Source organism: Saccopteryx bilineata, chromosome 2 (assembly GCF_036850765.1).
Source record: "Saccopteryx bilineata isolate mSacBil1 chromosome 2, mSacBil1_pri_phased_curated, whole genome shotgun sequence".
In the NCBI taxonomy this organism is placed as follows: Eukaryota; Metazoa; Chordata; class Mammalia; order Chiroptera; family Emballonuridae; genus Saccopteryx; species Saccopteryx bilineata.
The window spans coordinates 169,501,967-169,604,042 of NC_089491.1; the positions used below are offsets into that span (position 1 = coordinate 169,501,967).

A 102,076-nucleotide genomic window follows, 5' to 3' on the forward strand; every position below is an offset into this window, starting at 1 on the left:
TGAAGAGAAGAACAGAGTAAGGGAAAGGTGCAAACCAGGTGCATATGTCCTGTTTCTCCTAAGAAAGTGAAAACTGACTACCGTATTTCCCCATGTATAAGACGCACCCCCCATCCCACCTCCGAAAATATTTGGGCTCTAAAAACTGGGTGCATTTTATACAGTGGTTGTAGTTTTGTGGGGTTTTTTTTTTTTAAGTTTTTTTTTTTTAATTTTATTTTATTTATTCATTTTTAGAGAGGACAGAGAGAGAGAGAGGAGAGAGAGACAGAGAGAGAGAGAGAGAAGGGAGGAGGAGCTGGAAGCATCAACTCCCATATGTGCCTTGACCAGGCAAGCCCAGGGTTTCGAACCGGCGACCTCAGCATTTCCAGGTCGACGCTTTATCCACTGCGCCACCACAGGTCAGGCTTGTATGAATTTTATGATGAATAAAATTTGAGTTCCATAACTATGTAATACTTTTTTTTCCCCCAAATTTCGGGCCCCAAAATTAAGGTGCATCTTATACATGGGAGGGCTCTATTAACGTTTGGAAGGACCTGAAGTGCAGGCAAGCACAGAAATGGAGTAGTTGGCTTAAGAGGTAATTGGGAAGAATCATTATGATAAGGCACGAGATTTAAGATCTAACCCTCCAGATTGGCTTTCATAACACTCACCCTTTGTTCTGAAGCTCATCTATCAGTTCAGGGACAAATTTATATCTGATTAACCATCCCAGTTTATTGCCCTTTTTTTTTTTTTTTTTGTATTTTTCTGAAGCTGGAAATGGGGAGAGACAGACTCCCGCATGCGCCCGACCGGGATCCACCCGGCACGCCCACCAGGGGCGACGCTCTGCCCCTCCGGGGGGTCGTTCTGCGGCAACCAGAGCCACTCTAGCGCCTGGGGCAGAGGCCAAGGAGCCATCCCCAGCGCCCGGGCCATCTTTGCTCCAATGGAGCCTTGGCTGCGGGAGGGGAAGAGAGAGACAGAGAGGAAGGGGGGGTGGGGTGGGGGTGGAGAAGCAAATGGGCGCCTCTCCTGTGTGTCCTGGCCGGGAATCAAACCCGGGTCCCCCGCACACCAGGCCGATGCTCTACCGCTGAGCCAACCAGCCGGGCCTTTTTTTTATTTTTTATTTTTATTCATTTTTAGAGAGGAGAGAGAGGGGGAGAGAGGGAGAGAGGAGAGAAGAGGAGCTGGAAGCATCAACTCCCATGTGTGCCTTGACCAGGCAAGCCCAGGGTTTCGAACCGGCGACCTCAGCATTTCCAGGTCGACGCTTTATCCACTGTATTGCCCTTATAAGAAAGTCCTAGTGGCCTCTCATGGATGCAATGCTGCTGCTCTCCCAGAAGGTGGAGCACATCTGTGAGAGCAGCAATGATTTTTCCCCCTAGAAAACTAGACCTCTGCCCAGGATGCCTGCAACATTCCATTCCAGCAAGGCCTCACCTTTGTGCTGCCAAGTACCAACCCACAATGCTCCAAAGCATTGACACTGAAGCACTGACCCATAAATTAGAAAAGGAATAGAAGTGAAATAGCTGAACTGGTCCAACCTAGGGACGGTCTATAGCACAGCAAGGTCTAGTTCTCACCATCAGTGCAAGTTAATGTCTTCCTACCACCCCTATCTATTACTGACAGGGGTTTTACTGCTTAGAGCCACCAGCTTCCAGGTCTGGGCAGTTCTTCAAATACTTTGATTAAAAAATAGTATTTCTCCCTACTATCATTCCCACATCTTCCCTAACCTCTATCCACACTCCAAAAAGTATAATCAACCTAGGGTCTGTGTATCATCTCAGAACGTGAGATGGGACAGGCAGGTTCTGAGCCTAGTAAAGGGCTATATGGTCCTATTTGAAGATGAAAACACAAAGTACTAAAATATTTTTAGAAGGTATGAGCATCTGTAATGAACGCAGATGAGATGGGATCAGCAGAGACAGCATTATCTGGGCTCCTTGAAGACAATTCAGAAAACACGAGGCAGTGGTGTTTAAAAAGCCCAGCCCTGGTCTGACCTGTGGTGGCGCAGTGGATAAAGCATCAACCTGAAACACAGGTCGCCGATTCAAAGCCCTGGGCTTGCCTGGTCAAGGCACATTATGGGAGTTGATGCTTCCTGCTCCCCCTTTTCTTTCTCTCTCTCTCTCTCTCTCTCCCCTCTTTAAAATGAATAAAGTCTTAAAAAAAAAAAAAAGCCCAGCCCTATGTTGTGTGCTTGAAGACACCCCTTCAATTCCCCAGCCACCACTAGACTGTTGAAGAAGAGAGAATGTATCCCTCATTCCTGCCCTCTCCTTGATGCAATCACTCATCCGTATTTGAAGTTAGAAATGAACCAACAACGCCCTGGCCGGTTGGCTCAGCGGTAGAGCGTCAGCCTGGCGTGCGGGGGACCCGGGTTCGATTCCTGGCCAGGGCACATAGGAGAGGCGCCCATTTGCTTCTCCACCCCCTCCCCCTCCTTCCTCTCTGTCTCTCTCTTCCTCTACCGCAGCCAAGGCTCCATTGGAGCAAAGATGGCCCGGGCGCTGGGGATGGCTCCTTGGCCTCTGCCCCAGGCGCTGGAGTGGCTCTGGTCTCGGCAGAGCGACCCCCGGAGGGGCAGAGCATCGCCCCCTGGTGGGCAGAGCATCACCCCTGGTGGGTGTGCCGGGTGGATCCCGGTCGGGCACATGCGGGAGTCTGTCTGACTGTCTCTCCCTGTTTCCAGCTTAAAAAAAAGAAAAAAGAAAAAAAAAGAAATGAACCAACAACGGGCGGGGGGGGGGACCATGAGGGTAGCCCCAGAACACCAAAAAGTAATCACTACAAAAATAACTGGGCTCCTCATCATTTCCTGTGCCCAACCGAACCTGCCCAGCCCAGAAACACTCAATGGAATTCATTAAGTAGATTCACATGAGGAGAACACACAAAAGGTCATTTTAGAATGTAAAACAAAGCAGAGTCATGGACATTTAAACATGTTTTAAGATACAGAGAAAAACAATCAGTTTGGGAGGCAGAGGAAGGTCAGCGGTGACATCAAGTCTCCATGTGTGAAAGGTCCCCACGGCACTAAACCTCACATAGTAAGGGTCCCCAAGCTACTATCAAATGAACAGGATTCTAGATTTGTTTCTCTTTTTCTTCAAGGCCACTGACAAGAAATTTACCATGTACTTTCCTTAAGTAGGAAATGAGCTACCTGCCCAGCTAAACCCTTCTAGAAGGTAATGGAGCTTGGGGCTCTTTTATATTGGGTGAATCCTTCCCGAGGCTAGAAGCATCCATGAGAAAATAGTGGCAATTTTGTCCTTTATACTTTATATCTTACCCATTGCCCCCTACTCACTCACCCGCAGGATGTACAAAAGGACAATCTAAGGGTAAGGAACATTTGGACTCATTCTGGTGGGAACAGGGCAAAGCTGGTCCCAAGTCCTGGGAGTACAACGAGACAGCTTCTGTCCTCCCTGCCATCATATCCTTCCTCGCTTGACAGCTAGCCTACTGAACACCTGCTTCTCCATTCTCCATCATCTGGCCTTCGGTCTGATGGGTGGAAAGGCACCTGACCTTGACGTGAAGGGGACCAGAACTCTCCATGTATAGAAGGGTCTGTGGCCATACCATCCTGAACATATCTGATCTTGTCAGTGTGCAGGGAGGGACTGGTAGAAGACAGGTACAGGAGCTTATCTCCTAGGGCAGTGGTCCCCAACCTTTTTTGGGCCACGGACCGGTTTAATGTCAGAAAATATTTTCACGGACCGGCCTTTAGGGTGGGACGGCTAAATGTATCATGTGACCGAGACAAGCGTCAAGAGTGAGTCTTAGACGGATGTAACAGAGGGAATCTCGTCATTTTAAAAAAATAAAACATCGTTCAGACTTAAATATAAATAAAATGGAAATAATGTAAGTTATTTATTCTTTCTTTCTCTGTGGACCGGTACCAAATGGCCCACGGACTGGTACCGGTCCGCGGCCTGGGGGTTGGGGACCACTGTCCTAGAAAATGGGCAACAGCCCTGGCCGGTTGGCTCAGCGGTAGAGTGTCAGCCTGGCGTGCGGGGGACTCGGGTTTGATTCCCAGCCAGGGCACATAGGAGAAGCGCCCATTTGCTTCTCCACCCCCCACCCCCTCCTTCCTCTCTGTCTCTCTCTTCCCCTCCCGCAGCCAAGGCTCCATTGGAGCAAAGATGGCCCGGGCGCTGGGGATGGCTCCTTGGCCTCTGCCCCAGGCGCTAGAGTGGCTCTGGTCGCGGCAAAGCGATGCCCCGGAGGGGCAGAGCATCGCCCCCTGGTGGGCAGAGCGTAGCCCCTGGTGGGCGTGCCGGGTGGATCCCGGTCCGGGCGCATGCGGGAGTCTGTCTGACTGTCTCTCCCCGTTTCCAGCTTCAGGAAAAAAAAAAAAAGAAAAAAGAAAATGGGCAACAGTTTTGTCCCTCTGTCTCCATGTACACAGAGTGAGGACTCGCGGGAGATGGAGTTTAAGAGAAAATACAGGCTTTTTAAAAGGACTCATGATACTGTAAATAATGAGATGGGATTTATCGACCTTTTCTATCCCAGCTCCCTCTTGTCTTTCCATAAGATGAAAAATGACTGATTCCCTGGCAAAGGGGCCCAAACACACCGGGCCTGGACAGGTTGCTCTGGACAATTACAGAGAGCTTTGTCCTTTCCTACTCCTGCACAGCACATATAATAAACAGTCTCCAGCTAGATCCCTCTGAATGTATGTGCATAACAGCACAAGCTTTTCAGGGGGTATGCAGAGGAGTCAAAGGTCAAAGCTTGAGGAAACTTCAAGGACTATTTTACCGAGAGAAAGACAGACAGGAAAGGAGAGAGATGAGAAACATCAGCTTATACTTGTGGCACCTTAGTTGTTCACTGATTACTTTCTCATATGTGCCTTGACCAGGGGGCTCCAGCCAAACCAGTGACTCCTTGCTCAAGCCAGTGACCTTGGGCTCAAGCTGGCGACCTCAGGGTTTCAAACCAGGGTCCCAGGTACACTCTACTGTGCCACCACTGGTCAGGTCATTTCCATCACTTTCAACTAGTTGCAAGAGTGTCCAAAGGCACTGTGTGTCCAGGGTTGGAATAGGAATTTACCACATCCTCTGATCAAGAGACAGGGACAACAGTCATCATCAAGGTTTCTTGGCATTACTGGCATCTGGAGCCAGATAATTCTGTGTCAGGGGGATTGTGCTGTATTGTGACTGTAGGATGTTTAGCAGCCTCCCTGGTCTCTAGCCACTAGATGCCAGTAGCACACAGGCCCACCCTCAGGCATGATAATCAAAAATATCTCTAGAGATTGCCAGATTGCCTCCAGGGGACAAAACCATCTGCTGGAGAACCACCATCCTAGAGGTGAAGCAACTGATATTCTGGAGTGAGAAAGGAGCTTAAGTGGATTCAGCAAGGTCACAACTGCCAAAGTTACCAGAACAACTATGTGCAACGGGAAAGAGAGGAGCCCCTGAGACCCAGAGCAGAGAAGATCCTCTAGGAAGCAGAAAAGCAGGGATCTTTGGGAAAGTTGTAGCTAGAGAAGACACTTCCTTAGAGGGTGTTGGCCTTGGCAGTGAGAAGAATTAGTCAGAGTCAGTTAAGTCCACCCTTCTAAAACTTGTAAGGGAAGACCTAGTCTTCATCCATACTTGGGCTCAAGCATGACTTCCAAGGGCTGTGGGATTGTCTCTTTAACCCTTTGAGTAGTACAACCATTCATGTATATCCTCACTCAAAGAGTTAAAAATAACTCACTACTCAAAGGGTTAATGAGCAGAGGTCACATCCCTGCTTCCTGAAGGCAGAGCCTAGTCTTTTCTCACCTGATGTGGCAGGACAGAGTGAATAAAAACATCTTTCATTGCATGCTTAGTGTCCTATCTTGTTCCTTGCCCAACACCCCACAAATTCCATATGAAAATTTCATTCAAAAGAGAAATTCACAAAATTATAAACTAAAAAGGTGAAATAGGCATGCTCTGCTGTAGGAAAAGAGAAGAAGAAAAATATGCATGAGAGAAAGAAGGTATAAAAATGTGTGAAAAGATAGGATGCATAAGTTAAGAGCTTTATAAAACAAAAAAGTTTAAACTCTGTATATATTCTTACACACACCAAAAAAAGTCCATAACTAAACTCAGTAACAAGGGCTCACAGTAGGTTCCTTCAATGTTCTAGCACCACACCTTTCTTTTTCTTATTTTTAAAAGAAGAAATTTTAAGCCTTTCCAAATAAGTTCAACATGTCAAAAAGTGTTTTTCATAAAGATGAAAAGAAGCTCCAGGCACCATGTCTCTTTGGGGCAGGGGAAAAATATACTGCAGGTAAAAACAAAAGAAACGACTTTCTTTGCAAAAGAAAGAAAGAAAAAGGCTTTTTTTGATGTCTTTGAAGGTAGAACACACAAAACGTGAAGGTTCCTTGGGCTCCGTCAGGAATGGAAGAACAGCAGTGAGTTCTTAGGCCCAGGCCTGTGAAAATCCATGGCCAGGTGCTAGGTCTGGATTCCTGGTTAGCCTTCTGGATATCGGGGAGTATCAGCATCTCCAAAAAGTCCTTTGTATTCAACAAAGAAGGGGAGGGGAATCCTAAGGAAGAATAAGCCGGAGAGGGTAGGGAGAAGAAATGATAAACATGAGATCTGGTCTGTCTTCAGGCTGCTCAGCACACCCTGCCCCTCTCAGCATGTGATTCTTACCACTGCTACTTGCTGAACTGGGAAGAATATACTCCAGGGTCTGAGGGAGCATCCACAGTCACTTGACTTCGCTGGCTGCTGTTCTCCTGTAACCACAACCATAGCAGGTGAGTCACCTTTGTGTCCTTACCGCCCCTCCCTCTGAAGCAGCCTAGCTAACACCCGCCCAGAGCTGAGTACCTTCCCCAGCCCGCCTGCTCCCACACCAGCGTTAGTGCACACATACATGGCGCACATGCACTCACACACACAGCGTTGCTTCCCCAACATCTAGAGCAGCCTATTCTCTTCCGAAGAAACACTAGTAAATACGAGCCAGTATCCTGGTGTTTACTATCTGGCCAAGTGTCAGGAACAGCCTCATTCAAGGACCAAGCTAACCAAGTCTTTCCTTCCTGCATTCTACCTGCGGACTCGCTATTTGTGAGCACAGAATCAGCCTCATCGGGACAGGAAGATCTTGAACAGGGGAAAATATGCCTCTGTTCATTTTTACCCTCAATCCAAAGAGATTATAAAGCTCTCACCTCAACTGAAACATTGGAAGAAGGCAGAGGGGTGTACTGGGAGATGTAAGCTCCTTGCACAGCCGCAGCTGTTGGCACATACTAGAATGAAAAACATCAATCGACTTAGAACACCAATTCTTGGCTACATGTATAGCATCTGGCAAGCTTTAGAAAGTACTGATGTCTTGTTCCTTCCCTGGAGATTCTAATTTAATTGTGCTTTTTAAAAACATTTCAGGTGGTTCTAAAATACACCAGCTTAGAGAGACTTCTGCATACATGACTTCCTTTCCTTCTCTTTCCTGTCTTCCTTTCCTCAGTGCACTGCCTTCTTCGCCTTTAAGCCCTCCCATGCAAAGCAGAATGCAACAGACCCACAAAACAACCTAATGAGCTCCATCCATTCTTCTTGTACCTTTTTCATAAGGATCTCTAGGAAATGTGAATGGACTCCTCCTAGATAAGCTAGTTTGTAGATAGAAACTCCACTTGTTTAGTTTCATGAGCAGAAATCAGTTAAAAGGAGTGGGCTAGGAAGCAGAATGGCTGTCTTCCTGGTTCATGGATTATTGTCTTTTTAGTTTCTCTGCTATTCTGCGTGTGCCCTCAGTGACACTGAAGTGGCTCTCATCATCATTCATAACTATGCTCAAGAGTATTACCCAGGTGTTCCTTCCTCAGGAGGAGTTTATAACCAGAAATCCCTACCGTGCCCATGGTGCTGAGCGAGAGGTGGCCCAGTTGCTGGGTAAGAGACTGGAGAGAAATGGGGTGATCCATCCCTGGGGTCAGAACTGAACCCTACAGGCAGCAACAAAGGACAGGGTTAGTTGGCAGCATCCGGTGATGCTGCCTGAAGCAGTGATTCATGGCTACCAGAACTATTTAACCCTTTGAGTAGTGAGTTTTTTTCATGCTTGCCGACCCCTGGGAGTAAGTTTCTTTTATCAAAAAATAAAATTAGTTCCAGTTCCAGTTTTATTAACTTAAAATCATGTTTGTTTGCTAACCAATTTATGGAAACGAAGAACATATATGTATATTTGCCATTTTTAATGTTGCCTTACACATTTGTTTTTTAGTTTGCCAACTTTTTTTTTTTTTAATTTTATTTATTCATTTTAGGGAGGAGAGGGAGAGAAAGGGAGAGAGAGAGAGAGAGAGAGAGAGAGAGAGAAGGGGGAGGAGCTGGAAGCATCAACTCCCATATGTGCCTCCCATATGTGCCTCCCATATGTGCCTTGACCAGGCAAGCCCAGGGTTTCGAACCGGCGACCTCAGCATTTCCAAGTCGATGCTCTATCCACTGCGCCACCACAGGTCAGGCAACTTCTTTTTTTTTAAAATTAATTTATGGTGTTTACATAGATTCTAATGTCCCCCCGAATACATCCTCTCCTCCCCCTACACATTTTTTTTTTTTGCATTTTTCTGAAGCTGGAAACAGGGAGAGACAGTCAGACAGACTCCCGCATGCGCCTGACCCTGACCGGGATCCACTCAGCATGCCCACCATGGGGCGACGCTCTGCCCACCAGGGGGCGATGCTCTGCCCATCCTGGGCGTCGCCATGTTGCGACCAGAGCCACTCTAGCGCCTGAGGCAGAGGCCACAGAGCCATCCCCAGTGCCCAGGCAATCTTTGCTCCAATGGAGCCTTGGCTGCAGGAGGGGAAGAGAGAGACAGAGAGGAAGGTGCGGCGGAGGGGTGGAGAAGCAAATGGGTGCTTCTCCTGTGTGCCCTGGCCGGGAATCGAACCCGAGTCCTCCGCATGCTAGGCCGACGCTCTACTGCTGAGCCAACCGGCCAGGGCCCCCTACACATTTTTAAAATAAAAATTTTGTACAATCATACTTTGGATGGTCAAAAATCATGAGGATGTACATGAACGTTTGTACTACTCAAAGGGTAAAAAAAATCCTGGAAAATAAACCCAGTTATGCAACAGGAATATGCAGACACACTGCCAATCAGTCTAGACTCTAGACCAGTGTTTCCCAACCTTTTTTGTGCCATGCCCCACCTTAACCTTTCTAAAATTTTTATGTCCCCCCCTATGTAACATACATAATTTTTAACATTAAAAAATTGATTTGTTCACTTAATAAACACAAATGATAGGTTCTAGGAAGAAATCACTATGAAATTGTTAACAAAACACAGTAAGTAAAATTTCAAAACATATAATGAAAAACAGAAATTTAAATTCCAAATAATTTTAATACAGATTTTTCTATATTAATTTATTATTTTAATTTAGTGTGATCCTTGCGCTTGATGCTTGCTGCACAGAGATTTTATATTAGGTTCCAATTGGGTTAGCTTTAGTCTCAAGTTTCCACGTTGTGTTATATCCAGCCGATTTCTTTTTTTTTTACCAGTAAATCATTTACAGCACTAAATCCACATTCAGCTAAAAATGAAGATGGAAACAGTAGCAATAGTTTTCTTGCACATTTGGTTGAATTTGGGTATTTGATTTCTGTTTCCTCACAAAGCCATGCCATCGCTCCTTTGATATTAAATAAAGCTTTAACTGACTCATCATTTTGCAATTCTGCGAGTTCTTCTTGATACTGCATATTTGATATATCAGACAAATCCACTAACATTGGCTGCATCATCCATGTTGGGAAATCAATTTGTTTTAAATAAGAAAATCTTTCTTTTAAATCAGCCAATAGAATATTCAAATGATTGACAATAACAAGTAAAGCAGTATCAGTTACTTCACATTTTTGGAGCCAATGAAACTGTTTAAAGTTTTTGTTGTTAATATGTTTCTGACAGAACTCAATATTGGTAATGAAACCGAATATCTTTGCTTTTGCATCGACAAGAGTTTTATTTGTTCCTTGAAGTTGCTTATTTAATATATTTAGTTTTTCAAAGATATCGGCTAAATAACTCACAAATGCTTTACCATCTATTGTTAACAGATACTTCATTTCAGGATCGTCGCTTAAAAAATCACTAAGAGTATCAAACAGTTCCATAAATCTTTTCAAACGGTTTCCTTTAGATAGCCATCTTACTTCAGTATGAAGTAAAAGTCTCACATGGTCTTCATTTTGTTCTTCACAAAATAGCTTGAAAAGACGCTCACATTTGGCACTAGCTTTAATAGCATTAACACACTTTATTACTGTATGTAATACTTCATTCAGAACAGGCGAGATGTTTTTAGCTACCAAGTTTTCCCTATGAATAACACAATGCAAAGAATCATTTCTGGATTCGCATCTTTCATCAATTTTAAGCAGCCATTTTTCTTGCCCATCATATTGGGAGCACCATCTGCAGCACAAGATGTTATATTTTTCATTGGTATATCATTGACATCTAAGTAGTTTTTTAGCTTATTATATATATCTTTGGAGGTAGCGGTGCTTTCTAATCTTTTACAGAACAACATTTCTTCAGCAAAATGTCCTTTATCAATATATCTTACGTAAGTTATCAATACTACCTCACTGTCTCTCAAAGTTGATTCATCCATTTGCAAGGAGAATTTTCTTGTTTTCAGCTTTTCAATAAAGTTGTTTTTCAATATCCTCACTCATTTTGTCTATTCTTCTGCTAACAGAATTGTCACTGAGTGGCATAGCTTTTACATCTTTGTCATCTTTTTCAAGAACCGTTTTAAGAAATGCTGATATTGACGGTTTTATTAAATTCTCTCCTATAGTGTGATTTTCTCCAGTTTTAGCGATGAATAAAGAAATTTGATAACTAGCCTCAAGAACACGATTATTAGTTGAAGTATGAACAGTAAATAGAGACTTTAATGTTCTTTTTTCAAAATTTTTCTTTAAAGTTTTAAAGTAACTCAAATCTGAATTAATATGAGCACTATGTTTTGCCTTCAAATGCGCCTCAAGACGACCTCGTTTCATTGATTCGTTGGTCAAGCATTGCTGGCATAAAAGACAAAAAGGAATCCGCTCATCGTGAACAGCGGATATGAACCCAAATTTTAAATATTCCTCCGAATATTGACGAGTTTTTTTCTTGCTTGCACCACTCATTTTACTATAGGCTATAATAAAAATAAGATCAATTAAAAACTAATATTAAAATATGTGTTAAAATATATTCAATGTGACATAGAGTAAACATATACTAAAAATTCATATTTATTTAAATGTATATAACACATTTACTACACTACCACTGCAAATCAAAAGGTATCTATATTTTTTCCACTTGACAAAATTTTCTGGAAAGTTATGCTTCTAAAATTAAAATTGTCGTGCATGCACTATTATAGCCCCAATAATATTTATAAAATATTATTGCTTTCTAGCCCCGATGCAAGAAGTACTTAATAAAGAGTTTAATATTGATAAAAATAAAATCAAATACTTACCAATTATATCTATGCAATATATATATGTATATTTATTAAATCAACGAGCTTTTACAACAGTTTTGACTGACACTTATTTCAAATTAACACCAACTGAATGATGTGAAACACTACAGAAGTTGCGATGGGCCAATTAGGTGAGAATAACTGTGTTGTTTAGTGAGTTTTTAAAACGTCCGGGGTTCCCCGCGGCAGATGAACCCAGGACGAAGTTTACTTGACGACGCCAATCACCCAGTTGATAAACGAAATTATACTTAATAATTATTTACCGCAATTATTTAAGAATTGCATTTTTTGTTAAATTTGGCACCGATATCTAGCATTGCATTTAAATGGCCCAGGGCGAAAGAGTTAAAGTGTGGAGTCCATTTTCAAATTGTCCCCCTTAACTATCGAATTGCCCCCCTGTGGGGCGTGGGCCCCAGATTGGGAAACACTGCTCTAGACTCTAGGGATCCCTGCCTAAGAATATTAAACTCACAAAGTTGGAGGTCATAATACCTGGGTTGCATAAAGGTCTAAGACAAAACTCACACCAACATCCACTGTCATTACATCCTAGTATTTTTCTTTACATCAAAATGCCTCTTGGGCCCTGGCCGGTTGGCTCAGCGGTAGAGCGTCGGCCTAGCGTGCGGAGGACCCGGGTTCGATTCCCGGCCAGGGCACACAGGAGAAGCGCCCATTTGCTTCTCCACCCCTCCGCCGCGCTTTCCCTCTCTGTCTCTCTCTTCCCCTCCCGCAGCCAAGGCTCCATCGGAGCAAAGATGGCCCGGGCGCTGGGGATGGCTCTGTGGCCTCTGCCCCAGGCGCTAGAGTGGCTCTGGTTGCAACATGGCGACGCCCAGGATGGGCAGAGCATCGCCCCCTGGTGGGCGGAGCACCGCCCCATGGTGGGCGTGCCGGGTGGATCCCAGTCGGGCGCGCCGGGTGGATCCCAGTCGGGCGCATGCGGGAGTCTATCTGACTGTCTTTCCCTGTTTCCAGCTTCAGAAAAATGAGAAAAAAAAAAAAATGCCTCTTTGGCATTTACCCACTTCTGAACACTCACTGAAGGCTGCAGGAAGTACGACTGGTGGGGCATCCAAGACGGGTGAGGTATTTGTAGAGGAGATGTCTGAGTTACTCTCTAATGCAAGCAAAAATAAACAAACAAAAATGTTATGAACATAATAAACTGAGGAACACAATAGAAACAGAGGCAGGATCACAAGGAGCAGAGGGACAGCTGTCAGAGGGCAGGGGAAGAGGAGACGGGACCAAAGAGGGAGAAAGGATAAGCCAAATTATATACATAACACACAGACACAGACAACAGGGCAGCAAGTCCCAAAGGGAATGGGGGGCTGGGGGGTAAAGGAGGTGAAAAGGGAAGGGAAAGAGACTGTTTGGTTATGCAAATGAGATGCAAAATCAACTTTTATTTCATTGTGAAAATGCACTATACAAAAGGCTGAAAGTACTGGAGTATCTGCACGTTCCCTGATCCCCTAATTTCTGTGAGCAGTATATAAAGCAATTATTATTATTTTTCTTCTTTTCCAAAGGAAAACAGGGGAGATAGACAGATTCTCGCATGTGCTTGACTGGGGTCCACCCAGCAACTGCTGTCTAGTGCCAATGCTCTGCCTATCTGGTGCCATGTACACAACTGAGCTATTTTTAGCACCTGAGGCAGAGGCTCCACAAGCCATTCTCAGTGTTCAGGGCCAATGTACTTGAACCAATTGAGCCATGGCTGCAAGAGGGGAAGAGAGAGAGAGAAGGGGGAGAGGGGTGATAGGAGAAGCAGATGGTCACTTCTCCTGTGTGCCCTCACTGGGAATCAAACCTGGGACATCCATATGCCCAGCCAAAACTCTACCACAAGCAAACCAGCCAGGGCCTAATGCAATTATTAAAAAATGAAAATATTAGAACAGAGATCTAAACATTAGCTGCATCACCCAGAGGGCTTTTGAGAACCACTCAGATTGCTGGGATTTACCACCAGATTTGTTGCTCCATCCTTCCAGGCATTCACTGGTTGACTCTTGTATGTGCCCTGATCGAGGATTGAACCTGCAACCTTGGTATATGGGGACAAAGCTACCCAGCCAAGACCCAGGGACTAAACTTTGAGAATCACTGGTTTAAGATACTGTTAAGTGAGAAAAGTAAAGTATGAAAATATATTTAATATGGTCAATTTTCTTGTAAAATAAGCATTGACTTCCAAAAACGGTATGTATATGTATATATGCACATGAAGAAAATATGGGAAATGTAGAAAATTAACATGAATTTACTTGTGGGGTAGTGGACAGAGAGTAAGAGGATGCTCCTACTACAATCTATATATATATATGTAATTTAATCATGTGTTCTGCTTTCACATAAAGTTATTTTTGTGCAATTTGTATAAAAGAAAGAAAAGTAGAAAAAAGAAAACCCAAGTAGTTTCCAGGTTTATATTCCTTTATCTAAAACCCAATGATAGGGAAAACCACCACTCCCTTTTTGGGCATGAATTACCTGAAACGAAGACACGGGAGAGGGAAGATATGGGGAGAGCACAGACTGAGCAAGCATCCTGTTGGCGGTGATGTTATAAGGAGCTGGATAAAACCTATAATAGGAAGGAACCTCATTGGTAAGGGGTCACAGGAAATCAGAAAGTAAGAGCCCCCACTGATAGACACAGCCACCTTCCACTAAGTGCTATTTAAAAATCAAGATGAAACATCTAAGTGCCTGGAAACAGGCTGTTGTAAATTTTCAGTTGGCCTAATTATATAAAACACTCTTACCCATTCTGAAGAGCTGCAGTGGGGTCATAGGTCAAGGCCATACCACCCTATAAAGAGAACACAGCATTCATATTGTAAGGCCTTGGACAAGACAGGAGCAAGCTCAGAATGTCAGGGGTGGGGATATAGTTGGTTCAACTGATGAAGTGAAGTCTGGACAAGCTGTTCTACAGTTTTTCTGGGTGTGCAGGCTGCAAAATCCCACTCAGACCCTCTCTGAAGAGCACGTTAAGTAGCCAGCTTCTCCAAGTTACAAGCTGTAGCTCTCAAGCTTGCCACCTAAGCTGACAGAAATCAGGCTGTGGTAATTTCCATTCTGTTTTAATAGGCATAGTATTCCTGTCTTCTCAGAGGTCCTCTTACCATATCTCCATTCCTGGGCCAGGCCCGTCCATTTTGCACAAATTTTCCTTGGTTCTGTCGTTTCTTTGGACCACCATCAGCAAATTTGCAAAGCAATGGATCAGATGGGGCTACCAAGAGAGAAAGCAGACAGGTAGCTGAGTCCCACTTCACTTAGCCCACGCACACTCATGCAAAACTCCTCCGGAATCTTCACTGCAAATAACAACCTGTGGCCCTCAGAGCCTGATTCCCAGATGCCTCACCTGGTACTCCAGGGGGTGTCTTAATATATTTTCCATTAAAGTGGGTGATGATGGCTTCACATTTCTCTGTGGACTCCATCCTAAGGAGCACAAGAGGGGTTAGGCTCTAGCTTCTCCGGGATCTGTGTTCTCCCTACATTAAAAAAAAATGCCCTAAGTTCCCAGCCCTACAAATGCTCTAAAAGTTGTGACTCGAAACAGTTTCCTCCACATGAATTCAAGACATCCTGAAGAGGCAACCCTAGCTCTGATGAAGGTTCCCTCAACTGGCTGCTGTAGGGTACTGAACAGCATAATAGAGGTCTTTATTCCAAAAGCACTTATATTCCAAAGAAGATACTGATGAATGGGCCGAGCATTGTCTGGTTCAGAATACTATAAATAAAGGCTGATATTCCTTTCTTCTTCTTCTTTTCCTTCGTTTTAGTTTCCCATTGATTTGAGAGAAAGGAAGAGAGAGAAGCATCTTTGCTTCTCTTTGTTCTCTTTTTTTCACTCATTGTTCCACTTAGTTGTTCCATTTTTAGTTGTGCATTCATTGATTGCTTCTCATACATGCCCTGACCAGGGATCGAACCCACAATCTCAGTGCTCTAGGACAATGCTCTATCCACTGAGAAATCCAGCCAGGGCCTGTTATCATTACTTTTTATTACAAAATTCCTAATGGAAATCGTTCCCTCACTTTGATAAAACTACACAAGCTAAGAATTTGTCAATATTAATTTTTTTGCTTTGGTTATGTATTAAGGTCTAATTAACTACCGATAACATCATTAAGATTTCATGAGTCTGTAGGAGGAAACAGTAATAAGACAGGGTGTATAGTCCCTAGTGACAGAAAAAAAAATGTTGGGAATTACGAAGTATATTGGTAAGGAAAGAGGACTGAGTAAGGAACCAGAACACCGAGACTCCAGCTCCTGTTCACCTCCCAAAACTCTGTGAGTTAGGACATGCACAGAAACTTTTTGGACCCATTCCTCATTTTCACTTCAGAGAGATTATCCATCTACCCTACTACACAGGATTGTTCAGCTCAAATAAGATAATGTATATAAATGTAAGTACAGTATCTTGCCTGCTTTCCATATCTGAAGTAAGTCTCAGTGTATTCTCTGTGCCAGTAACCACTAAAAACCATTCCTATGAGGGTGGTTACTATAAAAGGCCTCAAACGGGAGTTTTTAATTTTTGTTTATTTATTTATTTATTTTACAGAGACAGAGAGAGAGTCAGAGAGAGGGATAGATAGGGACAGACAGGCACGGAGAGAATAGAAGCACCAATCATTAGTTTTTTCGTTGTGACATCTTAGTTGTTCATTGATTACTTTCTCATATGTGCCTTGACCACGGGTCTTCAGCAGACTGAGTAACCCCTTGCTCGAGCCAGCGACCTTGGGTCCCAAGCTGGTGACCTTTGCTCAAACCAGACGAGTCCACGCTCAAGCTGGTGACCTCGAGGTCTCGAACCTGGATCCTTCCGCATCCCAGTCCAATGCTCTATCCACTGCGCCACTGCAGGCTCAAATGGGAGTTTTTAGAGAAAACCATGTTAAATATCCTAGAGCAGAAGTCTTTTTTTTTTTTTTTTTTTTTTTTTTTTTTTACAGGGACAGAGAGTCAGAGAGACAGGAACAGAGAGAGATGAGAAGCATCAATCATCAGTTTTTCGTTGCGACACCTTAGTTGTTCATTGATTGCTTTCTCATATGTGCCTTGACCGCGGGCCTTCAGCAGACCAAGTAACCCCTTGCTCAAGCCAGCGACCTTGGGTCCAAGCTGGTGAGCTTTTTACTCAAGCCAGATGAGCCTGCACTCAAGCTGGCGACCTCGGGGTCTCGAACCTGGGTCTTCCGCATCCCAGTCCGACGCTCTATCCACTGCGCCACCGCCTGGTCAGGCTAGAGCACAAGTCTTTAGTGGGGTTTCTCTTATTCCTTAGTTTTTCCAAAAGGGTGAGCAGGCATAATAAAGAGGTTCAAAAGGCTTGCTTTCAGAACCTCAACTTCAGCCCTGGCTGGCTTGCTCATATGGCATATGGCTCTCAGCATATGGACTTCCTGGGTTCGATTCCCAGTCAGGGCACACAGGAAAAGTGACCATCTGCTTTTCTCCCCCTTCCTCTCCCTCTTCTCTCTCTCTTCCCCTCCCAGAGCCATGGCTTGATTGGTTCAAGAAGCCCTGAACACTGAGGATGGATCCATGGCCTCGGCCTCCGGTGCTAAAATAGCTCAGTTGTTGAGCAATGGAGCTGTGGCCCAGCTGGGCAGAGCATTGGTAGGGGATTGCTGTATGGATTCTGGTTGGGGCAGATGCGGGAGTCTATCTCTCTGCCTCCCTGCCTCTCACTTAACTTAAAAAAAAAAAGGTTTTTGTAAATTAGATGCTCCCTCCCAACAGAAGCTGAAGGACTCAGCAAGTTGTCAATTAACTCATAAAAAAAATCAATTTTGATGATAGATTACCCTGGTTCTTAGCAAATGATTTAAAAGGAACTAAAAGAATTACTATTTTAACAAATAGGAATTCCCCTTTACTTATTTATTTATGTGAACAAAGTTTTTCAACCTTGTCTTGTAACAGCAATAAATAATATAAACTGATGGATACATGACCTAATTTAAAAAAACTAAGCAGCCTGACCAGGTGGTGGCGAAGTGGATAGAGCATCGGACTGGGATGCGGAGGACCCAGGTTCGAGACCCCAAGGTCACCAGCTTGAGCGCGGGCTCATCTGGTTTGAGCAAAGCTCACCAGCTTGGACCCAAGGTCGCTGGCTTGAGCAAGGGGTTACTCGGTCTGCTGAAGGCCCATGGTCAAGGCACATATATGAGAAAGCAATCAATGAACAACTAAGGTGTCGCAACGAAAAACTGATGATTGATATTTCCATCTCTCTCCGTTCCTGTGTATCCCTCTCTCTGACTCTCTCTCTCTGTCTCTGAAAAAGCAAAAAAAATAACTAAACAAAATAAAAGTTATACGTCATAGGAGATGCATTTCTAATAAAATTTACTTTCTATAAAATAATTTTGTATCAACATTTAAATGAACCTATGTTGTTTGGGGCAACTGTAAACTAAACATAAAAAGAATTATCTTTTCTTTTTAATTGATTTTTTTTTTTACTTATTTTGTTTTTTTTAGTTTAATATATATTTTTTATTTATTCATTTTGGAGAGGGGGCAGAGGAGGAGGCATCAACTCCCATATGTGCCTTGACCAGGCAAGCCCAGGGTTTCGAACCGGCGACCTCAGCATTTCCAGGTCAATGCTTTATCCACTGCGCCACCACAGGTCAGGCTCTTTTTAATTGATTTTTAGATAGAGAGAGAAAGGGAGACAGAGAGAGAGAGAGAGAGAGAGAGAGAAACATCCATTTGTTGTTCCATTCATTGATGCTGCATTGGTTGACTCTGTACGTGTCCTGACTGGGGATCAAACCTGAAACCAGAGAACGCTGGGATGATATTCTCTAAACAACTGAGCTACCTGGCCCCAGATAATTTTCTTACGGGTTAATACACATATAGCCACAGGACCACTGGAAAAATTTTAATGTACATACTGTTTTTTTGAGAGAGAGGCAGGGAAAGACAGGAACATTGAGCTGCTTCTATATGTGCTCTCACTGGAGAATTGAACCAGCAACCTCCACACCCTGGGATGACACTCAACTGAGCTATCCAGCAAGAGCTCAATTGGTTTTTTTTTTTAAGAGACAGAGAGAGAAAGGGAGAGATAAGGGAGGGGAAGCATTCATTTGTTGTTTCACTCACTCAGTTGTGCATTCATGGCTTCCTGTGTGTGCATTATTTTCTTCCCATGTATGCTCTGACCAAGGATCGAACTCACAACCTTCGATTTTTGAGACAATACTCTTAACCGACTGAGCTAACCAGCCAGAGTCTCGTACATATTTTTATTGCAGAGAAGTATGACAGAATGATCCCTAAAAAGACTTTCAACTATAAAAATATTTTACACTGCTTGAACAGGAGGTGGCGAAGTGGATAGAGCATCAGAGTAGGATGCAGAGGACTCAGTTGCAGGTTCGAAACCCCAAAGTCGCTGGCTTGAGCAAGGGGTCACTCCATCTGCTGTAGCCCCACAGTCAAGGCACATATGAGAAAGCAATCAATGAACAACTAAAGTCTTGCAACGAAAAACTAATGATTGATGCTTCTCATCTCTCTCCGTTCCTGTCTGTCTGTCCCTATCTGTCCCTCTTTCTCTCTGTCATCAAAAATATATATATATATATATTACACTAGAATACAATACAAATGAAATAAAAATACTAGATCAAGAAGAAAAATAGGAACACTATAAGAAAGATGTAAGAATTATAACTATTAAAAAAAAATTCCTGCCTGACCAGGCGATGGCGCAGTGAATAGAGTGTTGGACTGGGATGCGGAGGACCCAGGTTCGAGACCCCAATGTTGCTGCTTGAGGGCCGGCTCACCAGCCCAAGTCACTGGCTTGTGTGTGGGATTATAGATATGACCCCATGGCCACTGGCTTGAGCCCAAAGGTCACTAGCTTGAAGTCCAACATTGCTGGCTTGAGGTCACTCACTCTGCTGTAGCCTCCCTGTCCACCTCATCAAGGCACATACCAGAAAGCAATCAATGAACAACTAAGGAGCTGCAACAAAAAATTGTTGCTTCTCATCTCTCCCCCTTCATGTCTGTTTGTCCCTGTCTGTCCCTCCCTCTGACTCTCTGTCTCTGTCAAAAATAAAATAAAATAAAATATCCTATGTATTTTCAGAATAGATGATTTCGTGTATCAAATTGCTATGACCTCATTTGGATACACTGAAAAATGATATGACAGTTTGATTTAATGTTTATAATTTGGTGGAAATCATACTTAGCCAGAACCAAAATATATGAAGAAAAATTATAGTTATTAATGTAGATACATGCAAGAACTTTCATAGTTTTTGAGTCTTCAAAGGTACAGTTCCCAAACGGGGCTCTGAGACACTTGGGTCATTGTGTGTACTTGCAGAAGCACAGCAAAGAATGTTTTAACTTTCTAAAGAAAATACAGCAACACCTGTGTGGAAAACTAACTCTAAATAGTCCACCATTTCAACAACAGATTACCCTACAATTCTCTCTTTTGATATTGCATTTTGGCAAAGCTGGTTTTTGTTGTTGTTTTTTACAGGGACAGAGAGAGAGTCAGAGAGGGGATAGATAGGGACAGACAGACAGGAACAGAGAGAGATGAGAAGCATCAATCATCAGTTTTTCGTTGCGCATTGCGACACCTTAGTTGTTCATTGATTGCTTTCTCATATGTGCCTTGATTGCGTGCCTTCAGCAGACTGAATAACCCCTTGCTCGAGCTAGCGACCTTCGGTCCAAGCTGGTAAGCTTTTTGCTCAAAGCATGAGTCCACGCTCAAGCTGGCTACCTTGGGGTCTTGAACCTGGGTCCTCCGCATCCCAGTCTGACGCTCTATCCACTGCGCCACTGCCTGGTCAGGCAAAGCTGGTTTTTTAACAGTTGCAGTGATAAAAACAAGGACCATAAGAAAACCAATGTGTGACAGGAAATGAGGATCTAAGTGTCCAATCTGATTTCAAGGTTTGTGAAGCTGTGCAGTCTCCAACAGGTACACATCCCATTAGTAAGCAGTTATTTATGGATGAAATAAAAGTATTTCCTCTCTTAATGTATTTCTCAAAAAAGCTACAAAATTAAAATATGAACACCTTTTGAGTTCTTTTTTTTTTTTTTCATTTTTCTGAAGCTGGAAACAGGGAGAGACAGTCAGACAGACTCCCGCATGCGCCCGACCGGGATCCACCTGGCACGCCCACCAGGGGTGAAGCTCTGCCCACCAGGGGCGACGCTCTGCCCATCCTGGGCGTCGCCATGTTGCGACCAGAGTCACTCTAGCGCCTGGGGCAGAGGCCACAGAGCCATCCCCAGCGCCCGGGCCATCTTTGCTCCAATGGAGCCTCGGCTGCGGGAGGGGAAGAGAGAGACAGAGAGGAAAGCGCGGCGGAGGGGTGGAGAAGCAAATGGGCGCTTCTCCTGTGTGCCCTGGCCGGGAATCGAACCCGGGTCCTCCGCACGCTAGGCCGACGCTCTACCGCTGAGCCAACCGGCCAGGGCCCTTTTGAGTTCTTTAGACCATTTAATTACTCAATAAATTGAACTGTTAAGTTTTTTGTTGTTGTTTGTTTTCTGGGTGGGGTTGTTTTTGTTTTTGTTTTTGGTCTTGGAAAAAAAATAAGAAGACAATTACAGTGCATGATCTGAAACAGGTTGGGAACCTCGGCTTTTAGAGTGTAGGAGCAAAGACGTTTGAACTCTTTTAGTTGTACTGGGGATTGCCAACAGGTGGTACTACCAAGACAGAGTTGGCTAGAGAAGCCCTAGTTCTCTTTCCCAAGGTTTGAAACACTCCAGAGTAAGGAAGTGTTTTTGGACCAGACAGATATTATAAAATAGCCTGCCCTGTGGTGGCGCAGTGGATAAAGCATCCACCTGGAATGCTGAGGTTGCCAGTTCAAAACCCCAAGCTTGCCCAATCAAGGCACATACAAGAAGCAGCTACTATGAGTTGATGCTTCCTGCTCCTCCCCCTCCCCCACCTCTCTCTCTCCTCTCTCTAAAATTAATAAATAAAACCTTTAAAAAGAAAAAGATAAAACAAAAAGTCCAGTAGTGTTAAACTTTAAAAAAACAAGAGTGTCACCCCAATAAATTCAATAAAAAAGAAACAAACAAACAACAGATTCTCCTTTCAAACAAAATCTTAAATAAAAGCAGAATCATTCCTTAAGTGGGACAGCGCGAGCTGACGCCCTACAACAATGACACCTGAGCTAAAGAGGGCACACTAGAGAGCTCGGAAGTTGTAGGGAACATCTACATCAACCTCCAGAGTCAACCAGGACTCATAAATGTCAGAGACCAGGGGGCTACAGCAGAGCGAGTGACCCCTTGCTCAAGCCATAAAGGCTATAGTTTCAGCCTTTTGTATAGTGCATTTTCACCAATGAAATAAAATTGGTTTTGCATCTCATTTGCATAACCAAACAACTTTCTTTGACTTGTTGTTTGCTTTTCTGATATCACATGGGCAGTTAGTGGCAGAGGTGGTTCTAGAATCTAAGTCTCTCAAAGAACCTAAAAAGGTAAACCAAATCTTCCACTTCCTCCTAACTGATCTTTTTTTTTTTTTTGCCAGAGAGAGAGACAGACAGACAGACAAGAAGGGAGAGATGAGAAGCATCAATTCATGATTGTAGCACCTTAGTTGTTCACTGATTGCTTTCTCATATGTGCCTGACCCAGGGGCTTCAGCTAAGCCAGTGACCTTGGACATCAAGCCAGTGACCTTTGGGATCAAGCCAGCGATCATGGGGTAATGTCTATGATCCCATGCTCAAGATGGCAACCCCACACTCAAGCTGATGACCTCAGGGTTTCAAACCTGGGTCCTCAGCATCCCAGGCCGATGCTCTATCCACTGTGCCACTGCTTGGTCAGGCTCCTCCTAACTGATCTTAATGCCAGAAGGATTAGGGCTCTGCTGCTATCACCCACTCCTGTGACAACTTGAACAAATCACTTCATATTGGGAACTTTGTTTTCCTTATCTATAAAATAAGTTAATTAATATTTCCCAGGGTTGTAGTAATGATTAAATGAGATAATACAATGAGAAACTACTCAATAACTACATTGCTTACAAAAATTAGGTGATCAGGGAACGTGCAGATACTCCAGTACTTTCAGCCTTTTGTACAGTGCATTTGCACCAGTGAAATAAAAGTTGGTTTTGCATCTCATTTACATAACCAAACAACTTTCTTTGACTTGTCATTTGCTTTTTGATGTTCTTGTTTAATAATAATTAAAAAATTGGCCTGACCTGTGGTGGCGCAGTGGATAAAGCGTCGACCTGGAAATGCTGAGGTCGCCGGTTCGAAACCCTGGGCTTGCCTGGTCAAGGCACATATGGGAGTTGATGCTTCCAGCTCCTCCCCACCTTCTCTCTCTCTCCTCTCTCTCTCTCTCTCCCTTTCTCCTCTTTAAAAAAAAAAAATGAATAAAAAATAAACAAATCTTTAAAAAAAAACAAAACAAAACAAAACACACACACACACACAAAATAATTAAAAAATCAAATGTTGCCTTTTTTATTGCTGAAATATCCCTTAATTTTTTTTTTTCTGAAGCCTGAAACGGGGAGGCAGTCAGACAGACTCCTGCATGCGCCGACCGGGATCCACCCTGCACGCCCACCAGGGGGCAAAGCTCTGCCCATCTGGGGTATGGCTCTGTTACAACCAGAGCCATTCTAGCGCCTGAGGCAGAGGCCATAGAGCCATCCTCAGCACCCGGGTCAACTTTGCTCCAATGGAGCCTTGACTGCAGGAGGGGAAGAGAGAGACAGAGAGGAAGGAGAGGGGGAGGGGTGGAGAAGCAGATGGGCGCTTCTCCTGTGTGCCCTGGCTGGGAATCGAACCCAGGACTCCTTCACACCAGGCTGACGCTCTACCACTGAGCCAACCAGCTAGGGCCATGAAATATCCCTTAATTTTTGTGAGCAGTCTGTAAGAATATAAAGAATTATTTCATTCTGGTTAGCTCTGGATCAAAGGAGCAAAGGCCAGAGTAGCAGGAAGTAGTGTGGAAAGAATAAAGATTTGAAGGCAAATGGAACTGTGACCTATAATTAAATGAACTTTGGATTTACTGTCAAGTACTTAAAAAATTTTTTTTAAAATTTATTGACTTTAAAGAAAGAGAGGGAAAGAAACATTGACCTGTTGCTCCACTCATTTTATGCATTTATTGATAAACTCCTGCACGTACTTCAACTGGGATCAAACCTACAACCCTGGAGCATTGGGATGATGCTCCAACCAACTGAGCTACCCAGACAGGGCTACTGTCAAGTACTTTTGGCCAATAGTTGGGGGGCACAGATTTTTTTGCGAGCCTCTAAGTGACATATTTTATTAACTTCATCATTTCCCATTCTAGGCATCCCTCACCTTGCAAAGCCAACCCCTCTGCTGGTCCCGCTAGTGTCTCGAAGAATTCGAGTGGAGATAACTTGGCCAAAGGGCTTCAGCATTCCCTCCAGTTCTTGCTCATCCATTGACAGTGGGAGGTTTGATATGTATAAATTTGTGGGGTCCTGCTCCTGTTGCTATGAAAATAAAAAAGAGAAAATGAAGCTCAGATCTCTTAACCCTTTCCCACCATCAGCAGTCCTCCAAAAAATGACATCTCAGAAAAGAGATAGCAGGAAGGATCCTGCACAAAGAGAATCTTTTTTTTCAGAGATTTATTTAATTATCTTTTTACAGAAAGGAGAGAGAGAGGGAGGGGGGGAGGGGGGGAGGAGCAGGAAGCATCAACTTATAGTAGTTGTTTCCCTTATGTACCTTGACTAGCAAGCCTAGAGTTTTGAACCTGTGACCTCAGCATTCCAGGTCAATACTTTATCCACTGCGCCACCACAGGTCAGGCAACAAAGAGAATCTTAACTATTTGTAACAAACACCAATCCCACTACTGTGGGATGTATATTGAGTCCAGGCAAAAAATAAATAAATAAAAATAAAAAGCAGATTTAGTATAACTAGTACTGTACACAACCATAATACAAGTCACTGATAAAGTTTTGGCTGTTTCTTTAAAAACTAGGCCAGTACAGTCCCTCCTCCCCCAACAGCCTGTCCCAGAGGCCAGGTTCTCTTGGATTGCCTCGTTCCCTGGCTGGATTGTTTTGAGTAATCCTCCCTCCCCCCTTTTCCGGCCACAGCAGACTCCTCGAGTAGAAATGCCTGTTCACTCCCTGACGGAAGGAAAGCAGGAGAAACAAGGGAGACGGGGAAAGCGGGAAGGCAATGTGCTGGTGGCTGTACTAAGGGCCATGTGCACAGCTCACTGGGTCACAGGAACTCTGGAGACTCCTAAACTCCTACTGTCAGGGCTTTTCTACGGAAAGAAGAAAGCCCTTCCAGTGGGCAGAATGTATACAAAGGCTATTACTTTCCATAGCTATATATATATTTTTTATTTTATTATTATTATTTTTTTTGTGGCAGAGGTAGAAAGAGTCAGAGAGAGGGACAGATAGGGACAGACAGACAGGAAGGGAGAGAGACGAGAAACATCAAATCTTTGTTGCGGCTCCTTAGTTGTTCATTGATTGCTTTCTCATATGTGCCTTGACCATGGGGCTACAGCAGACCGAGTAACCCCTTGCTCAAGCCAGGGACCTTGGACTCAAGCTGGTGAGCTTTGCTCAAACCAGATGAGCCCATGCTCAAGCTGGCAACCTCGGGGTCTCAAACCTGGGTCCTCCACACCCCATTTCAACGCTCTATGCGCCACCGCTTGGTCAGGCCCATAGCTATATTTTTAAGAATTTAAGCAGTCAAATTGCCCTAGATAGTGGGTCACCAGCAACTTTAATCCCTCTTCTGCCTTTCCCTTGAGGGCTTCCTTTTCTTTCATCTTTATAGAAAAAGGTGGCTGGCAGATCTGCCTTATTCCCTCTACACAGAGTATTCACGAGGACTTCAGAAAGGCCGAGGGCAATCCCACCTAAGAGAAGAAGGGAGAGAAATCCTAGACTTCTAGGAGTGTAGATGAAAATAAAAGCTAGAGACAGAAGGAGGGAAGATTTCCTTCCTTGCTGTGGTGTCCCTCTCCTCACCCCAAACACATAACCACCACCACCAACAACAACAACCACCCCTCAACAGTGCTGGGAGGTGGAGAGCATTGTTCTCAACTTCTGAGATGCACAACTGGCTACAAAACTACTACCAGCTGTCTGGTAGGGAAGGGTTGGGGGTGGGGAAACAGCAGGAGGAAGGTAAAAGACTCCTGACTCTCTTGCCTGCTTCTAATACTTAATGAGAAAAAAAAGTTGACAGAGCCCCCTGCCACAGATTTGTGTGTGTGTGTATGTGTGTGTGTGTGTGTGTGTGTGTGTGTGGCAAAGACAGAGAGAGTCAGAGAGAGGGACAGACAGACAGGAGGGGAGAAAGATGAGAAACATCAATTTTTCGTTGCGGTTCCTTAGTTGTTCATTGATTGATTTCTCATATGTGCCTTGACTGGGGGGCTACAGCAGACCTGCTCAACCCTGATGAGCCCGCGCTCAAGTTGGCGACCTCGGGGTCTCGAACCTGGGTCCACCGCGTCCCAGTTGGATGCTCTATCCACTGTGCCACCGCCTGGTCAGGTTGTCACAGATTTTAAATACCATGTTCCTCCAACTGCCAAGGGATGCAAAATGGGTACCCTGTCCAAGCTGTCTCTGGCCAGATACAGTCAAAGAGCACTGCAGATAGCCTCTACCCATCAACTTCATGGTTCTTATACCTTCTGGAAAACTTGGAATTGGACTTTTGTTGCTAACCACAACCCCTCAGAGGAAAAGACATGGGGTAGTAACCTTACCTTTGCCATCTGTGCCTGTATACCACTGGCTTTCAGTGCCATTACAGCTTTCTGTGCAGCTGAAGGACTGTCAAAGTCCACAAAGCCATAGCCTGGAACAGGGAAACAGCATCACTGGGAGGGAGGGGTGTAAGGGAGGCAGGAGGCCCAGGCTTTTCAGGAGACAGAGGAAGAGTTATGATTCATGGAATAATAGTAGGGAGAAAGAGAAATTAAGAAGTTTCAGGGGATTATTCATGTGCTCCTCAAACCCTGTGAGATCTGGTCTACTTTAAAGTTAAGAACACTGGCCCAGGCCAGTTTGCTCAGCGGTAGAGTGTCAGCCTGGCGTCTGGAAGTCCAGGGTTCAATTTCTGGTCAGGGCACACAAAAGAAGTGATCATCGACCATCTGCTTCTCCACTCCTCCCCCTCCTTTCTCTTTTATTACCCCCCAGCCCCCCATCTGCAGCCACAGCTCAAGAGGTTTGAGCAAGTTGGCCCCAGGTGCTGAGGGTGGCTCCACAGCCTCGGCCTCAGGTACCCAGATGGGCAGAGCATCACCCCCTAGTAGGCTTGCCAGGTGGATCATGGTAAGGGCGCATGCAGGAGACTGTCTCTCCACCTCCCCTCCTCTCATATAATAACAAAAATATAAATAAATAATGAAGTTAAGAATGCCAAAGGCAATAAGGTCCTTGGGGATGTCCTTGACGTTCCCCTTCCTCTTAAAGAAATCTAAGATTTCAGAAACTAGACTATTCTGATCATCTACAGCACCCACCACACTTTTTTTTTTTTTAGGAAGAGAGACAGAGAGAGGGACAGGTAGGGACAGAGAGACAGGAAGGGAGAGAGATGAGAAGCATCAATTCTTCGTTGCAGCACCTTGTTTGTTCATTGATTGCTTTCTCATGTGTGCCTTGACTGCTGGGTTACAGCTGAGCCAGTGACCCCTTGCTCAAGCCAGTGACCATGGGGTCATGACTATGATCCCATGCTTAAGTTAGCAACGCCGCGCTCAAGCTGGTGAGCCCGTGCTCAAGCTGGCGACCTTGGGGTTTCGAACCTGGGTCCTCTGTGACTCAGGACGATACTCTACCCACTGCATCCCCGCCTGGCACACCCATGTAGTCAGGCCACGTTTTTTTGTTTGTTTGTTTGTTTGTTTTCTTTTCTTTTTTTTTCTTTTTGCATAGGGCAGCTTAATTTCTTCATCTGGCTACTTTTTTTTTTTTTTACAGAGACAGAGAGTCAGAGAGAGGGATAGACAGGGACAGACAGATAGGAACGGAGAGAGATGAGAAGCATCAATCATTAGTTTCTCGTTGCGCGTTGCAACACCTTAATTATTCATTGATCGCTTTCTCATATGTGCCTTGACCGCGGGCCTTCAGCAGACCAAGTAACCCCTTGCTCGAGCCAGCGACCATGGGTTCAAGCTGGTGAGCTTTTGCTCAAACCAGATGAGCTCTCGCTCAAGCTGGTGACCTTGGGGTCTCGAACCTGGGTCTTCGCAACCCAGTCCGACGCTCTATCCACTGCGCCACTGCCCGGTCAGGCCAGGCCACGCTTTTAAAAAAAAGATTTTATTTATTGATTTTAGAAAGAAGAGAAAGAGAAAGGTGGGGGAGAAGAAGAGCAGTAATCACTCACTTGTAGTAGTTGCTTCTCTTGGCAAAGCAAACCTGGGGTTTCGAACTGGTGACCTCAGTGTTCCAGGTTGATGCTTTATCCACTGAGCCACCACAGGTCAGGCCCATCACGCTTCTAAAAAACACCTTTCCTCTCTTCTAGCCACACCCCAGAAACACTAGGCATATAGGGAATACAATCTCTTTATTGGAAATAATCAGCCACCTGCTGAAAGAAGCCTTTCCCCACCCTAACCTACATACTTTCCCCCTCCTTTAACTCTTACAACTTCACCTAAAACTGCCCAAAACCCCAACAGAACTATCAATCTTCACAAAATAATACCTACCAAGTCAACCACTCCACCACCACCAAAAAGCATTTATAATGCTTTGCTAAGGAGAGATCATCTCACCTACACATACCCATCATCCAGTTCAGGGAAACATGTGGTCCAAAATAAGCCCAAGGCACTACAAAACTCTTTGTGCAGACTTCTAGCCTTGGGTCCCCAAATAGCATTTGCAGCTCTAGCTATCAGGTCACCAAAGAATCTGTTAGTCTTTCTTTTTTTTAAGTGAAAGAAAGGGAGATAGACTTCAGCATGCGCTCCGACTGAGATCCACCTGGCAACATCCATCTGGGGCCGATGCTTGGACCAACTGAGTTATTCTCAGCATCTGAGGCTGACGCTCGAACCAACTGAGCTATTCTCAGTGCCCTGGGCCATAGTATGAACCAATCGAGCCGCTGGCTGTGAGAAGGGAAGAGACAGAGAAGTAGGAATAAAAGGGGTAGAGAAGCATGTGTGCCCTGACTGGGGCTAGAACTCAGAATGTCCACATGCTGGGCCAATGCTCTATCCACTGAGCCAACTGGCCAAGGCCTATTTGCTAGTCTTTTATTTTTATTTTTTATTTTTATTTTTTTTTCATTTTTCTGAAGCTGGAAACAGGGAGAGACAGTCAGACAGACTCCTGCATGCGCCCGACCGGGATCCACCCGGCACGCCCACCAGGGGCGGTGCTCTGCCCCCCAGGGGGCGATGCTCTGCCCATCCTGGGCGTCGCCATATTGCGACCAGAGCCACTCTAGCGCCTGAGGCAGAGGCCACAGAGCCATGCCCAGCGCCCGGGCCATCTTTGCTCCAATGGAGCCTTGGCTGCGGGAGGGGAAGAGAGAGACAGAGAGGAAAGCGCGGCGGAGGGGTGGAGAAGCAAATGGGCGCTTCTCCTATGTGCCCTGGCCGGGAATCGAACCCGGGTCCTCCGCACGCTAGGCCGACGCTCTACCGCTGAGCCAACCGGCCAGGGCCATTTGCTAGTCTTTTAAACCTGCAAACCTTTGAGATTTCTCTCTGGCCTTGGGTACTAGGAATTCCCAGAAGTAAAGGGCAGAGAGAAGGGATTGGATCACTCACAGCTGTTCTTTGCCACCAAAGACAGCCCTTTTCTCACCTTTGCATTTGTTTGTGGTCTTGTCCAGTATGGCCTTAGTGGAGACAATCTTGCCATATCTAAGGGAGGAGAAAATGCAAAGGAATTTAGAAAACAACAAAGATTTAGATATCTGGATGAATCCATGTCCTTTCTTCTCTCTCTCTAGGAAAACTGATCTACCCAAACCTTAATAAAAACAACTAAAGAGATGAACTGAAAATGTCATGTTGCCCTGGCCAGTTGGTGCGGTGGTAGAGGGTAGCTTGGCATGTGGAAGTCCCAGGTACAATTTCCGGTCAAGGCACACAGGAGAAGCAACTATCTGCTTCTCCACCTCTCCCCTTTCTCTTACTCTCTTTTCTCCTCCCACAGCCATGGTTTGATTGATTCAAGCACAATTGGTCCCGGGTGCTGAGGATGGCTCCATGGAGCCTCCCTCAGGCACTAAACATAGCTTGATTGCAGGTATGCCCCAGATGGGCAGAGCATCAGCCCCAGGTGGCAGTTGCCAGATGAATCTCAGTCAGCGTGCATGCAGGAGTCTATCTATCTCCCCTCCTCTTACTTGGAAAAGAAGAAAAAAAAAATTTTTTTTTGTCTTTTTTTTTCTTTTTTCCATTTTTCTGAAGCTGGAAACAGGGAGAGACAGTCAGACAGACTCCCGCATGTGCCCGACCGGGATCCACCCGGCACGCCTACCAGGGGCAACGCTCTGCCCACCAGGGGGCGATGCTCTGCCCATCCTGGGCATCACCATGTTGCGACCAGAGCCACTCTAGCGCCTGAAGCAGAGGCCACAGAGCCATGCCCAGCGCCCGGGCCATCTTTGCTCCAATGGAGCCTTGGCTGCAGGAGGGGAAGAGAGAGACAGAGAGGAAAGCGTGGCGGAGGGGTGGAGAAACAAATGGGCGCTTCTCCTGTGTGCCCTGGCCGGGAATCGAACCCGGGTCCTCCGCACGCTAGGCCGACGCTCTACCGCTGAGCCAACCGGCCAGGGCGAAAAAAAATTTTTTTTAAAGAAAGAAAATGTCATGTTTATCATATGAACCTAATCCCCAAAGGTGCTTACAAGAAATAAGATAACAGTAGTCCAATACATTTCTCTATTCTTCTTCAACAAATAGATACTAGTTGGAAAGAGATTACTATCTTTTTGGAAAAGAAGCTTGGTGACAGATTTAGCAGAATGTGTAAGGACAGAGCTTTGGCTGGAATTACTTGAGGACTAAAATTAGTCCTTGATATTACTTATCTTCTTTTGAACAGAGAGGTTTTTCATTCCTCCTATGAAAAACATGTAGACATTTTTCTCCTTTGACACCCCATTCCCTACCCCTCCACTGGCCCCCTGATTGAAGGCCAACCTGAACCAAATTTCTTTTGTTCAAATCCTGGTTCTGTCACTTTGTAGCCATGTGTAATCTCAGACAAGTCACTTAACCTGTCTGTTCCTCAGTCTCAACTCCTATAAACAGAAATAAGATAGTTGGGAATATGACATGAGTTTGTGAATATAAAGCATTAATGCCTACCACATGGTGAACATTTAAAAATTCTTAATTACTATTATTGTTATATTCAAGGGACCTCAACTTTAATCTGCAAATAACTCTCTTATTTTACTGTATTCTAAGACTTCTATTTCTTTTTTTAATATATTGAATTTGAGAGAGAGAGAGAGAGAAAGGGGAAAGGAGAGAGAGAGAGAGAGATTGATTTGTTGCTCTACTTATTTATGCATTCACTGGTTGATGTTTTATGTGCTCTAATTGGGTATCGAACCTCAACCTTGGGTATTGAATCTTGCAACCTGCAACTTTGGTGTAACTAACCAACTGAGCTATCCAACGAGGGCAAGATTTCTATTTGTCATTGTCAAGATCTAAGTGTATAAGGAGACTGGGCACAGCAGTGCTAAGAAAATTATACAAAATTTGATAATAAGGCAAAATGAGGATTGTATATCCTTTTAATGTTATTCTGGAATATTGTCTGAAAGGTGCTCATTTAAGGTAGATTTCATTATTTAGCAAGTTGTTTCTTTGTTTCACTTACTAAATACTGCTGATTAGGGCCCAGTCTTTGTGCAGATCTATATTAACTTGTAGATTTTTATCCAGTTGAAATACAAATAATTTCTGTCCAGTAGAAAAGATAATCTACTGGATTATTCGTTGATGTTTTATTGTTCCTTAGGATATGAACCAGTGTTGTATGTAACCTAGCAATCTTATTCCAACATTCTTTTTTTTTTTTTTTGTATTTTTCTGAAGCTGGAAACGGGGAGAGACAGTCAGACAGACTCCCACATGCGCCCGACCGGGATCCACCCGGCACGCCCACCAGGGGCGACGCTCTGCCCCTCCAGGGCGTTGCTCTGCCACGACCAGAGCCACTCTAGTGCCTGGGGCAGAGGCCAAGGAGCCATCCTTGCTCCAATGGAGCCTTGGCTGCGGGAGGGGAAGAGAGAGACAGAGAGGAAGGGGGGGGAGGGGTGGAGAAGCAAATGGGCGCCTCTCCTATGTGCCCTGGTTAGGAATCGAACCTGGGTCCCCCGCACGCCAGGCCAATGCTCCACCGCTGAGCCAACCGGCCAGGGCCCCAACATTCTTTTTTCAGTACCTATATTAGGCAAACAAGTGTGTTAGGCTTGCTCATGTGCACTTTGCCTGATTGGTGCAGGAGCCCAGGGCAGCACCTCATGTGAAGAGTTTATGTAAGGCTTCAGGTGCTCGCCTCAGGATGGCAGACTGTAGATTGCAGATTGCCCGCTGCCATTGGGAGGGGCCCCCTTTTGCTACTGTTTGCCGGAGAAGGCCCCCCCCCCCACCAGCCTGTTTGCTCATCAGCGCAGAGAGAGGAAAGGGATTTGTTTCCTGATCCCTTGCTCTCCACTGTAAAAAGCAGGTTTTCCTTTGTTCTTTTTCTTTTCTTTCTTTTGGCTTGCCTGTCTTTGTGAGACTCCAATAAACTGGTATGGCTCCCCATTTTCTGGCTCCACAGTTCCTTTACCATCTGCCTGAATGAATGCAATGTGAATCTGTATGGCCACAGCCACCAGCCTTACAACCTATAAATCGTCCCTCAAATGCTCTTTGAACCCATTTTATCATCTTGCTTGTTCCCTCATTAATGAGTAGAATAAATCTTTGGCGTGTGTTCACCTATATTTGTATGGCAGTCATGTGGTTTTTTTTTAATTTAGTGAGAGGCAGGTAGCAGACAGACAGACAGACTCCCACATGCACCCCAACCAGCATCTGCCCGGCAAGCCTCCTGTGGGGAGAAGCTCTGCCCATCTGGGGCCACTGCTCTGTTGCTTGGGCAACAGAGCTATTTTTGCACCTGAGGTGAGGCCATGCTCAGCACCTGGGGCCAACTTGCTCATCTGAGCCAATGGCTGTGGGAGAGGAAGAGAGAGAGAGAGAGGGAAAAGAAGGAGGGGTTGGGGTGGAGAAGCAGATGGTTGCTTCTCCTGTGTGCCCTGACCGAGAATCAAACCCAGGACTTCCACACACTGGGGCAATGCTCTACCACTGAGCCAACCAGCCAGGGCTAAAAACAAAGCTATTCCTCCTTTTTTTAAAAAATTATTCACTTTCGAGAGGAGAGAGAGAGAGAGAAGGTAGGGGAGGAGCAGGAAGCATCAACTCCCATATGTGCCTTGACCAGGCAAGCCTGGGATTTTGAACCAGTGACCTCAGCATTCCAGATCAACACTTTATCCACTGCGCCACCACAGGTCAGGTATGGTTTTCAACTTTTTGAAAATTATACATGGGCAGCAGAGCCATGTGGAGTTCCCCAAACTTGAGCAATGGTGTATCACAGGTCAGGGATTATATTCCATTCCAGGAAGGTGAAAATATTAAAGAGACAGAACAGATATCACTAACAAAGTCAGATTTAAATGAAAACATTTGGCAGGGGCTGAATTTAAGACCAATACCCCAAAGTAGCATATTTTTTCTATCACTCTTCTCATCCCTAAAAAACATAGAATGACTGATGTATTTGTTTTGCTCCTTGGAGATCTCTGACTGACTTTTTCAGTGGGGCTTTTGGCTCCCAAGAGATTAGAAAGAACCAGCTAAACAACGCCCTGAAGGCTGGGAAAAGAACACATTAAAATGGGGGTTGGGGGAAAGGAAGTGGTGATCCTAGCTCTTCAGGGCTACATACTTGGATTCTTTCCCAAATTAAGGCAAAGGAAAAGCTGACTGCGCCAGAGGACTTGCATGCTGCTATCCCAACAAGGCCCCAGGGCGGAGCTGGCTGTGATCTGAGCAGCCTGAGACTTGGAGCTCAGAATTTCCACAGCAGCTGGCAGCAGCTGAGTCGCTCGCTGCTGCTTCCTCCTCCAAGAGAACCATGAGTTCCAGTGCCAGACTCCATGCCTCTCCTTCTCCCCTGCCAGCATTTAGGATCCAGCAATTTTTACTTACCCTACAACCCAGAGAGAGACAATTGGGACAAAGGCAGGAAGTCCTTCCATGCATGGGAAACATCATTCCTAGAAAGGCCTAAACTCCCAGCCCAGCTCAAACCATCCATGAGTGTTATACTTACCTGCTCGGCTCAGCCTCTCTTTCATCAAAACTCATCTAGCACGTACTCTTTCCCTGTTTGGTTCCTACTTCTCCACAGCTCCCCTTTTGCACTCCGTACTTCCATCCCCCATGCTGACCCTGACTATTTTCATTCCTTCAGACATAGCAGAAGGTAAGGAACTGTTGGAAAGGGTGACATGAATGTTTTAAAAGCATACTGTTGTAGAATTGAGTTTTTTCTGTCTTGTGGAGTGAGAAGATTTTTTTTATAGTACTTAATGTTTAGAACAAGAACCACAAGGTGCAGAAATTAAGGAACTAGACTGATATGATATCTTTTCCCTCATAAACCAACATTCATGCCAATTTCCATTTCCCCAAATATTACTATTCCTAGACTAAATTCCATTTAAATATTTTTTAGCAAGAAAAGCTGAAGTAAAGGAACCAGTTTTATACATACACATAGCCTTTAGAGATGCAGTCTGCAGCCTGATACTAGGAAACCTCCATGTGATTTGAAAAGTACCACGTCAGAAGAGTAAGGAATTTATAGAGTCCATCTGATGCCTCATACAACTATAATTTGAGGGCAAAATGTTCTGCCTTTCCAGGATTTGGAATATTGGAACTTATGTACATTGTTGTGGGAGTTTGAATTAGTTTAACCACTTCAGAAAATTGTTTAGCAGTATCAACAAAAGCTGAACAAATGCACATCCTGTTAACCAGCAATTTTACTCCTAGGTATAAACCCATCATAAATGCACCAAAAAACATGTACAAGTTTGTGGCAGCATTATTCATACTCAAGAAGGTATTTTGAGGGTAGGAAAGACAGAGTAACTGAGAAGTAGGCTTCTGAAGAGTTGCTAATGTTCTGTTTCTTGATCTGGTAACAATAAAGGTGTGTTCACACAATTTGTACATTTTTCCATACTCTTAAAAAATGGTAAATTTAGCCTGACCAGGTGGTGGCGCAGTGGATAGAGCATCGGACTGGGATGCGGAAGGACCCAGGTTCGAGACCCCGAGGTCGCCAGCTTGAGCGCGGGCTCATCTGGCTTGAGCAAAGAGCTCACCAGCTTAGACCCAAGGTCGCTGGCTCCAGAAGGAGGTTACTTGGTCTGCTGAAGGCCCACGGTCAAGGCACATGTGAGAGAGCAATCAATGAACAACTAAGAAGTCGCAACGCGCAACGAGAAACTGATGATTGATGCTTCTCATCTCTCTCCGTTCCTGTCTGTCTGTCCCTGTCTATTTCTGCCTCTGTAAAAATAAAAAATAAAATAAAATTATAAAAAAAAAAGAAAAGGTAAATTTACATAATCTATGATGCCAGTTTTGCTCTTTCAACCATTCACTTACCCAAATTCAATTTTCCTTTTTCTCATTAATGTCTCCATCCCACCCCCAGACTTCTTCCTCTAATAATTCCCCCAATGATATTATTTAAAACATATTTTTCTGCCAAAAGGAAATGAGCTGGCATTTCTGCACACTTGCAATTTTTCCAGCATTCTTAACTGGGTTAATTCTACAGTTGTAATCGCCACCTCATGACTCAAATCTACTCAGGAAAGCCCCAAAAGTCTTTAGAGGGTAGAAGCAAAGTGATAGCCTCTTTTTCCACTTTCTTCTTTATCCACTAATTTTATTATTTTTTTTTTTTTAGAGAGAGAGGGACAGACAGACAGGAAGGGAGAAAAAATATTTTATTCTTTGACTTCCTTTTTTTTTAGAGAAAGGAAAGAGAGAAGGAGGGCTGGGGAAGAAACCAGAAGTATCAGCTCATAGTAGTTGCTTCTCGTCTGTGCCTTGACCCAGCAAGCCCAGGGTTTTGAACTGGTGACCTCAGCATTCCAGGTCAACACTTTATCCCCTGTGCCACCACAGATCAGGTCCTTTATCCACTAATTTGAGGGCTCCTTTGGTTTACTGAGAATCTCTCTAGTAGCAGAAACTCTCATGAGTATATAATTCAACTGGCCAGTCCCACTTTTTTATATTCCTACAGCTGGCTCTCACTGCCTTCTAATCAATACCTTTGGAGACACCGAACATTTCTATTCAAGGTGTAAGGATAGGAATCTTTCCACTAAGACCATCAATTCTAGATACCTGCTAGAAACAAAATTATTTACTAGGCTTTAAAGGCCAGCCTTATCCCGGCTTTCCTCATAGAAACACAAAGGTTTTATATATTAGTAGCAGGTAGAATTTCTTTAAGAGGGGCTACTGAGAAACTTTATGACTATGGGGTAGAAACAAAATAATATTGCATTTCAGGATAAGAGTATCTGGGAAGAAGCCAGCATCACCAAATCTATACTGTCCCTGGAAGCCTACCCACACATACTCCAACTTACGACTGACACAACTTGACAAGGTCCTGGTCAGTAGTGCCTGGTTGCAATCCCCGGATATAAAGGTTGGTTTTGCTCAGCTGGTCATTTCCATTGCTCCCACTGCTGCTGTTAACAGTACTGTTGCTTGGACTAGGTGGAGCCATCTGCTGAGACAATGACACATATGGCTGCAAGAAGACATGAGAAACAGAAGGTCAAAGGGTTATATAATTAGATGTTAGGCAGTGAGAAAGATCCTGGCCCCTTAGAAAGGATGATTTCAGCAATGAACTCAATAGGAAAGTTAAAAAAAAACACTAAAGGAAATTCCTGTCTACCATAGAATAAGTAAATACATAATTGTCTTACCTATCTTTGGAATGTTTTTATCATACAGATGCTAGAGAACATAATGCATTCCTCTTAAATAAACTGTGTCATGAGACAAGACTAATAAAATCTAGGTTCCATTCAAAAATGATGAAGAGGAAATAATAAAAAAATTATTTAATCATTAAGGTATAAATGAGTTGAACATAGATTATTCACAAAGCTGTAGAATGTGAGAACTGCAAAATGCATGCAAGAGCTTGAAAATTATTGTAAATTTAGACAAATAAAATAAAATACTAATTACCATGTCATTTTGTAAAAAATACAAGTTTTTATAATGGTATTAAGGGTTTAGTTGACTATAAGTTATTTATAAGTTTTAAAAGTTTAAATAAATTTAAAATAGATATAATATGGTCAAGAAATCTGGATCATGGTGAAGCACTTCTAATCTCCCACCACTGATACCAAGACAGGCAACCAGACTCTGCTAAACACTCTTAGGTACTTCTATTAGAGACAACAGAATATCAGGTTGGCTGGAACATGGGTCCATTCCTTCATGGCATATTTTATATCCTTATGCTCTAAGCAGACTTTTAGTGTTTACTTTTGGTTCATAATACTCTCAATTTGTAAAATTACCTATTCTATAGTATATTTTACTATATCACAATCATATTCTAGTTCTCCCATGGCTCAAAGTACTTGATAGTATAAATCTATCTGGAATTACTTTACAATAAATCTGTTTTGCTACTTTCATCTCCAGGTCTCTCTCTCTTGGCTGATGGTGGTGGTGGTGGTGAGGAACTGGATTAGTAACAGAAAAAAAGAAAACCAGGCCCTGGCCGGTTGGCTCAGTGGTAGAGTGTCGGCCTGGCATGCAGGAGTCCCGGGTTCAATTCCTGGCCAGGGCACACAGGAGAAGCGCCCATCTGCTTCTCCACCCCTCCCCCTCTCCTTCCTCTCTGTCTCTCCCTTCCCCTCCTGCAGCCAAGGCTCCACTGGAGCAAAGTTGGCCTGGGCGCTGAGGATGGCTCTGTGGCCTCTGCCTCAGGTGCTAGAATGGCTCTGATTGCGGCAGAGCAACACCCCAGATGGACTGAGCATTGCCTCTTGGTGGGCATGCCGGGTGGATCCCAGTCGGGCGCATGTGGGAGTCTGTTGTCTGCCTTCCCGTTTCCAGCTTTGAAAAAATACAAAAAAAAAAAAAAGAAAACCATAAATATCAAAGAGGGAAAATCTCCCCCTCAAAGAATCTTTTTATTTTATTTTATTTTATTTTAGTCATCATTCTTAGAGAGGAGAGAGAGAGAGAGAGAGAGAGAGAGAGAGAAGTGGGGAGAAGCAGGAAGCATCAATTCCCATATGTGCCTTGACCAGAGAAGCTTGGGGTTTGGAACTAGCGAGCTCAGCATTCCAGGTCTATGCTTTATCTACTGCACCTCTACAGGTCAGGCAAAGAATCTTTTTTCTTTTTTTTTCCCCCCCCAGAGACAGAGAGTCAGAGAGAGGGATAGACAGGGACAGACAGACAGGAATGGAGAGATGAGAAGCATCAATCATTAGTTTTTCGTTGTGCATTGCGACACCTTAGTTGTTCATTGATTGCTTTCTCATATGTGCCTTGACCACGGGCCTTCAGCAGACCGATTAACCCCCTTGCTCGAGCCAGCAACCTTGGGTCCAAGCTGGTGAGCCCGCGCTCAAGCTGGTGACCTCGGGGTCTCGAACCTGGGTCCTCGGCATCCCAGTCCAACGCTCTATCCACTGTGCCACCGCCTGGTCAGGCAAGAATCTTAATTAATGTGAAATATATCTCTTATATGTCATGCCTCTGACCTTTAGCAAACTTCAAAATAAAAATCTTTACTTGGGCTAAAACATGTTAAAGCAGGTATTTCCTTATCTTTATCTGTATGCCTCAGAGATATTATGGGTTCATTCAGATCTAGACTATTGCAATAAAGCAAGTATTACAATAAAAAATGTCATACAAAATTTTTGGTTTCCCAGTGTACGTAAAGTTATGTTTCCACTATACGGTAGTCTATAAAGTAAGCAATAGCATTATGTCTAAAAAAAATCATGTCCTGGGCCTTGGCTAGAGAGTTCAGTTGGTTAGAGTGTCATCCTGACATGCCAAGGTTGAGGGTTCAATCTTTAGTTAGGGCACATACAAGAATCAACCAATGAATGCACAGGTACATGGAACAACTAATCGATGTTTCTCTCTCTTTCTTCTTCCCTGTTGCACTAAAATCAATCAATAAAAAATCTTTTCAATCATTACTGTACATACCTTAACTTAAAAATATTGCTAGGCCTGGGCCCTGGCCGGTTGGCTCAGCGGTAGAGTGTCGGCCTAGCGTGCGGAGGACCCGGGTTCGATTCCCGGCCAGTGCACACAGGAGAAGCGCCCATTTGCTTCTCCACCCCTCTGCCGCGCCTTCCTCTCTGTCTCTCTCTTCCCCTCTGGCAGCCAAGGCTCCATTGGAGCAAAGATGGCCCGGGCGCTGGCGATGGCTCTGTGGCCTCTGCCTCAGGCGCTAGAGTGGCTCTGGTCACAACATGGCGACGCCCAGGATGGGCAGAGCATCGCCCCCTGGTGGGCAGAGCATCGCCCCATGGTGGGCATGCCGGTGGATCCCGGTCGGGCACATGCAGGAGTCTGTCTGTCTCTCCCTGTTTCCAGCTTCAGAAAAATGCAAAAAAAAAAAAAAAAAAAAAAAAAAGCAAAAAAAAAAAAAATATATATATATATTGCTAGGCCTTACCTGTGGTGGCACAGTAGACTAAGCATTGACCTGGAACTCTGAGGTCGCCAGTTCGAAATCCTGGGCTTGTCTGATCAAGGCACATATGGGAGTTGATGCTTCCTGCTTCTCCATTCTGTCTCTCTCTCTGTCTCTCTCTCTCTCTATCTGTATATATATAATATATATAATATATATATTATATATATATAGCTGTCTCTATAAAATGAATAAAGTCTTAAAATTTTTTTTTAAATATTACTAAAAAATGCTAAGCTTTGGCCCTGGCTGGTTGGCTCAGTGGTAGAGCGTCAGCCTGGCATGCAGGAGTCCCGGATTCGATTCCCGGCCAGGGCACACAGGAGAAGCGCCCATCTGCTTCTCCACCCCTCCCCCTCTCCTTCCTCTCTGTCTCTCTCTTCCCCTCCTGCAGCCAAGGCTCCATTGGAGCAAAGTTGGCGCAGGCACTGAGGATGGCTCCATAGCCTCTGCCTCAGGCGCTAGAATGGCTCTGGTTGCAACAGAGCAATGCCCCAGATGGGCAAAGCATCGCCCCCTGGTGGGCATGTTGGGTGGATCCTGGTCGGGCGCATGCGGGAGTCTGTCTGACTGCCTCCCCATTTCCAACTTCAGAAAATACAAAAAAAAAAAATGCTAAGCTTCATTTGAGCCCTCAGCGAGTCCTAATATTTCACTAGTGAGAAGGTTTTGCCTCAGTGTTGATGGCTTCAGACTGATTAAGGTGGTAGTTGCTGAAAGTTGGGATGGCTGAGCCAATTTCTTAATTTCTTAAAATAAGACAATGAAATTCACTACATTGACTAACCATTCTTTTCATGAACGATTTCTCTATAGCAGTGGTTTTCAGCCACCAGTCCGTGATGTGGTTTGATAGCCTTTTTTTTTTTTTTTTTAGAAAGAGACAGGAAGGGAGAGAGTTGAGAAGCATCAACTCATAGTTGCATATCTTTAGTTGTTCATTGATTGCTTTTTATATATGCCTTGACAAGGGAAAGAGGAGACTCAAACCGAGCCAGTGACCCCTTGCTCAAGTCAGCAACCTTGGACTTAAGCCAACAACCTTGGATTTTTTGATCCTGGGACCTCAGCGTCCTAGGTCGATGCTCTATCCACTGCACCACCACCAGTCAGGCCTGTTTGATAGCATTTAAACCACAGTGGAACATCATTCAAAAATAGAGTCAGTCAATCCTTTCAAACTCAGCTGTTGCTTTATTAACTAAGTTTATGACATATTCTAAATCTCTTGTTGTCATTTCAATAATCTTCCCTTCTTTCCTGGGAGTGGATTCCATCTCAAAACACCACTCTCTTTGCTCATCCTTAAAAAGCAACTCCTCCTTTGTTTTATCATGAAAGTGTAGCCTGACCTGTGGTGGTGCAGTGGATAAAGCGTCAACCTGGAAATGCTAAGGTCGCCGGTTCGAAACCCTGGGCTTGCCTGGTCAAGGCACATATGGGAGTTGATGCTTCCAGCTCCTCACCCCCTGTCTCTCTCTCCTCTCTCTCTGTCTCTCTCTCTCCCTCTCTCTCTCCTCTCTAAAGTGAATAAATAAAATAAAATAATTAAAAAAAAGTGTAGTGATTCAGTCACAACACTGAGCTCTACTAATTCTAGTTCTCTTGCTTTTGCCACCAAATCTATAGTTACTTCCTCTACTGATGTCTTAAACCCCTCAAAGTCATCATGAGTGTTGGAATCAACTTCTACCAAACTCCTGTTAATGTTCATATTTTGACTCTTCCTATAAATCATGAATGTTCTTAATGGCATACAGGATGGTGACTCCCTTCTGGAAGGTTTTCAGTTTACTTTGTCCAGATCCATCAGAGGAATCACTAACTATGACAGCTATAGACTTACAAAATGTTTTTTTTTTGTTTTTTTGTGGCAAAGACAGAGAGAGTCAGAGAGAGGGACAGACAGACAGGAAGGGAGAGAGATGAAAAACATCAATTCTTTGTTGTGGCTCCTTAGTTGTTCATTGATTGATTTCTCATATGTGCCTTGACCAGGGGGCTACAGCAGACCGAGTGACCCCTTGCTAGAGCCAGCGACCTTGGGCTCAGGCTGGTGAGCTTTGCTCAAACCAGATGAGCCTGTGCTCAAGCTGGTGACCTCAGGGTCTCGAACCTGGGTCCTCAGAGTCCCAGTCTGACTGTCTATCTGCTGTGCCACTGCCTGGTCAGGCTTGAACTAGACTTTAACCAAATGGACCTAACAGAACATTCCATCCAAAAGCTACAGAATACACATTCTTCTCAAGTGTACACAGAATATTTTCTAGGATAGAGCCCAACAAGTTTCAATAAATTTAAAAATATTGAAATTATACCAAATTTCTTTTCTGACAAAGATGGTATAAAACTAGAAATAGAGGAAAACTTGAAAATTCACAAATATGTAGAAATTAAACAGCACACTCTTGAACAACCTGTGGGTCAAAAGCGAAATAAAAAAATATTGTGAAACAAACAAAAATGAAAACACAACATATCAAAACTTATGAGATGCAGCAGAAGCAGTTTTATAGCAATAAATGTCTACATTAAGAGAAAAAAAAGCTCAAATAAACAACCTCAAGGAATTATAAGAAGAATAAATTAAGTCCAAGGTTAGCAGGAAAAATAAAGAAATAAAGATTAGAGCAGAAATAAATAAAATAGAGAATAAAAAACCAAAAGATCAATAAAACTGTTTTTTGTTTGTTTGTTTTTAAGATAAACAGCTTGATCTGTGGTGGTGCAGTAGATAGAGCGTTGACCTGAAATGCTGATGTCCCAGGTTCAAAACCCCGAGATCACCAGCTGGGCATGGGCTCATCTGGCTTGAGCGTGTGGTTGCTGGCTCAAGGTCACTGCCTTGAGCCTAAAGGTCATTGGCACTGGCTTGAAGCCCAATGTTGCTTGCTTGAGCCCAAGATCACTGGCTTCAGCAAGGGGTCACTGGCTCAGCTGTAGCCCCCTGGTCAAGGCACATATGAGAAGCAATCAATGAACAACTAAGGTGCCGCAACTATGAGTTGATGCTTTTCATCTCTCTCCCTTCTTATATTTCTCTCTCTCTTACTAAAAATAAACAAAAATAAAGATAAACAAAATTGACAAATTTAGCTAGACTTACCAAGAAAAAGAGAGGATTCAAAATTACAGTGAAAGAGGAAGCATTACAACTGATACCACAGAAATACAAAGGATCACAAGAGATTGCTATGAACAATTATACATTACTAAATTGGACAGTCTAAAAGAAATGGATAAATTCCTAGAAACATACAACCTACCAACTTTTAATCATAAAAAGAAAAGGAAAATCTGAACAAACAAATAACAAGTAAAGAGAATGAATCAGCAATCAAACACTTCCCAACAAAAAAAAATGCCCAGGACCGAAGGCTTTTGAAATTCTATTAAACATATAAAAGAGAATAAACATAAATTCTTCTCAAATGCTTCCAAAAAACTGAAGAGGAAGGAATACTCCCAAACTCATTTTATGAGGCCAGCATTACCCTAATACCAAGGCCAGATAAAGACACTAAAAAAACCCCACAACAGACCAAAATCCCTGATGAATAAAGATGAAAAAAATTCTCAACCAAATCCTAGGGAAAAAAAAATCAACAACTCTGGTGGGTAGCCCAGTTATTTAGAGTGTCATCCCAATACACCAAATTTGTAGGTTTGATCCCTAGTTAGGGCACATGCAGGAACCAATAACCAGTGAATGCAAGGATGAGTCAAGCAACAAATCAATGTTTCTCTCTCTCTCCCTCCCTTCCTCTTTCTCTAAATCAATATATAAATTTAAAAAATCAACAGCACATTGCCTAACCAGTGGTGGTACAGTGGATAGAGTGTTGACCCAGAATGGTGAGGTCACTGCTTTGAAAGCGCAGGTCACTGGCTCAAGCCTGGGGTGGCTGGCTTTATCCCAAGGTTGCCCTTTTGAAACCTGAGGTTGCCAGCTCAATCCCAGGGTCACTGGCTTGAATCTGAGGTTGCTGGCTCAATCCCTGGGTTACTGGCTCCATCCCTGGTCAAGGCACAGATGAGAAGCAATCAAGCAAATCCATTAAGTGGAGTTGATGCTTCTATCTTTCTTCCTTTTTCTCTCTCTCCCAAAATAAAATTAACAGCATATTAAAAGGATCATACACCATGATCAAGTCAAATTTATCCATAGATGCAAGGATGGTACAACATACACAATAAGTATGATGCACATTAATAAATTTGAAAGACAAAAAACATGATCATTTCAATAGATGCAGAAAAAACAATGGACAATATTTAACATCCTTTCATGATAAATATGCTCAACAAATTGGGTATAGAAGGAGCATACCTCAACATAATAAAGGCCACATATGATAAATCCACAGCCAACACCATAATCAATGATGAAAAGCTGAAAGCTTTTTCTTTCTTTCTTTCCTTCTTTTTTTTCCTTTTTACCTTTTTTGAGAGAGTCAGGGATAGAGAAAGAGACAGGAACATTGAGCTGTTCATGTATGTGCCCTCACCAGGAAATCAAACCAGCAACCTCCACAACAAAACTCCAACCAACCAAGCTATCTGGCTAGGGCTTATTTATTTATTTATTTATTTATTTATTTATTTATTTATTTATTTAAGAGAGACAGAGAGGAAGGAAGAGAGAGAAGAAAGAGAAGGGAAGCATTCATTTGTTGTTCTACTCAGTCATGAATTCCCTGATTCCCATGTGTGCCTTGACCAAGGATGGAACCCACAAACCTTGTTGTTTCGGGCCAACATTCTTTTTTTTTTTTTTTTTTTTCTGAAGCTGGAAACGGGGAGAGACAGTCAGACAGACTCCCGCATGCACCCGACCGGGATCCACCCGGCACACCCACCAGGGGGCGACACTCTGCCTACCGGGGGCGATGCTCTGCCCCTCTGGGGCGTCGCTCTGCTGCGACCAGAGCCACTCTAGTGCCTGGGGCAGAGGCCAAGGAGCCATCCCCAGCGCCTGGGCCATCTTTGCTCCAATGGAGCCTCAGCTGCGGGAGGGGAAGAGAGAGACAGAGAGGAAGGAGAGGGGGAGGGGTGGAGAAGCAGATGGGCGCTTCTCCTGTGTGCCCTGGCCGGGAATCGAACCTGGGACTTCTGCACACCAGGCCAACGCTCTACCACTGAGCAAACCGGCCAGGGCTCGGGACAACATTCTTAACTGACTGAGCTAACCAGTCTAGGCCTGAAAGCTTTTAAGATCATGAACAAGACAGGGTGCCCACTCTGACCAGTTCTATTGAACACAATACTAGAAGTCATAACTATAGCAATTTAGCAAGAAAAACAAAGGCATTCAAATCAGAAAGGAAGAAGTAAAATTATGTTTGTTGATGACATAATTTTGTATATAGAAAATCCTAAAGATTACACACACACACAAGTGTGAGACCTAATGGATAATTCAGTGAAGTTTCAGGATACAAAATCAATGCACAACAATTTGTTGCATTTCTATACACTAACAATAAAATCAATTGCATTTCTATGCACTACCTGAAAAAGGAATAAAAAACAATCCATTTATAATAGCATCAAAAAATAATAAAATACCAATGAATAAATTAAACAATGAGATGAAAGATCAGTACATTGAAAACTACAAAACACTGCTGAAAAAAAAATAGGAGACACAAATAAATGGAAAGATATCTCATGTTCATGGATCAAAAGAGTTAATATTTATAAAATGTCCATACTACCCAAAGCCATCTATAGATTTAATGCAATAGCTTTGAAAATTCCAATAGCAATTTTCAAAGAAATTGAAAATAACACTAAAATTTATAGGGAACCACAAATGACCCCAAATAGCCAAAGAAATCTTGAGAAAAAACAAAGCTGGAGGCCTTGGCTGGTTGGTTTAGTGGATAGAGCAACGGCTCAGCATGCAGACTTCCTAGATTCCATCCCCGATCCCCGGTCAGAGCATGCATGAGAAGTGACCATCTGCTTCTCTTCCCTTCCCTCCCCCCTTTTGTCTCTCTTCCCCTCTCACAGCCAGTGGCTTGATTGGTTTGAGCATTGGCCCAGGCACTCAACCCCAGGAACTAAGGATAACTCAGTTGATTCAAGCATCAGCCTCTGACAGGAGTAGCTAGGTGGATCCCAGTCAGGGCACATGCGGGAGTTGGTCTATCTCCCCTGGAGCCTGACCAGGTGCTAGTGTAGTGGATAGAGCAGGGGTCGGGAACCTTTTTCGCTGAGAGAGCCATGAACGCCACATATTTTAAGGTGTAATTCTGTGAGAGCCATACAATATGTTTAACACTAAATACAAATAAATGTGGGCATTTTATGTAAGACCAACACTTTTAAAGTACAGTTAGTCTCTGAATTCTTTTTAATAACGTTGTTATGCTGTTGCTAACCAATGATGAATAAAGTACTTTTTACCATTAATGCGACTTCTGGTGCTGCATGGTTTTGCTGATGGCTTTGTAGTCTGGTTGATAAGTGGTGAGGTTAAGCTTCATGCAGGCATTGAGACTTCCATCCATTAAACATGATTGTAGGTTGGTCTTAACGTTCTTTAGATGTGAGAAAAACTGCTCACACGCATACGTAGAGCCAAACATTGTCAGTACAGCAATACTCACATGCTGCAGTGTGTGGTATGTGACGGGAAGCGCGGTCCAAGTTTTGACAATCAGCTGGTCTGCGGGTTGAAGTTTTTCCATTTCTCCCCACTTGTGTTTGCTTGCCAACTCTGCTTGCTGTAATGCAAGTCTTTCAAAATCTTCATTCAGTGACTTGAACTTATTCACCCACATGTCTGAGGCCTTCAGGTCAGCAGCTTGTAGCTCAAAATCTCTGACGGAGACACCGGGGATGTAACGCAGCTCAGTGCTGTCCACTGCACACTCGTGTGGATGGGTGATGAACTTAAAAAGACGAGCGCACTCACGAAATTCTCCAAAGCGTGCTTTGAATGACTGCAGGAGATTAGATGTGAAGCCCGCTAGCTGCTGGAGATCAAGATGTTGAGCAGGGTCACTTGCTGTGCATGCATCTTTAAACTCTCCCAGTTTTTCAAAGTGTAGTAAATGACCTGTTTCAATGTCAGCGATGAAGAGTTCCAGCTTGTTTTCAAATGCAAACACTGCTTGTTGAAGAGATAAGACTGTATTTCCAACGCCTTGCATTTTCACATTGAGCTGGTTCAGATGTTCAGTCATGTCCACAAGATAGTAGAACTTCAGGAGCCACTAACTAACTAGTCATTAGCTAACTCAGGATGCTCGACGTTTTTCATTTCAAGAAAAGTCCGGATTTCGCTCAGACAAGCAGCGAAACGGCTGAGCACCTTCCCTCTTGACAACCAATGCACATTGCTGTGCAGAAGCAGACCAGGATAATTATTCCCAACTTCATCCAGCAGTGTTTTAAACTGGCGATCATTTAAAGCTCGGGCAACAATAAAGTTGACCACCCGAATGACCAGCGACATCACCTCACCAAGCTGCTTGCCACACATCTGAGCACAAAGCGCCTCCTGTAGGATGCAGTGAAAACTTAGGATGGGTCTCTTTTCATGTTCACAAAGAAGCGCTACGAATCCTCTGTTTTTCTCCACCATGCACGGAGCACTATCAGTACACATTGAAATTGTATTCATCAGTAGATTTTTTTTCTTTAGCGAACTCAGTGAAAGACTTGAATAAATCCTCCCCTCTTGTTGTCTCTTTCATAGGCAAAACAGCAAGACTTTCCTCACATAGTGTGTCACCGACAGCATACCTTTCAATCAGCACACAACACTGAACTGGGATAAATGGCTTATGTCTGTTGACACTTCCAAAGCGAGAGAAAAGAATGGTGCTGCATTTATGTCCTTCACTTGTGTTGCCTCAATTTGATTTGCCATCATGATGGTATGATCGTTAACAGTTCTTGCCAACAGAGGCATGTCTTTTAGTCACTTGATTATCTTGTCTTTATCCGAAAAGTCGTCAAAAAGCTCATTGGCAACATCAAGCATGAATGTTTTGGCATACTCCCCATCTGTGAATGGCTATCTGTTTCTCACAATAGCTAAAGCACCAGCAAAGCTAGCTGAATTCCAGTCACCTTGTTGGGTCCAAACATGGAGTTGCTGCTGACTAGCTTGCACTCTGCACAGTAGCTCTTGACATGCTTCCTTTCTGCTGTTCCCCGCTGGATATTTCAATGCAAATGTAGTATGCTGTGTGTTGAAGTGCCGCTTTATATTTGACTGTTTCATCGATGCAATTTTATCATTGCATATTAGACACACTGTCCTCTGTCCATTCCTGCTGAAAAGTACGATACTCCTCATCTTTTTTTCTTTTAGTCATCTTCTTCATCAAAAGGGTTTCTGCAATTAGCTAGCTGACTACTTAATTAAAAGGAGGGAAGTTTACTTCCTGACCTCACAACAACCTGTGTATGTTACACATTATCCAATAAAAATTTGGTGTTGTTCTGGAGTACAGCTGTGATTGGCTCTAGCCACCCGCAACCATGAACATGAGCGGTAAGAAATGAATGGATTGTAATACACGAGATTGTTTTATATTTTTAACGTTATTAATTTTTTTATTAAAGATCTGTCTGCGAGCCAGATGCAGCCATCAACAAAAGAGCCACATCTGGCTCGCAAGCCATAGGTTCCCGACCCCTAGGATAGAGCATCGACCTGGGACACTGGGGACCCAAGTTCAAAACCCTGCCATTGTCAGCTTGTGCACACAAGCTCATCTGGCTTGAGTGCAGGCTCAACCACTTGAGCATGATCTCATAGACGTGACTCTGTGGTCACTGGCTTGAGCCTAAGGTCACTGGCTCAGCTGGAGCTCCCTGGTCAATGCACATATGGGAAACAATGAACAACTAAGAGTGTCACAATTATGAGCTGATGCTTCTCATCTCTCTCCCTTCTTGTCTGTCTCTGTCTCTCTCACTGAAAAAGAAAAAGGAGGAGGAGGAGGAAGAGGAGAAAGAGGAGGAGGAGGAAGAGGAGGAGGAGGAGGAGAAATCAGAGGCATCACACTTCTGATTTCAAACTATAATACAAAGCCATAGTAATTAAAACAGCACAGTACAGGAATAAAAACAGACATACATACTAATTTAATAAAATCAAGAAACCAAAAATAAACTCACACATACATGGTGAACTAATATTTGACAAGGGAGCCAAGAACACTCTGGGGAAAAAATAGTCTCATCAATAAATGATGTTAGGGCCTTAGCTGTGGTGGCGCAGTGGATAAAGTGTTGGCCTGGAATGCTGAGGTTGCCGGCTTAAATGCTGAGGTTCCCTGGCTCGCCTGGTCAAGGCACATATGAGAAGCCAAGTTGATGCTTCCCGCTCCTTCCCTACCTTTCTTTCTCTCTATCCTCTCTCTAAAAAATATCAATAAATCTAATAACTATAAAGCTTTAAATAAATAAATAAGGTTAGGAAAACTGGATATCTACATGCAAAAGAATGAAATTGGACCCCTATCTTACACAAATCACAAAAATTAACATAAATGTAAGACCTGAAACCATAAACTTCCTATAAGAAGACAGTGAAAAAGATCCTTGACATTAATCTGGGCAATATTTTTTTGGATATGACACTAAAAGCACAAACAACAAAAGCAAAAGCCAACAAGTGGGACTACTTCAAACTGTGCAGAGGCTTCTGCACAGAAAAAATTTAAAAACCAATCAAAATAATGAAAAAGCAACCTACAGAAAGGAAGAGAATATGTGAAAATTATATATCTGATGAGGGGGTTAATATAAAAAAATCTATAAAGAACTCATAAAACTCAATAGCAAAAAAGGAAAGAATCCAATTAATAAATAGGCAAAGGACTTTATTTTAGAGAGAGGATAGAGACAGAGAAAGTGGGGTAGGGAGGAGGGGGAAGCATCAACTCATAGTAGTTGTTTCTTGTATGTGCCTTGACCAGGCAAGCCCAGGGCCTCAAACTAGCAACCTCAGCATTCCAGGTCAATGCTTTATCCACTGTACCACCACAGGTCAGGCAACATTTTCCTAGAGAAGACATAATAATGGCCAAAAGTTATACAAAAAAAGTGCCTAATACGAATCATTGCAGAAATGTAAATAAAAACCACGATGAAACATCACCTCACACCTTTTAGAATGGCTGTTATTTATTTTTTTTAAATGCTCACTTGCCTGACTAGTGGTGGTGCAGTGAATAAACTTTTGACCTGGGACACAGAGGACCCAGGTTTGAAACCCTGAGGTCACTGGCTTGAGTGAGGGCTCAGCAGCTTGAGCCAAGGGTCACCAGCTTGAGCATGGGATCATAGACGTGACCCCATGGCCGCTGACTTGAGCCCAAGGTTGCTGGCTTGAGCAAAGGGTCACTGGCTTGGCTGGAGTGTCCCGGTTAAGACACATATGAGAAGCAATCAATGAACCACGAAAGTGCCACAACTACCAGTCAATGCTTCTCATCTCCTTCCTTTCCTGTCTCTCTTCTCCCTCTCTAGAAAAAAAAATGCTTTCTTCCTTGGCATTGCCTACAGAGGTGGCATCTATTTCCTACTTGGTACCATGATTACCTTCAGACCTCTCGTGAAACCCAAGATTGTCAAAAAGGGGACCAAGAAGTTCATCTGCCACCAGTCAGACCAATATGTCAACATTAAGCAGAACTGGCAGAAACCCAGAGGCATGGACAACAGGGTTGACAGAAGATTCAAGAGCCAGATATTGACGACCAGCGTTGGTTACGGGAACAACAAGAAAACGAAGCACATGCTGCCCAGTGGCTTTCGAAAGTTCCTGGTTCACAACGTCAAGGAGCTTGAAGTGCTGCTGATGTGCAATAAATATTACTGTGCTGAGATTGCTCATGTCTCCTCAAAGAACCGTCCGCAAAGCCATTGTGCAAAGAGCAGCACAGCTGGCCACCAGAGTCACCAATCCCAATGCCAGGCTGTGCAGCGAAGAAAATGAATAGACAGATTGTGTGCACATTGTATTTGTGTTAATAAAAACCATAAAATTCTACCATCTGGCAAAATAAATAAATAAATAAAATAAAAAACAAGAAATAAACACTGACAAGGATGTGAAGAGGGAACTCTGGTGCACTGCTGGTGGGAATGTGGTGGGCACAATTATTATTAAAAACAGTGTGAACCTACACACCCACAAACACAAACACAAAATAAATAAATAAAAACAATAAGAAGTTTCCTCAAAAAATTAAAAAGAGAACTTTATTAGTTTCAGCAGTCCCACTTCTGGGTATTTAAGGAGATGAGATCACTGTCTTACTGAGGTATTGGCATCCCCGTGGTCATTGCAGTATTACTTACAATAGCCAAGACATGGAAACAACCTAAATGTCCATCAGTGGATAAGTAAATAAAGAAAATGTGGTGGAATATAATTCAAATATAACAATGGAATATTATTCAGATATAAAAAAGAAGTAAATCCTGACATTTGCAGCAACATGGATGGCATTACTAAGTTAGACAGAGAAAGACAAATACTGTATGCTCTCACTTATACGGGGAATCTAAAATCATCAGATTCAGAGATTAGAATGGTGGTTGCCAAGGGCTGAGGGGTGAGGGAAATGGAGAAATATTGGTAAAACAGTACAAACTTCCAGTTATAAGGTGAATAAGTTCCAGGGATCTAATGTACAGCATGGTGATTACAGTTAACAATATTGTATTGTATACTTGAAATTTGCTAGGACAATAGAATTTTAATGTGCTCACCATAACAACAACAACAACAACAAAAGGTAATTATGTGAGGCCAAGAATAACCTAACCAACCCTAGTGTGGTAAACATTTCACAATATGTACCTGTATCAAATCATTACATTGTAACATCTTAAACTTACACAGGTTATATGTCAATAATATCTAAATAAAGCTGGGGGTAAAGTACCTGATGATTATGATGACCTGTTTTAGTGGGATGGTGGGGGCAGAAGTCAGATTGAAAAAGGATGAAGAGTAAATAGGAGATTTTGTATTGAATACATGTAATTATCTCTAAAGTCTCCCAAATCCCACTAAAATTATAACAAAAGGCATAAAAAAAACCCCACCATAAACCTCCAAAGACAAAACAGATAACGGATCCCAACATTTTAGAAGCTGGACACCAGATGGATAAATGATATATAACTTAGAAGAGGGGCAGGAGAAGAAAGCTAAAAACCTAATAGGAAGAAAATAAAGAGAAAGGTGATTCTCCAGAAAGGCTCAGAAATTAAAGGCACCAGGTGCCTAAAAAGACAGAGGTGTTAGCTGCACAATCAGGTTACCACTGCCCCTTTTCCACCTCCACTCCAAAAGAAAACTAGTTTTTTCTTTGAGGGGGCTGAGCCAGAGGGACTCTGGATTTACAGCCACTGAGCACAGCTGCGTGGGACAAGTACTAAAGTGAAAACATAGGGATTAAACACCACCTGTCATTTCTCCAACCCCACCCCTTCCTAGGAGATGGGAGGATTTCCCTCTGGGGAAACTAACCAGCCCAATAGAAAGGCTCTATAAGTCATGACAGGTCTCTGCCTATGGAATAGTGTGATCACCTATAGTGAAGTCCACCATTTGGTAAGGTTTGCCCATTCCAACAGGGCTTCCACTTGTTTTTTCTTTTTCTTTTTTTTTTCTGAAGTTGGAAACAGGGAGGCAGTCAGACTCCCACATGCACCTGACCGGGATCCACCTTACACGCCCACCAGGGGGCGATGCCCCGCCCATCTGGGGCATCGCTCTGTTGCAACCAGAGCCACTGTAGCTCCTGAGGCAGAGGCCATAGAGCCATCCTCAGCGCTCAGGCAAACTTTGCTCCAATGGAGCCTTGGCTGCGGGAGGGGAAGAGAGAGACAGAGAGGAAGGAGCGGGGGAGGGGTGGAGAAGCAGATGGGTGCTTCTCCTGTGTGCCCTGGCCGGGAATCAGACCTGGGACTACTGCAGACCAGGCTGACGCTCTACCACTGAGCCAACCGGCCAGGGCCCCACCTGTTTTTTCAATGCCTTTTGTTAGATTCAGGGAGTACTGATATGCTGGGGCTGCCAAGAGTGTAACTATTGAAGGAACAGGGAGTACTGATATGGCCCCTGTGAGGCTGAGAACAAAGAAGGTCAGAGACCCTTATCAGAAGTTTATGTTTGAAATTCGCCACTAAGCTAAAACCGGCCCCTGTTGCTATGCTGGCCCCTGTTGCTATGCTGCATGTGACCTCCCTAGCCAATAGCTAAACTGCCACATCTGCTTCTGTATTATGCTTGCTCACTTAGGATATATAAGGACCTGGCTGTAAGCGCCAGGCATGGCTTCCGTTTGCAGCTCCTTGTGAGCATGGTGTCTCCGGACATCTTGGGAGTTCGCCCCTGCACAGGTTAAACTGGCCAATAAAGTAACATCTTAACTCCTGAAAGTCTCCGACGTTTGTTCTCGTACCCGGTGGATGCTACATCTTTCACTTAAACAAACAGCCAAAAAGTATGAGACATTTAAGGGAAACCTTTGAAGTTAATGATGAACACAAACAGAACCCACTCCCCCCCACTAAAAAAAAGAAACTCGAAGAAAAAGAGACAAGATAGGAGAAAATAATTAAAAGTCTCAAGAAAGTAAAACAAAAATATTTCATCTATGGAACAAAAGCAAAATTCAACAAAAAAGGAATTTACAGAGAAAAAAAAGTTCTTGGAAATTAAAAATATGATAGCAGATATTAAAAAAAACCCATTGAAGGACTAAGAGATAAACAGAAGAAAAAGTAAATACCCCAGAAAGTAAAAGATTAAAAATATAAGATATAGTAGTCCCCATTGTCTGCAGGAGATATGTTCCAAGATGCCTAATGGATACCTGATAGTACCAAAATCCTATATATACTATGCTTTTTCCTATACATACATACATACATACCTATAATAAAGTTTAATTTATTATTTAGGCCCAATAAGAAATGAACAATAGCCCTGGCCGGTTGGCTCAGCGGTAGAGCATCGGCCTAGCGTGCGGAGGACCCGGGTTCGATTCCCGGCCAGGGCACACAGGAGAAGCGCCCATTTGCTTCTCCACCCCTCCGCCGCGCTTTCCCTTTCTGTCTCTCTCTTCCCCTCCCGCAGCTAAGGCTCCATTGGAGCAAAGATGGCCCGGGCGCTGGGGATGGCTCTGTGGCCTCTGCCCCAGGCGCTAGAGTGGCTCTGGTCGCAACATGGCGACGCCCAGGATGGGCAGAGCATCGCCCCCTGGTGGGCAGAGCGTCGCCCCTGGTGGGCGTGCCGGGTGGATCCCGGTCGGGCGCATGCGGGAGTCTGTCTGACTGTCTCTCCCTGTTTCCAGCTTCAGAAAAATGGAAAAAAAAAAAAAAAAAAGAAATGAACAATAACCAATAGAATAGAATAACTTTTTTAAAGAATTTTATTGAGTTTTTTGTTTATTTGTTTTGGGTTTCTTTTTTTTTCTTTTTTTTTTTTAAATTTTATTTATTCATTTTTGGAGAGGAGAGAGAGAGGGAGAGAGAGAAACAGAGAGAGAGAAGGGGGGAGGAGCTGGAAGCATCAACTCCCATATGTGCCTCGACCAGGCAAGCCCAGGGTTTCGAACCGGCGACCTCAGCATTTCCAGGTTGATGCTTTATCCACTGCGCCACCACAGATCAGGCTAGAATAACTTTTTTAATATAATTTTTCTTAAATGAGAAGTGAGGAGGCAGAGAGACAGACTCCCTCATGTGCCCTGACCAGGATCTACCCAGCAAGCCCCTTATATGGCAATGCTCTGCCCATCTGGGGCTGTTGCTCCGTTGTTCAGCAACCGAGCTATTTTAGCACCTGAGGCAAAGCCATGGTGCTCTCCTCAGTACCCAGGGCCAACTTGCTCAAATAAGCCATGGCTGCAGGAGGGGAATAAAGAGAGAGAGAGAAGGGAGAGAGGGCAGGATGGAGGAGTGGATGGTCACTTCTCCTGTGTGCCCTGAGCAGGAATTGAACCTGGGACATTCACATGCTGAGCCAACACTCTACTGCTGAGCCAACCAGCCAGGGCCTTAAATAGAATAATCATAACGATATACTATAAAAGTTATATAAAAGTGGTTGCTCTCTCTCTCTCTGTCTCTTCAGTAATTTTTTTTGTTTCTTTTGTTTTTGGTGCACCATACCTGGAAGTGTTGCTGAGACAATGACTACTCAGAGTAGCAAACCTGTCGTTTGGTTCCCATTCCTCACACAGGGCATCACTTATTGTGGTGACAAAAAACTACTAGATGAGGCCCTGGCCGGTTGGCTCAGCGGTAGAGCATCCGCCTGGCGTGCAGGGGTCCTGGGTTCGATTCCTGGCCGGGGCATGCCGGGGCACACAGGAGGGGCGCCCATCTGCTTCTCCACCCCTCCCCCTCTCTTTCCTCTCTGTCTCTCTTCCCGTCCCACAGCGAGGCTCCATTGGAGCAAAGATGGCCCGGGCACTGAGGATGGCTCTGTGGCCTCTGCCTCAGGTGCTGGAATGGCTCTGGATGCAACAGAGTGACGCCCCAGAGGGGTGGAGCTTCGCCCCCTGGTGGGCATGCCGGGTGGATCCCGGGCGGGCGCATGCGGGAGTCTGTCTGACTGCCTCCCCGTTTCCAGCTTTGTAGAAATGAAAAAAAAAGCAAAAAAACAAAAAACAAAAAACCTACTAGATGAAATGCACCGAGGGGCCAAGGGGAGGCAACAGTCCGGGACAGCAGATCAAAGCTCTGTCCCCAGCCTCACTCAGGTATTTATTATCCAGTCCAAGTAACTCAAGGAAGCAGAAAGAAGTTCTCAGGAGGTGAAGGAAGGACAAGAAACATGCTGACTCCTAATCTCTGTTCCAAGATTCTAAACATTTCTTGTTGCTGAATCTTATCTTGCTGCTTTGCTGTTTCCAGCCCGCACTGTTTCCAGTACAGGTCAGAGAGGCCTGGACTGTCATCCAATCAGGGCTTTCATCCTAGGGCACCTCACTGTCTCTAATTGTTATCCAAACTCTGCGTGTTTTTAAAGCATATCCCCACATATCCTTCATTTTTGTTTCAGTAAAGATGAACAGAGAGTAAGATGGTTAGGTGCTCAGTGATGACTGGCTTGTTAACAGGTGGCAGTGGTTGCAGTGGAAGGGCAAGGGCAAGCAGAGAGAGAAACAGGTTTTCAGGGGTTACAGACATGCCTGTATTTTGCAAAACTTTTTCAGCACTCCTGGTTAGATGTTTTAAAGTGTCCCAGGTGATGTCAGATGCTCCCCGAGGACTTGGCAGTGAGTTAGGTGTCCTTCCCTTTTGGGGGTTCATTTCCAAAGGTGAATTTACTATCAGCTTCTGGATCTTTGGAACCGGGTTGCTTTCTAGGGGCTGATGCCAATTTGTGATAGGACTTTAGGTTTCTCACTAGTATCCATCCAAAGAGGACCTGCTGATGACAAAATTGCAACATACCCTCGCCCCCAGGCTAGTAATCTGACTGGACTCTGCCACTCAGGGCCAGCTAATATATCCCGTACAACACAAGAGCCTTAGGCCATTGCTCGGCAGGAGCGGAATCTCGGCTGCAGTAAGTCCAGATGAGGAAATGTTCAAAAAATTAAGAGTAAAAAGAGCCTTAGACAATTGTTCTTGTGGGTGAGTCTCTCCTCCTGAGTTCCTTTTTCTTATTTGTGTACTTGGGGCTTAAGAAAACCATTGGCTTCTTCTGTAATACCTGTAAGTTTGGGTGAATTTCTTAAGCTTCTGAGGCCCCTAAGAATGTCCTAATGTTCCTTTTTATTTTATTTTTAGGAAAATCCTTCTTCTAATATCCTTCCTTGCTACTCTTTTGTCTACTTTCTCAGTTCCTCCTTCTTTTCTTTCCTTTGTACAAACCTACAACCTGCACAAACTTTCTGCAACTTACACAAACCTCTGCAACTTACACAAACCTGCAACTTACACAAACTTTCTACAACTTTCATAAACTTTCTTATCTATTCAGAAATAACTAGCTTTCAAAACTTACTTTCTTTTTTTATTTCAAAAGTACCTCTATTAGACCTTATACCTTTTATTATTAAAACTACACAATTTCTCTTCAATTAATTAAAATTCTCAATTTCTACAAACCTTAACTTTTAGTGACAACTAAGTCAGTAATTAACAATTTTAGATTGATAATTTTATGAATATAATTCATGACCTTTAGAAACAGTTCTTTCATTGGCAGATAAACATATTTTCAAAAGATATAATATATAATGTAAACCCAAGCAAAACAAACATTTTTTCTTTAAGAACTTTAAAACACATTAATTAAATTAAACTATGTAGTTATATCAGATGTATTCCTAGATCACCTGATTAAAAAAAAATTGAAATAGTTTTATATTTTACAGTATTATTGATAATTGCAGAGAACGCAAGACTCTAGTTGTCCCTGGCAGCCTTCTAGGATCACTGAAGAGAAGGCCTAACAGAAGGGAGGGAGTGATTGAGCTGCTTGGATTTTTAAGTGTCCTTTTTTTTTTTATTTATTGAGAGAGATAGAGAGAGACAGAGAGAGGGGCAGATAGGGACAGGCAGGAAGGGAGAGAGATGAGAAGCATCAATTCTTTGTTGTGGAACCTTAGTTGTTCATTGATTGCTTTCTCACTTGTGCCTTGAGGGGAGGGGGGCTCCAGCAGAGTGAGTGACCCCTTGCTCAAGCCAGCAACCTTGGGCTTCCAGCCAATGACCTTTGGGCTCAAGCTAGCAACCATGGGGTTGTGTCTATGATCCCACAATCAAGCCAGTGACCTTGCACTCAAGCTGGTGAGCCAGTGCTCAAGCCGGATGAGCCTGCGCTCAGGCCAGAGACCTCAGGGTTTTGAACCTGATTCCTCTGTGTCCCAGTCCAATGTTCTATCCACTGCACCACTGCCTTTTTTTTTTCTTTTTTTACATCAAGGCTGTGGTATGACCCTTCCTATTTTTACAGCCTGCATAGAGTCTGGAGAGTTGTTAATTTTCCTATTGTTCTCAGAATTACAATAGTTCCCAGATCTCTAAGAAAAGGCTTCAAGATATTTGAATGACTTGGTTTCTCTTTTTTTCTTCCTAAAATTACCTAGTTTTTAGAGTTTTTTAAAGAGCCAAATTAAGATTATCCTAGTTACAGTATTAAGTTCACTTTTAACTTGGCCTGGTAATTTGCATAAACACAACAAGAATAGTAATTGATCATATTGGCTTTTTACAATCTGCTTTGATGGAACTTTATAAGAAATTTTCATATTATTAATTAGTCCTTCAGGGCACACCCAAAAGCCAAGCTACACAGTTGCTGTTAGGCTCTGCCTGTAATCTTTCTGAAAATGTCCTTCTTTCCCACAGTTGTAACGAGTTTGTGGCCTTGGTCACAGACTGTCTACCTTTCCCAACCCTCAGGTCCCTCCTGAAGGCTTTGTCTCAAGAACACTTTCTAGAACCTTCCCAGGGTGGGGGGAGTTACTTAAGGGGAGGGGAGGGTTGGGTGGGAGAGATGCTTAATGAAGAAGTTGCCCTAGTGGGAGGTTGGATGAGGGGAATTTGAGATTAAAGGGGGCTTAAATTTAAAGGAGCCCTGAACCCAAACCTAACATTCCAGCCTTTTGTTTTTTTAGGAAAGGGGGTAAAGGTCTCTTCTTCTGTAGCTACTTCCTGCTGGTTAGGATCAGTGAAATATCTAGGAGGAATGGCTGGTCTGAGGTTTGGGCTTGATGATGAGAACAGTGTTTACAAGCCCTTTCAAATCCCAAGGGGTCATTTAATATCCCGTCTCAATTGCTTCAACCATCCCCTTGGTAAAAGTGCTTTCCCAATCTTCTAAGTCTAAACTTCCCACCTTCGGATACCAAGGTCATTGTTGCTGGATCAGATGGTGAACAAGAGGGCAGTTAAATTCTGATCTGACACCCTGCAGCTTGGAGGAGTCCTGTAGCTGTAATTTGAGACTCCACTGCTCAGAGGAAAGGGAATGCCTCATGATGGAGAGATGAAGGGAAAGGGAAATCCTCTGGCTTGAACTCTAAAAGTGACCTCCATGCAAACATTCAAGGGCTATTCCCCTGCTGTTTGTGTCCCTTACCAAATGAGATGAGCGGACATTCTTTTCCTTTGCCAGACTTTGGGAGGTCATTTCTTCTAGTTCCTCACACAGGCCACCACTTGTTGCAGTGACAATGAACTACTCAGAGGCCAGATGAAATGCTCTGAGGGGGCAAAGGGTAGGCAACAGTCCAGGTCAGCAGATCAAAGGACTGAAGCCTCATCCCCAGCCTTACTCAGATATTTATTAGCCAGTCCAAATAACTCAAAGAAAAATAAAGAAGAAGTTCTTAAGGGTTAAGTAAAGGACAAGGAACATGCTGACTCCTAATCTCTATTCTGAGAGCCTAAACATTTTCTTTGTTGCTAAATCTTATCCTGCTGTTTGGCTGTTTCCAGCATGCACTGTTTCCAGTACAGGGTCAAAGAGGCCTCTGGACTCTGGTCTGCTCAGGGCTTTTGTCCTAGGGAGCCTTGCTATTTCTTATTGTTATCCTAACTCTGCATGTTTTCATAGCATATCTATCCCCACATGGAAGTACTACAATACTAGGTTGATGCACAGAGTGAACAGAGAAAGCTCCTTCCTATTCCATCTCCTAATTCCAAAAATCCATTTAATATATTGTCCTCAAGTAGAAGACATATCAGATAACTACATTTGGTCTTAGCCAAAGGCTAAGAACTAAATCCAATAATTTTTATGTTTTTCATTTCAAACCTATTCCTGAACCTGTGTAACCAGCCCTTACTTGCATTAACTACCTTAGTGTCCCCCCGCCACACTTCCGGAAGGGGCACCTCTTTCATTGGTGGTCAGTGAGAGGAGCACATTGACCATCTCATTAGCCAAAAGCAGGCCCATAGTTCCCATTGAAATACTGGTCAGTTTGTTGATTTAAATTTACTTGTTCTTTAAATATTGTATTTGTTCCCGTTTTGTTTTTTTACTTTAAAATAAGATATGTGCAATGTGCATAGGGATTTGTTCATAGTTTTTTTTATAGTCCGGCCCTCCAATAGTCTGAGGGACAGTGAACTGGCCCCCTGTGTAAAAAGTTTGGGGACCCCTGGTTTAGAGGATCCTTTGCTAATGACATCATTTATGCTCAATGCTTTCTGCCACAGCATGGGACTATCAATTGGAACATATTTTCTGTTTGGGTCTTCCACCACAAAAAAATTTTTTTTGAGACAAAGAGAGGGACAGACAGGAAGCCTGACCAGGAGGTGGCACAATAGATAGAGCATCAGACTGGGATGCAGAAGACCCAGGTTTGAAACCTCAAGGTTGCCAGCTTGAGCGCGGGCTCATCTGGCTTGAGCACGGCTCACCAGCTTGAGCATGAGGTCACTGGCCTGAGCATGGGGTCACTGGCTTGAGTGTGGGATCATAGACGTGACCCCATGGTTGCTGGCTTGAGCCCAAAGATTGCCGGCTTGAAGCTCAAGGTTGCTGGCTTGAGCCCAAGATTTCTGGCTTGAATAAGGGGTCACTCACTCTGCTGTAGCCCCTGGTCAAGACACATATGAGAAAGCAATCAATGAGCAACTAAGGTGCTGCAATGAAGAATTGATGCTTCTCATCTCTCTCCCTTCCTGTCTGTCTGTCCCTATCTGGCCCTCTCTGTCTCTCTCACTGTCTCTGTCACAAAAAAATAATTAATTAAATTAAATTAAAATCATGAGTTGTTTATTTCCCCATTTGATGGGGAAGGGAGAGCCTTTTTAGCAAATGGAATTGGGAAAACTGGATCTTTACCTGTAAAACAATGAAATGGGACCCTTACCTTATGCTGTATACAAAAATCTCAAAATGAGCCTGACCAGGCGGTGGCGCAATGGATAGAGCACTGGACTGGAAGAATGAAGTTGCTATTTACTGAAAGGGAGAAAATGATGAGGACAGTTTCAGCAGAGCCGGGAGGCAGAAAGCAGACAGGAGGTCTGTTTTAAACATATTAAATTTGAAATGTCTATAAACACCTAAATGGAGATGTAAAGTATGATATTAGATATATGAATCTGGAAACCAGGAAGGCATTCCAGGTTGGAAATATAATTTGAGAGTTGTCATCATATGAATGCTAGTGAAAGCTACAAGACTGAACAAAGTTTTGAAGGGAGAAGCGTAGACAGAAAAACTCAATGACTGAGTCTACAAGGGTTAGAGAGCAGGAAAATTAGGAAGAAAGGAGTCAGGAGAGAGGTCATAGATACTAGAAGAACAGGAGAGTGTGATGTTCTGTAAACAAAATCAAGAAAGTATTTCAAGGAATAGCGTGGTCAACTGTGATAAGTGTTAACAACAGGTTAAGTAAGATGAGGAATAAGAACCAACCATTCAAGAATATGAGGCCTGACTGGTGGTGGCACAATGGATAGAACATCGACCTGGGACACTGAGGTCCCAGGTTTGAAAACCGAAGGCCACCAGCTTGAGCGCAGAATTACCAACTTGAGCATGGGAATCATCGACAAGATTCCATGGTCGCTCGCTTAAGCCCAAGGTTGCTGGCTTGAGCCCAAAGTTGCTGACTTGAACAAGGGGTCACTGGCTCAGCTTGGGACCCCCAGTCAAGGCATGTATGAGAAGCAATCAATGAACAACTAAAGTGCCACAACTATGAGTTGATACATCTCATCTCTCTCCCTTCCTGTCTCTCTTTAAAAAAAAAAGAAAAGACTATGAAAGTCTCCTGACCTGTGGTGACACAATGGTAAATAAAGTTCATCAACCTGGAATGCTGAGGTCACTGGATCAAAACCCCTGGTCAAGGCACATACGAGAAACAACTACAATGAATTGATGCTTCCTGCTCCTCCCCCCTTCTCTCTCTCCTTTATCTCAAATCAATAAATTAAATCTTGAAAAAAGAATATGAAAGTTATTACACATATTTATAAGAGCCATTTTGGTGGAGTGGAGGGGTAAAAGCCTAGTTAGATTGGGTTTAAGAGTAAATGAGAGAGATCTGACATTATCAACAAGTAGAAGATGTGAATCTACAGTAAAACTTATACACTGTTGAGGAAAACAACTTTGGTAAGTTAGAAAGCAACTTACCATTCTCTCTTAAAGGTGAATATTCATATACCTTATGACTCAGCAATCCCACTCCTATATATAAACCCAAAAGAAATTCTTAAATAAATGTACCACATATATGAGGATGTTCAGAGCAGCAATTTTAGTAATAGAAAAAATAAACAAAGACACCTGGAAACAATCCAAAAGTTCATTGATAGGAGAATGGATAAATTATACATATTCACAAAATGAAATATCATATGACATTGAAAAAATGAATAAACCATGGCTATAGACAACATGAATGAATCATGAAAACGTAATATTGAGTGAAAAAAACAAACCTAGAAGACTATGTGTTGGAATAAAGCAATATGGTAGTGGCTGAGAGATAGAGAAGAAGCTGGACTATCTGGGTTCAAATCCCAGCGAGGTCATTCACTAGCAATATGATTATTAAATTCACTATGCCTCGCTTGACCTGGTGATGGTGCAGCGGATAGAGAGTCAACATGGGACACTGAGGTACCAGGTTTGAAATTCCGAAGGTTATCAGCATAAGTGTAGGCTCACCAGCTTGAGCGTGGAATCTTCCACACGATCCCATGGTTGCTAGCTTGAGCCCAAAGTCGCTGGCTTGAGCAAGGGTCACTGGCTCTGCTGGAGCCCCCACCCCCACTCCCATCAAGGCATGTATGAGAAGCAATCAATGAACAAGTAAAGTGATGCAACTATAAGTTGATGCTTTTCACCTCTCTCCCTTCCTGTCTATATGTCTGTCTTTCTCTCTAAAAAAAAAAAGTCTCTATACCCCTTTTTAATCTGTAAAATTTATCTTCTGATTATATTAATAATTACAGTTCTATAATATTAGGACAATATAAACAAGCAAATTAAGCATGATTTTAAACTATGTTTTAAAAAAATCAATAGAGCCTGACCTGTGGTGGGCAGTGGATAAAGAGTTGACCTGGAAGACTTAGGTCGCCAATTTGAAACCCTGGGCTTGCCTGGTCAAGGCACATTCGAGAAACAACTATTGTGAGTTAATGCTTCCCCCCTCTTCCTTCCCCCATTTTCTCTCTCTCTTTCCTCTTTCTAAAGAAATAAAATATTTTAAAAAATAAAATAAAAAAGCAATAGAGTAACAAATATAAAATTTACGAGAGTGTTTACCTCTAGAGGGTATGTAGGAGACAGGATGGGGAGGAACTCATAATTATATGCAATTTATAGGCAATGATCCTATTTCTTGAGTTGGAAAGTGGATTTACAGCTCTTTCTCTTATGTCTATGCTTTATAGGTACATGTAATCTTTTGTATTATTAAATAATGCAGTAAAGATAATAAAGGAAAAAATAATGAAAGGAAATAAATTGGAGACAGCAAATATATACAATCTTGAATAAAGAACTCCCTAAAATATTTTACTATAAAGGGAAAAGAGAAATGAGGCAGCAGTGGGAAGAAATGGCATCAAGAAAAAGGTTTTTTTGTGTTTATTTTTTTGCCTGACCACTGCAGTGGCGCAGTGGATAGAGCGTCAGACTGGGACGTTGGAGGACCCAGGTCCGAAACCCAAGGTCGCCAGCTTGAGCAAGGGGTTACTCTGTCTGCTGTAGCCCCCGTCAAGGCACATATGAGAAAGCAATCAATAAACAACTAAGGTGCCACAACAAAGAATTGACGCTTCTCATCTCTCTCCCTTCTGGTCTGTCTGTCCCTCTCTCTGCCACCAAAGAAAAAAAAGAAAGAAAAAGTTTTTTTTGATTTAAAAAAATGACAGTCTATTTACATGCTGATATCATTATAAATATAAATATTACTGATCCTCAAAATAACTCAATAAAGTATATCAGTAATTTAAGATGAAGAAGTCAATGTCAGAGAGCCTAAGCAATTTGGAATTAGCTCATATAGTTAGTAAGTGACAAAAGCCACATTTAAACTCAGCTCTATTTAACTACATATTTCACAATTTGTACAGAATACAATACTGCCTTCCTTTGTTTACTCTTCACTTAATGACTAATATTAGCTGAATTACATTTATTAGGATATATTTTTTAAAGTAACTATTAGATAGACTGAAGATGCTGTATCAGCTATTCTGGAGGATAATAAATCGAATAACCTTTACAGAGTTTACACTCCAGCAATGAAGACAAAACAATCACCTGAATGATTCCCATACAATGCAAAATTATATAAATACCTTATATGAAGTACAAAGTATTAAAGAGGCTCAGAAAAAAGGTCCCCTTGCCTGACCAGGTGGTGGTGCAGTGGATAGAGCATTGGACTGGGATGCAGAAGACCCAGGTTCGAGACCCTGAGATCGCCAGCTTGAGCATGGGCTCATCTGGTTTGAGCAAAGCTCACCAGCTTGAGCCCAAGGTTGCTGCCTCGAGCAAGGGGTTACTTGGTCTGCTGAAGGCCCACGGTCAAGGCACATAAGAGAAAGCAATCAATGAACAACTAAGGTGTTGCAATGCGCAATGAAAAACTAATGATTGATGCTTCTCATCTCTTCGTTCCTGTCTGTCTGTCCCTGTCTATCCCTCTCTCTGACTCTGACTCTCTCTCTCTCTCTGTCTCAAAAAAAAAAAAAAAAAGGTCCCCTTTGGGGCTGGGTGGTGGATATTTGGATATTTTGGAGAAGTTTTACAAAAAAAAGTAACATTTCAGCTGAACTTAAATAGATAGGTAGGGTTTAAAAAAAAAGAAAGAAAATGAGATAGGTAGGGTTTTGAAAGATAGTTTTGACTGTGAGCTCTTAAAGGGCCACACAATCATGCCTGCCCCCAAGATCTAACAGCTGGAGCTGTTTAATGAATGTGGGTGGAGTGAACAAATGAACAGAAAGGCCATGCCAAAGGAAGCAACAACAAAAGGTTCAGAGGCTGAATATATACAAGCACAAGAAAAGGATCAGAGAGAGTGGAAGGAATAGAGATATAAATATACATATTTGGAAAATAAGTATAACTCGTCACAATTCTTTCTACATTTTGGCTCCCATTTCTCCCATCTTTAAGAAAATTCTTGGCCTGACCTGTGGTGGCGCAGTGGGTAAAGCATCGACCTGGAACGCTGAAGTTGCTGGTTCGAAACCCCGGGCTTGCCTGGTCGAGGCACATATAGGAGTTGATGTTTCCTGCTCCTCCCCTCTTCTCTCTCTCTCTTTCTATCTCTCTCTTTCTCTCCCCCTTCTAAAATGAATAAATAAAATCTTTAAAAAAAAAAAGAAAATTCTTTCAACACCACTCCCATCCTCTGCCAACTTTTACCTAATTTCTCTCCTTCCTTTTTTTTTTAAATTGCCTGACCAGGCGGTGGCGCAGTGGATAAAGCTTCGGACTGGGATGTAGAGGACCCAGGTTCGAGACCCCGAGGTCGCCAGCTTGAGCACGGGCTCATTCGGTTTGAGCAAAAGCCCACCAGCTTGAATCCAAGGTTGCTGGCTCAAGCAAGGGGTTACTCGGTCTGCTGAAGGCCCGCAGTCAAGGCACAGATGAGAAAGCAATCAATGAACAACTAAGGTGTTGCAACGCGCAATGAAAAACTAATGACTGATGCTTCTCATCTCTCTTCGTTCCTGTCTGTCTGTCCCTGTCTATCCCTCTCTCTGACTCACTCTCTGTCTCTGTAAAAAAAGAAAAAAAAGAAAATTTTAGCATGACCGGACAGTGGTGCAGTGGATAGAGCATTGGACTGGGTTAGAGGACACAGGTTCAAGACCCCGAAGTCGCCAGCTTGAGCGCGGGCTTATCTGGTTTGAGCAAAAAGCTCACCGGCTTGGACCCAAGGTCGCTGGCTTGAGCAAGGGTTACTCAGTCTGCTGAAGGCCCACAGTCAAGGCACATATGAGAAAGCAATCAATGAACAACTAAGGTGTCGCAATGAAAAACTAATGATTGATGCTTCTCATCTCTCTCCATTCCTGTCTGTCTGTCCCTATCTATCCCTCTCTCTGACTCTCTCTCTCTGTCTGTAAAAAAAAAAAAAAATTTAGCCTGCCTGACCAGCCAGTGGAGCAGTAGATAGAGCGCCAGCTTGAGAAACAGGGCCCAGGTTCAAAACCCTGAGGTCACCGGCTTGAGTGCAGGCTCATCTGGCTTGAGTGCAGGCTAGTCCGGTTTGAGCATGGGCTCACTAGCTTGAGCACAGGGTTTCCAGCTTGAGTGCGGGGTCACTGGCTTGAGCATGGGATCATAGACATGACCCCATGGTCTCTGGCTTGAACCAAAGGTTTCTGGCTTGAACAAGGGGTCACTGGCTCATCTGGAGTCCCCCAGTAAAGGCACATATGAAAAAGCAATCAATGAATAACTAAGGTGTCATAACAAAGAATTGATGCTTCTCATCCCTCTCCCTTCCTGTCTGTCTGTCCCTCTCTCTCTCTGTTTCCATCTCTCTCTCTCTCTCTCTCTCTCTTTCTCTCTCTCACTAAAAAAAGAAAAAAAAGATTTGAGCTCAACCTGTGGTGGTGCAGTGCATAAAGCATCATCAACCTGGAATGCTGAAGTTGCTGGTTCAAAACCCTGCATATGCCCAGTCAAGGCACATATAACAAGCAAGCTGGATTACAGAGAGAAGGAGTAGGGAGGATCAAGAAGTGTCAACTCATAGTTGCTTCATTTCAGTTGTTCAGTGCTTGCTTGTTGTATGTGCTTTGACCAGGCAAGCCCAGGGTTTCGAACTGCAACCTCAGCATTCCAGGTTGATGCTTTATCCACTGCGCCACCATAGGTCAGGCCTGTTCCCCAGCTTTTAAATTTTTTTATTTATATATAATTTATATACCATGTAATTAACCCATTTAAAGTATAAATTCAATGGTATTTAGATCATGGAGTTGTGCAACCATTACCACAACCAATTTTAGAACATTTTCATTACCCTAAAAATAAACCCAATACCCATTAGCAGTCACTCTCCATTTTCCCTCAACCATCCCCCTTTCCAAAGACCTAGGCAACTACTAATCTGCTTTCTGTCTCTGTGGATTTGCCTATTCTGGATGTTTCACATAAATGGAAGTATGTGAATGGCTTCTTTCACTAGCATAATGTTTTCATGGTTTATTCATTTTGTAGAATGTATCAGTACTCTATTCCTTTTCATTGTTGAATAAAATTCCATTGTATGAGCATATAAAAAATTTTATTTATCCATTCATTAGTTGAAGAATATTTGGATTTTTTCTACTTTGGGGCTATTATAAACAATACTGCTATGAATATAAGTGTACTGGTTTTTGTGTGGATATATATTTTAATTTCTCTTAGATATATACCTAGGAGTGCATTTAACCTTTTAAGAAAATGCCAAACTGTTTTCCAAAGAAGCCACACCATTTTACATTCCCATCTGCAGTGTATGAAGGGTCCAATTATTCTACATTATCACCTGTCTTTTGTATTAAAACCAACCTAGTGGGTATGAAGTGATATCTCATTGTGGTTTTGATTTGCATTTCTTCAATGACTAATGATGCTGAATATCTCTTCATGGATCTTCTTTGGAGAAATATCTATTCAGATCGTTAGCTCATTTTTTATTTTTTTAAATTTTATTTTATTATTTTAAATAATTTTATTTATTTATTTATTTATTTATTTATTATTATTTTTGTATTTTTCTGAAGCTGGAAACAGGGAGAGAGTCAGACAGACTCCCGCATGCGCCCGACCGGGATCCACCCGGCATGCTCACCAGGGGCGCCGCTCTGCCCACCAGGGGCACCCTCTGGGACGTAGCTCTGCCGTGACCAGAGCCACTCTAGTGCCTGGGGCAGAGGCCAAGGAGCCACCCCCAGCGCCCGGGCCATCTTTGCTCCAATGCAGCCTTGGCTGCGGGAGGGGAAGAGAGAGACAGAGAGGAAGGAGGGGGGCGGGGTGGAGAAGCAAATGGGCGCTTCTCCTATGTGCCCTGGCCGGGAATTGAACTCGGGTCCCCCGCACGCCAGGCCGACGCTCTACCGCTGAGCCAACCGACCAGGGCCAATAATTTTATTTTTAATGGGGCAACATCAATAAATCAGGATACATATATTCAAAGATAACAACTCCAGGTTATCTTGTCGTTCACTTATGTTGCATACCCATCACCCAAAGTCAGATTGTCCTCTGTCACCTTCTATCTAGTTTTCTTTGTGCCCCTCCCCCTCCCCCTTTCCCTCTCCTCCCTCCCCCCGTAACCACCACACTCTTATCAATGTCTCTTAGTTTCACTTTTATGTCCCACCTACGTATGGAATAATGCAGTTCCTGGTTTTTTCTGATTTACTTATTTCACTTTGTATAATGTTATCAAGATCCCACCATTTTGCTGTAAATCAGGGGTCCCCAAACTACAGCCTGCGGGCTGCATGCGGCCCCCTGAGGCCATTTATCCGGCCGCACTTCTGGAAGGGGCACCTCTTTCATTGGTGGTCAGTGAGAGGAGCATATTGAACATCTCATTAGCCAAAAGCAGGCCCATAGTTCCCATTGAAATACAGGTCAGTTTGTTGATTTAAATTTACTTGTTCTTTATTTTAAATATTGTATTTATTCCCGTTTTGTTTTTTTACTTTAAAATAAGATATGTGCAGTGTGCATAGGGATTTGTTCATAGTTTTTTTTATAGTCCAGCCCTCCAACGGTCTGAGGGACAGTGAACTGGCCCCCTGTGTAAAAAGTTTGGGGACCCCTGCTGTAAATGATCCAATGTCATCATTTCTTGCCGGGGTCCAGCCCCGGGGGGGATCCAGGGGTCCCACAGGAAGAGACGGCATCGGCGAAAATTGAGTGAGAAAGCCGAATTCTTTATTCTCTGGTTAGCATTTACTGCCAGGCATCTCTACCAAATGCTGGTCTAGCTTTCTTTTTATGCACACACACTAAATTACAATCACATGGTATTTTGTTTCACTATGGTTACATGTTTCCAGATAACAGTTAATTCATATCTATAAACTATAAGTCAGGTGGTAAGTTATTCAAAGTACAGTTATACAATAGCAATAACAATATTGGTACAAACTTCTAAAAGATTAGTACTAATTAATAACTCTACTGTTGTTGTGAGTCAAGGGCGCAGAGAGGGATTAGCAGACGAAATCATTAAGGACTAGCAAAGGACCACCGCTTGCTTAGGCAAATGGCCTTGAGTTTATGCAGTGTCCTAATTTTTCTCACAAGACTTCAAAAGGCTTGCTTATTAAGAAATTGTCATAACATCAAGAGTAACTTTTGCTTAAAGATATATAGAGTGCACCTGCAAGATAGCTTAGTAGCAACATAATATCAGAAGGCATTAATTGCTATTGCTGTTATGAATCCCACCACATTCCTCTCCTTATTCTTGGAAAATACAAAAATCTCATGAGAATGTTTTACTAAGAAAAGCCCAGCAACTGCCTTCAGTCACAAAACAAGTCTTTTAACAAAACATTCTTTACTTGCCAGCTGCACTCCTATCCAAGGCCATGCAACGGGCCACTCCACTACACCTTACCTAAGATTCTAATGTCTAGTTAAACTTTATTTATTTACTATATTCATATACTAGTTAAGTTCTAACTTTATTCTTTCTAACATGATTAATAAGAAGAAATTCTCCTACAAACTTAACCCTTTATGAGGGATATCATGGCCAGCCTCTTATGTTTATGAGCCCAGTTCAAGGGGCTTACAGGCTTTTCTGTGGAACTTACACCTTCTGTCTCATTTCCAAAGAAATTACTACAAATCTACAGGGAAAGCACGGTACTATTATCCCTGTGCCACAAATAATAGCACACACCCAGAAAAGGGGGGAATATAAGGCCAGATTAATTAAAAAGATTAAAGGGGGAAGTATCGTTGTGCCTTTCCTTTGCGGTGACTTTGTCAACCCGCAGCTGTTGGTCTTCACTGCGGTGACTCTATCTTCTTTTGCTGTGACTTTGTCAACCAGCAGTTGTGGATCTTCTCCTGCTGTGACCTAGTTAGCCAGCATTAGTGGATCGGCTCCCGACAATTTCTTATGGCTGAGTAGTATTCCATAGTATATATGTGCCACATCTTCTTTATCCAGTCATCTATTGATGGGCTTTTTGGTTGTTTCCATGTCCTGGCCACTGTGAACAATGCTGCAATGAACATGGGGCTGCATGTGTCTTTACGTATCAATGTTTCTGAGTTTTGGGGGTATATACCCAGTAGAGGGATTGCTGGGTCATAAGGTAATTCTATTTTCAGTTTTTTGAGGAACCACCATACTTTCTTCCATAATGGTTGTACTACTTTACATTACCACCAACAGTGGATGAGGGTTCCTTTTTCTCCACAGCCTCTCCAACATTTGTTAGCTCATTTTTTAATTGGATTCTGCTGTCCATCTTAATCAAAGTTCTTAAAAGATTCATCTATACACACTACCTTACCTTACTTTACTCATCTATCCACTCCAACCTTGCTTTTGCTCCTCATCCTCTAAAAGAATAAAGATCAGCCAAGCCCACCAGTCTCACTCTCATCATCGCCTCCCACCCTCCACTGGTTTCCAATGCAAGATCAAGAGAAGATAGAAATTTATATAAAATAGGTTGGGGAAGGCAAATTCTCCCAAATCTGCTCAGTCCCTTTTCTTTTTTTTCCAAAGGAAATGGTTGTTGATGCTCTGAGGAGTTAAATTATAATAACACATGCCAGGAAGATGATGTCAGGGAAGGCATGGTTAGGCCCTTTACAAGTCTGAAATTCCTTTAGTCTCAAATATTTCCTTTTTTTTTTTTAAAGATTTTATTTATTGATTTTGAAAGAGGAGACAGAGAAAAAAGAGCAGGGCGGGAGGGGGAAGCAGGAAGCTATCAAGCCATTGTTGCTTCTCATATGTGCCTTGACCAGGCAAGCCTGGAGTTTTGAACACATGACCAATGCATTCCAGATCAGGTCCAAGTATTTTCTCTTTGAGTCTCACCTACATTCAAATCACTCTACTAAGGCAATGCTTTCAAACATTGAAGAAACAGTTTTGAGACCCTAGAACACAGATACTTTTACTTGTCTTTTTTTTTTTAAATAAACCAAGAGGCCAGTTGGCTCAGTGGTGGAGCACTGGCCTGGCATGTGGATGTCCTAGGTTCAATTCCCAATCAAGGTATACAGGAAAAGCGCCCATCTGCTTCTCCAACCCTCTCCCTCTCACTTCTCTCTCTCTCTCTCTTCCCCTCCTACAGCCATGGCTCAATTGGAGTGAGTTGGCCCCAGACACTGAGGATGGCTCCATATCCTCTGCCTCAGGTGCTAAGAAGAGCTCAGTGGTTGAGCAATGGAGCAATGCCTCAGATGGGCAGAGAGCATTGCCCCCTAGTGGGCTTGCTGGGTGGATCTGGTCGGGGCACATGAAGGAGTCTGTCTTTCTGCCTCCCATTCTCTCACTGAATAAAAAATAAATACATAAATAAATTAAATTAAATAAACCAACAGTAATTGAAGGTCATTAAAATATATATACTTAATATATAACATTATTTTACAGATTTTCTCTTCGAAACCCACATTTTGCCCCTTCTATGACTATTTTATTTTATTTTTTCCATTGATTTGAGAGAGAGGAAGGGAAGAAGAGGGAGAGAGGGAAAAGAGAAGAGAGAGAAGCATCAACTCATTGTTCCACTTAGTTGTTCCATGTCGTTGTGTACTCACTGATTGCTTCTTCTATGCCCTTATGCCTATCGAACCCACGACCTTGGCACAGTGGGGCACAGGGGGAATGAACAATGCTTTATTCACTAAGCCACTTGGCTAGGGCTCTGTGAGTATTTTAATTCCAAAGAAAGGAATTGATATTCAACACTACATCCTGAGAAAGAATCTGCCTTTATTATACATCATACATTTGTTGTTTTGATTTGCATTTCTCTAATGATTAGTAGTGTTGAGCATCTTTTCATATGCTTGTTGGACATCTGTATGTCTTCCTTGGAAAAATATCTGTTCAGATCTTCTGCCTGTTTTTTATTTGAATTATTTGTTTTGTTGTTGTTCAGTTGTATGAGTTCTTTATATATTTTGGAATTAACCTGTTACTGGAAGTATCACTTGCAAGTATCTACTCCCATTTGGTTGGTTACTCTTTTGTTTTGTCGATGGTTTCCTTTGCTGCACAGAAGCTTTTTAGTTTGATAGAGTCCCATTCATTTAGTTTTGCTTTTGTTTCCTTTGTCTTTGGAGTCAAGTTCCAAAAACACCACTGTGACCAGAAGCTTAGTACCTATGAATTCTTCTATGTACTTTATTGTTTCAGGTCTTACATTCAAGTCTTAACATTTTAAGTTAATTTTTATGCATAGTATAAGACAGTGCTCTAGTTTCATTCTTTTGCATGTGCTGTCGAATTTTCCCAATACTATTTATTGAAAAGACTTTCCTTCTCCATTGTATAATCTTGGCTTCTTTACCGTAAATTAATTGCCCATACGTGTGTGGGTTTATTTCTGGGCTCTCAATTCTGTTCCATTGGCCTGTGCGTGTTTTTGTTTAAAGCAGATATTTAGTTTGCACCTTTTCAGAAGTTTAGTTTGATTGTTCTTTCAGTTTTTTAAATGTTTTTGACAGATCAAAAACCTTATTATGTATAGTTGGTGAACTAAGTTCTTCATAGAAATGGCAAATAAGCCAATATCAAAATTATAACTTTACTCAGTCGTAGAAAAAGTCTGGTAGGATACACATACCAAACTGCTACCAGTTCTTTTCCTTGAGGGATGAGATCTGAGTAATAAAACTTCAGGACATAAAGGAAAGACTTAACTTTTAATTTCATATATCTCTTTATGATTAAGTTTTTTAAAATCACAAGTCTTACATTTACTACTAAAAACAAGTAAAAGTTATTTTTAAAATTAAACCTTGGGTAGCCCTGGCCCGTTGGCTCAGTGGTAGAGCATTGGTCTGGCATGTGGGAGTCCCAGGCTCAATTCCCGGCCAGGGCACACAGGAGAAGCACCCATCTGCTTCTCCACCCCTCCCCCTCTCCTTCCTCTCTGTCTCTCCCTTCCCCTCCTGCAGCCGAGGCTCCATTGGAGCAAAGTTGGCCCGGGCACTGAGGATGGCTCTGTGGCCTCTGCCTCAGGCACTAGAATGGCTCTGGTTGCAACAGAGCAACGCCCCAGACGGGCAGAGCATTGCCCCCTGGTGGGTGTGCCGGGTGAATCCCGGTCGGGCACATGCAGGAGTCTGTCTGACTGCCTCCCCATTTCCAACTTCAGAAAAATACACACACACAAAAAAAATAATAATAAATAAATAAATTTAAACCTTGGGTATAAAAATTCACAAATTACATGACCAAATCCATCCAAAATACTCTCCTCAAAAGAGAAATGAACACATTAAGCCCTATATTTCAACACAAAACAAAGAGTAATGTAGAAATGCTTTAGTTTAAATATATCCAATATTCACAAACCTACATATAAACACAAAGAGTCATATATATAGCCACAGGGTGACATCATCATAACATTGACCTGTAAGAACCCAAAGAATTCCTTTTTATTTTTTAGAAAACACCTTTTTAAAAATTTATTTATTGATTTTTTTTTTAGGAGAGAGAAATGTAAATTTGTGTTCCACTGATTTATGCATTCATTTGTTTAGTTATGCATGACTGGGATCAACCCCATAATCTTAGCTTGTCAGGACAACATTCCAACCAATTGAGCTACCAGGGCCAAGAATTCCTGACAAATACATTAGTAAGTATATATCTACTCCTCTGCCAATGTTTCCTGAATTGTTTCTCAAACCTAACAAGTTATCAAGAAAAGAGATAAGATTTAAATCCAAATCTATAATCAAACCTCTTTGTCCCCTATACGAGCCTAGATTTAGAACATGATTAAATAGTTTTTTTATAATACAAGTGGGAAAGGGAGAGCTAAGAAAAGAGAATATTTAGATAGCATCAAATACATAAAACCCTTAATAAGAAAAAGACAATAATTTCTGTGATTTATTTTATTTTAATGGGTCTGGGTAACCGGAGAGACTTGGAAGGAACAAATTAGAAAGGAAACTTTCATATAGTACCATATAAGATTTGAAAAGAATAAAGACAAATGAAATATCTCTCTATCAAAATCATAAATCCAGCCCTTGTCAGTTAGCTCAGTAGGTTAGAACATTCTTCCAAAACACCAAGTTGCAGGTTCAGTCCCCAGTCAGGACACACATGGGAAGTGATCAATGAATGCACAACTAAGTAGAACAACAATACTCTCCCTTATTCTCCCTGTCTCTCTCCCTTCCTCTCTCTATCTCTCTAAAATAAAGCACTTTTAAAAATCATAAATTCATGTATGTGTGTGTATATATTATGGACAACCAACAATGGACCCATACTTTTTAAGGATATAAACAGAACCAGCCTGACCAGGCAGTGGCGCAGTGGATAGAGCGTCAGACTGGGATGCGGAAGACCCAGGTTCAAGACCCCGAGGTCGCCAGCTCGAGTGCGGACTCATCTGGTTTGAGCAAAAAGCTCACCAGCTTGAACCCAAGGTCCCTGGCTCCAGCAAGGGGTTGCTCAGTCTGCTGAAGGCCCGTGGTCAAGGCACATATGAGAAAGCAATCAATGAACAACTAAGGTGTTGCAACGTGCAACGAAAAACTAATGATTGATGCTTCTCATCTCTCCGTTCCTGTCTGTCTGTCCCTGTCTATCCCTCTCTCTGACTCTCTGTCCCTGTAAAAAAAAATAAAATAAAAAAATAAACAGAACCAATACCACATAAACCAGTAACCATAAACTAACACTAAGTGTGAGGGGGAGGGTGAAGTTGGATCTAAACATTTACCCTTGCCTTGATCACATGCTCTGTTTAAATCTACCTGTATTAATCTCTTTCTGTATATGAGAAAGTAGCAGGAATCCTTCCTCACCCTCCAACACTCCATCAGATGATCAAAAGATACTTAAATGTCTATGGTATCTTTCTTCAAAGAACAGCTACAACACCAAGAGAGGGGAAAGGGTCTTTTTGTTACAGCATGAAATTCCTCCTAATCGGCACTGTGTGCCCTGAAATGCCAAGAAACTGCCAGGGATATTCTCTGGCAAATGTGGGCATGATGTCCACCTCTCTCCAGACTGCCCATGTGCTCAAGCATAGTACAACTCTTTGGTAACCACAAGTTAACCCTAAAGGCTCCAAGGATCCCTGGTGAGCTGGCTATCTACAGACCTCAGAACACCAGTTTAGTAGCAAAATCCAAAGAATCTCAGATCTTTCTGCCTTAATCCTCAAGTATGTCTTCTCTTATGGCTCCCTTCTCTTAGGCTGGGTGGGGTAGCGTCTCTATCTAGTCTAGAAGAGTATACAGTACCCTGTCCTTGAAGAAGAAGCTGTGCTTTCACTGACTTTATTTCTGCTACCAGATAATGCTGGTGGAATGGGGAGGATGGAAGGTGGAGTGGGGGAGAACTGAAACAGTTAATCAACAAGATAAAATAACATTGGATAAGGGTGGGTTGGGGGCCAGGGTCTGAGATGACATATTATCCCTGTAGAGCTTGGGTATATCAGCAGGAAGTCAAACGAACTTCATTTCTCAAAGATACAAACTTGCAAGCTTGATTTGTTTTTAATTCCCCTGCCTTCTCAGTCCTCACAGAGACTGTAAATTCCTGTAACTGTAGACCCAGGTGAGAAAAGATGGCAGAAAGTGGTGGAAACGGGAGAGGTGTTGTGATGAAAGAGGAATTCTTTTCCTGTCTTAAGGAGAATGTTAAAGCCAAAAGCATTCACTCCCGAATCCCCAGAAAGGAAGTAGCTGAATTCCAAAAAAGCACTTTTCTCTACCTTTTTGTTGTTCTTGTTGTAGCTAAAAGTCGAAATCCCAGGTCTGGAAGTCACTGATAGCAGCATTTTCTCTTTAATATTAGGGAGCTGAGAGAGAGGAGAGGGAGAGGGACAGGGAGGGGAAAGAGAGGGGTGGGGGAGAGGAAGAGGAAAAGAAAGGGAGAAGGAGAGAGAGAGGGAGAGAGGGAGAGGGAGGGAGGAAGAAAGAGGGTGAAGTGAGGGGGAGGAGAAAGGGAGAGAAAAGGAGTAAGAGGGAGAGAAATGGGGGGAGGAAAGAATGAGCTAAGGCTGCTTGTTGACGTCACTGAGAGAAGTTAAACCAGAGTCTGAATGAGGCACAACCACTGGGTCCTAATGCCCAAGATGTTATTTTTTAAAATTTTCACAGGTTTAGAAGTTAAAGCAAAAAGAAAAGTTTTTAGGTCTACCCCTTTCAATTCCAGCCCCTCTCCACTATGAAGAAGTTCTGATTTTCATAAAAAGACAATGAAAATTATTTCTCCCTAGATATCAGCTATGAGAAGATTTCATGCTTGATTTTAAAGGCGTTACTGGGACACTGCCTTGGGAGAACAAGTGAAGAAAACCATGCTAAGAATATGTGAGCTGAGCTTAGGCATTTACAGTGATTTTAGTATATTAAGAAAATACAAACAGGAGAGCTCATCAAGGAACAGAGACAAGCAAAACAGAATATGGGAAATAACTAGTTTGAGGTCCTTGGATGACAGTTCTGTTCCTTGTGGTTCGTGCTAATGGGCTGATGATGTCTCTCTCACTACTTTCCAGATTCCCCCAGCTATGACTTCATATTAAGGAAGAAATGATCAAACTGGACTATGTCATAAAACTTGGTACCTAGTGGCTTCTTTCTTGCCCCTGGCTTTACTGAGATATAATTGCCTAGTTGTTTCTTCAAGTATCTTATTTGACTCCTTATCCTACTATTTCCTAGTCTTCAAGGTTGGTGAAGATGAAACAACTAGAGTTACTCACCAAACCTGAAATTTATGCTCAAACTGAAGTTCACAAAGTTGAGATGTTTGCTTCAAGTTGTCTCTGAGCTGTAGAAAAAAAATAACTTTTTAAAAAGCATATGTTTCACAAAGAATAAAAATACAAAGTTCTTAGAAGACAAGGAAATAAACTTAGAGTCAAGAACCTAACACAGTTACAATAACACTTACCTCTAAGTTTCAAAAGCATGTCCTGGGGAAGTAGGCTTAACAAGAAAAGAAACTTACAAGAAACCAAAACTTTAAGAATGATACCCTGTAACTCCTACCAATCCAAGTGGAATAAGGATGGAGAATGAAAGCTTTCAAATCCCTTCTCAAGGCCACCTGGCTGCCATCATGGATATTATCTTAAGACAAATTAACAACAACCATTAAGTCCAAACCCTCCCTTAAATGAAGTTCTCATCTCTATTCTAGTTTTCCTGTCACTTTTTTGCTATGATAATAAGACAGACAGTACTAACATTCTGCAGAGTACATACACACATACTACACCCCCAATCGTTAACTTTCATTTCCAATAGGACAGGAAGTGCCTGCTTAGCTCAAGGGACACAGGAAGGGTGGGAACAGCCTCAACGTGGGAATTGCAACAGAGATTAGAAGCACAGCAGTCAATGCAGTAAATAAGTTAATCAAGGAATCTCTCAGTGATACGATATTTTCTTAAAATCCCTTCTCTATCCTGATTCTCATTCATTATATACCAAGTTATCCTTGCCATTTAGAACCTTAACGTTTTCTCCTTTAGCCTAATAATGTGGTAAAAACTTTAACCTTTAAGGCCTGGTCTATAATAACAGTTAATTTAACTTAATTTAAAAAAAATTCTAATATTCTCTGCCTGACTAGGTGGTAGCACAGTGGATAGAGTGCCAGCCTGGGATGCTGAGGACCCAGGTTCAAAACCCCAAGGTTCAATGCATAGATGGGACATAAAAATGAGACTCAGAGACATAGACAAGAATGTGATGGTAACAGGGAGTGGGGTGGAGGGGTGGGGAAGGGGCGAGGAAGGAGAGGGAGGGAGTGGGGGGAGGGTAGGGGCACAAAGAAAACCAGATAGAAGGTGACAGAGGACGATTTGTCTTTGAGTGAGGGGTATGCGGCATAATCAAAGGTCAAAATAATCTGGAGATATTTTCTCAGAACATATGTACCCTGATTTATCAATGTCACTGCAGTAAAATTAATAAAAATAAGATAAAAAAAAAACACCCAAGGTTGCCAGCTTGAGCACCAGCTCATCTGGATTGAACATGGGGTCACTGGCTTGGCTAAAGCCCCCCCCCCATCAAGGCACATATGAGAAAGCAATCAATGAACAACTAAGGAGTCCCAATGAAGAATTAATGCTTCTTATCTCTCTCCTTCCTGTCTGTCCCTAACTGTCCCTCTTTCTGTCTCTCTCACTAAAAAGAAAAAAGAAAAATTCTAAAATTCTCAATGTGTTCTCCTACTGAATTCCTTAATGCTCAATTATATCTTAGAATTGGAAATACGTAGTTAAAGCCATGATTTTTAGAGAGAAATAGACCTGAGTCAAATCTTAGCACCACAGTTAGTCACCATTTACGTGACTTTAGGCCAATTTAGTTAACATCTCTAATTCTCTCATTTGCAAAATGGAGGTAATATCCACTTTAATAGCATTTGGAATTAGATCTTTTTTTTTTTTTTCAAGGAAGGGGACAGACAGGGACAGACAGACAGGAAGGAAGAAAGATGAGAAGCATCAACTCATAGTTGAGTCACTTTAGTTGTTCATTGATTGCTTTCTCATATATGCCTTCACCAGGGGGCTCCAGCTGAGTTAGTGGCACCTTGCTCAAACCAGCGACCTTGAGCTAAAGTCAGTGACCTCTGGGTTCAAGCCAGCAACCTTGGGGTCAGGTCTATAATACCACCCTCAAGCTGGCGACCCAGTGCTCAAGCTGGTGAGCACATACTGAAGCTAGTGACTTTGGGGTTTTGAACCTGGGTCCTCAGCATCCCAGCTTTGATAGTTTCTCCACTGCACTACCATGTACGTGGTCAGGCTGGAATGAAATCTAAGTTCTGGTTTAGTACTGTCACTCACAAGCTGAGTAATGCTGGGAGAATTATGTCACATATCTGAACCTTACTTTTCTCATTTGTAAAAGAGTAAATAAATAGTATCTACTTCCTAAAATTGTAGTGAAATGAAATAAGGCAATGCATATAAAGGTGCCTGACACTTGGTAAACACTCAGTACATGTTAGCTCCATTATGATTAATTACTCTCCTATCTCTCAGTGTGTATCCCTCTGGGTATTGTATAACCCAGATTTGGTGATCTGAAGTGAGCATTTCCAAAAACTAGTATCTTAATTACATTAAAAAGATTACACTAGTCAGAGGAGTGGGGGTTTGGGGGCTGGGTGAAAAAGGTGAAGGGATTAAGCAAAGGCAAAACAAAACCCTCATAGACACAGACAACTGTGTGGTGATCACCAGAGGGAAGGGGCCTAGGGGGAAGTAGAAGAGGGTAAAGAAGAGATAAATGGTGATGGAAGGAGACCTGACTTGGAGTGGTGAACACACAGTACAATATATACCTGAATATATATTTTATTAACCAATATCACCCCAATAAATTCAATTTAAAAATTTTTTAAAGATAATATGAGAACTAGATGATATGCAGATGTGCTAGACCCTACATAGACATTCAGGCTAAACTTTATACTTGGAAATAATAAATAAGAAGTTTCAGGAATCACCCAATCTAATTCTTTCTCTTTCTGTACCTTCCAAACAATCTGAATATACAGAAATTCTTTTCATAATTTTCAATCTCCTGGAAATTGGTGGACCATCTCTTATCTCGAGAAAAAAAGGACAGAGATTTGTTGTAGAATTTGGGCACCTGAAACCTGTATAATTATGTTAACCAGTGTCACCGTAATAAATAAATAAATTTTTTTTTTCTGAAGCTGGAAACGGGGAGAGACAGTCAGACAGACTCCCACATGTGCCTGACCGGGATCCACCTGGCACGCCCACCAGGGGAGACGCTCTGCCCACCAGGGGGCGATGCTCTGCCCCTCCGGGGCATCGCTTTGCCGCTACCAGAGCCACTCTAGCGCCTGGGGCAGAGGCCAAGGAGCCATCCCCAGCGCCCGGGCCATCTTTGCTCCAATGGAGCCTTGGCTGCGGAAGGGGAAGAGAGAGACAGAGAGGAAGGAGGGGGTGGGGGGTGGAGAAGCAAATGAGTGCTTCTCCTATGTGCCCTGGCCGGGAATCGAACCGGGGTCCCCCGCACACCAGGCTGACGCTCTACCGCTGAGCCAACCGGCCAGGGCCATAAATTAAATTTTTAAAAATCTTCTAAATATAAAATAAAGAAATATAATGCAGAATTAAAAAGCACACTAGATATGAGACACCTCAGGTCTCATTTCTCTAGAGTCGTAATACTCTAAGAAATAGAAACAGATGTAGAACCTGACCAGTGGTAGCGCAGTGGATAGAGTGTCAACCTGGGACACTGAGGTCCCAGGTTCGAAACCCTGAGGTCACCAGCTTGAGCATGGGATTATCAACATGATCCTGTGGTCACTGACTCAAGCCCAAGGTTGCCGGCTTGAGCAAGGAGTCACTGGTTCAGCTAGAGCCCCCCCTCACCCCTCATCAAGGCACATATGAGAAGCAATCAATGAACAACTAAGGTGCACAACTATCTATGCGTTGATGCTTCTCATCTTTCTCCCTTTCTGTCTCTCTCACAAAAAGAAAAAGAAATGGGTGTAGAAAAAAAGTGGAATTTTCATGCATCCTAAGATTTAACACCATTTCTCTGCTCTAAAAGTAGACAGTATCAAATAAATTCTATTTACATGAACTAATACAAAGCTCTAGGATTTTACAGTCTGTCTAATAATTTTCGGGCCATAAAAGTAAAATGACCCAGATTTGTGAACTGATGTTAAAAAGCACCAACAAGACTGAAAACTACATTCTTTATTTTGGTAAATGTATTTTTAAAGGAAGTTTTAGAATTTTGTGGAAGTGATAGAGAAGGTAACGAAGTTCTGTGGTTAGATTCAGGAAGTGTATGACAGGAAGGAGAACCCTGTTTCTTACAAGTGTATTTATTCACACACCCCTATCTGCTTTGCCCTAGTGCCCACATTTTTCTAGATTTAGTCAATGTCTCTCAAAACCTTTTCTTTTTCTTTTTCTTTTTTCTTTTTTTCTTTTTTTTTTGAGAGAGAAAGAGAGAGAGAGAGAGGCAGGGAGAGAAAGAGTCAGGAACATCGAAGTGTTCCTGTATGTGCCCTGACTGGGGAATTGTACCAGCAGCCTCCACACTCCATCCACACTCCAGGATGATGCTCCTATCCAGCCAGGGCTTAATTTTTGTTGATTTAAAAAAAAAAAAATTTAAAGAGAGACAAAGAGATGGGGGTAAGCATTTGTCATTCCACTTAGTCCTGCATTCCTTGGTTGCTTTCCATGTGTGCCCTGATCGGGGATCAAACTTGCAACTTTGTTGTTTAGGACAACATTCTTAACCAACTAAGCCAACTGCCCAGAGCCATCAAATTCTTGATTCTCATAGATCCAGCACCCAAGAATTGTTTGGAGGTGAAAAAGTAAAGGGTTATTTGAAACTTTTCTTGGAAATAGACATTTGTGCCTCTGATGTAATACAGACTTGTTTGTGATTTCTCCAGAAAAAAACACTTTTGAATAAGTGTCTCAGGTAAAAGAGTCGGCTAGTGCAACCCTGATCTGTATGTTGAAAGCTGTTTGCATGCCACTATTGGCCCTCTGCAACAGGGTGGAGAACTCAAAAGAATGTATTACTTGCAGATGTGCTAGACCCTACATAGACATTCAACTGGAGCCAGGCTGATGTCTGAAAGCAGTAAGGCAGGACCAATTTGCTACTGAAGTTCTGCATGTGGTGCAGAGACCCAATCAAGGTATATTAGAGCGAAGGACACTTTTTTCCCTAGCTTTTAACACTGTCTGGGGATTATCTTTCCTCCCACTGATTGACTTGTGTGTCCAAAAAACTAAGTAATGGAAATAAACCAAAAAGTTGGTTTATTCATGGTAAAGAGATGAGGTAATGCCTTACAAAGAACTGAAAAAAAAAGTTTATTTAACACATTAGCTTTCTTAAGCAAGAAAACTTAAAGAAGCCCTGGCCAGGTAACTCATTTGGTTAGAGCATCCTCCCCATAAGCCAAAGTTTCAGTTTGATCCCTGGTCAGGGCACCTACAAGAATCAACCAGTGAATGCATAAATAAGTGGAACGACAAATTGATGTTTCTCTCACTCCCTAAAACAAACAAACAAACGAACAAACGAACAAACAAATGAACGAACGAATGAATAGAAAAGTTAAAGAAATATCAAACAACAAAGAAAAAGTTACCTCTGCCCCTTTCTGATGTAGAATGGAATGACAGAATTAGTCTAAAACTAGAAATTGGGAGTTTGGCCTCTCAACTCGATTTAACTCACTGGAAAACACTGGCAAAGATAGATAACTCTGAAGAATTATCTCACATGTTAAATATCAGTGCTAATAGTATATTCTCCTCTCCCACAACAACAGATACTTTGCTCAAAGTTATAGGGAATATCCTGGCCATGGCTGGCTGGCTGAACGGTAGAGTGCTGGCCCGGCATGTGGATGTCCTGCTTTGGATTCCTGGTCAGGGCACACAAGAGAAGCACCCATCTGCCTCTCCACTCCTCCCCCTCTCGCTTCTCTCGCTTCTCTCTCTCTCTCTTCTTCCTCTCCTGCAGCCATGGCTCATTTGGAGTGAGTCGGCTTCAGGGGCTGAGGATGGCTCTATAGCGTCTGCCTCAGGCGCTAAAAAATGCCTCCAGTTGCAATGGAACAAGGGCCCCAGATGGACAGAGTATCGCCCCCTAATGGGCTTTCTGGGTGGATCCCCCTCAGGGTGCATGCAGGAGACTGACTGCCTTTGCCTCCCCTCCTCTCACTAAAAAAAAAAAAAAAAAAAAAAAAAAAAAAAATTATAGAGAATATCCTAAGAAAATTTTCAAGTAGACTTGTCCTTTGCCAGATACTAAAGAAATATAAGAATCAAACTATATAGAATCACTGCCCCCAAAATTAGCACAATGTAGAAAGAAAGAACTAGACTAGACTCTCGGCATATCCAGAATGGGTTGCATTGATTATATGGTTATAGTATATTCTCCAAATGTATGTTTTCTTCATATCTAAGACATTAATTTTGCTTGGCTTCAGCCACCCCTAAAATAAATAATTCAGATGATCCCAATAGGAATTCAATAATTAGGATAAATAAGATGAAATGGCTGTTTCTATAGGTCAAATACAAATCTTTTCAGACCGACCTGTGGTGACACAGTGGATAAAGCATCAACCTGAAATGCTGAGGTCACCGGTTCAAAACCCTGGGCTTTACCTGGTGAAGGCACATATGGGAGTTGAGGCTTCCTGCTCCTCCCTCCCCTTCTCTCTAAACTAAATAAATAAAATCTTTAAAAAAAACCCCAAATCTTTTCAAATAGTCTAACATTGGCGCCTAACCAGGCGGTGGCGCAGTGGTTAGAACGTTGGACTGGAATGTAGAGGACCCGGGTTCGAGACCCTGAAGTCACCAGCTTGAGTGCGGGCTCATCTGGCTTGAGCAAAAGCTCACCAGCTTGGACCCAAGGTCGCTGGCTTGAGCAAGGGGTTACTCGGTCTGCTGAAGGCCCACGGTCAAGGCACATATGAGAAAGCAATCAATGAACTACTAAGGTGTCGCAACAAAAAACTAATGATTGGTGCTTCTCATCTCTCTCTGTTCCTATCTGTCTGTCCCTATCTGTCCCTCTCTCTGACTCTCTCTCTGTAAAAAAAAAAAAAAAAGTCTAACATTGGCAATTTATACGATTAAATCCAGCCCCGCAAAAAGTGTGAGACTGTGGGAATAATAATTGGAATACTGATTCATTGAATAGATCCTTTCCTTTATTCTCTCTCATTTTTTAAAATTTTTTTTATTTATTCATTTTTAGAGAGGGGAGGGAGAGAGAGAGAGAGAGAGAGAGAGAGAGAGAGGAGAGAGAGAGAGAGAAGGGGGGGAGGAGCTGGAAGCATCAACTCCCATATGTGCCTTGACCAGGCAAGCCCAGGGTTTCGAACCGGCGACCTCAGCATTTCCAGGTCAACGCTTTATCCACTGCACCACCACAGGTCAGGCTATTCTCTCTCATTTTAAGATGAAAAAAAGACAAAAACCCAGAGAACTTACTTGCACAAGGTCATGGGAGTTAAATAATAACGAACACCAGAATCCAGACTTGCTGTTTCTCAATTCAGTATCCTTTCCATATCGATCGGATTCACCTATAAAATTAAAAATTCTGACAAATGTAGTTTTGGGTCCAAAAAAATAAAGGAATGACCCTAGAATTACAGAGGTGAGAGTTCAACTATTTTTCTCAAACCAGCTCTTTATCTTCAAGTAGCAGTGATACTTAATATTTTGGCCTATTATAAATTGCACAGTGAGTGACATTTCTAGGAATAAACTTATAATGAAAACAAGAAGATCTGTAAAAAACTACAGTTGTTGGAAAGTACTGCTAATTAAGTGCTCAAGATTATACGTGAAGTTTGATTCACTATATTTGAAAGGTAATTTCCTTGAATTCTGTTTTCCTTCTAGGGATAATCTGTACCATTTCCTGAAAATCTCAGATGAAGCATAAGATTATTTTTTAAAATATTTATTTATTTATTTTTTTACAGAGACAGAGAGAGAGTCAGAGAGAGGGATAGACAGGGACAGACAGGAACAAAGAGATAAGAAGCATCAATCATTAGTTTTTCGTTGCTTGTTGCAACACCTTAGTTGTTCATTGATTGCTTTCTCATATGTACCTTTACCGCGGGTCTTAATTAATTAATTTATTTTGGGGGGGGTATTTTTCTGAAGCTGGAAATGGGGATAGACAGACAGACTCCCGCATGCACCCAACCGGGATCCACCCGGCACGCCCACCAGGGGGCGACGCTCTGCCCACCAGGGGGCGATGCTCTGCCCCCCCCCCCCCCCCCGGGCCGTCACTCTGTCGCGACCAGAGCCACTCTAGCGCCTGGGGCAGAAGCCAAGGAGCCATCCCCAGCGCCCGGGCCATCTTTGCTCCAATGGAGCCTTGCTGCGGGAGGGGAAGAGAGAGACAGAGAGGAAGGAGAGGGGGAGGGGTGGAGAAGCAGATGGGCGCTTCTCCTGTGTGCCCTGGCGGGGAATCGAACCCGGGACTTCTGCATGCCAGGCCGACGCTCTACCACTGAGCCAACTAGCCAGGGCTTTACCACGGGTCTTCAGCAGACTGAGTAACCCGTTGCTCAAGCCAGCAACCTTGGGTTGAAGCTGGTGAGCTTTTTGCTCAAACCAGATGAGCCCGCGCTCAAGCTGGCTACCTTGGGGTTTCGAACCTAGGTCCTCCGCATCCCAGTCCGACGCTCTATCCACTGCGCCACCGCCTGATCAGGCTCACTAGCAGGTTTTACTAGAAGCAAAGCTTGATGAGGACAGGGATTGTGACTATTTTTGTACACCATTATATCCCTGGCATTTAACAGTACCTGAGTAATTTAAAAATTTAAATATTAGTTCAATGAATGAATGGAGTATCTTGAACACTAAATTTACACTTGAAAAGTTATTACTAATTCAAAACACTGTGAGTAGTGTTTGCAGTGATAGAGGGGCACTTTCTTTTATATTTACAATATATATTACTTTCCTTCTATTGCTTATTTTTGTGTTGTTAGGAAGTCAGAGAGCTTGGATTTAGTTGTGTATCTCCTCTGTGTGTTAGATAAAAAAACTATGCTTCCATTATCACATTAAAACAGGGGTTGGGAGCGGAGGACCCGGGTTCGATTCCCGGCCAGGGCACACAGGAGAAGCGCCCATTTGCTTCTCCACCCCTCCGCCGCGCTTTCCTCTCTGTCTCTCTCGTCCCCTCCCGCAGCCAAGGCTCCATTGGAGCAAAGATGGCCCGGGCGCTGGGGATGGCTCTGTGGCCTCTGCCCCAGGCGCTAGAGTGGCTCTGGTCGCAACATGGCGACGCCCAGGATGGGCAGAGCATCGCCCCCTGGTGGGCAGAGCGTCGCCCCTGGTGGGCGTGCCGGGTGGATCCCGGTCGGGCGCATGCGGGAGTCTGTCTGACTGTCTCTCCCTGTTTCCAGCTTCAGAAAAATGAAAAAAAACAAAAAACAAAACAACAACAACAAAAAAAAAACAGGGGTTGGGAACCTATGGCTCATGAGCCAGATATGGCTCTTTTGATGGCTGCATCTGGCTCGCAGACAAATCTTTAATAAAAATAATAATAATGTTAAAAATATAAAACATTCTCATGTATTACAATCCATTCATTTCCTACCACTCATGTTCATGGTTGCAGATGGCTGGAGCCAATCACAGCTATCCTCTGGGACAACACCAAATTTTTATTGGATAATGCTTAACGTACACGGGCCATTGTATGGCTCTCACGGAATTACATTTTAAAATATGTGGCGTTCATGGCTCTCTCAGCCGAAAAGGTTCCCGACCCCTGCATTAAAAAGACACCACCTTGGCCCTGGCCGGTTGGCTCAGTGGTAGAGCGTTGGCCTGGCGTGCAGAAGTCCTGGGTTCGATTCCCGGCCAGGGCACACAGGAGAAGCGCCCATCTGCTTCTCCACCCCTCCCCCTCTCCTTCCTCTCTGTCTTTCTCTTCCCTTCCGCGCAGCCAAGGCTCCATTGGAGCAAGGATAGCCCGGGCGCTGGGGATGGCTCCATGGCCCGTCTCAGGCGCTAGAGTGGCTCTGGTCGCAACAGAAGCAACGCCCTGGATGGGCAGAGCATCACCCCCTGGTGGGCGTGCTGGGTGGATCCCGGTCAGGTGCATGCGAGAGTCTGTCTGACTGCCTCCCTGTTTCCAGCTTCAGAAAAATACAAAAAAAAAAAAAAAAAAAAAGACACCACCTCAAAAGGTCCATTATAAATTTGTAGTCCCATAGCATTTTGTACAAAATTTTTACCGGCTTTTAATTATGCTTGACTGCCCCACCCCTTCCACTTAGACTGTGAGCTTCTAGGAAGCAAGCACCAATTTTGCTAATTCTTTTATCTTTGACATCTAAACATAATTTTATGCTCAAGAAGGTTAGCTGATAGAATACAATTTACCCTTTCTTTTAAGTATCTCCTGTGGGCGTCGACCTGGAATGCTGAGGTCGCCTGTTTGAATCCCTGGGCTTGCCTGGTAGAGGCACACACGGGAGCTGCCGCTTCTTGCTCCTTCCTCCTCCCTCTCACTCTCCTCTCTTTTTAAAAAATGAATAAATAAAATCTAAAAAACATAAATTAAAATAAATAAATAAATAAAAGAATCTTTGGGAAGTATCTCCAGTGGGAAAGTGAATCCCTAATGAAAATTAAGAGAACACTGCCATCTCTTGGATAATACAGGTCATGCATCCTTTAGCAAACGACTGGAAAACAAAACAGAATTTGTACTATGATCAGAAGTTTGAAATTTAAACCTAGCTCTACTATATGTTGTGTTGAACTAAAAAGTCTCAGTCTTTTAAAATACAAGTTTCACCTGACCAGGCAGAGGCACAGTCGACAGAGCATCGGCCTGGGGTGCAGAAGACCCAGGTTCGGAAACTCTGAGGTCACGGGCTTGAGCTAGGGCTCATCAGCTTGAGTGCAGGCTCACTCACCAGCTTTGAGAGCAGAATCACCGGTTTGAGCATGGGATCATAGATATGACCCCATGGTTGCTGGTTTGAGCAAGGGCTCACTGGCTTGGCTGTAGCTCCCTGGTCAAGGCACATATGAGAAAGCAATCAATGAATAACTGAAGTGCTGCAACAAAGAATTTGATGCTTCTCATCTCTCTCCCTTCCTGTGTCTGTCCTTATCTGTCCCTCTCTCTGTCTCTCTGTCAAATAATAAATAAATAAATAAACAAATAAAATAAAATATAGTTATATTTCTCTAAAATAAAATAAAATACAAGTTTCCACCTTGGCTGGTTAGCACAGTTGGTTGTCCCGATTTGCAGAGATTATCAGCTGGATCCCTGGTTAGGGCACATACAAGAACAGATCAATGTTCTTTCTTTCTCCTTCCTCTCTCCCTAAAAAAAAAAAAAAATTAACTAATTAATTAATTCAAAAAATAAAATACTCGTTTCCTCTTCTACAAAATGAACATAGTATCTGTCCTGTTTCTTTGGGATTATCATGTGTTGGGGAGGAAGAAACTTTCCTGTACCCTCCTAGGTTTTTTTCAGCTGGCCTGATAATTAAATCAACATGAGATAAATTAAGAAAAAGTAAATTGAATATATACCTATGCATGGGAACCCCACATACATGAGGTAATCAGAAACCCATGTGCATGAGAAATTCCAAGACGGAAAGGAAAAATGAGGTATACCTGACATTCTGAGCTAACGATCACCTTGGGACTTCAGAGGGGAGGGAGACCATTGCAGGATGAGAAGAGCAGGTGTTCAGTAATTAGACAGGTCATCAAAAGTCACTTCTGGTGTTAACTCTCGTTATGGGCAAGGCCCCTGATTTAAATTCTTTAAGGGAGAACTAGAAGTATCTTGTTAGTCTGCAGGGGTTTGATTGCCTGCAGCTCAAAATAATTCACATGACAAAGTGGTACATTTTAGGGAAGACTATTCTGAACCTCTACACATGACAGTCAAATCAGATAACTGTTAAAAGTACTTTGTTGATTACAAAGTATTTTTACAAGTATGAGATGTTTGTTCTAATTCTTTACTACAAATCTTAAGAACCTGCTGCTTGAGGGTCAGAGCCAACTCATTAAATTTTAGAAAGCTAATGGCAAATTCCTTTCTTTATATGTTAATGTAAGCTCACTATCACAACTTATTAAAATGTTGCTGAACATAAAAATATGCTAAATTAAAACTACACAGAGACACACCATTTCTAACCTACCAGACTGGTGAAAATCCCAAAGCCTGACAACACACTGTTGGAGAGGTTGTGTTAAAATGGCATTTTTACATATTGTTTGTGGAAGTGCAAGATAGCATAACTCTTCTTTCACTCTATCTAGCAAAATCACATATGTATTTACCTTTCAATCTCACAGTTCTACTTATAGGAATATATCCCAACGATACAATGGTAAAATTAGGAAAAGACAAAATGTTCAAGGCATATCCATACCAGTAAGCAAGAAAGCTATCAAAAACTTCTAGGTTGTTTTACTGCAAACTTCAAATTAATAATCTTAAAATGAGATTTGAATTTTTAATGGGTACCTTTAAAAAGGTACCCATTAAAAATCATAAAATTAAGATTGATATGTGTTGCCTGCAGTAGATAGAGCATCAACCTGGGACACTGAGGTCCCAGATTCGAAACCCTGAGGTTTCCAACTTGGGTACAGGCTCACTAGCTTGAGTGCAGGTCTCCGGCTTGAGCATGGGATCATCAGCATGATCCCACAGTCACTGACTTGAACCCAAATGTTGCTGGCTTGAAGCCCATGGTCACTGGCTTGAGCAAGTGGTCACTGGCTCAGCTGGAGCCGCCAGTTAAGGCACATATGAGAAAGCAATCAATGCTAAATCAGTGAACAACTAAGGTGTCACAACAAAGAACTGATGTTTCTCATTTCTCTCCCTTCCTGTTTCTCACTCTCTTTCTCTCTAAAATAATAATAATAATAATAAAGATTGATATGTGTTGTGAGCATATCTAAACCTAAGTATAAATATAAATTTTATTTTGTTTTAACTTCAGGGTAACTATTGTTTGGGAAAGCTATTAAGTAAATATTTTATAAATTACTGTTTCTCATTTTCACTTATACCCTAATGATTCTAGCAAACTCTTTGAAGAGATACATCAAACCTAGTACATATTAAAAATCCTATAAGGTTCCTAGTTTTTATTTATTATTTATTAAAACATTTATTTTCCTATTGTAACAAATGTAAAGTTTTTTGATTGTTAATAAAAGAATCTGCTAAAATAAATAAGTAAAATTTAAAAATGAAAGAATATGTCAACCACCAAAAAACCCCCACAAGGCCCTGGCCAGTTGGCTCAGCAGTAGAGCATCGGCCCAGCATGTAGAAGTCCTGGGTTTGATTCCCAGTCAGAGCACACAGGAAAAGTGACCATCTGCTTCTCCACCCCTCACCCTCTCGCTTCTCTCTCTCTCTTTCTCTCTGTTATCCTCCCCTCCTGCAGCCAGGGCTCCACTGGAGCAAGTTGGCCCCAGGCACTGAGGATGGCTCCATGACCTCTACCTCAGGTGCTAAAAAATGGCTCTGGTTATACTTGACCAGGCGGTGGCGCAGTGGATAGAGCATCGGACTGGGATGTGGAAGACCCAGGTTCGAGACCCCAAGGTCGCCAGCTTGAGCACGGGCTCATCTGGTTTGAACAAAAGCTCACCAGCTTGAGCCCAAGGTACCCAAGGGGTTACTCAGTCTGCTGAAGGCCCACAGTCAAGGCACATATGAGAAAGCAATCAATGAACAACTAAGGTGTCACAACAAAAAACTAATGATTAATGCTCTGTTCTTATCTATCTGTCCCTATCTATCCCTCTCTGACTCTATGTCTCTGTAAAAAAAAAAAAAAGGCTCTGGTTGCAACTGAACCAGGGCCCCAGATGAGCAGAGCATCACCCCCATGCGGGAGTCTGTCTTTGCCTCCCTCCTCTCACTAAAAACAAAAACCCCACAAAACTACTGGAGTGGTATCAAAAGGATTCAAAAGTCAAGTCAAGCCTGACCTATGGTGGCATTAACCTGAAACCCCAAAGTCACTAATAAGGAGTCACTGACTCGCTTGAGTCCCCTCTTTCCCTGTCAAAGCATGTATATAAGAAGCAATCAATGAACAACTAAAGTGCTGCAACTAAAAGTTGACGCTTATCTTTCTCCCTTCTTGTCTCTCTCTCTCTCTGTAAAACAAAAAACAAAGAATCAACTTTATTTCCACACGCTAGCAATAAAGAAACTGAAATGAAATTAAGAAAACAATTCCATTCATAACAGTATCAAAAGAAATAAATTTAACAAGGCAAAAGACTTATACACTGAAAATCATAAAGCAATGCTGAGAGAAATTTAAAAAGTAATTGTTAAGATAGAAATTTCCCCCAAATTGATATATCATTTCAATGTAATTCCTACCAAAATCTTAGCCAGCTGTGACAAGTTGGTGGAACTGCAAAGGACCTAGGAAAACAAAAACAATTTTTAAAAAGGACATAGTTGAAAGATTTACACAAATTGGTTTCAAAACTTACTATAAAGCTAATGTAAATAAGAAAATGTGGTATTGGTGCAAAGATAGGAATGTAGATCAATGGAACAGAATTGATAGACCACAAAGAAACTCTGACATTTATGGTTAGTTAATTTTCAACAAAGATGCCAAAATAATTCAATGAGGAAAGAATTTATTCACAAATAGAGCTGAGATCATTGAATACCCACATGCAAAAAACAAAACAAACAAACAAAAAAGCCTTTTCCTCATACCATATAAAAAGTTAATTTAAAATGGATCACAGAATTAAATGTAAAAGCTAAAACTATAGACTTCTAGAAGAAAATCTTCATGGTGGACTAGCAGAGTTCTTAGACACAACACCAAAAGCATAAGCCATAAAAGAAAAATATGATAAATTGGATTTCATTAAAATTCAAAACTTTTGACTTTTAAAAGATGTCATCAAGAAAATGAGCCCTGACTGGGGCTTGAAGGCGAACTCAGGCTGGAGCCAGCACCCTTGGAATCTAGTCGATGACCCCAGGATCTAACTCAGGCATGACCAACATACGGCCACGGGCCCGATCCAGCCCCGTAATGAGTTTATGTGGCCCGTGATTAAGTTTTTAATATTCTTTGCTACTTTAAATATCTCAGATACTCAGAAGCAAAAGCGTCTTTGATTATTGGAAATCGAGATATTTAAAAAGATAGTGATATGCAGAAAAGAATTCCGTGTGTGACTAATCTAGGGTTAACTTCCAATAATTGGTCAAATGGATTTGCAATACTTCTTTAATTTTTTTTTTTTTTTGTATTTTTCTCAAGTTGAAAATAGGGAGGCAGTCAGACAGACTCCCGCATGCGCAGGACCGGGATCCACCTGGCATGCCCACCAGGGGGCGATGCTCTGCCCATCTGGGGCATCGCTCTGTTGCAACCAGAGCCATTCTAGTACCTGAGGCAGAGGCCGTAGAGCCATCCTCAGCGCCCGGGCCAACTTTGCTCCAATGGAGCCTTGGCTGCGGGAGGGGAGGAGAGAGACAGAGGAAGGAGAGGGGGAGGGGTGGAGAAGCAGATGGGCACTTCTCCTGTGTGCCCAGGCTGGGAATCGAACCCGGGACTCCTGCACGCCAGGCCGATGCTCTACCACTGAGCCAAACAGCCAGGGCCACTTCCTTAATTTTTTTTTTAAAGTCCATTATAAAGATTTACAACTTTTGTACTCATCTGTACTTGATATGAACTGTTTGATGTTTAAGCGGCGATGTGAAACCCACATTCTTTTAGGCGGAGTTTGCCAGTGCACACCCAAGGTCAAACCGTTATTTTTGTGGTCAAGTGTGCTGAATCAAGTGGCACTGTAGCATAGACAATAGCTGCAGTTGATAACTGAAAACGTGTCCAGGCTGTTTGTAAAACGAAATAATTGTTTTATATAACCCCTTCACACTCGTTCTATTAATTAAATATTGTTTCGATTGATTGCGATACAGTTTGGATATTTATATGGTATGTAATATTTTTATTAAAATATATTTTTATTAAAATAACATTGTATATTAAAATTTTCACTCACATTTATTCATAAACAAATTACATAATAAAATTTTGTTTACTTAAACAAATCATTTTTGTATTTAACATTTTTAAATTTTAATATTTCATCTGGCCCGTGAAAAATGTTTTCTTTCTAATCTGGCAAAACTGTTGGCCACGCCTGATCTAACTGGTGATGTCAGTGCTCCAACATGATGCTCTATCCACTATGCCACTGATCAGGGCAATAAATAGAAATTTAAAGAAATTGCTCTGGCTGGGTAGCTCAGTTGGTGAGAGCATCATCCTGATAAGCCAAGGTTGCAGGTTCAATCCCCAGTCAGGGCACATACAAGAATCAATCAATAAATGCTTAAATAAATGGAATAACAAATCAATGTTTCTCTTCCATGCATGCATGCGCGCTCGCTCTCTCACTCTCTCTTTCTGTAAAATCAATAAATTAAAAAAAGACAGAAGAGAAAGAAAAACAAGCAAATAGCTAGAATATTGCAAAGTACATACCTGATAAAAGACTTGTATCTGTAATATATAAAGAAGTCTTATAACTAAGACAATAACCAATTTAAAACTGGGCAAAAGACTTGAATAGACATTTCACCAAAGACATCCAAGTGACAATAAGCACATGAAAAGGTGCTCAGAATCATTAGGCATTAGGGAAATGGAAATTAAAACCACAATAAGATACTACTCTACACCCATTAGAGTGGCTATAATAAAAAAGACACTAACTAGTGCTGATAAGGATGCAGAGAAATTAGAAGCCTCATATGTTGCTGGTGGGAATATAAACTGGTATAGCCACCTTGAAAAACAGTTTGGCAGTTTCTTAAAAAGTTAATTATATCTTTACCATATAGCTTTATAAAGTTTTGATGATATCCTCTAGGGAAGTCCAGTCCCTTTGCTATTCTTTTTCAAGATTATCTCAACTTCTCTCAACTGTTTTGTCTTCCAAAATAATTTTAGGATTCATGCAAATTCTATGCGAAATGCTGTTGAGATTTTAAATGGAATCCTGTTAAAATTATAAATTACTTCAAGGAGAGCCTCCATCTTTCTGACACTGAGTTTTTTCCCTCTGCTTAATATGGCATATAAGTTATCTATTGCTGCATAACAATATTACAGCAAACTTAGCAGTGTAAAGAACACATCCTTATTATCTCACATTTACTATGGGCCAAATATCTATGCATGGCCTAGCTAGGCTGCAAAGTGTTGGCCAGGGCTGAGTTCTCATCTGAGGCCCCCATTGGGAAGAAGCCATTCTGTGACATGAGTTTTGGCAGCATTCAGCTCATTGCAGGCTGTTGGACTGAGGGCCTCAGTTCTTGGAGGCTGCCTTTAGTTCCTTGCCAAGTGGCCTTCTCCTCAGGTCAGCTCACAACATAAAACCAAAAAGCAAGAGTCACCTTTGCAATATTCTATTTGTCAGAAGCAAATCACAAGCCCAGTTCATATTTAAGAGAAGGGGATTACACAAGAGTGTGAATATCAGCAGACAGGGATCATGGGAGCCATGTTAGAATTTGCAATATATGGTATACATTTCCCTTTATTTTTTAAAAATTATTGATTGATTTTAGAGAGAGAGGAAGGGTGGAGAGAGAGAGAGAGAGAGAGAGAGCGTGCGACAGGAACATCCATCTGTTTCTGTATGTGCCCTGACTGGGGATTGAACCAGCAACTTCTGCACTTCCAAATGACACTGTAACCAAGCTATCCAGGCAGGGCTTTAGTAATTTCATCATAAAATTCTTATGCATCCTGTATTAGGTTTGTTCATATGTACTTGTCAGGTTTTGGGGTTTTTGTTTCTTTCTAGAGAGAAAGACGGGGTGGGGTACAGACAGAAACAGACAGGCAGGAAGGGAGAGAGATGAGAAAATAATCTCACAGTTATGGCACCTTAGTTGTTCATTGATTACTTTCTCATATGTGCCTTGTTGGGGGGTTGAGGGGCTCCAGCTGAGCCTGTGACCCCTTGCTCAAGCCAGTGACCTTTGGGCTCAAGCCAGCAACCATGGGTCATGTCTATGATTCCACACTCAAGCCAGCAGCCTTGCACTCAAGCTGGTGAGCCCTTGCTCAAGCCAGCGAGTGACCTCAGGGTTTCGAGACTGGGTCCTCAGTATCCCAGTCTGATGCTCTATCCACTGTGCCACTGCCTGGTCAGGGTATACTTCTCAGTTTTTAATGTTATTATAACTGTAGCTTTAAAAAAAGGCATATCATATTCCTCTATGTATAAAACGCTCCCATGTATAAGATGCACCTTAATTTGGGGGCCCAAAATTTGAAAAAAAAAAAGTATTACATAAAGTTATTGAACTCAAGTTTTATTCATCATAAAATTCATACAACTCCTCATCACTGTCAAAACTCCCATCCATTAGCTTGTCCTCATCTGTGTCTGATGACGAATCACTGTCCATATATTGCCCTGTCCTCAGTTCCATCTATGGCATTTGAAATGCCAAAACCACTGTATAAGATGCACCCAGTTTTTAGACCCCAAATTTTTCTGAAAAAAGGTGTGTCTTATACATGGGGAAATACAGTAATTTTTACTTCGGTATAGGAACACTTTTGAATTATGGATATTGATTTTTTTTTTTTTTTTTGTATTTTTCTGAAGTTGGAAACGGGGAGGCAGTCAGACAGACTCCCGCATGCGCCTGACCGGGATCCACCTGGCACGCCCATCAGGGGGCAATGCTCTGCCTATCTGGGGTGTCGCTCTGTTGCAACCAGAGCCATTCTAGCACCTGAGGCAGAGGCCACAGAGCCATCCTCAGCGCCAGGGTCAACTTTGCTCCAATGGAGCCTTGGCTGCGGGAGGGGAAGAGAGAGACAGAGAGGAAGGAGAGGGGTAGGGGTGGAGAAGCAGATGAGTCTTCTCCTGTGTGCCCTGGCCAGAAATCAAACACGGGATCTGCACGTGAGGCTGACACTCTACCACTGAGCCAACCAGCCAGGGCCGGATAGTGATCTTTTATCAAGCCACCTTGAACTCTCTTATTAGTCCCAACAATTTAATTATAGATTCACTTGGATTTTCCTCATCAATATCATTTGTAAATAATGACAATTTTGTTTCTTTTCTTGTAATCCTTATACCATTTATTTCTTCTTGTCTTACTGGACAATAAAACCTCCAGTTAAATATTTAACGGAAGTTGTATACCAGACCTGTTGTTCCCAGATAAAGCCTTTATCAGGTTTATTAGGATATCTCTTCTCTTGTGTAGTTTGCTAAGAGTTGGAAAACAAATAGGTATTTATCAATGATTTTTTCTGCAATGATCAAGAGGATCAGATAGAGTTCCTCTCTTACTCTGTTCATGTGGTAAATTATGCATATTTTCCAGTGCTAATTCATTGTACTATCCTTGGGATAAACACTTTTGCATTTGTCTTTCTATTAACTTTTCTTATACTTTCTTTTTCCAATTTTGGTTTTAAAGTTTATATTAATTTAACAAGTTGTTAAATTTTCCTTTTCTTCTATTTCTTGAAACAAAGTACATATGTTTGCAATTATCTGTTCTTTGAAAGATTCATAGCACCTCCGCATAAAACTATTTGTATTTTTTATATAAATGTTTAAACTACAAAACTTCTAATCTCAGCAGGCTCTTATATATTTCTCACGCTAGTTAGTGGCCTCTCTTAGTCTCCAGAATATTCTAAAAATTTACAATTCTCAAGCATTCTTCTTCACAAAGTCTTCCTATATTATTAGCATGTAATATTCACCTACTATCTTCAAACATTTCATCTCTCCTGGCTTCCCTCTTCAGCACATGGATAATTATTTTAAAAAGATAAAACAAGCCTGGTCTGTGGTGGTGAAGTGGATAGAGAGTATCGACCTGGAATGCTAAAGTCACTGGTTTGAATATTGGGCTTGCCCTGTCAAGGCATATATGGAAAGCAATCAATCAATGAACAATAGCCTGACCAGGCGGTGGCACAGTGGATAGAGCATTGAACTGGGACGTGAAGGACCCAGGTTCGAAACCCTGAGCTCACTGGCTTGAGCATGGGCTCTTCCAGCTTGAGTACGGGGTTGCTGGCTTGAGCGTGGATCACAGACATGACCCCATGGTTGCTGACTTGAGCCCAAAGGTTGCTGGCTTGAAGCCCAAGGTTGCTGGCTTGAGCAAGGGGTCACTCGCTCTGCTTCAGCCCCCCCCATCAAGGCACATATGAGAAAGCAATCAATGAACAGCTAAGGAGACTAAGGAGGCACAACAAAGAATTGATGTTTCTCATCTCTCTCCTTTCTATCTGTCTGTCCCTGTCTGTCTCTCTGTCTCTGTCACACACACAAAAAAAGTGAATGAACAATAAAAGTGAATCAACTATGAATTGATATTTCTTGCTCCCCTTCCCTCTCTCTGCTCTCTCTGTAAAATCAATAAATAAAAATCTTAAAAAAAAAGACAAAACAAAACACACATATATACAAAACACACAAAAGCCTCTCCCCTGAGCTTTAGGTTCTTCTTTCTTGTTCTTTTAATTTTCCCCACAGTCAAGAATAATCTACATCTGTTAAGTGTCCTCATCTCTCATTCGTTTTTCCCCTATCCATTTTTACTGTATTTTAAGTTATGTTAGTGTTGAGTGAGAAATCATTAGTGGTTATAAAAAATATATAACATAACCATATTTGCATTTCTGAAAGATCACTTCTGGCTACATTGTAAAGAAAAGATTGGAAGTTTGGCCCTGGCTGGTTGGCTTTTTGGTAGAGTGTCAACCTGCCATATGGAAGTCCTGGGTTCAATTCCTGGTCAGGGCACACACGACAGCAACCATCTGCTTCTTTTTCCCCTGCTCTCCTTCTTTCTTTCTCTCTGTTCTGCTCCCCCAGCCATGGCTTGATTGATTCGAGTGCTGTTGGCCCCAACACTAAGGATGGCTCCGTGGAGCCTCTGCCTCAGGTGTTAAAAATAGCTCGGTTGTGAGCATGGTGTCCAGATGGGCAGAGTATTGCTGCCAGTGGAGGTTGCTGGGTGGATCCCAGTCAGGGACCATGTGGGAGTCTGTCTTTCTATCTCCCCTCCTTTCACTTAAATGAAAAAGATTAAAAAAAATTAGAAGTAATAAAAAAAAAGATTGGAAGTGAGAGAAACTGATAGGATAGAGATCTAAGTTGAGCTTAATAGAACAATAGTAATGGGAATGAGGAAAGTGGATGGATTTGAGTCCTATTATAAGACCTATTATAAGGGTCAGAGGGATGCATTCAGGGCAACACTAGAATCTATGTAAACACAATAAATTAAAATCAATAATAAAAAGTATTAAAAAAATAAAAAATTAACAACAAAAAAAGACCTATTATAAGATGTGAAGAACAAGAAAATTAAAGATTAAATCTGAGTTTCTAGTTTTATAGTGGATTTTTCTTTTTTTTTTTTACAAAGACAGAGAGAGAGTCAGAGTGGGGGATAGACAGGAACAGACAGACAGGAACGGAGAGATGAGAAGCATCAATCATTAGTTTTTCTTTGCGCATTGCGACACCTTAGTTGTTTATTGATTGCTTTCTCATATGTTCCTTGACCGTGGGCCTTCAGCAGACCGAATAACCCCTTGCTTGAGCCAGCGACCTTGGGTCCAAGCTGGCGAGCTTTTTGCTCAAGCCAGATGAGCCCGTGCTCAAACTGGCAACCTTGGGGTCTCGAACCTGGGTCCTCCGCATCCCAGTCTGACGCTTTATCCACTGTGCCACTACCTGGTCAGGCTAGTTTTATAGTGGATTTTGATAATAATCATTAAATAGAAAATAAAAATTTTTTAATCTTATAAAAAATTTGTACGTAGCAAAAACCACAAAAGGAAAACTAAAAGTCACATATTAAACCCAGAAGGAAAAGAAAATGCGTGCAAAGCATTTCTCAAAACGCTAAGTTCTAAAATATATAAATGAAGAGTTCCTACAAATCAATATAAAAACTCTAATAACCAGTATTTGAATAGTCATTAAAAAGGAAACACAATGATTTTAAACATATAAAAAAGATGCTCAGTCTCATTCATAATTTTTTCAAAAGTAAAATAAAAACAACACCGAGACACTGTTTTATATTTATTAGAATGGCAAACAAAAAATTCACCTGAGGTGAGGTGAAAAAAAACCAAGTACTTTACTACAATGGTATGACCAATATGGAAGGCAATTTGGCAACATTTGTCAAACTTACAAATATGGATATTTATTTATACCTTTTGACTCAGCAACAATAAGATATATAAAGTTATTCACTGCTGCAGCATTGTATTAGCTATGATAACCATAAAATATATTGTCCAAACTGGAACAGTTTTATAAGAGAAAGAGGGCACCATTAATATTTAATCTGGGGCAATTGGCATAACTGTCCCAAGCAAGCCAGAAAATATAGTCATTCTAATTACAACAAAAAATGGAAAATAATACAAATATTTACCAATGGGAGACATAAAATAATAATAATACATCCTGACAATGAAATACTACATAGTCATAAAAGAAAGCATATTATGTGATTTCAGATGTTCTTCAGATGTATAGTAAAAATGTTTTTAAAGAACAAATACAAAACAGTACTTATAGTATGCTTCCAATTGTGTAAAAGAAAAAATATGCTTGCTTAGCAATGAATTAAATATACCTGGCACGATATATAGATCACATCTTGGCCTTTTAACTAAGATCAAGTATGGAAGGAACTATAGAAAACCAATAATAATGTTTGCCTCTGGGGAGAAAAAGTAGGTGTCTAGGAAACAGAAACAAAAGAGTTACTTCACTACATGTTCTTTTCTACCTTCTGAATTTTGAACCAGATGAATAAATGAAATTGTAAAAGAAAATTGTCTTAGTAATGAGTTGGCTAATAAGTTTTATGACCTATTTTTCCCCCTGCTTGAGCTTATTTGCTGAATAATAAAAATTCTGTTAAATGTTATGATCCTACAGTTTCTTAAATAGTTTTTAAATCATTTTAATTTGGCCCTGGCCAGTTGGCTCAGTGGTAGAGCATCAGCCCAGTGTGTGAATGTCCTGGATTCAATTCCAGGTCAGAACACATAGGAGAAGCGACCATCTGCTTCTCGACCCCTCTGACTCCCCTTTCTCTCTCTCTTCCCCTCCCGCAGCCATGGCTCTATTGATTCAAGCCAGTTGGCCCAGGTGCTAAGGATGGTTTCATGAAGGCTCTGCCTCAGGTATTAAAAAAGTGCATGTGGAAGTCTGTCTCTCTGTCTTTTCTCCTCTCACTTAAAAAAAAAAATCATTTTGGCCTGACCTATGATGGTGCAGTGGATAAAGAGTCAACCTGGATTGCTGAGGTAGCCAGTTCAAAACCCTGGGCTTGCCTGGTCAAGGCACATATGGGAGTTGACACTTCCTGCTCTTCCCCTTTCTCTCTTCTCTCTCTCTCTCTCTCTCTCTCTATCTCTCTCTCTCTCTCTCTTTCACACACACACACACACACACACATCTCCTCTCTCCTCACTAAAATAAATAAATTTTTAAAAATTGTAATCATTTTAAGTTTGCTGTAGAGGACTAAGAACTGTGCAAAATGAAACTAAGATATACTTCAGAAAAATCTGAAATCAAGTACCAGCATTGTAACTATCACAGACAATTTATATGTAATATTATGCTTTCCCAATCTCTGTATTTAATAATTCTCATAAAACAGCAAGTAATAGCCTAACCAGGCAGTGGTGCAGTGGATAGAGCATCAGCCTGGGACACTGAGGACCAAGGTTTGAAACTCCAAGGTTGCTGTTTTGAGCACGGGATCACTGACATAACCCCATGGTTGCTGGCTTGAGCCCAAGGTCGCTGGCTTGAGCAAAGGGTCACTGGCTTGGCTGGAGCCCCCCAGTCAAAGCACATATGAGAAAGCAATCAATGAATAACTAAGGCGCTATAACTATGAGTTGATACTTCTCATCTCTCTCTTCCTGTCTGTCTCTTTCACAAAACAAAAAACCAGCAAGTAATCATTTTATAATTATATATTTATTTGACACCTTCTGTACTTCTTACTGTGATTTTCCATCCAATTAAATTAAATTGCACTGGGATAATAAATGCAAATACATGAATATACTTAGTCCTGAAAATCTCTTACTTAAGTGGTAGCTACTATATAAATTACCTTATAAACTAAAATTATTTTATCTAAAAATCTCCCAAACATCAAATAGCTGCAAGAACAACTTTTAGCAAATTGACAGGCAAAAGCGGATGATATGAAAAAATTCAAGGTATGTATAAGATCTTGAGAAATTATGGCTTATAGAATGTTCAAGTAGAAAAGTGTGGTTAAAACTTAATTTAGCCTGACCAGGCGGTGGTGCAGTAGATGGAGCGTCGGACTGGGATGTAGAGGACCCAGGTTCAAGACCCCGAAGTCGCCAGCTTGAGCGCGAGCTCATCTGGTTTGAGCAAAATCCCACCAGCTTGAACCCATGTTCGCTGGCTCCAGCAAGGGGTTACTCGGTCTGCTGAAGGCCCATGGTCAAGGCACATATGAGAAAGCAATCAATGAACAACTAAGGTGTCGCAACGCACAATGAAAAACTAATGATTGATGCTTCTCATCTCTCTTCGTTCCTGTCTGTCTGTCCCTATCTATCCCTCTCTCTGACTCATTCTCTGTCTCTGTAAAAAATAAATAAATAAATAAACTTAATTTAGCTAGCATTTTAGAAAATAATTTTGTTCTCCATATGATAATACAAAATTCTTAAAACATCTTTCATGGCCCTGGCCAGTTGGCTCAGTGGTAGAGCGTCGGCCTGGCGTGCAGAGGTCCCGGGTTCGATTCCTGGCCAGGGCACACAGGAGAGGTGCCCATTTGCCTCTCCACCCCTCCCCCTCTCCTTCCTTTCTGTCTCTCTCTTCCCCTCCTGCAGCCAAGGCTCCATTGGAGCAAAGATGGCCCGGGCGCTGGGGATGGCTCCTTGGCCTCTGCCCCAGGCGCTATAGTGGCTCTGGTCACAACAGAGCGACGCCCCGGAGGGGCAGAGCATCGCCCCCTGGTGGGCAGAGCATCGCTCCCTGGTGGGCGGGTCGGGTGGATCCGGTCGGGCGCATGCAGGAGTCTGACTGTCTCTCCCCGTTCCAGCTTCAGAAAAATACAAAAAAACAAAAACAACCCCCCCCCCAAAAAAAAACCATCTTTCATGTTCTTTAGGTTAAAAAAACACAAATACTGTATTAAAATGCTATCGACCACAGTCAAGACTAATCTACATTTGCTAAGTGTCTTCATCTCTCATTTGTGTTTCCCCAATTCATTTTTTTATGTATTTTAAGTTATGTTAGAGTTGGGAAATCATTGGTGGTTATAAAAAAACAACAACCAGATTTGCATTTCTGGAAGATCAGATTTGCTGTTTCAAATTCTTTCAAATTGGCCCTGGCCAGTTGGTTCAGCGATAGAGCATCAGCCCAGTGTGTGGATGTTCCAGGTTCGATTCCTAGTCAGGGCATACCCATTTGCTTCTCCGCCCCTCACCCTCTCACTTCTCTCTCTCTTCTCCCTTCCTACAGCCATGGCTGGATTGGAGTGAGTGGCCCCAGGTGCTAAGGACGGCTCCATGGCCTCACCTGAGGTGCTAAAAAAAGGCTCTGGTTGCAACGGAGCAAGGGCCCCAGATAGGCAGAACATTGCCCCCTAGTGGGCTGGCCAAGTCAATCCCGA

The 102,076-nt window shown here is 42.5% G+C and overlaps 1 protein-coding gene and 2 pseudogenes across 9 annotated transcripts; 1 reads left to right on the forward strand and 2 right to left on the reverse strand.

Annotated features, from left to right (window-relative positions):
* Window positions 1-4,393: 4,393 nt before the first annotated feature.
* Window positions 4,394-87,635, reverse strand: RBMS2 (RNA binding motif single stranded interacting protein 2). 9 transcript variants are annotated; one of them, XM_066258381.1, is made up of 17 exons: window positions 87,534-87,634; window positions 83,752-83,846; window positions 76,453-76,520; window positions 75,457-75,543; window positions 36,428-36,594; window positions 29,527-29,585; window positions 26,457-26,548; window positions 24,029-24,186; window positions 14,989-15,068; window positions 14,744-14,853; window positions 14,381-14,427; window positions 14,106-14,199; window positions 12,643-12,720; window positions 7,928-8,020; window positions 7,238-7,318; window positions 6,711-6,796; window positions 4,394-6,600 (listed from the first exon to the last, which is right to left on the reverse strand). In XM_066258381.1, the coding sequence occupies exons 4-16, from the start codon at window positions 75,520-75,522 to the stop codon at window positions 6,716-6,718; spliced, it is 1,206 nt and encodes a 401-aa protein (XP_066114478.1). In that variant the 5' UTR covers window positions 75,523-75,543; window positions 76,453-76,520; window positions 83,752-83,846; window positions 87,534-87,634; the 3' UTR covers window positions 4,394-6,600; window positions 6,711-6,715. The 9 variants fall into 9 exon arrangements, with proteins under 9 accessions (XP_066114478.1, XP_066114483.1, XP_066114479.1 ...); XM_066258386.1 differs by lacking the exon at window positions 75,457-75,543 and having other exon boundaries at window positions 87,534-87,635; XM_066258382.1 differs by lacking the exons at window positions 83,752-83,846; window positions 87,534-87,634 and adding an exon at window positions 76,644-76,871.
* LOC136323035 (large ribosomal subunit protein eL32-like) lies at window positions 50,069-50,507 on the forward strand (annotated as a pseudogene).
* LOC136327702 (U2 spliceosomal RNA) lies at window positions 59,106-59,277 on the reverse strand (annotated as a pseudogene).
* Window positions 87,636-102,076: the final 14,441 nt, after the last annotated feature.

Coding starts and splice junctions, on each gene's coding strand:
- RBMS2 (XM_066258381.1), bottom strand. CDS start 75,522: ATGCTGCTATCAGTGACTTCCAGACCTGGGATTTCGACTTTTAGCTAC. Junction 36,595..75,456: donor ACAACAAGAACAACAAAAAG/GTAGAGAAAAGT, acceptor GTCTTCTTGCAG/CCATATGTGTCATTGTCTCA. Junction 14,200..14,380: donor ACTGCAGCTCTTCAGAATGG/GTAAGAGTGTTT, acceptor TTCCTATTATAG/GTTTTATCCAGCTCCTTATA.